The 144,179-nt window shown below is 38.2% G+C and overlaps 1 protein-coding gene and 2 pseudogenes across 7 annotated transcripts; 2 read left to right on the forward strand and 1 right to left on the reverse strand.

Moving 5' to 3' along the window:
• Positions 1–2,124: 2,124 nt before the first annotated feature.
• LOC128115678 (vomeronasal type-2 receptor 116-like) lies at positions 2,125–10,655 on the reverse strand (annotated as a pseudogene).
• Positions 10,656–37,030: 26,375 nt separating this feature from the next.
• Positions 37,031–37,290, forward strand: LOC128116079 (diphthamide biosynthesis protein 3-like; annotated as a pseudogene).
• Positions 37,291–52,197: 14,907 nt separating this feature from the next.
• LOC128115675 (vomeronasal type-2 receptor 116-like) lies at positions 52,198–117,251 on the forward strand. 7 transcript variants are annotated; one of them, XM_052746646.1, is made up of 7 exons: positions 52,198–52,403; positions 88,897–89,176; positions 89,556–90,362; positions 91,188–91,412; positions 92,191–92,314; positions 94,787–94,789; positions 116,347–117,251. In XM_052746646.1, exons 1-7 carry the CDS (start codon positions 52,198–52,200, stop codon positions 117,249–117,251), a joined length of 2,550 nt encoding a protein of 849 aa, XP_052602606.1. The 7 variants fall into 7 exon arrangements, with proteins under 7 accessions (XP_052602606.1, XP_052602605.1, XP_052602602.1 ...); XM_052746645.1 differs by lacking the exon at positions 94,787–94,789 and adding an exon at positions 100,905–100,907; XM_052746642.1 differs by lacking the exon at positions 94,787–94,789 and having other exon boundaries at positions 88,897–89,178; positions 89,537–90,362.
• Positions 117,252–144,179: the final 26,928 nt, after the last annotated feature.

Genomic DNA, 144,179 nt, shown 5'->3' on the forward strand with positions numbered 1-144,179 from the left:
TGGAGGGGTCATATTGTAGATATATCAAATCATGTTGGGCATCCAGTTTATTCCTCACATATGGACAAATTGAGTGTTTATGCTTTGGATTCTGTGTGCAAAAGAAGCTTTATCATGAGTGGCCAGGACTACACTTATCTGGGCATATAAGAATAAGTTTCCAGGGGCTGGAGAGATGGCTCAGAGGTTAAGAGCACTGGCTGTTCTTCCAGAGGTCCTGAGTTCAATTCCCAGCAACCACATGGTGGCTCACAACCATCTGAAATGAGATTTGGCGCCCTCTTCTGGCCTGCAAGCATGCATGTAGGCAGAACACTGTATACATAATAAATAAATAAATAAATCTTTAAAAAAAAAAAGAAATCTTAAAAAAAAAAAAGAATAAGTTTCCAGAATTATACTCATTCAGAAGGTAGGAATAATTGGTTCTCCCTTAGAGTCTAAGACATCATTAATCATAGGTACTTGCCTAGGTTTACAGTAACAAAAATAAATTCCCTTCTGTTGAGTGCCTTAAGGATGACTAAACAGGTGTTGGTTACCTCAAATATAACTTGCCACAATCATATCTTTGAAAATATGTTGCTATGATAGTCTTTATGGTGGTTCATAGGCTTTACTGCTGAGTAGGTATAAGAATTGCTTTTCTCTCTTGAAGTTTTTAGAACCTTCAAATACTCTGAAAGCTAGTCCTCAGGAGGCTTCCCAGTCAATTCTATATCAACACCTCCATGTCCGTATCTGAAGTCTGTGGTGTCTTCAGCAATAGGGCACATCTTCAATTTCTGGGAGGCAACAAGGTGAGTGTCAATAGCTTATACAGTGGATTCCCCTGACAAATGAATTATAGAAAGATTTCTTATGTCTGATATTGAGATCTTGTAAGATTGTCTGTGTATTTTGGGGAATTGTTATCAACCTCAAAGTACAATTCATTTAATATTTATATGATAATACATACCTAATTAGGTATATTATACATGTATTTCTAATTTTACTTTTTATTAAATCTTTTTTCCAAATAATATATTTTTTAAATCATATTTTCCCTTAAGTAAATGTTTTCCCAAATTTCCCTCCACAGAAATCTATAAATCCAATTTTGTATTTTTTCTTATGGAAATCATAACAAATAAACAAAAAGAACAAAATAAAGCAATGCCCAAAGAAAACAAAATAAAAGAAACCCCATGACCAAAACACATAAAAAGAAAAGCACATGAAATATGTCTTGTGTGGCCAATTACAACAAAAGGCATGACCATTCCCAGGAGTGTGGTTGGCATAGCCATTGAAACTCTGTTCTAGAAAACTTGTTTTCTGTTTTGAAACAGGCAAGAATTACAAAGTTTTTCTTGTTTAGGGACAGGATTTGAGTCTATGTCTACTTATTAGTACTGTGGTATTTTTTGGCTTGTGTCTCTGCAGATCTTATGTATATCTCTAAAGTCTTTGTGATTTCATATGATTGTCAGTCCTGTTGATTTCTAGATGACAATGCTTCCATGAAGACATCTACTACCCCTTAAAACTTTTCCAAATCTTTTCCCACATAGATCCCCGAGGCTTGTGTGGTGGGATTTCTCTATACTACCAGCTGCCGTGGCAATATTCCAGGGGATGACACTTACTTTCATCATCAAATATGGAAAAGTTGAACTGGTGCCCAAGTAGAAGGTATTCCCCTACTGACTAGCATGCAAGTTGCTAGAAAGTACTCTGCATGGTATCACAGGAAAAAATATGTGGGAATAAAGACTAACAGGGGTCCATTTATTAATGATTCCTCCCATTCAAAATATACATATAGTACCAAGCAATCAATCCATCTACAATACCTTCTCAGACCTAAGGTTCAGGGTATATTGAAGAAGGAAGGAAATATTTTGAGAGCCAGAAGATGAGGGAGATTCCTGTGAGAATATATCCACTAGGAATAGCAAAATGTATACAATAAGGTCTCACCCACATTAACACTAAAATGTAAGGTAAACAATGATGACATTATCAAACTTGATAAACTGGATAGGAAAATGATAAAATCTGGGAATGGAAGAGATAGTCATCTCAAGGAAACAGAACAGAGATATTTTAAGTATAATCTAAAATTTTTAAACTAAATGGTCAATAAATTACTTTATCCCTGATCTTTGGAAAAGAATTTGAATCTGGTCTCATCAAAATAACATAACATTTTGGGACAAAGATGCTCCCTAACAACCCAGCACTGGAGGCCAAGATGGAGAAGACCTCTACAGCCACCATGACTTTCCCCTTTGTGCTGTGGTAGACAGGGAGAAATGTGACCCAGACACTGTAGAACATCAGCATGCTGAAGGTCAGGAATTTAGCTTCATTGAATCTGTCAGGAAGATTCCTGGCCAAGAAAGCCACAGTAAAGCTCCCCAGAGCCAAAGAGCCTAAGTATCCCAACACAAAATGGAATGCAATAACTGATCCTTTGTTGCAAACAATGATGATCTGTCCATGTTCAGAGTGTGTATCTATGCCAATAAAGGGAGGAGACATGACCAGCCAGATTTCACAGAAAATTAGTTGGACCATGGTACAGATGGGAATGACAAATTTAGGTGCCTCTGATACCAAGATTGCTCTCATCCTTCCTCCTGGAGTAGTGAGCTTGAAGGCCAAGACAACAGTAATAGTCTTGGCTAAGACAGTAGACACAGCCACTGTGAAAAAGGCTCCAAATGTGGTCTGCTGAAGGATTCAGGTGACTATGTTGGGATGCTCAATGAACAGCAATGAGCAGAGGAAACAGAAAGTGATAGAAATCAGTAGGATGTAGTTGAGAATGCGATTATTGGCCTTCACAATGGGAGTGTCATTGTACTTCACAAAAGCACCAAGAACAAGAGCTGTGAGGGCAGAGAAGCACAGGGACATGCAGGCCAGAGTCATCCCCAATGGGTCTTCATAAGCTAGAAAGGAGACATGTCTTTGCAGGTGTGTGCTCTGTGTTGGAATACTGGTCCTCTGGACAGCACACACACTGCTCCATATCTGCAGAAGGAAATTAACAAGAAACCCTCATAAAATTTCATCATTATATTCTTAATCTTTTAGTATGTGTATTAATCAGAGGATACCTCAATAACCATTTTGGGGTTCAATAACAATTTTTTCCTTGTTGCTGTATGGAGCAGTACAATCAGGCTGCTGTGTAGAAATCTATCCTTGGTAATGAAAATCAACACCTTCATGATAAAGGGAGCTGAGAAACTTCTTATTCCTGTTTATCAACTTCCGTATTCATGGAAATTTTTAAAAATTAGAAAAATATTTGGTTTCTAGGGGTTTATAAATAATAATGGAAAACAGCTCAGAATAGCTAGTTTCTCAAATATTATATTTATTATCTATAGATCTATGTACTGTGAATGTGTGGTGGTTAAAGTGAGAGTGGTTCCTCTATGCTCATAGATTTGAGTGCTTGTCACTAGAGAATGGCCCTATTTGAAAAGATTAAAATATGTGTTCTTATTGCTGTAGATGTGACCTTGTTGAGAGAACTGTTTCACTATGGATGGGCTTTGGTTTTTCAGTATCTCAAGCCAACCCCAGAGTCTCTCTCTTCATGCCTCTGAGGATCTGGATGTAAAACACTCTTCTTCTTCTCCAGAAATGTATATGTCTCTGTTCTGTCATGTTCCCTGACATTATGACGACGGACTAAAACTGTAAGCAAGCTCCAATTAAACACTTCATTTAAGTATTGTCAGGGTTACGGTGTTTCTTCACTGTAATATAACACATACTAAAACAAAAATATTAGGGAGGAGTGGGATATTGCTGTGACAGGCCTGGTCATGCTTCTAGTTGCCAGAATGTGGACTTTGGATCTATGGAAAGCAGTTGAATGTTTTAAGTAAGGCTTAATGGGCCATACTATTGGGAGCATGGAAGGCAGACCTGGGGGATATCTAAACCTCTGAGTTGGAACCTCTGAAACTCAAGTAGTTTCATAGCGGTAAAAAACAGTAAAAGGCTCAGAAAATGTTCCTTTAATATTTTGACTAAGAATGTGGTTGATTTTTGCCCTGGTGAAAAAATATGCCTGAGGACAAATTGAAGAGTTTTGGATTAAGGACAATGAGGAAATTTTAAGAGAGCCTTGTTTTGACTTCCTTTTATGGTTATTAATTGTCACTCTTATTCAAATCTATAATGAAAAGGAGCTAGGTGAGCATGGAAAAGTACTAAACAAATGACTTGAGAAGAAAAGGAGCACTAGGAAGTGTAATGGAAGTAATTCCAGAGCTTAAAGAGATAAAAAGCTTAAAGAAAACTCTGATGCTAATTAAAACCTAGGGCCTATGCTGAGATGTTTTGCTCAGCCTTGGTGTAGGGAGGAGAGGACTGGACCTCCTGCCTCAACTGAATCTACCAGGCTAAGCTGAATCCCCAGGGGAGCCCTTGCCTTGTAGGAGGTGGGAATGGGGGAAGGCTTGGGGGTAAGGCTGGGGGGTGGAAGGAGGGAGGACAGGAGAATCCATGGCTGATATGTAACATTAAATTAATTATGAAATAAAAAAGAAACACAAACAAACAAAAACTTTGGACATTTAAAAGGTGCTGATGCTGTGATGGAGTATGAGGACTTTTGAAGTTGGACTAAATGCACTTTACATTATGATGTTTCTATAAGCCTAGGGGGACCAGAGACTATTATATTGTGGTTTGAGTGAGAATGATCCCCATAGTCTCATAGATTTTTTTCTTGGTCTCTAGGAAGAGACATGGTTGAAAAAGATTAAGTGATTTATTCTTGTTGGAGTACTTGTGGCATTTATGGAAGAAGTGTGTTATTGAGGGCTTTTGTTTCTCAAAAATACAAGCAGCCCCACTGTGTCTCTCTTCCTTCTCCCTGAGGATCTGGATTGACAACATTCAGCCACTTCTCCTGAACCACACCTGCCTGTGTGCCTCTGGGCTCATTGTAATTACAATAATGGACTAAACCTCTGATAGTGTAAGTGTGCCACAATTAAATGCTTTTCTCAAAAAAATTTTTCATGTTAATGGTGTCTCTTCATAGCAATAGAGCACTAAAACAGCATGTCCAGATCACAAAGGCAGCTGATAGAGTGCTATGTGCATTTTGCTTGTGCCCTTGGTCTGTATCTTCCTTCATACAGAGTCAATAACTGACAATTATCTCAGTTACATACTGTTTGCATAAAGCAATATTTCCACTAAAGAAGCTGTACTCTCCTGCACCAAAATGCCCTTCACTTTAAGTTCATAACATCAACAAATAATATAAATATTAAGAAAAAAGGACATTTACTTTTTCTACTATGTTTTATTCCTATGATGTCTGGTATATGGATATCTATAAATTCACATTTACTTTTGTTCTTGTCACTACTTACCTGTGCACTAAAAGAAAAAAGAAAATGCAAACTACACATGAATTTTGAGTAGGTCACAACATAAAAATGTAGACTTTTTTCAACATTGTATTTAAAATTCATACATACATATAATGTATTTGGACTTAATCCACCTTCCTAGTCCTTTTGCTATTGACTTGAGAATGGAGTCGACATGTAAATGTGTTTCAAGTGAGGCTAATGCTGGTACTGAAGGTAGAAATGAAGGGGATGTAATTAATTTTAAACTAAAATAGATTTAAATAAGTATATTCTTATGTTTATATGATATGCACAAATGTGTACACATGATTTTATGTGTGAGTGATTTTTGCATGTCAGTATGAGCACACATGCATCTCTGCCTGTATTTGCATTTCAGAAGACAATCATCAGGTGTTTTCTTCAGTTTCCTCTCTTTGGGGTAGTCTCTTTTTGTTCCCAACTAGGCATTTTAACCTAGATGATGTGCAAGATTATGTATATTCTGAATACTTTCCTTATCACTTGGTAGGATGTGATCACTGAAGAACACTCTCATATCTGAATTCTTGTCCTAATCATTTCACAATAATTGCTTTGTTTTAAAAGCTATTCCCCAAGATCTTAAATATATTTCATTAAACAACAAGAGTCTGAACCTCTCTCTGGTCCTTGTCAGTGATATCAGTAAAATCATTATATTAAAATTATATATTTTATGTTTTCAGTTTCCTTCTAGGAACTTTCTAGTTTTGAAAAGAGAAGATATTCAGTTTCATCAATTTCTTCTGCACACTAACACATACCTGTCTCATTGGAAACCTCATTCTCTGGGCACCAGGCACAATCAAAGCAGCAGTCTGATGTTTGTTCCTCATGAAATTTCCTGAATCAGAGAGTGCATGTCACAGTGCATGTAGAAGTTAGAATCTGAAATAAACAAAATAACAGACACAGGTTACAAATATTCTTCTATTATCATGCATTATATATCATATTCAGGTATCTGAGCATTTTCTATAAATCTACAGTGAAATTGAAGGCCATACAATATTTAGTACATTGAGTAACATTGTATGTATAAAGTTTGAATATAGAGATTAGAAATTGTTTCTTCCCTGATTGAAATGATCCAAAAGGCATGCTTAGGAGGCATGTGTTGCTCTTAAAGGGTTTAAAAATCAAAATTAAGGATTATAACTTGGGAGGGGGTAAACTGGAATAATGTAGAGTCATGGAATGAAGAAAACAAGGTATGTTGTAGGAGACTCTCACAGGCTTAAATTTTTAAGCTAAAATGAAAGTTTAGGATACAGAAAAAATGTTTCTGGAAACAATAACATGTTATTCTTGATTAAGCAATAAAGATATTCACACAGAATCACAAAATTTCATGATTTCTATCTATCTACAAAATTTTAATACTCTAAATATTTTATTTTTATTTTGTATATCTGTTTCTGTGGTGTGATGTGAATGGAATTAAAAACCTAGGTATCCATGGATTCCAAAGGATTGTATTCCCATGACCTGGACTTATAGGAAATTGTGAGCCATCAAAAACAGGTGATCAGTGGACTAAACTTGGGCCCTTCCCAAGAGCAGTGATTATTGTTAACCACCAAGCCATCACTCACAAATTTTTATAACACAGATGTACTGAAAAGAATGAAAATTATGATGTACACACCGGTGTTGCTTTCATGGTCTGCTCTAAGTCTTCAGAAATGTGTAGTTGTTGACTCTGTGGAAAATAGGAAGAATAACCTCCTATTTTTCACCTTTAATCCAAAGCCTTGTGGGAAATTCCAAATGTTGTAAATGGCATGCTCTGCACACAGTTTTTTTCTCAGATTTATGTCCACCAGCTCTCCAATAGGATTAGTAAATATCCTCTTCTTCAGCAAAGAAGTCATCTAAGTGAGATGCATCATTAAATGATTACATATGCTCCTCCAATAAGACAAAGTTACATGGTTAATTGTAGCTAGAGTTTTCCTGCCTGGCCCTCAGTCAGGACAAATCTCTCTCACCTGCCAGTCCCACAGCTGCTCAGACCCAACCAAGTAAACACAGAGACTTATATTGGTTACAAACTGTATGGCCATGGCAGGCTTCTTGCTAACTGTTCTTACAGCTTAAATTAATCCATTTCTATAAATCTATACCTTGACATGTGGCTTGTGGCTTACCGGCATCTTCACATGCTGTTTTTCATCGTGGCGGCTGGCAGTGTCTCTCTGACTCAGCCTTCCACTTCCCAGCTTTATTCTTCTCCTTGTTCTGCCTATACTTCCTGCCTAGCCAATGGCCAATCAGTGTTTTATTTATTGATCAATCAGAGCAACACATTTGACATACAGACCATCCCACAGCAGTTAATGACCTGTAATTTTCTATGACTTCCAGAAAAGACAATTATATTGAAGATATCCTGTCTAGATACCTCGTGGATAATTAAATTTTGTTATACTTCATATGCATTTTTAATGGTGGAAATAATCAGAGGAAATGTTATCAAGTAATTAATAACATAGTGAAAGAGATCTGTACATTTATTACTTGCATGAAAACTGCCAAAATGTCTGCTGGCAGTGGTCCAGAGGGTGCCTGAACCAGTCTATTCTGGTGACCAGCCTAGCAAATAATCTAGCTGTCATCATAGAGCCTTTGTCCAGTGACTGATGGAGGCAGATACAGAGATCCACGGCCAGGCACCAGGCTGAGTTCCGGGAATCCAATTGATGAGAGAGAGGAGAGATACTGCAGGCGAGGGACGACAATATCATGATGGGAGGATGTGCAGAGATGATGGACCACACTAATGGAAACCCATGAACTGTGGAACCCCCATGGGACTGGACTAGGCCCTTTGGATACAGAAGATGGTTGATTGGCTTGAACTGTTTGGGGAGTACCCAGGCAGGGGGATGAGGATCTGTCCCTGGTCTATGGGCAGGCTTCTGGGAATCCGGTGCCTGTGGTGTGACACCTTGCACAGCCTTGGTGCAGTGAGAAGGGGCTTGGACCTGCCTAGGCTCAGTGCGCTGGGCTCTGCTGACTCCCCATGCAAGACCTCGATTTGGGGGATGCGGGGATGTGGGGTGGCTTGGGAAGGAAGGCTGGGGGTGGGAGAAGGGAGGAGGGGGGTCTGTGGATAGCATGAGGAGTGAGTAGAAAATTTCTTAATAAAGAAAAATAAAATAAAAAAATAAAAAATTAAAAAATAAAGAAAACCGCCCAAATGGATGTTTTTGCATACCTATGTGTACGTCTATTTGTGAGTAGCAAAAATTATTTTTAAAAAGAGAAAAGTTGTAAAATTAACAAGTGAGAAGACTGGAAGTTTTTGATTGGAATAGAGGGAATACATATCATGTAAATGCAATATACATACATGAGATAAAAATAAAATTATTAACACCAAGAAGTCCTTATTATTTGTCTACATACTTAATTGATACCCATATAAATAATTATTTATGACATTTATCAACACATACTTTGTTTCCCTAGAAAGAAATTCTCTTCTAGTTGTCACTTGAGGTTTTTATTGTAAAATTTTTGGTTACTATTTCCATTATTGAATTCATTTTTTAAATGTTGAGGCACATTCTCTCAAAAATAAGTTTTTAATACAGAAAGTTGACATCTATTGAATGTTAATCTTGTGAAGTCTATTTACCAACATAAAAGATTCATATTAGTTGTTTTGAGGAATAGAAATCTTTGTATTGAGATAACAGTCCCTGACAAATAGATATGAACATTTGTGGGGGCATTTAAAAATATCATGACTTAAGTATGATGAAAAGTAAGATAGTTTACCTGTTGACAGTCAGAGTATTCCTTGGGATGTGGCTATATTCTGAGACTCTACTAGTTGATAAATGAGTTCATGGTAGGTGTGGGCAACAGGATACACAGAATTGTATAAATTGTAACCTTCTTCACTCAGGACCATGTCAAATTTGTGTTGTGCTAACCATTCCAATGTAGTGTTGAATGAGCAATGATTCATTGAACTAAAGTTGGTCTTAGAGACTGAACAGTTATGATTCCACTTTGTTCTCATCTGAGAAATGTCTACTGGATATTTGGAAGTGTTCATTGTTAGCATAAAATTCCTAAATTTGGAAACCTTACCATGGTGGTGTGCAAAAGTGACAGTCCCTTGGTAGGGGTCAAGGCTGAAATCTCTCTTAATTGTGGTGACATCCCATTGTGAGGTGGTGACCCAAATTCTGTGTACACCTAAATATCCCTATCTTCTGAAGCTGACTTCTAGGGTAGAGTCCATTTCACCATAAATAATAACAACCCTTGCTGATGATATCATTATTTGTTTGTCTTATATTCCAGCCCTTGCTGTGTATAATTGTATGCTATCTGGGATCACATTCATAAAAGCTAAGCAGACTCCATTTCTTTGCATCTCTTCTCTCAAGTCTGAGAGAAACTGAATTCCCCGGTCATCATCTGAGACAACCAGCCCTACCCAGGTCCATGTGAAATAAAGCATCAAAGAGACCATGGCCTTGGGCAAACATGTATCCTTATGTGCTATCTGATAGACATAGGGAAATAGGACATTATCACTCAGGATAGGATTAAATAGTCCAAAGAAAATCTGAAGGATGAAGAACAAAGAAAGCAATGAGGAAGTTCATTCATATGTATGTATTGTGTTAATCACCTTTCAGAACTCCTACAGAGGACAGTAAGTTTAACCTGTAAATGTTGTGTTTTAGTTCTATTGGATTCTAGATTATTTGTGACAAGTCTGAATGTTCAAGAAAAATTTTGCATTTCCCCCAAATTTATCTATTCTTGTAATACAAAGAAATGTTGGTTACATACCAATATGTGATTTCTTAATCCTTTAGAATATACAGATCAGCACACAAAAACTCATGCTGCCCATTCATTACCTGTAGGAACTTGGGTTTGGCGTAGATAAGCTGTTAACCCTACTTTTACCACTTAGTCTCACCTTTGACCATGTGATTAAGGTTGTCAGTTTTATAGATGTACTCCATAATGGTCCTGTAAATGATATATGGCATACAGATTTACTACACTCATAATTAGGAATTTTTGGGAAAATGAATTGTTGTGAATGTATTATATCAATTACTTTCAATGTAACAAAACACATGTCAATGGTGATGGAAAATATCAATGACATGTTGGGTAAAAGATAAGGGTTCCTATTGATCTCTTCAGTAGCAAAAATTAATATGAGAAAAATTCATATTTCCTTGTTGGTATTCTAAAAAAGACATATGAACATCATGGAGGATGTTACAAATATGAAATTTTCAAAGTCATCGAAGTAAAGCTTTTTCTATGCCCCACCTAAATGTCTATATTAATTCTATATTTTCTCATGTAAGGGCATGGAAAAGAGATCTTTGAAGATGAAAGCATTTTCAGAATTCATCTAAATAGGTCATTCTGATATAAGAGTTTTTCTCTTTGTGAAAATACATAAAGGGCTTTTGTGATCCCTGAATGCCATCCATAAACTAGAACACATTCCTAGACATTCAGTCTGCTATATGTTTGTTTTGGGATTGTCTTCTAGAGAAACATGAAAAAAACCATTACATGAACCATATATCTACAAGATGGCACTTTATCTTTTAACTTTTAAAGAATAATTAAAGAAGGATTAAAGTTTAACAGATTTTATTAATTAAACTTTTCATTCATGTAACAAAGTTTCTTGACCATATTGAGTATATCAGAAATCAATAGATCCTGGCCTTCAACCCTTTGTGGATGTCTCCTGCTCTTCCCTAGACCACACCATTACTAGGACCTAAAAGAGATCAAGTGAATACAAATAAGAAAGGAAGAAGTCAAACTATTGATACTTGCAGATGTTATTATACTATATATAAGTGACCCCAAAATTCTATCAGGGAACTGTTACAGCTGATAAATACCTTTAGTGACATACAAGACTACAAGATTAACTCAAAACAATCACAGGTCCTCTTATATATGAATAATTAATGAACTGAAAAAGCAATCAGGGAAACAACCCCCTTCACAATAGCCACAAAAATTAAAAAATATATTGGTATAACACTAACCAAGCAAATGAAAGTCTTGTATGGCAAAATCTTCAAGTATTTGAAGAAAGAAATTGAAGGAAATACCAGAAGATGGAAAGATCTCCCATGCTCAGTGATTGGTAGAATTAACATAGTAAAAATGTGAATCTTACCAAAAGCCATATAAAGATTAAATGTAGTCCCTAGAAAATTCCAACACAAGTCTTTACAGATCTTGAAAGAACATTACTCAACATAGCATGGTAATGCAGAAAAACAAACAAACAAACAAACAAACAAACAAAAAACAGGATAGAAAAACTATTCTGTACAATGAAATAACTCCATAGTCGATATCATCTGTGATTTTAAGCTCTACTACAAAGCTGTAATAATAAGAATTGGGAATGTAGGATACTGGTATAAAAACAGAGAGGTTAATCAATGGGATCAAGTTGAAGATCCAGACATTAATTCAAAAACTTATGTACACCTGATTTTTGACAAAGAATTCAAAATTATACAAAGGAAAATAGACAGCATCCTCAAAAAATGGTGCTGACATAACTGCATGTCAGCATGTAAAAGAGTTCAAATAGATCTATATCTATCATCCTGCACAAAACTCAAGTCCAAGTGGATCAAAGACCTCAACATAAAACCAGTTACACTATCTAATAGAAGAGAAAGTTGGAAAGTGTAGCTAGAGTTTTCCTGCCTAGCCAATGGCCAATCAGTGTTTTATTTATTGACTAATCAGCAACACATTTGCCATACAGAACATTCCACAGCACTTCCCCCTTTTTTTTCAAAAAGGAAGGTTTTAACCTTAACAAAGTAAAATTACATATAATTTGGGAATTTGGGCGTAGCTTCTCTTACTACTTCCTGCTGGAGGGGGGCGCTGTATCTTATGGGGACACAAAGAAAATTTAAGGATCATGGAGTAGTCCATGAGGCTGTATCATCTGAGCCAGTTGCCTTGAAAGGATTCTGGATGTTGGGTCATCTGGGCTATGGTGTCATCAGAGACCTTTCAGGTGGTCTTGGCTGGTTAAACCTGATGTATCTTAATCTGGAACAAATCCATGGCCTTTGGCTTTCTGTGGAAACAAAAGCAGAGACTCTTTTCCAAAGCAACATATCCTTATATCCAAATTTTGAAGTCAAGGTACCTTTAAAATATACATTTTGGCATAACTCAACAGCTTTTACAATCAAATGTTTTTCTGCAGTTAAAAATCCCAAAGACAACACAATCCAGATTCTCTGTGTAATATTCATCTTTATGTGGCTTATTTTTTATATTAATTTTACTGTCTCTTTAAAGACTTTATTTTTTAAAACTATGTATTTGTTTCTATAACTGTATATATCACCTTTTTTGTCTCTTTCAAGCCTACGTATATTTTACACACATTGTAAACTATTACATCTGAATCTGTCTTATTGTGAATCTATTGCTTTAAACTGCAGCAGCTGTGGCTGCTGGATCCGCCCACCTCAGCTTCCCAACATGGCGGTGGTTTACCGCCAGCTCTGGGAGCTATGGTGGGTCTATGCTTTTATCCAAGCAGCGTGTAGCCCAGAAACTTCTTTTTTTGTTTTATACTAGCAAAGGCTAAATCCACCATGCAGCTTAATGTGCTACTTGCAGAGGCCTCATTCCTGCCATACTGCAGGTCGAGCATGCACGCTAGGAACCCACCAGTAGCTCAAACCAGCAGCTGCCACTCATTTGAGAGAGACAATTAGAAAGCGGTTTTATCTCCATTTTAGAATCTTTTTTTTTCTGAGTTTTTAGGTGGAAACTCTTGCCACCATGTTGGATGCTATTTGTAGCTAGAGTTTTCCTGCCTAGCCAATGGCCAGCAGTGTTTTATTTATTGACTAATCAGCAACACATTTGCCATACAGAACATCCCACAGCAGGAAAGAGTATTGAGCACATTGACACAGGTGACAACTTCCTGAACGTAGTACCAATAGTGCAAGCTCTAAGATTGACAATTAATAAATGGTACCTCATGAAATTGAAAAGCTTCTTTAATTAGAAGATAACCATCAATAGGACCAAACAGAAGCCTACAAAATAGGAAAAGATCTTCAATAAACCCACATCAGACAAAATTAAAAAAAACCCCTGATTTCCAAATATATAAAGGGCTAGCTCATTTCCAATGTCTATAAAGTATTCAAAAAAAACTTGATGTCAACAAATAAAATTATCCAATTAAAAATGAAGTACATATCTAAACAGAGAATTCTCAAAAGAGAAATATCAAATGTTTGAGAAGCTCTTACAGAAATGTTCAATATCCTTAGATATCAGGATAATGGAAATCAAAACTTCTCTGAGATTCCGTTTTATACCTGTCAGAATGTATAAGATTGTCAGAATGTCAGTAACACAAGTGACAGTTCATCCTCATGAGGATGCAAAATAAGGGTAACACTCATCTATTGAGGATGGGAGTGAACACATATACAGCCACTATGGAAATCAATGTAGTTATTATTCATGAAGATGAGAATCATTCTACCTCAAGATCCAGCTATGTTACTCTTGGGCATATACCTAAAGCCTGTTTCATCCTAACAAAAGGACATTTTCTCAACCATATTCAATGTTGTTCTATTCTTATTTGCCAGAAAATTTAAATAACATACATGTCTCTCAATGAAAAAACTGATAAAGAAAATGTATGGTACATTTATACAATGAAGTATTACTCAGCAATTAAAAAAATGACATCATGAAATTTTTATGCAAATGGATTGAACTAGAAAAAAATTACCCTAAGCAAGATAGCATAGACCCAGAAAGATAAATATGTTCCATACTCATTTATATGCAGATATTATGTGCTAAATAAATGGTAACCCAGTTACAAACTGTAGACCCGGAGAGATTAGGTATGGAAGAAGACATGAGGGAGAACATGAGGATCACAATGGGAGGGAAAAATAGAATAAATATTATGGGTGGGCATGAGAGGATGAAAACAACGGTAGAAGCAGGCATCAAAGTACCAACCAAATGTTTTAACTATGGTACACCAGGCCATGTGAGAAGAAATTGCACACAAGGTGTTCCTAGAAGCAATCCTTCTTATAGAAATAACCCAAAGAGGAGACCTCAACCTTCTGGATTATGCAGAAGATGTGGCAAAGGCCAACACTGGACCAATGAATGCAGATCAACAAGAGATACATGCGGCAACCCTTTACCATTGGAAAAAACTTCAGGGGTCCTCTTACAGTTCCCCAAATTAAATGTGGTCCAGTCACTTCCAGTCATTGTGGAGGAAATTCCTTCCCAGCACAATAAAATAATCCAGTGCGTAATGTAAAGAACAATATTGCACTGGATGATAGGACAGCTTTAATAGATGGTCAAAAACTCCCAAAAACATGATAAAATGAATATTTTGGAAGACTTCTATAAATAAACAAACACTAAAGCTTATAGTATGAGTTAATAACATTATTCTAGAAGGCTTAGTGGACACAGGTATAGATCTGACTATAATTACACCCAAATCTGGCATCCAAATTGGCCTCTTCAAGAGGTAAATGTCCTATTTCTTGGGATCAGTACCTTATCTCAGGTAAAACAAAGAACAAGATGTGTTGAATGCAATGGGCCAGAAGTACAGAGAGGAAGCTATATGTGGCTAATGTAGCAGTGAACCTTTGGGGCCAAGATATTTGACAGCAATGGAATATCCAGATAAAAATTCCTCTAATATCAGAAGTGAAATATAGACCAATTTATGTTTCTGGGAATAATAATATGAGATACAATAAAAACAGCCTCTAACCATTCAGGCTGTACATAAACAGAGCACAACTGCCATTGAACTCTCAGAGGTACTAATGGCACTACCTTTAAAATGGCTAACTGTTAAACCTGTCTTGGTTGACAATTGCCTATGACACAAGAGAAACTACAAGTCTTAGAAAAGTTGGTTCAGGAGCAGTTAAATGCTCAACATATTAAAAAATCTACCAGTCCTTGAAATTCTTCTGTATTTGTTATTAAAAAGAAATCCATTCAATGTAGAAAGCTGATAGATCTGAGAGCCATAAATAAAGTAATTCAGTCAATGGCTCTCTACAGCCTGGAATAATTTGCCTTCCCTGTTACCTAAAAGATGACCTATTATAGTTATTGACTTAAAAGACTGTTTTTTCACTATACCTCTACAAGAAAAGCATAGGAAAAAAATCTGCCTTCATAGTACCTATTTATAGTAATTCTCAGCCTGTTAAGAGATATCAGTGGAAGATTCTCCCATAGAGAAGGTTAAATTGCCTCACCCCGTGTCAATATTTCATGCAAAAACCATTGGAAATAATTCATACACATTTTCCAAAATCTATAATTTACATATATATATATGGTATCTTATTAGCTGATACAGAGTCAGATAAGTTAGAAAGCATGCATTAGAAGTAAAGAAAGTTTTGCCTCAATGGGGATTACAAACTGTTCCCAAAAAGATACAAAAAGGAGATCTATTAATTACTTATGATATAAGATAGAGCTACAAAAAATTAGGCCCCAGCCACATGGTAGTGGTGCACGACTTTAATCCCAGCACTCAGGAGACAGACCCAGGTGTATCTCTGTGAGTTCAAGGCCAGCCTGGTCTACAGAGCAAGATCCAGGACAGACACCAAAACTATACAGAGAAACCCTGTCTTGGAAAAAATTAGACCCCAAATGGTACAATTCAGGAGAGATTGATTGCAGACTCTTAATGATTTTCAAAAATTGTTAGGAAGCATTTTAAGCATATATACTATCAATGGAATAGATAAAAATGGACTAGTAAATTTGGCCATTATCCTAAAAGGGGACAAGTAGTTAAATAGTCTAGCAGAATAACCAGCTGAAGCTTAGAAGGAATTGACTCTAGTAAAGAAGAAAATATGAGAGCCACATGTGGGACTTATAAATACAGAACTTAACTGCCTTCTGGTCATACTGCTCTCCAGATACTCCACTACAGAGACTTTGATGCAGAGGGAAGATATTATATTGGAATGTATATTTCTACCATGTAAACCAAGGAAGAAATTAAAGACATATGTTGAAAATATCTCTGATTTTATTCTAAAAGGAAAATTAAGACTGTCAGTTGACAGGAAAGGACCCAGCAGAAATTGTAGTACTAACTAGTGAGGAAATTCTTCTTTATGGAAATATAATGCAAAGTGCCTGCAGTAAATTTTTGGGAGAGATGAACAACTGTTATCCCAAAAGCAAGAGAATAGAATTCATAAAAATAACTGAATGGGTACTTCCTCATATTGTACATAAAAAAACCAATCTCTGGAATTCCCACATTCTATACTGATTCAAGGAAATCAGAAAAGGCAGAATATATATCAGGAGATTTAAGTAAAGTGATCCAAAGTCCTTAAAATTCTGTACAAAAGTCAGAATTCTATGTCATTCTTATGGTACATATGGACTTCACAGAACCTGTACATAGAGTTACTGACTCTCAATATGCAGACAGAGTTGTGTTACATATTGAAACTGCTGAATTTATTCCTGATAATACAGAATTAACTTCACTATTCACACAATTACAGGAAATCAGAAATAGAGAACATCCTATTTATAGAAAACATATTAGATCCTATACAGGTCTGCTAGGTCCTCTAGCACAAGGTAATGATGAGATTGACCAGGTATTAATAGGTAATGTGCTGGAAGCCTCAGAATTTCATAGAAACCACCATGTAAATAGCAAAGGCTTAAAAAGGGACTTTTCTGTCACTTGCAACAAGTCAAGGAAATAGTGAAAAAAATGTCCTACCGATTCCTTCTATAATAAAGCTCCATTACCTGTAGGAAGTAATCTTAAAGGTATACAAAGAAATGAAATTTGGCAGATGTATGTGTTTCATTTTGCAGAATTTGGAAGATTAAAATAGGTACACCATACTTTTGACAACTATTCAAGATTTCAATGGGCAACTCCTATGAGTTCTGAAAAGGCTAATTCGGTAGTTATACACCTATTAGAAGTTATAGCCATCATGTGAATACCTATAAAAATTAAGAGTGACAATGCTCCAGCATATGTCTCAAATAAAATGAAACTATATTTTTGCCTATTACAATATAAAGCATGTTATAGGTATACCACAAACCCCACAGGCCAGTCATAGAAAGATCTAATCAAACTTTAAAGGATATGCTAAATAAACAGAAAGAGGTAACAATGACACCTAGAAATAGATTACATAATGTTTTATTAACCTTGACTTTTCTCAATGTTAATGAGAAAGGGATAACAGCTGTGGAGAGACATTGGACAACAGAAAAAAACTCCTGAGCTGAAACAAGCTATTTACTTCAGACGTGTTGACCTCAGAATGAAAACAAGGATATATCCTACATTGGAAAAAGGGTTTTACTTTTGTTTCTGCAGAAGAAAGCTATGGATACAAAGAAAATTAATAAAAACTCAATATAAACAGGAGAAACCTCTTGATGAGGAGAAGTGATCCTTCATCCACTGATGGGACATTTCTACAAGTTGTAAGGAAAACTCAACCAACAGGGGCAGGGTTCTGTTTTTTGTCTTTAAAGGAAAATAGAAACACTCATCTTCAAAATAATCAAAGGTCTTGGATACCCAGATGTCTGCAGCATAAGGATGAACCTGTTGGTACCAATATACTCTAGAAAAGTTGTGGTCCCAATTCAATTATAAATCAAGCTAGGTTTGGAGTTAGAATGTGGCTCCATCTCTAAATCCAAGCATGTTTCTAAAAGAAACAAATTAGGAGATTCTGTTTCATATCAGAAGAGACAACTGTAGATGTAACTAATCGTCTTATTAAATAAGAAATACAGAGCCGATTCAGAGAAGAAAGCCAAGAGGTCAGAGCTAAGAGCCTCACCCTTCCTGCTTCAGCGATCCTCTTCAGCCAAGAGAGCTCTCTGAAAAAAAGGGGCTACTTCCTGTCTGTTTGTCTTTATATAGACTGTCTGTTCTGCCTTCTTATTGGTTGTAAACCCAAACACATGACTGCTTTGTCATTGCCTGTATGTACAGCCCTCCAAGTCCTCTATGGTATTGAGATTAAAGGCGTGTATCTCCAATGTTGGCTGTATCCTTGAACACACAGAGATCTACCTAGCTCTGTCTACCAAGTGCTGGGATTAAAGGCGTGCGCCACCACCGTCACACTCTTGCTATGGCTCTAATAGCTCTGACCCCAGCAACTTTATTTATTAACATACAATTAAAATCACATTTCAGTACAAATAAAATATCATATTTCCCCTTTTCTATTTCAATAAAAAGAAAAAAAGAAAAAGGTTATAACTAACAAAAGAAAAAGTATATACAAAAGTACAATAACTACATACAATATATACAAGTAATAAATGTCTAAACAATGTCTAGTCCATTTGTATTTGACAAATTCAGAGAAAATAATTCCATTATCTATCCTATTTTGGTAAGTCCAAAATGTATCTAATTCACTTTCTATCCTAATTAATCTTCAACTATAACTAACTAACCTTCAACTATAACTAACTAATCTTCAACTCCCTCAGAGACCCAAGAAGGAAATAATATTACCTAACAAAAATAAAAACAGGAAGTGCATGCAAACAACTTCCAAAAAATTTGTGAGTTGACAGAAACAGCCAGCTGCCTGGACAGTCACCTGAGGTTTCTCCGCAGTGCTGGGGCATCATCTTCAGCCTATAGGCTTAGCATATCTGACAGACTCATTTGTGAAGTAGGATGTATACAAGGTCAACAGTTCAACCTCACATTGGGTGAGAGCAGTCCATGTACCAGAAACACCTGAATTCCACTAGTGTCATGTCATGATTCAGGATTTTAAATTCTGGAAATTGTTGATGCTTTTTGAATTCAGCTGTCCATTCTTCTTGGTTGTGTATATATGGCTTCATCTCAGCATCCTGTTCTTCTCCACATCCCTCTATCAAATGCTAGTGTACTATTGAGAGGCTTGAGCTTAGTTACTCTTCAAGAATAACTGTTTCAGCTGCTGTTCCATAGCACATTAGAAGCCATCGGCCCACTGCCTGTTCAGCTGCCTTCAAAGAAAAGGGCACTGTACCTTTTCCGAATTGCAAAGACCACTTTAGGGATGGTGCCATATTGTCCTGGCCTCAGAAGATGCCTTTTGATAAAGCCATAACCACACTTGTTTTGGCAAGAATCAGTAGTCCTTTGTTTCATGTCCTGTCTGTCCATTTGGTCCTGTTGATTCGAGGATACTTTGTTGTCCAGTGGCTAACTTTTGCCACAATGAAAGTTAACTCCATATGCAGTTTCTTCAATGCCCATATTTTCTCTGAAGTAGAGTGGTACTGCCAGGAGCTGACATGTCTCAAAAAAGAAAAATTTTCTAAGTTATTATAACATTTTAAATGCCATACTCTGTAGATCTCTGAAGGGTTTGAAGATGACCTGTCTAAAATATATCTGCTCAATTTTTAAAGCATATCTAATATAACTACAAGTTCTATTATAATGTCTAGCTACTAACTTTCATTTCTTTATATCCTAATAGTTGGTAATAATAACATTCAAGGATCAGAAAATTGCATTGTTAAATGCATGGTATAAGTACAATTAGAAATATACATATAGCATTTTCTAACAATATCAATTTCAATATATATAATTTGTATACACTATAAAACAATTCAATCCAATGTAAAGTATTTAAAACTAGTAATTGTCTTTTTCTTCTTTTCTTTTCTTTATTTCTCTTTTTTTTAAACAAGAACCTTAAATCTAATCTCCTTTGCTTAGCCTTTTCCTAACCCTTGACAACAACTTGTAACCAACTCCCCCTTCACAATGAAAATTATCCCAGACCCAAAACCCATTAAAAAGACCAAAAAACCACCCGCCCCACACCACCTCCTTGAGAATGTGGGTGTCGTATTCTTAAAATTGCTTCCTGCTGGGTATGGGTGAAGTTATCTTTATCCTGAAAGAAAAATTTTAGGTTAACTGTCAAATTCTAGGAAAGGTAACTATATCCTTCATTATCCAGTCTGTGTATAATGCCAAAGTTCAGGGTTTATCTCAAGTCCTTATTCAAGTAGTCTTTGAGACTGGATCATCTCAGCTAGTCATCTCAAAATTGCTCTGAGCACCTTGTAGTTCAAAGCTGATCTGTAGATGATGTTTGTCAGCTTAGTGATATTATTATTGTCCACGTGGAATTGTTGTTGTTGTGGGGCCCCATCTTCTTTCTGGAGACTTCAGTTGATGTTAGGCCTGGCCAGTGATTTCCTGCAGAAAACTGATAAGAGACTCGAACACAAAGACATATATATGCAGCTAATTGAAGCCTTTTTGTTAGAATTAGTTAATACTCTATATGACCATTCATATCTTAACAAAGTTTAAAATGTATAAATATCTATATATCTATATATATTAATCTTGTAAATTTTGATATAAAATTTATACTTTAAGAAAGTTTAAAGAATCAGAATAGAATCAAAGAGTTGAGATTAGTAATAGAATAGTCCCTTAATTAATTTGGCTTTTCTCCTGTCCCATAGCAGAAGATGGCTCTTTTCTTCTGGCATGATACAGGGAGTTTGCCTTTTCCTTTTAACAACATGCTTGAGTTTAAAGAAGGAGATAGCCATTCTCCAACTCCAAAGTCAGCTTTAAATTTTAATTGAACTGGGGCTATTAGAAGGCCAATAGTGTTAAATTTCTTTAGAGAAGAGCAGAAACAAACATTTAGGAAGACTTATAAAAATTTTTTTTAGATGATATACCCATACGCCATTTCACTCTGTTTCCTGGGATAGATGATTTGTCCCATTTGTTCAGTTGTCTCATTTGTCCAGTGTTCTTCAGATTCCTTAACCTTCATTCTCCTAAAAGACAAAAACAAAAACCTTTCCCCAATACTAATTTTGGGGATGTTCCTTTTTGGCAAGTTATTATCTGATTAAATGAAAAGACATGTGTTACTGGTATAAGTTAGTTTAAATTGGATGTTCATGTTGGTTGATGAACTATCACCTCCTCTAATTAAGAGGTTTCTCTTGTTCAAATCGAACCTTTATCAATTTTTATGGTACCCACAGCTTATCTTCTCCTGTAGAAACAAAAGCAAAACCTCGTCCCCAACGTAATACATACCCTGGTTTCCATTCTGAGGTCAGCACATCCTTAAAGTATATAGGCTGATTTAATTCTGTAGTTTTTTTCTATTATCCAATGTCTCTCTGCAGCTGTTGGTCCTTTCTCATTGGCATTAAGAAAATTCAAAGTTAATAGAGCATTATGCAGTCTATTTCTGGGGGTTTTTGTTACTCCTTTTTGTTTATTTAGCATATCCTTTAGAGTTCTGTTTGATCTTTCTATAACTGCTTGACCTGTAGGATTATGTGGTATGCCTGTAATATGCTTTATATTGTAATAAGCAAAAAACTGTTTCATTTTAGCAGAGACATATGATGGAGCATTGTCAGTTTTGATTTGTGCATGTATACCCATGATGGCCATAACTTCTAACAAATGAGTGATTACAGAATCAGCTTTTTTGGAACTCAAAGCAGTTGCCCTTTGGAATCCTGAATAAGTATCGATGGTATGGTGTACATATTTTGATTTTCCAAATTCTGCAAAGTGAAGCATGTCCATCTGCCAGATTTCACTCCTTTGAGTACCGTTTGGGTTACATCCTGCTGGTAATGGTGTTTGATTGTAGAAGGAACAAGTAGGACATTTCTTTACTATTTCTTTGGCTTGTTGCCAGGTTATGGAAAAATCCTTTTTTAAACCTTTACTATTGACATGATGTTTTTTATGAAATTTTGAGGCCTCCAGAACATTTCCTATCAATAATTTATCAATCTCATCATTGCCTTGTGCTAGAGAGCCTGGCAGACCAGTATGGGATCAGATGTGAGTTATATATAAAGGATGACTCCTTTTCCTGATTCTATCTTGTAATTGAATAAATAGTGAAGTTAATTCTGAAGCATCAGGGATAAATTCTGCAGTCTCAATATGTAATACTACTCTTTCAGCATACTGAGAGTCAGTTACTATGTTGAGAGGTTCTGAAAAATCCATTAATACCAATAGAATAGCATACAATTCTGATTTTTGAACTGAATTATAAGGACTTAGAACCACTTTACTTAAATTTTCTGATTTGTAACCTGCCTTTCCATGTTTGTTGGCATCTGTATAAAATGTATGAACTCCAGATATGGGTTTTTCCCATACAATTCGAGGCAAGATCCAATCAGCTCTCTTTATAAGATCAATTGTATTGCTTTTGGGATATTTGCTGTTAATTTCTCCCAAAAAATTACTGCAAGTTCTTTGCCAAGGTTCACTTTCTTTCCATAATTTTCAATGTCCTCCTTAGTTAAAGGTATGACAATTTCTGCTGGGTCTATTCCAACAATTGACGAAGTCTCAATTTTCCTTTCTAAATCAAGTCAGAGATTTTTTCCACATAAGTTTTTAATTTTTTATTTGGTTTATTTGGTAAAAATATCCATAATATCTTCCCTCTGTATTAATATTCCTGTAGGATAATGCCTAAAAGGTAAAATAACCAAAATGCAATCCAGCTTTTGATCAATATGATCCATGTGACCTTCATGTACTTTCTTTTCTATGAAGGCCAATTCTTTCTCAGCTTCAGGTGATAATTCTCTTGGACTATTTAAGTCCTTGTCACCTTCTAAGGTTTTGAACAAATTATTCAGTTCATCATTTTTTACCCCAACAATAGTTCGTAGATGAGAAATGTCTCCAAATAATCTTTGAAAGTCATTAAGAGTCTGTAGTCGATCTCTCCTAATTTGCACCTTTTGGGGTCTAATTTTTGTAGCTCTATATTATATCCTAAATAATTAATGGAATCTCCTCTTTGTATCTTTTCAGGAGCAATTTGCAATCCCCAGCAAGGCGAAATTTTCTTTACTTCTTCAAACATTCTTTCTAAAGTATCTGCATTTGAGCCAGCTAGTAAAATATCATCCATATAACGATAAATTATAGATTTAGGAAATTTTTTACGGATCACTTCCAATGGCTGTTGTACAAAATTTTGGCACAGAGTTGGGCTATTCATCATTCCATGTGGGAAGACCCTCCATTGAAATCTTTTAACTGGTTGAGAATTATTATAAGTAGGCACTGTGAAAGCAAATCTTTCTCTGTCTTTTTCTTGTAAGGGTATTGAAAAGAAACAGTCTTTTAAATCAATAACTATGAGAGGCCATCCTTTTGGTAACAGAGTAGGCAAAGGAATTCCAGATTGTAGAGAGCCCATTGGCTGAATTACTTTGTTAATTGCTCTAAGGTCTGCTAACATTCTCCATTTACCAGATTTCTTTTTAATAACAAATACAGGAGAATTCCAAGGGTGTAGCTAAAGTTTTCCTGCCTGGCCCACTGTCAGGACAAGTCTCTCTCACCTGCCAGTCCCACAGCCGCTCAGACCCAACCAAGTAAACACAGAGACTTATATTGGTTACAAACTGTATGGCTGTGGCAGACTTCTTGCTAACTGTTCTTACAGCTTAAATTAATCCATTTCCATTAATCTATACCTTGCCCCATGGCTCGTGGCTTACCGGCATCTTCACATGCTGGCATGTGTCTCTCTGACTCAGCCTTCCACTTCCCAGCTTTATTCTCCTCCTTGTCCCACCTATACTTCCTGCCTAGCCAATGGCCAATCAGTGTTTTATTTATTGACTAATCAGCAACACATTTGCCATACAGAACATCCCACAGCACAAGGGCTGGTTGATTCTTCAATATGCTGAGCATTTAACTGTTCTTCTACCAGCTCTTCTAAAGCCTGTAGTTTCTCTGTTGTTAAAGGCCATTGCTGGACCCATACAGTTTTGTCTGTTAACCATTTTAAAGGAAAAGCTATTGGTGTCTTTGGAAGATCATCAGTTGTTGTGCCCTGTTCTTGTATAATATGGATGGCTGGTGACCACTCAGAATAATGCCTTCTAATATTTCTCTCAGAAACATGTGCTAGTTTATGATTTGTTTGTGAGATTGGAGGGATGTTCATCTGAGTATTCCATTGTTGCAACAAGTCTTGACCCCACAGGTTCATAGCTATGTTAGCCACATATGGTTTTAATTTTCCTCTCTCTCCTTCTGGACCTATACATTCGAGCCATCTTGCACTCTGTTTCACCTGAGATAACCTCCTAACAGTTGAACGTTTACCTCCTGAAGAGGCCAAGTTGGATGCCAAAATTCTGGTGCAATTAAGGTAACATCTGCACCTGTGTCTACCAGACCAGACAACAAAACACCATTTATTTTTATCGGTAATTTTGGTCTTTGTTCATTAATAGAAGTTTGCCAAAAATTTTTCTTTATGTTTTCTCCTGAATTTTCTATTCTTTCTGTTTCATCATACTGACCAGCATGATTTATTCCAATAGGCATTTGGTTATTTAATTGCTCCGAGTAGGGGCTTCCTCTATGACTGCAGGAAAGGTTTGAACTGGATTTGCTATTGGGGCCTGCATGAGGCTCCTCTGGGAGTTTCCCGAAGACTGAGGCAAAGGATTACCCTGTCTGTCCCTTGTTGATCTACATTCGTTGGTCCAGTGTTTTCCCTTACCACACCTTCTGCATACTCCAGAAGGAAGGGGCATTCTGTTGCCATTGTTCCTTGAAGAAACATTGTTTCTAGGAATGACCTGTTTTCAGTCCCTTTTCAAATGTCCTTGTTTTCCACATCCAAAACATCTAACATTCCTCAAACCTTTTGAAATTGCTTCTCCTACCCACCTATCATCATGCTCATGAGCTTCAACATTAACCATGTCTTTAATCCAATCTTCCAAAGGTGCAGATCTTGCCTTTAATGGCCTGATTATTCTTTTGCATTCTGTATTCGCATTCTCAAAGGTCAAAGATTCAATTATTATCTTACTAGGTTCTGAATCCGGGACCATTCTCTTTACTGCTGAAGCCAGTCTTTGTAAAAAATCTGTGAAAGATTCTTTTGGGCCTTGTATAACCTTTGTAAAAGACTCAGTTTTTTTTCCTGGTTCCTCAACTCTGTCCCATGCATTCAAGGCTGCCGTTCGACATAAAATTAGGGTTTGGACATCATATAAACATTGTGTTTGTGCTGAAGCATATTGACCTTCTCCAATAAGCTGATCCTGGCAGACATGTATTCTTTTATCCCTGCATTGTTTTTCTATGTTTTTAGCTTCATCCTTGAACCAAGTTAGCTACTGAAGTCTTTGGGTTCAAGAACAGCTTGTGCCAGCTCCCACCAGTCCTGTGGTACAATCCTATTATAAGTTGACCAAGAGTTTAACATTTGCTTTACATATGGGGAATGCATGTCATAAGATACTATTGCCTCCTTAAACCTTCATAAATCTAACATTTCAATTGGAGCCCAAATATTTTGTGTAGTCATTTGATTAGCCAACTGCTGTACGGTTACTGGACAAATTAAGGGTGACTGTGTGCAAACAGGCTTTCTTTCTGTAACCTTATGATCCAATCTTGAAGCAACTTCACTGTTAATTTCTTCTGTCTGAATTTTTACAGGTTTAACAAGTTTTTCTAAAGCTGTCATCCTGGCACTTAAATTGACTATCTTTTTAAATAGTAAAATGAGGATAAGCATAGTAATAAACTGCATAATCTTCTCATAGTAATAAACATTAATCTTCTCATATAGTTGTTCCATTGTCAGACTGCCTAAAATTGCAAACAAAGCCCAATTTTATTCCAATGTACACAGAAAACCCATTTTTTTAATGTTGAAAAAATTTCTCTTTTAAATAGTTTCCTTTAAAATATCTGATATGTTAAGTGACTTACCAAGTCCGCGTAGAACAGCACAAATCTGAGGGTATTTCAAAACAGCTACCTAGTGTCCAAGTTGTGAATCCAGAGAGAGAGAGAGAGAGAGAGAGAGAGAGAGAGAGAGAGAGAGAGAGAGCAAGTGTAGCCACAAGTTCTGCCTAAGAGCTTGAATCCAGCCACATGTTCCAACTTGAGCCTAGTCAAGCCTTGGCTCTACCTTCCTTAAGCTCCAACCACATGCATTGGCTTTACAGGCAGGGGCCCTGTTAGGCAAGGCAGGCCTGAGTTGTTTATAGCACCAGCTTTAAGCAAGTAGCTCAAGGTTAGTCCGGCCTGAGGCCAAGCCGACCTAGGCCCGGGCTAGCGAGCCGGCCACCCATGCAGGAAACCGTACCTGCCGCCAAGCCAAGTTAAGCGGTTTTTAATGGTTTCTTGTCACATTGGGTGCCAAATGTAGATGTAACCAACTGTCTTATTAAATAAGAAACACAGAGCCAATTCAGAGAAGAAAGCCAAGAGGTCAGAGCTAAGAGCCTCACCCTTCCTGCTTCAGTGATCCTCTTCAGCCAAGAGAGCTCTCTGAAAAAAAGGGGCTACTTCCTGTCTGTTTGTCTTTATATAGACTGTCTGTTCTGCCTTCTTATTGGTTGTAAACCCAAACACATGACTTCTTCATCACTGCCTGTTTTATGTATAGCCCTCCAAGTCCTCTATGGTATTGAGATTAAAGGCATGTGTTTCCAATGTTGGCTGTATCCTTTAAAACACAGAGATCTACCTAGCTCTGTCTACCAAGTGCTGGGATTAAAGGCGTGCGCCACCACCGTCACACTCTTGCTATGGCTCTAATAGCTCTGACCCCAGCAACTTTATTTATTAACATACAATTAAAATCACATTTCAGTACAAATAAAATACCACCATATTGACAACTGGTGTGGGACAGAAGAAAACCAATAATCTAGGGACCATTGTTGTAAAGATTCTATTTCTTTATGCTTATTCTTGATTTCTGGGAATCCTTCCTTGCATTTCACATCATCCTAAAATAAAAACTTTCAATTTTGTTATTAATAATGTTCAATTTTGCACAGTGAAAAATAAGTCTTTCCAATAGCAATCTGTGAAGTACCAGAAGGAAGATGGGGCCCCACAACAACAACTCTCTTCAGTCTATAATGATGTCACTGAACCAAAAAACACTGTCCAATGATCAGCTTTGGACTGCAAACTCTTCATAACAGTTCCAAGATGAGGTGGTCGATCATATTACACTTCTGGCTAGAACCTCAGATAACCTCACTCATTATTCTGAGCCTGGCTACAAACATTACAACTGATCCTATTCAAACTTTACTATTTGGCTTTCTTACAGGATCACACAGAGATATCTTTGTCCCCTAAACAGCAGGAAGCAATTTTAAGAAAACAATGCTCCCATCTCCAAAATTTTCATTTTCTCAGTGTTATAGGCTTGGAATAGGACACAATAAAATTTAAACTCAGGATACATTTTTGGAATAGAAAAAAAGGGGAATGGATAGATATGGTATATTAAGGTAGATTATTAAATATACTAGTAAACTAATTCAGCAAACTATCAGTCTTAGATAATTTGAATTTATATTAATTCTTGTATATTGATGCAAATGTAAACTATTTTTCTACTCCTTTTTAAGAAAATCTGTATATTGATACAAATTCAAAACTATAATTGTCATGTTGTACATATGTCACTACTCCTATTTCAAATATTTTGTATATTGTTACAAATGCAAAATTATATTTTCCATACTTTATGTATGTTCTAACTAGGTTTATGAAATTTTGTATATTGATACATATTAAGGATATTCTTATCACATTGTACTATATATTTCTACCTTTATTTAAGATACTTTGTGTATTGTCACAATTTTGAGGTCATTGTCCATTGTACATCTGTTTACTGATTGCTTACTCTGTTTATGTGAAGCCTTAATCTTTAGGTTATTTAGATAGGTATGATTTACAGAGTAGTAGTCACCCATGAGTATCATATCTATACTTATGTTAGTTAGGTTTTCCAGCTTTACAGAAACTTATGTCAGATTTATAGATAATCTTCAAACACTTCATAGACTGAAAGAATATAGCATTTAATTAAGAATTTTGTTGATAAGTGACTTGATTGCTCCTGACAGCACAGATCTACTCCCAAGGGAATGTGGGGTACTAAGACACTCCTTATGGAACTTTGTCTTCTTCTTGGCACAAAATGCCCTGCTAGGCAAAGACTGCCCTTGCCTCAACTGCTGAGAGTATGCACATTGTCCTTTTTGCGATGAGTATGACACAAGGAAAAGTGACCATTGAACTTTGCCAAGGCAAGTTAAGATGGTCTTCCAAAATTCCTGCCTCTGAAAATGAACTTTCAGATATCCTAGGACTGTAGCCAGAATGAAGCCCCAATGGTGCTTAGAATTTTTAGGCTGCCAGCTGTCTTATTCTAGTCTCACATTTTTTTTTTGAAATTGCATGTTTGCACTTCCTGTTTTCTCAGGTTCTATTATTTTCCTTCTCAGATCTTTGATGGGGTTGAAGATTATATAGTTACAGTTATAATTCTCTCATATCTTAGCTAAGAACATTTTAGATATTACAGTCTGGATCTTCACGATATGACAACTATTGAAGTAATCTCAGTAATTTGCCATTTACCTATAATCTGAACACTTAGAATGTGTTTCTTGTTTGATATTGTTCTTGTCAGTTGTAGTCCATTTTTGTTTATGATATTACCCTTTGTTTTTCCTGAACAATAGTTAATAATCATTCATTTGTGTATAGTTTGCATTAGGTTTAGAACCTTCTCATTTAGACAAAAAGGGGAAATGTAGTGGTACTTGCTCTGCCCATGACCTTGACCAACATTGTCCAAAGAAGCCAGTACTTCTTGCCATTGTACATGACCTATTAAATAGAGGATAAAAATAAAATAAATGAATAAAACAGAGAAGGGACCTCATAACTCCTCTCTCCTCTCCTTTTAAGAGGTCACATACAATGGCAAGAAGGACCACCTCCTTTGGGCCATATAGCCCAAGGTCATGGGTGCAGCAAATACCATTATAAACTGGAGGGGAACAGTAGGGGAGATTGGATTGAGGGAGAGAATGTGGACAGAGACATTTAGTGGAATTTAAGGTGTGACATGTAAATCTAGTGCAGTGGAAATTTCCTTAAATATTTGAAAAATGTCTGAATGAAGTATCCTAATCAAGAGGGAGATGGAGTTCCAACTGGCAACTCCAGTAACCAAATAATGCTTCCAGGACTAGAACTGGGTTACATAAAATTTTGTTGGTGGTCAAAGAGGTACCATGGAAAACCCAAACATCCCAGGCTATTGGCAAGACAGTGTTATGCTCCTGCAAATTAATAGCAAGGCCTCATTGGTAAAGATAACATCCACACAATGCACTGAATAGGCAGAGGTCAAGCTGCTGCCTCCATCGAACCTTCGAGAATACATTCTAGTATCTTTGGCATGGGAAGATACTCTGAAGTCTACCAAAGAGAAACTTAAACACCAACTCAGCCATACAACATTTGATCTGCAATCTGTTCTGTCTACAAAATATGCTAAGGCAAAATTAGCACAAAACTTGTGGGAGTAATTGAACAATGTCTCTTTTGTCTTAAGGGTCATTCCATGAGATGAAATACATATCAACCAAGCTTGGATTCCCAAGAGCAAGATAAAAGATTCATAAGAGATCTAGGATAAACCAAATACTACTCGTCTAAAAAACATCACAATAAAATGCCTCCGAATGATATTTTGCAATACTCATTGATCAGTGTATTATTCAATCATCATCAGAGAAGCTTCCTTCTACCATACATGGGAATACATAGAGCAACCCATAGTCAGACATTATGCAGAGAGAAGGAGTGTCACCTTGAAACACATAGCTCAAATTGGAAGTCTCTATCAATACCCTCCCCTCACAATTTTTGGAACCCAAGATACACTGCACTCTGAAAAACAGAACAAAGCTCATTTGAACTTAAAGGGACTGAAGCAGCAAGCACAGGGCTGACACAAGTCTGTTCCAGGTCCTCTGCATCTATATTAAAATGCTTTCAGTTTAGAATGTGCATGGGACTATTGAGTATGTGAATGATTGTGTCTCTGATCCTTGTGCCTTTCCTTGGGAGTTTCCTTATGTGTTGCTTTGGTTTGGGTTTTTGGTTTTCTTTTTTGTTTGTTTGTTTTATTTTGTTTTGTTTTGTCTTGTTCAACTTTGTTGTGGTGGTTTTAGTTTATCTTAATGTGTTTTACTTTGTTATGTTTTGTTGCCATCTCTTAGAATCCTGTTCTTTTCTAATGAGATGCAGAAAGGGAGTAGATTCAGATGGGACAGGATGTGTTAGGAACTTAGAGGAGTAATGAGAGGGGAACTGTGATCAGGATAATTTATAAGAGAAAAGAATCTATTTTTAATGAAAGAAGTAAAAGTAAAAAAATGCAAAACTTCATCGGTTAGGGAAGGAAGAAAAGTAGTAAGAGGAGCTGCTCATCAATTTTCAGGCCTTATGTGTTGGAGGACAGAGATATCTTCCCCCCAAACCCCCAGGTCTCTTGGGGGCACAAACCAATCAGAAACCTGCCCATCACCAAATCCAAAGGTTGATCACCATCATACCAAGCCCACTGTTTCTAGGCCCATAATAAATGAAAAGCAGAATCCCTGCATCATGCTTTGTGGCTGAGGTGGGCATGGTTCAACCAAGTGCTAGTAGTAACTCAGCCAGCAGCCCTCTAGGAATCAGGGGACTATAATAGTGAGTGAGTATTGGGTGGGGAAATGGAAGAAAGAGAGGGCAGTATGGTTTATGGGCTAGGGAGAGAGGATGATCTGAAAAGGTGAGGGTGGTGAAGAATAGGCTGCCATGAGTGGCCTGCTTGCCACCTGAGTCCTAGGTTTTGTCCAGGCCAGGGCTATTGACAAGGCACAAGAGTTATTCCAAGGCCCTGAAGCACTCAAGGGGCCTGAGTTGGTGTCTGTGGCTCCTGTCACCACTGTGGGCCCTGCAGAGTCCTGGGGTCTAGACCGCCACCTAGAGTTATAATGATGTCTGAAGGCCACATGGCTGCAGAGTCCATGCCATTTTTAGTGGCATACACTGCCATCTGGGACCATGGTGACAACCAGGCCTAGCTGATGCCAAGGACCATGTCTGGGTCCATGATCCAACCAAAGCTGGGAGCTATGTTGATGTCAAGTGGCCCATGATTCCACCAAGAGCCAGAAAGATGTCCAGGGTCTAGGCTGCAACCTGTGAGCATGGTGGTGTCCAAAAACTATGCTACCACTGGGGCCATGTGAAATTGAGTGGCCAGCACTGTGCCCTGGGGTGATTGTGTATTCTGTGCCAGGTTTGCTGCTTAGGGCCATAACTTGGTCTATGATTCTACAACATCCAGGGTTTATGTTGATGTCCACAGCTCCTTATACTATCAAAGGCTATGTCAATGCCATGGGTCTGAGCCACCACTTTGGGCAATGTTGGTGTCCATTGGGCATGCTACCACATGGTCCAGGCCAATTTAGCTGCTCTGTGCTGTCACCTGGGACCATGGTGATATCAGAGCCTTGGCTCCATCCTGAGACCATACCACAGACAGTGTCTGTATTGATAAACCCAGCTCATGTTGGCACCAGAGACCACATGGATGGGAGGACTCTGTGTAGCAACCTGTGGCCAGGTGTGTGTCCAAGGTCTATGCAGCTTCCACGTCCAAAGTGGCCTTTGCTGTCATGTGGGACCCACTGCGTCATCTGGGCCAAGGCTCCTGCTGCTGGACATGTCTTGACCCATGACCTTACAACAACCAGGATCTGAGTTGATGTCCAGAATTTGTTACCACTGAGGGCCATGCAAATGACCAGGGTCTGGTCAGCCACCTGAGGCAATCTCAGTGCCCAAGGACCATGCTGCTGCTAGGGCCATAGTGATTTGGGAAGCCTCTACTGCCACCTGGGGCCATAGAGATATTTGGGCCTAGGCTGCTGCCTAGGGGCATGCCTGGGTCCATGGACCTACAACAGCCAGGGCATGGGGAAAGGTCTATGTCTCCTGTTACCACCAAGGAACCTGCAGCTACAGAAGAACTGGCTAGCCACATGGGACCTTGTTGGTATCCAAGGGCTATGCCAATGCCAGGGCCATACTTATCTACATTTCCTGTACTGCCACTGGGGCCATGCTGTTATTCATACATGAGCTATTGCCAAGGGCCATATCTGCATCCATGGTCCTTCTGCAACTGAGGTCTGTGATGATTTCCGTGTCCAGTGTTAGCACAGTGGTTCATAGGAACCACATATATAGAAAGCCAAGGGCTGCACCAAGCCAGCCTCACCCCTCACTGGCCCTGGGATATCTTGCCCTGTCCCTCTCTGGATGCTGTTTCAGGAGAGCTGGTTCTACTCTTCAGTAGAGAGCTGGCTCCCACAACCAGGAAAGTTGGCTCCAATGCTCACCATGGCCATACTATTGACTGGGGCATCACACTAGAGCTGAACCTATTGTTAGAAACACAGTTTATCTGACTCTGAGGGTTTAAGAGTAGGATATCTGACCCCACCCCCACTTCTTTGCCATATGGTGGCATAGATGAGAGAAGAAAGCCATCCCCCACTCACCCATTGCCATCTGTGGCAGGTGAGAGAGCTGGCCACAGGTCATGATGGTGTGAGAACTAACCTTGTCCCTCACCAGCTGAAGCATACAGGGGAGAGGATCCTGCACCCCACCTGGACTGCATACTAGAGATTACCCTTTTTTCAGTGGCAAAGCTAAGCCAGGCCTCAGGACATGAGATCAGGAGAACTGACCCCACCCACCCCTCATATGCCCTTTACAGCAATCATATAAGAGGGCCCTGCAACTCACCTGGGCAAAGCAGTAGAGCTGCTCCTGATGGTATGAGTGCTGGCAAACCTTATCCGAGGAACCAAGAAAAAGGGAACTGGCCCTACTCCTTGCTGCATGCTGCATTGGATGACCTAGCTGGGCCACTGCTAGAGAGCTTACCCTGGTAGTGAAGACCAGGCAAAGCTGGTAGAATAACCAACCCAGCTATAACAGAATCCCAGAAACAGGCCTATGTGTTAGCCCACCCTAACATCCACTGCATCTATGAACTGTTGGAGTATGTGATAGTGATGAAGCTACACATCCAATATTTCAGTATCTCGACCACACAGAACACAAAATATCTGAGAGGAGCTCCAAAGATAGCCTATTTTCAATAGTTTTGCAGAAGCCAAAGTTGCTGAATCATAGCAACTAGCGAAAGTAAAGACCAATGAACTAAAAGGTAAGCTGTGCGACTCAACTGGTCACACTACAGATGCCACAATGAGATGCTGTTTATTATTGTTGTTGTTTATTTGGTTTGGTTTAAACTTCTTTTTCAGTGTGGAGAAGAGAGGTGATAGGGAGATAAGCAGGATGAGGATGCATGCTGTGAAATCCCAAAAGAATAAAAAAAGTTAAAGAAAAGGAAAAGAAAAGAAAGGAGGTATGACTAGAAAAATTCTAAAGAGCAAAACAAGATCCTGGCACCCAACTCTAGCAGAAGCCCCCTGATCCACAAAGGCTATACCAAGCAACCAGAACTCTAGGTAGGATGCATGCCCTAAGACTTCCCTCAAACTCTTGGTCCATATTCACCCTACTCCCAATCCCTCTACATCTCATGCTGTGTCCCAACCCCTAATGTGGGCAGATATTTATGTTCCCCAAGTGGCCACTCCGTCCATAAGAAGTCCATTTCACAACATGGATGGAGACCCTCTGCTCAGCCACAGCAGACACTGTCAAGAAAATCACAGAAGAATCACAAGAAAGGAAACACCCATCCAACAAAGAAAAATTCGGAAATCAGCATCTCAACCAATAATCATCTCAACTCCAGATACCTTGACACCAATTCGAGAAACACAATCAACAACAGCCAAGACAATTTGTAACCTCCAGAGCAGAGTTATTCTACTACAGCAATTCCTAATTATTCCAACACATCTAGAACACAAGATAAAGAATGTAAAATCAACTTTATGAAGATTATAGAGGTCCTTAAAGGGGAAGTCTACAAATCCCTTAAAAAAACCCAAGAGAAAACGGTGTTGAAGGAATGATTAAAATTGTTCAAGTACTAAAATTGGAAATAGAAGTATAACAGAAAATAGAAACTGATTGAACTCTAGAAATGGAAAATCTAGGTAAGCATCATGAACAGACTGCAGGAAATGGAAGGGAGAATATCAAGTTTTGAAAATATGCAATAGAAATAAGAAAGAGATACATCAATCAAAGAAAATGTTAAATCGAAAAAAATTCCTTACCCAAAACATCCAAGAAATCTGGGAAGGTATGAAAAGTCCAAACCTAAGAAAAAAAGAAAGAAAAGAATCCCAGCTTGATGGCCCAGAAAATAGATTCAACCAAATCATAAAATAAAATCCTTCTAACCTAAAGAATAACATGCCTATAAATATATAGGAGGCTTACAGAACACAGAATAGATTGGACCATAAAAGATAGGGTCCTCACCACATAATTATCAAACACAAAACATACAGGACAAAGAAATAATATTAAAAGCTGAAGGAGAAAAAGAGCAAATAAATAATAAAGGAAGAACTATCAGAATTACAACTGATTTCTCAATGGAGACTAAATGGCAGAATGTCCTATACACATTTCCTGTGGACACTGACTTTCCACAGACTACTAAACCCAGAGAAACTTTCAATCATCATAGATGAAGAAAAAAGTATACTCCATGATAAAGAAAATGAAATCAGTATTTATCTACCAACCCAGCCCTACAGAAGAAATCAAAAGGAAAACACCAGCCAAAGAAGGGTAACTAAACACACAAAAAGACAAGAAATAATCTACCACCAGCAAAACCTAAAGAAAGGAAGTACACACACACACACACACACACACACACACACACACACACACACACACACCTACACTTGCACGCACGCACACATTACTACCCAAAAAGAAAAAAATCATTAATGATGTTTGGTTAGTGATTTCTCTCAATATTAACAGATTCACCTCCCCAATAAAAATACACAGACTAACAGAATGGATGCAAGAACAGGATCCATCCTTCAGCTGCATACAGGAAACATACTTCAACATTAAAGACAGACATTACCTCAATGTAAAGGATTCGAAAAGATTTTCTAAGAAAATGGACCCAAGAAGCATCTTTGTTAACCCATCCTCCTTTCTAATAAAATAGACTTCAGAACAAAATTAATCAAAAATATGGGGAAGCACACTTCATTCTCATCAAAGGAAAAGCCAACCAAGGTGATAATTCATTTCTTAATATTTATGTCCCAAATGAAAAGGGATCCATTTTTGTAAAAGAATCGGTATTAAAGTTTAAATCACATATTAACCTTCATACATTGATAATGGGAGACTTCAATACTCCTCTGTCACCAATGGATACAGTCTTCCATAAAACACTATACAGAGAAACACTGGAACAAACGAACTTACCAGATATCTACAGAATATTTCACTCAAACTGAAAAAAGTATAGCATTCTCCTAGCACGTCACAGAACTTTATCCAAAATTGATCACATACTTGGACACAAAGCAAGTCTCAACAGATACAAGAAAATTGTATCAGTTATCCTGTTATCAGGCCATCATGGAATAAAACTATATTTCAACAACAACCAAAAGACTACAATTCATGAGGGAAATGCTCTATACTAAATGAATACTTGATCAAGACAGACCTAAAGAAAGAAATTAAAGACTTTCTGTAATTCATGAAAATGAATACACAATATACCAAAATATATGAGACACCATGAACGTGGTGCTATCACAAGAAGTATGGATGAAAATAGATATCATACTAGCTACTTAACAGCACACCTGAAAGCTCTAGAAAGAAAGAGGCAAGCACATTGAAGATAAGTAGACTGCAGGAAATAAACAGGGCTGATATCAATAAAATAGAAACAATGAGAACAATACAAAAAAGAAATAATGTGGTGATATATTGTGTATGCTAATAAACTTGCCTGAGGATTAGAGGACAGAGCCAGCCACTGGATTAGACCTAGAGATCAGGCAGTGGTGCCACACATCTTTAATTCCAGCACTTGAGATCTCATGCTTTTGCTTGGGAAGCACGCACACTTTTAATCCCAGGAAGTAATATGGCAGGGCAGAGAAAGGTGTACAAGGTGTGAGGAAACAGGAACTCACCCTCTTCAGGCTGAAGATTTTTATAGAGGTAAGAGCTAGTGACTGTCTGATCTGCTTCTCTGATCTTTCAGCTTTCACCCTGATATCTGGCTCTGTGTTTTTTATTAAAAGACCATTTAAGATTCGAACAAGAAAACAAGAGTTTGTTCTTTGAGAAAATCAGCAAGACAGAGAAAACCTTATCCAAATGAATTAAAAGACACAGACTGTCCAAATCAACAAAAAGAAAAGAATAGGTGACATAACAGCAGACAAAGCAGAATGATGGAGAATCATTAGGTCATACTTTAAGAACCTGTACTTCTTGCCCATGGGAAATAATTGTCTGTGCTCCCATGTGGGCCTGGAAGCCCATGCCTGTCCTGCATAGGCAGAGTTAGAAAAACTGATGCATTTTCAACATGGTGAACACAGTGATGTTTCATGACTAGATTGAGATCAAGGACTTTCGATACGATGAAGACTCGGAGAGAAATAATTCTACCCCTGCCCCTGTGGCGATAACTTCTTTATCACCAACCAAGATTTGGAGAATGGAGAAGATGTGGCAATGTGTCCTAGCTGCTCTCTCATTATAAAAGTGGTTTATGAAAAAGATTAATTTATGTGTGGAAAAACAGTCAAAGCACCTCCAACCAACAAAGAGTTAGTTAAACGCTGAAGAAGCCTCTGGGAACCCAAATCCTGAGCAGCAAAGAAAGAGCCCAGGTAGATGGATCAAGTGCTGAGTAAACAACCTCTTCACAGGACAGCAGTTTGTAGCTTGCTCTTCTGTGGGTGTGGATCTTCAGCTGCTGAATTCATCATAAAAAAATGAGCCTCTGACATGTCAGGCCTGGATTTCACACTCATATGGAATTGGAAGGATTCCTAATTGTCCATCTGAATTTAAAGGAAGAGCCTTAAAAAGTAGTGCTTTTTCTTTCTTTCTCTCAGTCGCACCATTTGAATATCTTAAAATTAATTCATCTTCTGAAAACAATATCATCCACTTCAATCTTGAAGCTCTTTATTTGATTTTTTAAATATTTATTATTTTATTTTTAATTATGTGTATGTGTGCATTTGTATGGGGGTATGTGCATATGAGTACAGTTGCCCAGGAAGACTAGAGGCACAGGATCTCCTGAAGCAGGAGTCACAGGCAGTTGTGATCCACCTGACATTGGTGCTGGGTTCCAAACTTGGGTCCTTTGAAAGTACTATGTGTTCCCAACCTTTCTTTGCATCTCTCCAGCCCAAGAAGGTCTTTATTTTAAAAAACTGCATTTTGGCCGGGCGGTGGTGGCGCACGCCTTTAATCCCAGCACTTGCAGGCAGATCTCTGTGAGTTCAAGGCCAGCCTGGGCTACAGAGTGAGTTACAGTGCAAATCTACACAGAGAAATCCTGTCTTGAAAAACCAGAAAAAAATTTCATTTTGACTCAGTTACTGAGATGATTCAGATGAGGCCTTTCTCTGCCATTTGCTTTGTTTGAACCTTAAGGAAATCTGTGCCTTTCCTGGTGCTGCACTCTGGCTCCTCTTCAACCAGTCACCCTGATCTTTCCATGATTGCATTGTTCATGTTCTCAGTCATTTCTGTTACCCCTCAGGCAAAGAGTTTAATCATGGTATTGGATTGTGAAGCCATGGTTTCTCTGTAGCTTCTAGTTAGTGACTAAGGAAGGAAAAGCTGGAGTGAAATGGTAAAAGAAACAGCACCTGATACTTTGTCTGTCCCTTAGGTTAGGACAGGATAAAACGAAACTCAGCCAATGAAAGTAAAACTGGCATCAGTGAGAGGTGTGAAGTCTTCCAACTTGGCAAATTAATGTACATGAATAATTTTGCAAGGTTGGAGCAATTATTTCTGTAACTGGGCCTTTATTTCATGAAATGACTGAAGGGAATGCATTTCAGACAGAGGTTAGGTTGAGTCTTCATATGGCAGGTCTTTGATCTGCTTGGATTTAAGTTTTGTGCATGGTGACAAATATGGATCTATTTGGGTTTTTCTGCATGTTGACATCCAGTTATGCCAGCACCATCTGTTGAAAATGCTTTCTTTTTTTCCATGGTACAGTTTTGGCTTCTTTGTCAAAAATTAGGTGTTCACAGGTATGCAGATTAATGTCAGGATCTTCAGTTTGGTTCCATTGGTCCACATGTCACTTTTTATTCCAGTACCAAGCTGTTTTTATTACTGTAGCTCTATAGTAGAGCTTGAAGTCAGGGATTGTGATGGCTCCAGAGGTTGTTGTATTGTACAGGATTCTTTTGGCTATCTTGGGTTTTTTGTTTTTTTTTTCATATGAAGTTGAGTATTGTTCTTTGCAGGTCTGTGAAGAATTGTGTTGGTATTTTGATGGGGATTGCATTGAATCTGTAGTTTGCTTTTGGTAAGATTGCCATTTTTACTATGTTAATCCTGCCTGTCCATGAGCATGGGAGATCTTTCCATTTTCTGACATCTTCTTTAATTTCTTTTTTCAGGGACTTAAAGTTCTTGTCATACAGGTCCTTCACTTGCTTAGGTAGACTTACCCCAAGGTATTTTATATCATTTATGGCTCTTGTAAAGGGTGATGTATCTCTGATTTCCTTCTCAGCCTGTTTGTCAATTGTATAGAGGAGGGCTACTGATTTTTTAGAGTTAATCTTGTATCCTGCTACATTACTGAAGGTGTTTATAAACTGTATGAGTTCTTGGTCAAATTTTTGGGGTCACTTATGTATACTATCATGTCATCTGCAAATAGTGAAAGCTTGACTTCTTCCTTTCCAATTTGTATCCCCATTATCTCCTCATGTTGTCTTATTGCTCTGGCTAGAATCAAGTACTATATTGAGTAAGTACAGTGAGAGCAGACACCCTTGTCTTGTTCCTGATTTTAGTGGAATCGCTTTGAGCTTCTCTCCATTTACTTTAGTGTTGGCTATTGGCCTCCTGTAAATTGCCTTTATTATGTTTAGGTATGTTGCGTGTATTCCTGATCTCTCCAAGACCTTTATCATGAAGGGGTGTTGGATTTGGTCAAATGCCTTTTCAGCATCTAGTGAGATAATCATGTGGTTTTTTTCTTTGAGTTTGTTTATATGGTACATTACATTGACAGACTTTCATATGTTGAACCTACCTTGCATCCCTGGGATGAAGCCTACTTGATCATGGTGGATAATTGTTTTGATGTGTTCTTCGAGTCTGTTTGCCAGTATTTTATTGAGTATTTTTGCCTCAATGTTCATGAGGGAGATTGGTCTGTAGTTGTCTTTCTTTGTTGCATCTTTGTTTGGCTTGGGAATCAGGGTAATTGTCGCCTCATACAAGGAGTTCCTTCTGTTTCTATTGTGTGGAACAATTTAAAGGGTATTGTTATTATCTCTTCGTTGCAGATCTGGTATAATTCTGCACTGAAACCATCTTGTGTTGGGCTTTTTCTGGTTGGGAGACTTTTAATGACTGATTCTAATTCCTTAGGGGTAATTGGACTATTTAAATAGTTTATCTGGTCTTGATTTAACTTAGGTATGTGGTACCTATCCAGAAAATTATCAATTTCTTTTAGATTTTCCAATTTTGTGGAGTACAGTTTTTGAAGTATGACCTGATGATTCTCTGGATTTCCTCAGTGTTAGTTGTTATGTCTCCCTTTTCATTTCTGATTTTTCTAATTTGGATGCTCTGTCTGTGCCTTTTGGTTAGTTTGGATAAGGGCTTGTCTATCTTGTTGATTTTCTCAAAGAACTAACTCTTTGTTTCATTAATTCTTTGTATTATTCTCTTTGTTTCTATTTTATTGATTTCAGCTCTCAATTTGATTATTTCCTGGCACCTCTTCTTCCTGGGTGAGTTTGCTTCTTCTTGTTCTAGAGCTTTCAGGTGTGCTGTTAAGTCACTAGTGTGAGATTTCTCCAGCTTCTTTATGTGGGCATCTAGTGCTATGAATTTCCCTCTTAGCACTGCTTTCATAGTGTCCCACAAGTTTGGGGATGTGCTATATTATTTTTTATTGATCTCTAGGAAGTCTTTAATTTCTTTCTTATTTCTTCCTTAACCCATTGGTGATTCAGTTGAGCATTATTCAGTTTATATGAGATTGTAGGTTTTCTGTAGTTTTTGTTGTTGTTGAAATCTAACTTTAAACCATGGTGGTCTGATAGAACACAGGAGGTTATTCCAATTGTTTTGTATCTGTTGAGATTTGCTTTGTGGCCAAGTATGTGGTTGATTTTAGAGAAGGTTCCATGGGGTGCTGAGAAGAAGGTATATTCTTTTTTGTTAGGATGGAATGTTCTGTAGATATCGATTAAGTCCATTTGAGTCATACCATCAGTTAAGTCCTTTATTTCTCTGTTAAGTTTCAATTTGGCAGATCTGTCCAGTAGTGAGAGTGGGGTCTTGAAGTCTATTAATGTGTAGGGTTTTATATGTGATTTAAGCTTTAGTAATATTTCTTTTACATATGTGCGTGCCCTTGTGTTTGGGCATAAATGTTCAGAATTGAAACTTCATCTTGGTTGATCTTTCCTGTGATTAGTATGTAATGCCCCTCTTGATCTCTTTTAATTGATTTTAGTTTGAAGTCTATTTTCCTGGATATTAGGATGGCTATACCAGCTTGCTTCTTAAGACCATTTGATTGGAAAGTCTTTTCCCAGCCTTTTATTCTTAGGTAGTGTCTATCTTTGAATTTGAAGTGTGTTTCTTGTATGCAGCAGAAAGATGGGTCCTGCTTTCTTATCCATTGTGTTAGCCTGTGTCTTTTTATAGGTGAATTAAGTCCATTGATATTAAGGGATATTAATGACCAGTGATTGTTAATTCCTGTTACCTTTTGGTGGTAGTGTGTGTGTCCTTCTCTTCTTTCGTGTGTGTGTGTCCTTCTCTTCTTTCTTCTTTACTGCCTTTGTTTTTGTAGGTGTATCTGACTTCCTTTGGTTGGAATTTTTCTTCTAGTGTTTTCTGTATGGCTGGGTTTGTGTATAAGTATTGTTTAAATCTGGTTTTGTCTTGGACTGTCTTGCTCACTCCATCTATGATGATTGAAAGTTTTTCTGGGTATATTAGTCTAGGCTGGCATCCATGGTCTATTAGCATCTGCATTACGTCTGTCCAGGTCCTTCTGGCTTTCAAATTCTCCATTGAGAAATCAGGTGTTATTTTGATGGGTTTGCCTTTATAAGTCACTTGGCATTTTTCCTTTGCTGCTCTTAATATTCTTTCTTTATTTTGTACATTCAGTTGTTTAATTATTATGTGAGAAGGAGATATTTTTGGGGGAGGGTCTAGTCTGTTTGGTGTTCTACAGGCATCTTGTATCTTCATAGGTATATCCTGCTTTAAGTTAGGAAAGTTTTCTTCTATGATCTTGTGGAATATATTTTCTGTGCCTTTGAGTTGGTATTCTCTTCGTACCTCTATCCCTATTATTCTTAGATTTGGCCTTTTCATGGTGTCCCAAATTTCTTGAACATTTTGTGTTATGACTTTTTTGGCTTTGGTATTTTCTTTAACTGATGAAACTATTTCCTCTATTGTATCCTCTACACCAGAGATCCTCTCTTCCATCTCTTGTATTCTGTTGGTTATGCTTGCATCTGTGTTTCCTGTTCATTTACTCAAATTTTCTATTTTTAGCTTTCTCTCTGTTTGTGTCTTCTTCGTTGTTTCTATTTCCCTTTTCAGGTCTTGAACTGTTTCCCTCACCTGTTTCATTGTTTTTTCATGTTTTTTTTAAAGGGATTTATTGTTTTCTTCCACTTTTTTATTTGTCTTTTTCTCTAGTTCTTTATAGATTTCTTCCCATGTTTTTTGTTTGATTTTTTTCTCATTTTCTTTATTGATTTTCTCCACTTTTTTTATCTTTTCCTCAATTTCATTTTTGATTTTTTTCTTGAAAGGCCTCTAGCATCTTCATGATGCTATTCTTTTTTTTTTTTTTTGGTTTTTCAAGACAGGGTTTCTCTGTGCAAATTTGGAGCCTCTCCTGGAACTCACTCTGTAGCCCAGGCTGGCCTCAAACTCACAGAGATCTGCCTGCCTCTGCCTCTAGTGTGTGTCACAACCGCCTGGCATGATGCTATTCTTAAGGTTGCTTTCTTCTGCTAATTCCACCTTGTGATGTTCAGGTCCTGCTGTTAGAGGAGGGCTAGGTTCTGGTAATGCTGTATTGCTCTTTATGTTGTTGTATATACTTCTGCCTTGATGTCTGCCCATCTCCTCCTCTAATAGGTATAAAAGGTGCCTTGTCTGAGTGAGTTGCTGTTGGTCTACTCTGTGTTAGTTGTATCTGTGTCTCAGGGGACCCTTCTGGGTCTAATCTTAGCTCTTAGTCTGATTGGAGCAGGCAGCTTCCGTGTCTCAGGGAGCTGCTCTTGGGTCAACCCAAGCTAGTTGATTCTGTGACTCACATATTTGTTATTGGTCTTGTCAGGGCTCTTGGTCCAGTTAGAGCTGACAGATTCTGTGTTTCAGGAAGCTTCTCTTGGTCCAATGAGAGGTGGTGGATTCTACTTCTCAGAAAGCCACTCTTGGTCTAATTAGAGCTGGCAGATTCCCTGTCTTTTGAGTTTACTGTTGGTCCAATGATGGCTCTTTGTCCAATGAGAGCTCTCTCCTTCTCTGGGCCAGATGGAAGCTGTCTGGGCTTGATGGGAGCTCTGTGTGCCAGATGAGAGCATCCTGGGCCAGATGGGAGCTCTCTGGGTCAGATGGGAGCTCTGTGGGCCAGATGGGGTGAGCAGGCAGGGTATGTAGATTGCAGGGTCTGCTGGGGGGTCTTGCAAAAGGGGAACCTTCCCATGGGAGTCCTGCCTGCTGGCCAGCAACTGGGATGGAGTTGGGTTGGTCTTCCCCGGGAACGGCTGAGGCCCAGGGATGGGACCTAGGGCCAGGCCTCCCTGGGTATGAACACAATCTCTCACCTCTGGTACAGATGGGAGCTCTGGGCCAGATTCACTTCGGAGATTATGAGGGACATGGTGACAATGAGTGCAATAAGCAGAACTATGCTCTGCAACAGCATGAGATTTTCATGGCACATAGTCCTTGGGGATCTGCCTCTCCAAGCTCACTTGGCATCATTTTCCTAGCTGCAAATATGTGGTATGAGTTCCAAGGTTGCTTGCTGTTCCTCTCACACGCTGCCAACAATAAGCATCTCACAGGGATGAGCCCCCTTCATGGTTTTCCAATAGAACAGAATAGTATTCTTGATACCATATATACACAAATGACAAAATCAGACTCACAGGTAAAAGTACTTAAAAATAATGACAGAAAAAAATGCTATAAACTTGAATGTGGAAAGGACATGAAATGGGCTTAAAGGATTGTATCTGAGAGGTGCTGTGAGGAAGAAGGTGAGGGGAAATATGATGTAATTCCATTTCAATGAACACATTTTTAAAATTAAAAAAAAAAACAAAAAAATGCAAATTCTGCAGTAAGTACCACAAATCAAACTGCAAGGGAGAATTTACAGATTAAAAAAATTAAAAAATTATCAACTACATTGAAGGAAATCAAAGATAAAAATCAATGAATTTTTTATTGTAGGTTGACTATGCAACTGTGTTGACATATTAACAAATCCAATACTGGTAATACAAACATATTTCCAAAAAATGTTTCACAGTTACTCCAAAGAAGAATTCTCTGACTAAAGTGCATCAGAGTTTAACATACTGCATTTGATTCTTAATTGTCTAATGCCTAAATCTGTTTGTCTTAGTATTTCTATGTGAGTTTTCTATGATTACTTTCCTCTTTACATTGACTTTTCTAAGATGAGCATTGATAAACTAATTTCCTTCACACAATTTGATATTTCATAGCTATACATCCACATGCATGTTGTCATGATTACAGGTTATAACTTTAAAAAAATTCTCACATTCTATTTTCAGGTATCCTTTCCATAATCAATACTGTGAAGATAAATAACTATAGATGAGTTTTTAATGTATGATTGTAGAGGTGGTTTATTTCAGGATCAATTTTCAGAGGAGTTTACACTTTTATCAGGTTTTGACAATGTCAATTCATTTCTAGAAGTTTCTGGAAGTGGACTTTATAAGGTACAATGAAGCACATATCTAACACAATGGTGAACATTTCAATGCTTTCTCTCTGATATCAATTTTCTGATGTATAGATGCTTGGGAAGAACTATTAATGAGGTCAGCCCATGCTATATGGTAGAACTTTCCTGAGAAGAGGCAACACACATATGCATCTATTCACTCAAAATGTAGATTGAAAACAGAACCAAGAATAGATATCACTGAAGTGCAGCTTATAAAATCAATAGACTCTCTTTGGGTTACCTTAAGGAGTATGGAAACAAGTTGGTTACAGGAGCAAATCAGACTGAAAAATAGATGTCAACATGAAATCCAAACCTGCATGGGATAGGGATTATGAACCCTAAACACCAATAATTCACTGCACACCTGTAGGTATATCTACAGGTTGTATGACATCCTTTCTAGGAGACTTAGTTCATCATGCTCCTCCAGAGCATGGCTGGTCTCCATTTCTTCAGCAGAATTTAGGATAGTGAATCCTGTCAAGCTTTTTTTGGACTTCCTGAAATGAATTAGAGGTCTTTATTTCCTGATTAATCAGCATCTATTCAGGATGGAATGTTTTAGAAGCCTGGAAATTGATATAATCAAGCACAGTCTGGAGGCTTCTTCATTTTTCATTCTCATGCAATTTTTGATTTTGAAAAATTATGTTTTAATGAAAATTGTCCAACATTTTCACATTTTCAGAATTTTTCCTCAGTATAAACTCTTCATACTTTGTAAGATTTGTACTTTATTTAAATTCTTTCATAAATATCTCATTTTCATAATGTTTCAATTATATGGCAGTGCAGATCTTTGTATGAATTATATGCCACATTATTCACTATGGAAGCTTTTCTCTCTAGGATGAAGTTTTCAAGTATTCTTAGAAATGAGAGGCAGATAGAGACTTTGGCACATTCACTACACTAAGTTTTATCTCCTTTATGTTATCTACAACTGATGTTGTCTACGACTTGGACCTTGTGTATAGGGTGTCTCACATTTACTACATTTGTAGGGGTTCTCTCTTGTATGAGTGATCTGATGTTTTCTAAGATTGTAATCCTCTTTAAAGGATTTCTCACAATCACTACATTTGAAAGGTCAGTTTTCTGTATGAATTCTCTCATGTTTTCTAAGAATGAAGACACGTGAAAATGATTTCTCACATTTGTAAGGTTTCTCTCCTCTATGAATTCCCTGGTGATATGTAAGACTTGATATATATGCAAAAGATTTCTCACATTCACTACATTTGTAAGGTTTCTCTCCTGTATGAATCTTCTGATGTACTCTAAGGCAAGAGGCACTTGTAAAGGATTTCTCACAATCACTACATTTCAATGGTTTCTTTCCTTTATGAATTCTCTGATGTACTTTGAGATTTGAGGAATATAGGATTTCTCACAATCAGTACATTTGAAAGGTTTCTCTCCCGAATGAATTCTCTGATGTACTCTAAGAAGATCAGCACATATAATGCATTTCTCACAATGATTACATTTGAAATGTGTCTATATTGTATGAATTCTCTGATGTGTCAAAAGTTGGTCTTGCTGGATAAAGCATTTTTCACATTCACTACATTTGAAGGTGTCTTTCTACTATGGGTTTTATAATGGTTTTTAACCACATATAACAGGTAAAACCACTTTCCACATTTGTTACATTTGTAGAATTTCTTTCCAGAATTAGATCTACAATGGTTACTGAGACTCTAGTATGACCTGAAGTATTTTCCAAATTCCCTGCATTGGTTTAGTTTCTCTACACTAGAGTTTTGTTTCAGTAGGAGTGTGTGTTTAGAGTCAAACAATTTATCACAGTCTGTAGTTTTGTGCAGCTCCCATTTAGTATGAAGTCTTTCAGTAGTGATGGAACACAAATTTAACTGTTTTCCACAGTCTCTATACTTGCAAGATTCTTCTCCAGTGTTCTCACTTTTAGAATTTTTTGAGTTTGTTGATTTAATAGAGGCATCCCCATGGTTACCACATCCATACTTGTTGCAGTTCTTTGTAAGATCACTTGTGTTATACGATGTACTTTGGGAGAATTTGTGGGCCATTTTGCCAATCTCATAAAATTTATGAGACTTCTCTTGGATATTCACATAATGGTAGATAATGAGCTTTGATCCTTAATTCAAGATGTTCATATATTTCCCCCATATACGATATTTCTCTGGAAAATGAGTACAAAAATGGCTTATAGGGATTGATGCATATTTACTGATTCAAAAACTGATGACTCTTTAAGTTTTATAAGACAAGCTACCCAGGTATTCTTAAAAACAGAGCTCTCAGCAGAGGCCATTTGTGTTTCACTATTATTACATCCATGCTCAAAACTCAATCTAATTGTCATCAAACACTGAGAACCAATAGTAACCTTATTTTTATATAAATTGCAAACCATGTAGAAGTTGGGACAAATAGATGATTGAGCAATAATGCACTATGAGAAATATGCTCTTTGTAAGATCAGATGTAGTTTTTAAAATTTTCTTTCTATTTATGTTTTTGAGAGGATCACACCATATAGACTTGATCATCTAAGAACACATATGTATCCCAGGCTTGCCAGGAACTCACCATATCCTCTTACCTCATTCTTACAAGTGTTAGGATTAAAAACATGCTGTCCTATGCTTTCAGGACTAAATAGACTACAACTTAAATATAAATAAATAAATGAAATGGAAAAAAAGCAGCAAAATGTTCATCAGAACCATTTTTCTCCATTTAAAAACCTCTAAATTTCTTAAAATGCAGAAATAAATAAAGTTTCGTCTGATATTAATATCAATAAATTCCAATCAATAAGTATGGTATAATGCTTTTCTTTGTTCTGAATATTCAATATTTTTTGAAATTTGCAGTTTTCATAAATACTTGGTAAGAAGTCTGCACATTTCACCCAAATATTGTATTGGTTGCTTTTTAAGTGTAATGGAAAAAACATGACAAAGTTATGTTTTTTAGCAGAATTCCCTCCATTTATGGTAGTCTCTAAAATTATTTAGAAAACAAATAAATACAATGGATAAGGTAGATATTCCTCAAGAAGAGAATTCCTAGCAATGAAAACTACATTGCTGTAACTCTTAAACATCACATTAATGCACAAGTTCCTCCAATAGGATAGCAGACATTCCCATTTCTCCTGGAAGAAGTCCACAGCTACATCCCGAAATGTCCACAGAACCTGTATTGGAAATTATTCATCTACCATGTGCTGCTGGAGAAAATGCTTTCCTAGTAAAAGGAAATAGAGAAATTTTTGTGATATAAACAATGCATGCCCATTAATCCAAGATAAATATTTTCTGGAAATGGTAAAAAAAAAATGGTTCAGCAGATAAGAGCATTGGTTGCTCTTCTAGAGGACACCCATGCACATTCCAGCACCCACATGACATCATGCAACTGGTTCTACTTCCAGTTCTCTGGGATATTTGATGGTTTGAATGAAAATGATCCCCAAAGGTAATGGCACCATTAGGTGGTGTGATGTTGTTGGAGTAGTTGTGGCTTTTAGGAGGGACTGTGTTACTGTTGGGGTGGCTTTGAGGTCTCCTATGCTCAGGCTATGCTCAGTGTGGTAGACAGTTCACTTCCTGTGGCCTGCAGATCAAGATGTAGTGAAACACATCTTCTTTTCCAACACCATGTCTACCTGAATTCCACCATCTTTCTTGCCATGATGATAATGGAATAAAACTTTGACATTGTAAACTAATTTTAATTAAGTGCTTTCCTTTATAAAATTGTTGCAGTCATGGTGTGTTTTCACAGCATTTGAAAACCTAATTAAGATAACAGTTGTTACCTCGAACTGCAGTATTGCTATGATAGGCCTGACCATGTTTTGATATAGAGAAACTTGGACTTTGTTTTTCTGTGTTACAAAAACAGTGAAATGCTTTCAGCATTGCTGAATGGGCCATAAAAGTAGGAGCACTGGAAGATGGTCATGTTGAGGATGATTAGAAATGTGGGAGCCTGGCTCAAGAGGTTTCAGGGCAAAGATGTTTACTATGTTGCCTAGCAATCATTCTTGTGTTAATTTGTTGAAGAATGTGGCTGCATTTTTCCATTGTCCATAAAGTCTGCCTGTGAAGAATTTGAGTTAATTTTATTGTCTAAAGAAATCTCAAAACAGACTACTATAAGCTTGGTATTTTGGGTTAAATAGTATTAATGGTAATGAAGTTTTATAATGAAAAGAAGCAAGTTGAGGAAGGAGAAATACAAAATGTATACTTTAGAGAGAAAAGGAGCACCAGGAAATGGAATGGAATAAATTGCTGTATTCAAGGAGACACACACTAAGAAATGGAATAAAGTGTATGATGACCTCAAGACAATATCTTACCAAGCTGTTTCCAACTTGTGAAAAGGAATTAAAAGTTTAAAACCAGATGTGGTAGTACATGTCTTTAATCCTAGTACTCTGGAGACAGAGGCAAGTGGATCTCTATGTTTGAGGCCAGCCTGATCTACAGATAGAGTTCCAGGACAGTCAAGCTGAGACAAGGAAACAATGGAAAACACAGTAAGCTAGTGAAGGTGTAATTGAACAAGGGGGGGGCATGTTATAACCCTAGGAAACAGCAGAAGATGGAAGTTTTGGCCACCTGGTTATGGTTTTAGAGTCATGGATAGAAGAAAAGGGTTATGCAATTTCCTCCACAATTAAGGAAAGCAGCTGAGGTCAGCAATGCATCAGCAGTGTCCCTGCATACAGACCTAAGAGACCACTGTGTGAAGCTGTGAAAGTGAAGCCTGCACTGCCTTCAAAACCCCAAAATGTTGGAACTGCCAGAACCATAGAATACCTGCCAAAGAGAGAGAGAGGAACCTGGCCCATAGAGTGAAGTGTGTTGCAGTCAACCAAACTGAAAAGAGTTGGAGATCTGAGGAGCTTTGACATCAGACATGAAGATGCAGAGTCAGAGACGGTCGGGGCCCATTGGATTAGGTTCCAGGCCCTCTGGAGGCTATCTTGTATTTTCTATTTGTTTATTTCCACACTCTAAATCATTCTATCTAATATTTCCTGCTGTTCTTACTCAAGAAAACTCTGGATAACTGTGGGGCTGGTGCGTAGCTGCCCTGCATATCTGTTAAATGGAAACATTTTAGATATAAGGATTAAAATAGCTTTTTTACTATCTAACAAAAGCGAAGAGCTTTTCAACATTTCCTCAGAAAAGATAGGGAAGCACATTATTAACTGTTTTTGTGTTCATGTGACAATAGGCAATTTAAAGGAGTCATACTGGGTTGAGATTTAAAATTCAAATGGAAATAGGACATTATGGTGGGGAATGATGTTGGTCACATGGTATCTAGTCAGGAAACAGAAAAATGCTCATGTTCAGTCAACATTCTTCTACTTATGCTGTTAGGACCCAAGTGTATTGAGAGCCATAACTATCCAAGACTTTCCCAGAGGCCCTGAAGAGAAGACTAAGGGAACATCAATTCTGTGTCTTTGTTCAGGAACAGACTTTCCAAGCCAGTCTGGGGATGGTGCCAGTACTTCCAAGGTGTCAAGGGTGTATTTTCTGGAGAGCCAAGATGTCTCACTGTACAGGAATATGATTGTCAGTCCCAAGGCCACTATTACTTTGTCTGCAATTGTCATGAGACATCCTTTGTTCCCCTTGTCCAACATTGTTTAGTTAGCTCCTATTGGCATAGTTCCATTGTATGATAATTTCTTCTAAGTTTGTCCCATTTGAAGACAGCATATGAGATGCTGTACTTCATAATAATCTTGCTTAGCAGACAAAATAGAACATTCAGGACCTCCTGAGAAAGCACATTCTATTCTCTTTATCTGTGATCCTCTGAACCAGTCTTCCCAGGATGCTGTCACTGAAGAATGACTTTGTGGTCCAGGAATGGTGCCAGCCCCATATTAGGATGTGTCATTTTTACTGGTCAGATTCTTGATTGCTATGTTTTCATTCCTCCCTTCAAGAACTAGAATATCAGTTCTGCACACTTGCCACTCATTCACAACATGGCTTGAATAATTCAGCATCAATACAGAAAACAAATTAAGTACAAGTTAAATCCCTGTGCTCCAAAACAATATGTGACTTTATTTATCATTCTTTGGAAAAAAATTCAAATTGGATTTCTGACCTGCAGATTGGAAATAACTTGACTATATTATATGAATCCCATTATGATGCACACATGCAGGAAAAAGCATCCTGGATGGCTGTCCAAGGTTCAGAAGGGTGTTTCAGAGATGTTGCATGGGATGCTGCAGTAGGAAAGTCTCTGCATAGCCAGTACACCATGGAGAGACAGCCTCTAGATGGGGGAAAAGTCTGTTCCCCATTCATTTCACCTGGAATGAACATCTATAATACATGAAGAAAGAAAAATCTTGAACATCCAAATGTTCAATCCACCAAAGTCTGCAAAGGTTTTGAGCAAAAGATATTAAAAATTACGAACACATTATTCAAATGGTTTATGAAAAAAGGTCAAAATTATACTGACAGAGAAAGCACAAGTTAAATCTACATGAGATTCCATCCCAATCCATTGAAGACAGCAAACATTTAGAAAATAAATTCCACAAAGTTGGTTAGAATGAAAGGGGAAAGAATCCCCTCTTTTGTAGTAGTAATGAAATGTATCTACTGTGGCCACTATGGAAGTTAGTATAAGGTTTGATCAAAAATTACGATCAAACTACGTGATCCCTCTATACCTCAGGGAGATCATGCTTTAGAACTTTGTTTGACTGTGAAAGTATGCAATTGGTATTGGTATTGGACTGACTGAGTGGGTATTGATTCACAATAATTCATACAATAATTCATAAACTTTCTGGTATTGGCATGCTGACAGTTTCTCCAGACGGCAGGAAATAGAGGTAGTTTCATGAGATTCTGCACATGTGACTAGCCTTCATTAGTGTATGAACAACACAGAAAGTGCTGTGTTCCTGGCTGAATGCTCTTTGTGATACTGCCCTTCCTTATCATGGACAACAGAGGACATATTGTCCCATGATTCAACTCAAGCTCTGAATGACATAGGCCCTTTATGACCCTCTCACCTCTCACTCTTATGGAAATTCTGATGAAATACACTGAAAGATGGCCAATGGTGTTCATGCACATGAGTGTTAAAACCGGATGGAGCCCAAGCTGCTCAGCAGGTGATTGTCCCTGTGGCATTTACATCATGGACATGAATGAAATCATGGCACCTGGGGCTGCAGAATATGATCCTCACAACATGTTTTTCTTCCAGTGATGATGAAAATTTTGCAGACCTCAGATGCAGATCCTTAGGCTAGAATTTTCCAAATGTATTCAGGAAGAATGGCACAGATGGGCAAAAGGGAACTGGGATGTATACATATGGTGCCCAGTCAGCAACAGCAATAAAACAGGCACATAGACTTAAATGCATATGTGATGTTTGTTGCATGAGAAACAAGTTTCACCTCTGCTCAATCTTAGATCCTGGAAGACATGAAGAAGATTTGTGCTTTCACTATTTCCTTCTTGCTCCTGAAGTTTTCTCTCATCTTGCACAGTTTGACAGAAAGCAGCTGCTTTTGGAGAATAAAGCACAATGAAGAGGTTGATGGAGATTTGCGGACTGACTGTGGTTTTTTTCTTTTCATGACTCCAGAACCTGTAGAGGAAGATTTTTATAATACTATAATTGATTTTAGGTAAGCCATTAGCTTCTTCATTTCCTGCATAAATGTCCTGAGTTAGAAGTTGATGCCTGTATAGAAAAACTCAAGGGGATTCTATTCTGTATTTCCCTCTGTAATATTTGAACTAGAGAAAATTTTCTCCTTTATTGATCATTATTTTGGTATTTTCTAATGCATTTTATTGTACTATGGTTTTCTTATATTAGATTCCAATTCACTAATATGGGAGGTAGGAAAGGCAGGTTTCTTTTTCTTGTCTCCTCATGGATCTCCTTATGTTGAAAGTTGTCATTACACAGGGTCTCATGATCTGACATGAAAACACAAATGCACAACACTGGCATGAGTTTGGAGTGAAGAGGCTGTGTTACAATGTCTCTTCAATAGTGTGCCAAGGATTCCTACATCAACAAGTATAACTAAAGCCTTCATAAAGAAGTTACTTAATTTTGGTCTCTAACTAGAGCGCACATTTTCATACATAGAAATAGAGGTGTGTGACTAGTATATATAATAACATGTCAAATATTATATACATATTTGTGAGTATACACACACACACACACACACACACACACACACACACACATATATATATATATTGCTTTAAAAATAATTTCTGTACCAATCCCTAATGTCATTCTTGAGCTAAAAATGAGTATGAAAAAAATAAATCTGTGAGCATTAGATTCTATATCAACACAGTTTTATTTTGCTTCACATGTGCCCAATCACAGATTTGGGGCATGATTCATATCAGATAGGTGATCAATATCCCTTTTAATTAATGAGTAAATACAATATTAAGAGAATTATAGAAGAACTAATATATTCTTATTGGAAAAGGAGATGCAGTGTATCTACAAAAATCTCAGATCCTGAGTGTCAGATGTTAACACTGGTGCCTGCAGAGCAGAGAGAGCATGCACACACTATTGAAATTCCTCAATTTTGCTGCAATATAATGTGTCTGGACCTTTTTTTGTCCATGTATTGAGGTTCCCTGTGCTTTCATTAAGCTGACACTCATCCCACATTCACTTTCGTTTACATCTAAATGTATTACAACTGTTGCCCCAGTGTACTGTGGACACTTTGATTCTGATTGTTGCTTCACAGTATTGTTTTTCAGTTTCAGGTCAGTAGAGTTTGCATTTCTGTTGGTTCATCTTTGAAATTCTACCTCATAATGGAAATTCTCATTGATGACACTTAAAAAAGTTATCAACATGGACTATGCTTTATTGAAAAATGTATTTAAGCAAATATATGTGCACATAATATAGCACTTAGAGGCTTTCATGCAATTATTTACATATAAATTGTGTATAACGATAAACATAATTAACATCTCTACCATTTGAAACAAAACATTTGATGAACACTCAATTGTCATATGTACATATTGAATTCTGTGTAACCTTCAAGACATATATACATTGTTTATTGGTCAAGGCAGATGGCTGACATTTCCATGTTTGTCACTACTTCCTATTTATTTTGGGGGAAAGGAAAGGCTTACTACAGCTTCCATTTCCACATCACTGTCTATCATTGGAAGGCAGTCAGGGCTGGGACAGATGTGGAGGCCATGAAGGGTCCGTGCTTTCTTTATCTCATGAATTGCTCAGCCTGCTTTCTTATACCAATCATGGGCCACCTGCAAAGAGGTGGCACTGCCCATGGTGAGTTGACCCCTCCAACATCAACCATAAATCAAAAAAAATATCTTACAGACTTGCCTACAGGCCTCTTCCATGGAGAGATTTTCTTATTTACATTCTTTGTTCCTTGTATCACATTAACACAAAAACTAGCTGGCATAACCATATTTCCCAGAATGGCTGTAGTTTCCTGAGCCTAAGCAACCCTGCTTCAGCCTTCTCAAGAAGCTGCAACTGCAAACATGTACTCCTAGCCCAGCATCCTCTTGTTATTTTTATGTTCTATTTTACCAGTTTTCAACTACCTAAAACCCTAAAGATACTATAAATATTTATTGTTTGAAAATGTTTCAGACTTCTTTACATGAACAGTTTCAAGTTGAATTTGTTTGATCATACCTACAGTGACTATTCAGAGGGATAGAAGTTTTTTTTATCAGTTTAATGGCCAAATTTAATGAAAATTAAATTTCCAGTGTCTTATGTATAAGTTAGATATAAAGTTTTCTGAGAGTACCTCATTTTTTTGCCCTCAAACAAAATCTATGTTTAGAAAAACCACAATAAGCACTATCCTCTCCATTAGCCTAATTCAACATAGTCTCACTCAAAGACACTAAAGAAATTACATGGTGGATAATTTCAATAGAGTTGGGGGATAAAAAGACAAAACAGACTGGCACCTACTTTGCCCACAGATATATTATTATGGGCCATATAACATGTTGGTAAGTGACTGACAACATATATAATAATCTGTCCAGTATAGCCTGCATATGCAGTATGAAAGACAATGTAGGTTTCTGTAAGTATATTGTACTTGTACAATGATGGAATTGGCTAATAACGCATTTATCAGAAACTATTCTCATCAAGAAGCACTTGAGAGTTTACTAGAAAGAGAATTTCTAATCAGAAAGGGTAGTGAATTCCTTCTGCAAAGATTATAGTGCTTCTGTGGTTATTGTAAATTAGGAAATACCTAAAAAATCATGAAGAACCCGAGGAGTCCCATCATCCAGAAATTGGCATTAATACCATTTTAGTAGAGTTTTCCCCTATTTTTGTTTTGTTTTATTTTAGTTTGTTATTTTGTTTGTCTTTCACAGAACTTTTTGCAACCTTTTGCTTATTAGTCTTTTTTATTCTTCTTTCATAATCTACATCCCAATAGTAGCCTTCCCTCTCTCCAGTTCTCCCAGTTCCTACCCTAGTTTTCCTCTCTGCCCCCTTCCCCCATCTACTCCTCCTTTGTTTGCCTTCAGAAAACAGTAGGCCTTCCAGGGATATCAAATGAACATGCCATAACAAGATGCAATGAGACTAGGAACAAACATTCATAACAAGGAGGACAAGGAAACCTGGTAAGCAGAAAAGGGTCCCAAGAGCAGGCAATAGAGTCAGACACATCCCCACTTCCACTGCTAAAAGTCCCAATAAAACTACAAGCTAAAAACTCTTAACATATATGCATAGGACCTAGTGCAGACCCATGCAGGCTCTGTGATTGTGACTTCAATCTATGTGATTCCCTATGAGGACTGCTTAGTTGATTCTATGGGTTGTATTCTCATTGTGTCCTTGACCACTCTGGGTCATATATCCTTCCTTCCCCTCTTTTGCAGAGTTCCGTAACTCTGCCTAATGTTCAGGTATAGGTATCTGTGTCTTGTCCTCTAAGCTGTAGTAGGAAGCCTTTCTGATGATGATTGGACTAGGCACTTTTCTATGGGTATAGCAGAATAGCATTAAGAATCATTTCATTGACTTATTTTTTCTTTCCTTCCTTCCTTCCTTCCTTCCTTCTCCTTCCTTTCCCTTTCTTCCTTTTTTCATTCATTTCTCTCTCTCTCTCTCTCTCTCTCTCTCTCTCTCTCTCTCTCTCTCTCTCTCTCTCTTTCACTTTCTGTCAATTATTTTTTATTTTACCCTAGGTTTCTGAGCCATCCAACTTGTCATTTCTGGTCATCCAGATGGTGTCTATCATGGATTCTCTTTCATGGCTTGGGTTTCACAATAGACTAATCATTAGTTGGTCATCTTTGAAGATCTGAGTTGCCACTGCAACAATGCATCTTGCAGGTAGCACAGGTGTATGTTGAAGGTTTTGTGGTTGGAGCCTAGCCTAGTTACAGAAGATGGCTTGTTAAGACTCCATATCCTCCATTAATAGGAGTACTTGTTGGTGTTACTCTCATAGGTTCCAGGAAGTTTCCATTGCAGTAGGTTTCCTCATGATCTCCTAAATGCCCCCTATTCCAGCTGTCTCTCCACATTCTCTCTTTCTCTATTCCTCCCTACCCATGTGGTCAGTCCTGTTCATATCTCCACCCTCTACCAGTCCACTTGTAAAATCTATTCTATTACCACTCATAGGGAGATCCATATGATCCCCTAGATCCTTTCTTATTTAGCCTCTATGGGTCTTGGGATTGTAGTGTGATTATCCTTTACTTAGCAGCTAATATGCACTTACAAATAAGAACACGCTATGTTTGTATTTATAGGTCTGGATTGTCTCACTCTGTATGATATTTGTCTAGTTCCATCCATTAGCCTGCAAATTTCATGATGCCATTTTTTCCCTAACAACTCAGTAAGAATTCATTTTGTAAATATACCACACTTTCTCTATCCATTCTTTTGGTGATGGTCATATATATTGTTTCCAGTTTATGGGTGCTATGAAAAATGCCACTATGAACATAATTGAGAAAGTGTCCTTGTGTAGGATGGTGGCATGAACTGAGTCTATGCCCAAGAGTGACTGAATCTTGAAGTAGATTGATTCTCAATTTTCTTAGAAACATCTATATTGATTTCTAAATTAGCCACACAAGGTTTTCACTTTTTTATCAGCAATGGAGCAATGCTCCCCTTGCTCTACATCCTCTCCAGCATGAGTTCTTATTTGTGTTATTGATCTTACATTCAGACAGGTGTAATATGGAATCTCAAAATAGTTTTGATTTTTATTTTCATGGTGGTTAAGAACGTTGAACATTTCTTTTCCATGTTTCTCAGCCTTTTGAGATTCATCTGATGAAAATTCTCTCTTTATATCTGTACCCCATTTTTAATTGAATTATTTGGTTTGTTGGTGTCTAGTTACTTGAATTCTTTATATATTTTGGATATTAGCCCATAATACAAGGTGGAGTTGTTGAAAATCTTTTCCATTCTTTAGGTTTCTGTTGTATCTAATTTATGGTGTGCTCTGTCCTTTGTCTTACAGAAGTTTTTCAGTTTTATGAGGTACAATTTATTAATTTTTGTACTTAGTTCCTGTGCTATGAGTGTTCTGTTTAGGAAACTGTCTCTTCTTTCAATACATTCAAGGCTATTCTCTATTTTTTTTCATTCAGTGTGTATGATTTTATGATGAGGCTTTGATCCACCTGAACTTTAGTTTTTTTGCAGGGTTATAAATACAGGTCTATTTGCATTCTTCTACATGCAGACATTCAGTTAGACCAGCACCATTTGTTGAAGATGCTTTCTTTTTTCCATTGTGTATTTCTGTATTCTTTATCAATATCTAGGTGTCTATTGGTAAGTAGATTTATAACTGAGACCTGAATTTGATTCTTTTTTTTTCTTTTTTTTTTTATTAATTTATTTTGCAATACAATTCAGTTCTATATATCAGTCACGGATTCCCTTGTTCTCCCCCCTCCCGTCCCCCTCACCTTCCCCCCAACCCCCCCCCCCCATTCCCATCTCCTCCAGGGCAAAGCCTTCCCCACAGACTGAGGTCAACCTGGTAGACTCAGTCCAGGTAGGTCTAGTCCCCTCCTCCCAGGCCGAGCCAAACAATCCTGCATAGGCCCCAGGTTTCAAACAGCCAACTCATGCAATGAGCACAAGATCTGGTCCCACTGCCTGGATGCCTCCCAAACAGATCAAGCCAATCAACTGTCTCATCCATTCAGAGGGCCTGATCCAGTGGGGACCCCTCAGCCATTGGTTCATAGTTCATGTGTTTCCATTCATTTGGCTATTTGTCCCTGTGCTTTATCCAACCTTGGTCTCAACAATTCTCACTCATATAAACCCTCCTCATTCTTGCTAATTGGACTCCCAGAGCTCCACCCGGGGCCTAGTCATGGATCTCTGCATCCAGATCCCTCAGTAGTTGGATGAGGTTTCTAGCATGACAATTAGGGTGTTTGGTCATCCCATCACCAGAGTAGGTCAGTTCGGGCTGTCTCTCGACCACTGCCAGCAGTCTGTTGTGTGGGTATCTTTGTGGATTTCTGTGGGCCTCTCTAGCACTTTGCTTCTTCCTATTCTCATGTGGTCTTTATTTACCATGGTCTCCTATTCCTTGTTCTCCCTCTCTGTTGTTGATCCAGCTGGGATCTCCCGCTCCCCCAAGCTCTCTTTCCCTCAACCCTCGCCTTTCATTACCCCCACTCATGTCCAGGCTGTTCATGTAGATCTCATTCCATTTCTCTGTCATTGGGTGATCCCTGTGTCTTTCTTGGGGTCCTGTTTTCCAGGTAGCCTCCCTGGTGATGTGAGTAGCAGACAAGTCATCCTTGTTTCATGTCTAGTATCCTGCTATGAGTGAGTACATACCATGTTTGTCTTTCTGAGTCTGGGTTACCTCACTCAGGATGATTTTTTCTAGATCCATCCATTTGTCTGCAAACCTCATGATGCCATTGTTTTTCTCTGCTGAGTAGTATCCCATTGTGTATATGTACCACATTTTGTTTATCCATTCTTCAGTTGAAGGGCATCTAGGTTGTTTCCATGTTCTGGCTATTACAAACAATGCTGATATGAACATAACTGAACAAGTGCTCTTATGGTGTGGTTGAGCATTTCTTGGGTATATGCCCAAGAGTGGTATAGCTGGATCTTGGGGGAGATTGATTCCCAATTTTCTAAGAAAGCGCCATATTGATTTCCAAAGTGGTTGTACAAGCTTTCATTCCCACCAGCAGTGGAGGAGAGTTCCCCTAGCTCCACATCCTCTCCAGCATAAGGTGTCTTCAGTGTTTTTGATCTTAGCCATTCTGACAGGCGTAAGGTGGTATCTCAGAGTTGTTTTGATTTGCATTTCCCTGATGATTAGGGATGTTGAGCAGTTCCTTAAATGTCTTTCGGCCATTTGAGTTTCCTCTGTTGAGAATTCTCTGTTTAGTTCTATAGCCCATTTCTTAATTGGACTGTTGGGCATTTTGATGTCTAATTTCTTGAATTCCTTATATATTCTGGATATCAGTCCTCAGTCAGATGTGGGGTTGGTGAAGATCTTTTCCCATTCTGTAGGCTGTCGCTTTGCCTTGTTGACCGTATCCTTTGCTCTACAAAAGCTTCTCAGTTTCAAGAGGTCCCATTGATTGATTGTTTGTCTCAGAGTCTGTGCTACTGGTGTTCTATTTAGGAAGTAGTCTCCTATGCCAATGCGTTCAAGACTACTTCCTACTTTCTCTTCTAGCAGGTTCAGAGTAGCTGGATTTATGTTGAGGTCCTTGATCCACTTGGACTTAAGTTTTGTGCACGGTGATAGATATGGATCTATTTGCAGCCTTCTACATGTTGATATCCAGTTTTGCCAGCACCATTTGTTGAAGATGCTTTCTTTTTTCCATTGTGCACTTTTGGCTTCTTTGTCAAAAATTATATGTTCATAGGAGTGCGGATTGATGTCAGGGTCTTCAATTCGATTCCATTGGTCCACATGTCGGTTTTTATGCCAGTACCAAGCTGTTTTTATTACTGTAGCTCTATAGTAGAGCTTGAAGTCAGGGATCGTGATGCCTCCAGAAGTTGTGTTATTGTACAGGATTCCTTTGGCTATCCTGGGTTTTTTGTTTTTCCATATGAAGTTGAGTATTATTTTTTCCAGGTCTGTGAAGAATTGTGTTGGTATTTTGATGGGGATTGCATTGAATCTGTAGATTGCTTTTGGTAAGATTGCCATTTTTACTATGTTAGTCCTGCCTATCCATGAGCATGGGAGATCTTTCCATTTTCTGACATCTTCTTCAATTTCTTTTTTCAGGGACTTAAAGTTCTTGTCATATAGGTCCTTCACTTGCTTGGTTAGTGTTACCCCAAGGTATTTTATGTCATTTGTGGCTATAGTAAAGGGTGATGTATCTCTGATTTCCTTCTCCGCTTCTTTGTCCATTGTATATAGGAGGGCTACTGATTTTTTTGAGTTGATCTTGTATCCTGCTATGTTGCTGAAGGTGTTTATAAGCTGTATCAGTTCCTTGGTGGAATCTTTGGGGTCGCTCAAGTATACTATCATGTCATCTGCAAATAGGGAAAGCTTGACTTCTTCCTTTCCAATTTGTATCCCCTTAATCTCCTTATGTTGTCTTATTGCTCTGGCTAGAACTTCAAGTACTATATTGAATAAGTATGGGGAGAGTGGACAGCCTTGCCTCGTTCCTGATTTTAGTGGAATTGCTTTGAGTTTCTCTCCATTTAATTTGATGTTGGCTGTTGGCTTGCTGTAAATTGCCTTTATTATGTTTAGGTATGTTCCCTGTATTCCTGATCGCTCCAATACCTTTATCATGAAGGGGTGCTGGATTTTGTCAAATGCCTTTTCTGCATCCAGTGAGATGATCATATGGTTTTTTTCTTTGAGTTTGTTTATATGGTGTATTACATTGACGGACTTTCGTATGTTGAACCACCCTTGCATCCCTGGAATGAATCCTACTTGATCATGGTGGATAATTGTTTTGATGTGTTCTTGGAGTCTGTTTGCCAGTATTTTATTGAGTATTTTTGCATCAATGTTCATGAGGGAGATTGGTCTGTAGTTCTCTTTCTTTGTTGTATCCTTGTTTGGTTTAGGAATTAGGGTAATTGTAGCCTCGTAGAAGGAGTTTGGTAATGTTCCTTCTGTTTCTATTGTGTGGAACAATTTAGAGAGTATTGGTATTAACTCTTCTTTGAAGATTTGGTAGAATTCTGCGCTGAAACCATCTGGTCCTGGGCTTTTTTTGGTTGGGAGACTTTTAATGACTGTTTCTATTTCATTAGGGGTTATTGGACTATTTAAATAGTTTATCTGATCTTGATTTAACTTAGGTATGTGGTACCTATCCAGAAAGTTATCCATTTCTTTTAGGTTTTCCAGTTTTGTTGAATAGAGGTTTTTGAAGTATGACCTGATGATTCTCTGGATTTCCTCAATGTCTGTTGTTATGTCCCCCTTTTCATTTCTGATTTTGTTGATTTGGATGCTCTCTCTCTGTCTTTTGGTTAGTTTGGATAAGGGCTTGTCTATCTTGTTGATTTTCTCAAAGAACCAACTCTTTGTTTCATTAATTTTTTGTATTGTTCTCTTTGTTTCTATTTTATTGATTTCAGCTCTCACTTTGATAATTTCCTGGCGTCTATTTTTCCTGGGAGACTGTGCTTCTTCTTGTTCTAGAGCTTTCAGGTATGCTGTTAAGTCTCTAGTGTGAGATTTCTCCAACTTATTTATGTGGGCATTTAGTGCTATGAATTTCCCTCTTAGTACTGCTTTCATAGTGTCCCATAAATTTGGATATGTGGTGTCTTCATTTTCATTGATCTCTAGGAAGTCTCTAATTTCTTTCTTTATTTCTTCCTTAACCCATTGGTGATTCAGTTGGGTATTATTCAGTTTCCATGAGATTGCAGGTTTTCTGTAGTTTTTGTTGTTGTTGAAATCCAACTTTAGACCATGGTGGTCTGATAGAACACAGGAGGTTATTCCAATTGTTTTGTATCTGTTTAGATTTGTTTTGTGGCCAAGTATGTGGTCAATTTTAGAGAAGGTTCCATGGGGTGCTGAGAAGAAGGTATATTCTTTTTTGTTAGGATGGAATGTTCTGTAGATATCGATTAAGTCCATTTGAGTCATGACATCAGTTAAGTCCTTTATTTCTCTGTTAAGTTTCAATTTGGGAGATCTGTCCAGTGGTGAAAGTGGGGTGTTGAGGTCTCCCACTATTAATGTGTGGGGTTTTATATGTGATTTAAGCTTTAGTAATGTTTCTTTTACATATGTGGGTGCCCTTGTGTTTGGGGCATAAATATTCAGAATTGAGACTTCATCTTGGTGGATCTTTCCTGTGATGAGTATGTAATGCCCTTCTTGATCTCTTTTGATTGATTTTAGTTTGAAGTCTATTTTGCTGGATATCAGGATGGCTACACCCGCTTGTTTCTTAAGACCGTTTGATTGGAAAGTCTTTTCCCAGCCTTTTATTTTTAGGTAGTGTCTATCTTTGAATTTGAGATGTGTTTCTTGTATGCAGCAGAAAGATGGGTCCTGCTTTCGTATCCATTCTGTAAGCCTATGTCTTTTTATAGGTGAATTAAGTCCATTGATATTGAGGGAAATTAATGACCAGTGATTGTTCATTCCTGTTATTTTTTGGTGGTGATGTGTGGGTACTTCTATACGTTGGGGTTTACTGCTGTGGCTTTATCTGTTGCCTGTGTTTTCGAGTGTGTATCTGACTTCCTTAGGTTGGAATTTTCCTTCTAGTGCTTTCTGTAGGGCTGGGTTTGTGGATAAGTATTGTTTAAATCTGGCTTTGTCATGGAATGTCTTGTTCACTCCATCTATGGTGATTGAAAGTTTTGCTGGGTATATTAGTCTAGGTTGACATCCATGGTCTCTTAGTGTCTGCATTACATCTGTCCAGGTTCTTCTGGCTTTCAAAGTCTCCATTGAGAAATCGGGTGTTATTCTGATGGGTTTGCCTTTATAAGTCACTTGGCCTTTTTCCTTTGCTCCTCTTAATATTCTTTCTTTATTCTGTACGTTTAGTTGTTTAACTATTATGTGGCGAGGGGACTTTTTTTGGGGGTCTAGTCTGTTTGGTGTTCTATAAGCTTCTTGTATCTTCATAGGCATTTCCTTCTTTAAGTTGGGAAAGTTTTCTTCTATGATCTTGTTGAATATATTTTCTGTGCCCTTGAGTTGGTATTCTTCTCCTTCTTCGACCCCTATTATTCTTAGGTTTGGTCTTTTCATGGTGTCCCAAATTTCTTGGACATTTTGGTTCATGACTTTGTTGGCTTTAGTGTTTTCTTTGACTGATGAATGTATTTCTTCTACTGTATCTTCAACGCTAGAGATCCTCTCTTCCATCTCTTGCATTCTGTTGATTATACTTGCATCTGAAGTTCCCAATCGTTTTCTCAGATTTTCTATTTCCAGCATTCCCTCTGTTTGTGTCTTCTTCATTTTTTCTATTTCCCTTTTCAGGTCTTGGACTGTTTCCTTCATTTGTTTCATTGATTTTTCTTGATTTTCTCTCAGTATTTTATTGTTTTCTTCCAGGACTTTATTGATTTCTTCTAATTTGTTTGCCCTTTCCTCTAGTTGTTTACAGCGTTCTTCACATTTTTTTGTCTTTTCCTCTACACAAGCCTCTAGCTTCTTCATGATGTCATTCATAAGGCTGTTTTCTTCTGCTTCTTCCAATTTCTGATGTTCAGGTCTAGGTGTTGGAGGAGGGCTAGGGCCTGGTGATGCTGTATTGCTATTCATTTTGTTGTATATGTTTCTGCCTTGACGTCTGCCCATCTCCATGTGGTTCGTTCTTGGCCTTATCCGCACACTTGGTTCAGACAGACCAGTGTTCCAAAAGGGAAGTCCGGAGCAAGATGGGAGCTGGGGGCCGGCCTCTAAGTCTCAGGAAGAGGCTTGGGGCTCAGGCGGATGGGCGTGGGGGCAGGGTCTGCCAGGGGTCTTGGAGAAGGGGATCCTTCCCGGTGGGGCTAGCAGGGAACCTGCCCGGTGGCCAGAACCTGGGGCCGAGTTGGGCAGGTCTTCCCTGGAGTGGCTGGTGCCCAGGGATGGGGTCTGGGGCAAGGAAGGGTACTCACCAGTATTCCAAAAGGGAAGTCCGGAGCAAGATGGGAGCTGGGGGCCGGCCTCTGAGTCTCAGGAAGAGGCTTGGGGCTCAGGCGGATGGGCGTGGGGGCAGGGCGTGGAGACTGCAGGGTCTGCCAGGGGTCTTGGAGAAGGGGATCCTTCCCGGTGGGGCTAGCAGGGAACCTGCCCGGTGGCCAGAACCTGGGGCCGAGTTGGGCAGGTCTTCCCTGGAGTGACTGGTGCCCAGGGATGGGGTCTGGGGCAAGGAAGGGTACTCACCAGTATTCCAAAAGGGAAGTCCGGAGCAAGATGGGAGCTGGGGGCCGGCCTCTAAGTCTCAGGAAGAGGCTTGGGGCTCAGGCGGATGGGCGTGGGGGCAGGGCGTGGAGACTGCAGGGTCTGCCAGGGGTCTTGGAGAAGGGGATCCTTCCCGGTGGGGCTAGCAGGGAACCTGCCCGGTGGCCAGAACCTGGGGCCGAGTTGGGCAGGTCTTCCCTGGAGTGGCTGGTGCCCAGGGATGGGGTCTGGGGCAAGGAAGGGTACTCACGAGTGTTCCAAAAGGGACGTCCGGAGCAAGATCCTGAATTTGATTCTATTGATGACCATGTTTGTTTTTGTTTGTTTTTTTGTTTGTTTTTTTTTGTTTGTTTGTTTTTCGAGACAGGGTTTCTCTGTGTAGCTTTGCGCCGTTCCTGGATCTCGCTCTGTAGACCAGGCTGGCCTCGAACTCACAAAGATCCGCCTGCCTCTGCCTCCCGAGTGCTGGGATTAAAGGCGTGCGCCACCACCGCCCGGCCCATGTTTTTAATGCCAACTTCAAGGGGTTTTTCTTATTATAGTACTATTGTAGAGCTGGAAGTCAGGGAGTTCTTTTATTGTTCAGGATAGTTTTAGCTATCCTGGGTATTTTGCTTTTCCATATGAAATTGAACATTGTCATTTCAAGATCTTTAAAGAATTATGTTTGAATTTTAATGGAGTTGCATTGATTCCAGTAGATTGATTTTGATCCTTTCATCTTCTGATACCTTCTTTAATTTCTTTCCTCAATGACTTAAAGTTTTTGTCAAACAGGCATTTCACTTGCTTGGTTAGGGTTATATCAATGTACTTTATATTATTTTTGGCTATTTTGAAGAGTGTTATTTTCTCTGATTACTTCCTCTATTCATCTGTGATTTGTATACAGCAGTGTTACAGATTTTTTTAAAGTTAATCATATATCCATCCACTTTCCTGAGGTTGTCTTTCAGCATTAAGGGTTCCATGGTAATTTTTTTGAAACAGATTTTCTCTGTGTAGCTTTGGTGCCTGTCCTGGGTCTCTCTGTGTAGACCAGGTTGACCTCAAACTCCCAGAGATTCATCAGGCTTTGCCTCCTGCATGCTGGGATTAAAGGCATGCACCACTGCTGCCCAGCTCATGGTAATTTTTAATTTTGATTTGCTTATAATATTGTGTCAATTGAGAGTAGCAATACTTGATTTCTTCCTTTCTGAATTACATTCCTTGATCTACTTCAGATGTCTTATTTCTCTAGCTAAAATTTCAAGTCCTATTTTGAATATATATGGAGACAGTGAGTTGAAGCCCTGCTTTATTCCTGATTTTAGAAGAACTGCTTAAAGTTTCTCTCCATTTAATTTGACATTGGCTATAGCTTACTGAAAATTACATTCATTATGCTTAGGTCTGTCCCTGTATCCCTGATCTCTTCAAGAATTATCAAGAAAGATTTTTGGATTTTATCAAAGGATTTTTCAGTATCTAATGTGATAATCATGTGGATTTTTTTTCTCATCCATTTTTTTTTATCTTGCAATACGATTCAGTTCTACATATCAGCCACAGATTCCCTCGTTCTTCCCCCTCTGGACCACCCACCCTCCCACCAGCCCACCACCCATTCCCACCTCCTCCAGGGCAAAGCCTCCCCCACAGACTGAGATCAACCTGGTAGACTCAGTCCAGGTAGGTCCAGTCCCCTCCTCCCAGGCCAAGCCAAGTGATCCTGCATAGGCCCCAGGTTTCAAACAGTCAACTCATGCAATGAGCACAGGACCCGGTTCATGTGGGGTTTTTTATAGTTTGTTCATTTTTAAAAATTTTTTATTTTGTATTACATTTGACAGATTTTTTTTATGTTGAACCATTCCTAAATCTCTGGGATGAAGCCTACTTGATCATGGTGGATGATCTTTTTGATGTGTTTTTCTTTTTATTTCATTATTTTTATTAGGAGATTTTTTATTCATTTTACATATCAACCACAGATTCCCCTGTCCTCCCTCCTCCCACCCCCCAGTTTTCCCTCAACCCATCCCCCATTCCCAAATCCTCCAAGGCAAGGTCTCCCATGGGGAGTCAGCAGAGCCTGGTACATTCAGTTGAGGCAGGTCCAAGCCCCTCCTGTATGCACCAAGGATGTACAAAGTGTCTCACCACAGGCACTAGGTTCCAAAAAGCTGGCTCATGCACTAGGGACAGGTCCCAGTCCTACTGCCTGGGGGTCCCCTAAACAGTTCAAGCTAAACAACTGTCTCACTTATCCAGAGGGCCTAGTCCAGTTCCATGGGTGTTCCTCAACTATTGGATCACAGTTCATGTGTTTCCACTAGTTTGGGTAGTTGTCTCTGTACTTTTTCCAATCATGGTCTTGATATCTCTTTTTCATATGATCCCTCCTCTCTCTCATCAATTGGACTCCTGGAGCTCTGCCTGGGACCCTCCTGTGGATCTCTGCATCTGCTTCCATCAGTCACTGGATGAGGGTTCTATGATGTCAGTTAGGGTATTCAGCCATCTGATCACCAGAGCAGTTCAGCTCAGGCACCTTCTCGACTATTACCAGTAGTCTATGGTGGAGTCATCTTTGTGGATTCCTGGGGACCACCATAGCACTCTGCTTCTCCCTATTTCCATAGTGCCTTCATTTATCGTGGTATCTCTTTCCTTGTTCTCCCACTCTGTTCCTGATCCAGCTCGAACCTCCGGCTCCCCTAAGTTCTCATTCCCCCTCACTTGCCCTTCATTAACTCCTCTCACTCCCAGTTTACTCATGTAGATCTCATCTGTTTCTCCATTGCTGGGTGATCCCTGTGTCTTTCCTAGGGTCCTCCTTACTAGCTGGTCTCCCTGGAGCTGTGGGTTGCAGTGTGGTTATCCTTTGTTTTACATCTAGTATCCACTTATGAGTGAGTACATACCATGTTTGTCTTTCTGAGTCTGTGTTACTTCATTCAAGATGATATTTTCTAGTTCCATCCACTTGCCTGCAAGCCTCATGATGTCATTGTTTTTCTCTGCTGAGTAGTACACCATTGTGTAAAGTACCACATTTTCTTAATCCATTATTCAGTTGAGGGGCATCTAGGTTGTTTCCAGGTTCTGCCAATTACAAATATCTGTTGAGATTTGCTTTGTTACTGAGTATGTGGTCGATTTTTGAGAAGGTTCCATGGGGCGCTGGGAAGAAGGTATATTCTTTTTTGTCAGGGTGGAATGTTCTGCAGATATTGATTAAGTCCCTTTGAGTCATCACATCAGTTAAACCCTTTATTTGTCTGTTAAGTTTCGATTTGGCAGATCTGTCCAGTGGTGAGAGTGGGGTGTTGAAGTCTCCCACTATTAATGTGTGGGGTTTGATGTGTGATTTAAGCTTTATTAATGTTTCTTTTACATATGTGCATGCCCTTGTATTTGGGGCATAAATGTTCAGTACTGAAACTTCATCTTGGTACCTCTTTCCTGTGATGATGATGTAATGTCCTTCTCAATCTCTTTTGATTGATTTTAGTTTGAAGTCTATTTAGGATAGCTACACCAGCTTGCTTCTTAATACCATTTGATTGGAAAAACTTTTCCCAGCCTTTTACTCCGAGGTAGAGTCTATGAAGTTGAGATATGTTTCTTGTATGCAGCAGAAAAATGGGTCCTGCTTTCTTATCCATTCTGTTAGCCTATGTCTTTTTATAGGTGAATTAAGTCCATTGATATTAAGGGATATTAATGACCAGTGATTGTTCATTCCTGTTTTCTTTTGGTGGTAATGTGTCTGTGTTTCTCTTCTTTGGGATTTACTTTTGTGGGGTTATCTATTGCCTGTGTTTTCTTGGGTGTCTCTGACTTCCTTAGTTTGGAATTTTCCTACTAGTGCTTTCTGTAGGGCTGGGTTTGTGGATAGGTATTGTTTAAATCTGGTTTTGTGATGGAATGTCTTGTTCACTCTGCCAGTGGTGATTGAAAGATTTGCTGGATATATTAGTCTAGGCTGGCATGCATGGTCTCTTAGCATCTGCATTACATCTGCCAGGTCCTTCTGGCTTTCAAAGTCTCCATTAAGAAGTTGGGTGTTATTCTGATGGGTCACTTGGCCTTTTTCCTTTGCTGCTCTTAATATTCTTTCTTTGTTCTGTATGTTTAGTTGTTTAATTATTATGTGACAAGGGGACTCTTTTGGGGGGTCTAGTCTGTTTGGTTTTCTATAGGCTTATTGTATCTTCATAGGTATTTTCTTCTTTAAGTTTGTAAAGTTTTCTTCTATGATTTTGCTGAATATATTTTCTGTGCCTTTGAGTTGGTATTCTTTTCCTTCTTCTATCCCTATTATTTTTAGGTTTGGTTTTCCCATGGTGTCCCAAATTTCCTGGACATTTTGTGTTATAACTTTTTTGGCTTTGGTATTTTCTTTGACTGATGAAACTATTTCCTCTATTGTATCCTCTACACCAGAGATTTTCTCTTCCATGTCTTGAATTCTGCTGGTTATGCTTGCATCTGTGCTTCCTGTTTGTTTACACAGATTTTCTATTTCTCGCATTCCCTCTGTTTGTGTCTTCTTCGTTGTTTCTATTTCCCTTTTTGGGTCTTGAATTGTTTCCTTCACCTGTTTAATTGCCTTTTCATGGTTTATTTTTTGATTTCCTCCAATTTTTTGTTTGTCTTTTCCTCAATTTCTAAGGGAATTTTTCACTTTTTCTTGAAAGGCCTCTAGCATCTTCATGAAGCTATTTTTAAGGTTGCTTTCTTCTACTTCTTCTACATTGTGATGTTCAGGTCTTGTTGGAGGAGCACTAGGTTCTGGTGATTCCATATTGCTGTTTATGTTGTTATGGGCCTTGGCATCTGCCCATTTCCTCCTCTAATAGATATAAAAGGTGCCTGTGTCTGAGTTGCTATTGGTCTACTCTGTGCTTGTTGTGTCTGTGTCTTTGGGGGCCCCCTCTCTGTGCAGTCTTAGCTCTTGGTCTAATTGGAGCTGGCAGATTCTGTATCTCAAGGAGCTGCTATTGGCCTAATCCAAACTAGTTGATTCTGTGACTCACAGAGCCGCTCTTAGTCTTATCAGGGCTCTTGGTCCAGTCAGAGCTGACAGATTCTGTATCTTGGGAAGCCTCTCTTGGTCCAATGAGAGCTTGCAGATTCTATGTCTCAGAAAGCCACTCTTGGTCCAATGAGGGCTAGTAGATTTCCTGTCTCAGAAAGTTACTCATGGTCCAATGAAAGCTCTAGTTCTGATGAGAGCTGGCAGTTTGGTTTGCATGCCTTAGGAAGCTACTCTTGGTTAAATGAGAGCTCTTGGTTCAATGAAAGATGGTGGTTTGGTTTCCGTGCCTCAGGAAGTTACTGGGGTCACAGGCAGATGGGTATTGGGGCAGAGCATGTTACTTGTAGATTGCAGGGCCCGATGAGTTGTTTTGATGTGTGTGTGTGGGGGCTTTCCACAGGAGCTTTCCCTGCTGGCCAGCAACTGGGGCAGTGTTGGGCCGGGGGGAGGGGGGGGTCCCGGGATCTGACTGTCCCAGGGTCTGGGTCCTAGGGCTTGATGTGTTGTTATATTTGGTTTGTGAGGACTTTATTGAGTATTTTCACACCTATGTTCATGAGGGAAAATGGTCTGTAGCTCTCTCTTTGTGGAATCCTTGTGTGTTTTGGATATCAGAGTAACTGTGACATCATAAAATGAGTTTAGCAATGTTTCTTCTATTTCTAGTTTGTGAAAATATCTGGTAAATCAATTTTATCTTTGAAAGTCTGATAGAAATTTGCTCTAAAACAGGCTGATCCTGAGCTCTTTTTTGGTTGGGAAACTTTCCATGCTTGCTTCTATTTCCTTAGGGGTTATAGGTCTATTAATGTCCTTTATCTGATCTTAATTTAACTTTGGTAAGTATTATCTATCAAAGTGGGATAAAAGGTGTGAGTAACCACTGCCTGGTTTATCTGATGACATTCTTAGCATTTGGATTGGTGGATTCCAGTGTTCTCCTAAGTCAATTGTAAAAGGTTTTTTATCTATTGTCACAAGATGTTAGTTGGTGGGCAAGGAATGGCTGTTTCAGAGAGAACTAGCTCAAGCTGAGGTTATTATCCTTATTGGATAGGCCTGTTGCAAACTCTCCACAGTACTGAAGTCTTAATCAGCCAGTCAGTCTCTGACAATCAGACAGATGCAGCTTTTTTGAGGAGTTTTTGTTCACACGGCAAGCATTTGACCAACTGAGCTGCATCTCATTTCCTTGGGTGAATCTTTTGGGATTCATCTCTCAATTTATATGGAATCATTGTTTTACATTAAAATAAAACACTGTATTTTATCTGGACTATTTAACAGTGTTTCTCAAAGTGGGGTCCAGGGATCTCAGAAATTATTTACAAATTATTGTTTAAAATACTTACTCCAGCAGGATGGTGATGGCGCATGCCTTTAATCCCAGTACTCGGGAGGCAGAGGTAGGTGGATCTCTGTGAGTTTGAGTTCCAGCCTGGTCTACAGAGTGAGTCCCAGGACATCCAGGGATACCCACAGAGAAACCCTGTCTCTCTAAAAACAAAAACTAAAAGAAAAAGAACGAAAAGAGAAAGACCCCCCCCCCCCAAAAAAAAGAAAGAAAGCTAGATGTGGTAGTTCATATCAGTAATCTCATTGTGTGCGAGGCTGGGGAAGAAGGATTGCTTTGACTGTGATGCCAGCCTGAGCTATGGTGAGTTCCAGGCCAGAAAATACACAGAAGGGTGAATACAACTGTCTTCAAAGAACTTCCCCAAATGTATTTGGGAAATTAAATGTTTTCAAGTTGTAGATATGGGCTTCTAATGTCATCATGGATGAAGGAGAAAGGAAAGTCACAGTCAAATTTATGTTCACACAGTGTCCATCTGTGTGCATGCAGTCTCTCTCTCTCTCTCTCTCTCTCTCTCTCTCTCTCTCTCTCTCTCTCTCTCTCTCTCTCTCCCTTCCTCCCCCTCTGTTCCTCCCTCCATCCCTCTCTCCCTCCCTCCTTCCCTTCCTCCCTCCCTCCCTACTTTCTCCCTCCCTCCTTCCCTCCCTCCCTCCCTCCCTCCCTCCCTCCCTCCCTCCCTCCCTCCTTTCTTTCCTTTTCTGTTTTTGTTTGTTTTGAGACAGGGTTTCTCTGTGTAGCCCTGGCTGCCCTAGAACTTGCTCTGTGGACCAGGCTGGCCTCGAACTCACAGAGATCTGCCTGCCTCTGCTGCCCCAGTGCTGGGATCAAAGGCATGAACCACCACTGCCAGGCTTAGTGCAGGTTTCTTAGCCCTCTATCTAGTCAGAGGCAGAACTGCTCCAGTGGAAGGCCTAAGAGGAGGATTTAGTCATTGAATTCCAACACATTTATTTTAGATAGAAAGGGAAGAAACAGTTTTTATGATTAGCTTTAGGTTTCTGTTAGAATGGACTTAACACCCTCTGTGAGTAGATTCAATTGAATTGTGCTTTTGGTTTTTTGATTAAAAATCTTATACATGTGTGTTATCAGGGCTTCTGTGTGTAGTATTCAGTTTGCTGCTTCAGAGGCACTGTGAAATAACAAGTTTAATGGATCAAATGACCAGGGTAATTTTTCTAACTAGGTACAAATATTTTATCACCAGTTTTTATTTAAAAACCAGGCAACCAATTAATAAAATGTTATTATGGTATTTTATGGCAGAAATGGACTATAAAACTCTGGAAAACAAGCAATTCTCTGTGACTCATCTGATTGTTGGCTTATATAAAACCTCTGAAATGGGGTAACCAGGTTGGTTATCATTTAAATTCAGTGTTGTGTCTTACAAAATAAGCTTATGTAATATATGTCAATATGTATGAATCTTAAATTCTCATGAAATACTCTTAGAGATTCATTGTATGTTTGAGTGGTTTCCTTCCATGACTGAAGGGAGGGGCTGAAGAGTGATATGGATGGAGGTTTCCAGAATATGAAGAATACTGGAATTCTTAGGCACTCTCCTGTAATACAATGGCTTATCAGCTACTTGATTATGAGCATGCATCAAAAATAGATTAAGTCCCATTAGCAAAGAAAATACAGTTTATTTGTTGTTGTCTGTCCAATGCCCAACTAGGTGAGAGTGAGTCCTCAGTGATTATTAGATGATTGAACAAATTGATGGACGCATGATTCACACTATTGAAACCAAAGATTGGCCAGATGAACTCAATGATGTGAATATCATATGACAGAACTAAGTACAAAATTGAGTAGAATTTTTATCACACAGACCTTTTCAGGAATGCAAAATGCTCATGTCACAGATTTCAGCTACATTTTCCTAAGCCAGTTTATGTTTTAATGTTTTTCTCTAGCTCAACTATTCATTTCATATCCTTTAATTTCTATCCATTTTACATTGCTATTTGTCTATGTATTTTCAAGTGTATGTTATAATTTTGGTTTACAAACAAAGGACTTGAATTTATCTTAAAAATATCTATCAAAGAAATTATTCATTTCTTTTTTATTTTCCAATTTTGAGAAGTACAGGTTCTTAAAGAATGACCTGATGATTCTTTGTGTTTCTACTTTTTCCCCTATGCTTTTATAATTTTGCTTATTTGGACATTCTTTTTGTCTTTTAGTTCATTTGGATATGGTTTTCACTGTCCTGTTGATTTTCTCAAAGAATCAACTCTTTATTTCATTGATTTTTTTCTGTTGTTATCCCTGTATCTATTTTATTGATCAAGCCTTCTGATTCCTTCCTTCAGTCTACTTCTCTTGGGTGTGCTTGCCTCTATTTTTCTAGAGTTTTCAGGTGTGCTGTTACATAGCTAGCATGATATCTCTCTAATTTTTTGATAACACTTTCATAGTGTCTCATAAGTTTTGGTATGTTGTGTATTCATTTTCATTGAATTACAGAAAGCCTTTAATTTTTTTCTTTATTTCTGTCTTGATCAAGTAGTCATTCAGTAGAGAGGACTTTCCTCATGAATTGTAGTTTTTCAGTTGTTGTTGCAATATAGATTTATTCCATGGTAGTATGAGAACAGAGTGCTATTTTAATTTTCTTGTATCTGTGGAGACTTGCTTTGTGTCCAAGTATGTGACCAATTTTGGAGAAAATTCTGTGACATGCTAAGAAGATGGCATATTCTTTTGTGTTTGGGTGAAATGTTCTGTAGACATCTATTAGGTCCATTTGTTTTATAACTTCTGGTAACTCCAGTTTTTATCTGTTTAGTCTTTGTCTGGAAGACCTATCTCTTGGTGAGAGAGGGATATTGAAGTCTCCCACTATCAATATGTGAGGGTTGATATGTGATTTAAATTTTAGTCATGATTCTCTTACAAACATGGGTCCCCTTTTATTTGGAGCATAGATATTAAGAAAAGAAACATCATCTTGGTTGATTTTTCCTTTGATGAGGATGTAGTGTGTTTCCCCATCTCTTTTGATTAATTTTGGTCTAAAGCCTATTTTGTTAGAAAGTAAGATGGATACAAAGTCATGCTTCTTGGGTTCATTTGCTTGGAAATTTTTTTCTGGCCCTTTACTCTGAGGTAATGTCTGTCTTTGATTTTAAGATGTGTTTCTTTTATACAGCTGTAGGATGTATCCTGCTTTTGAATCCAGTCTGTTAGTCTGTGTATATTTATTGGGGAAGTGAGTCTGTTGATATTGACAGAAATCACTGATCAAACACTGTTAATGCTTGTTATTTTGTTATTGTTGCTGGCAGTGTGTGTGTGTGTGTGTGTGTGTGTGTGTGTGTGTGTGTGTGTGTGTGTTTGTGTGTGAGTGCATGTGTACTTCCCCTTATTTTGGTTTTTCTGGTGTGCCACTATTTCCTGTGCTTCCTTAGGATTAATTAACCACCTTTGATTGATGTTTTCCTTTCAGTACCATTTGTACAGCTGAATTTGTAGATAGATATTGATTAAATTTTTCATTATCACGGACTATCTTTATTTCTTCATCTATGGTTATTGAAAGTTTTCCTAGGTATAGTAGTCTGTGCCACATTCTGTGGTCTGTTAATGTATGTAGGACATGTGTCTAGGCTCTTCTGACTTATAGTCTCCACCAATAAATCAGGTGTAATTCTGATGGTTCTGCCTTTATTATTTATTTGCTCTTTTTCTTTTGTGGCTTTTAATATGATTTCTTTGTTCTGTGTGTTTAGTGTTTGATATTTATGTTGTGAGGGCACTTGTTTTTCCTTTCCAGTCTGTTTGGTTTTCTGTAAGCTTCCTATGCCTTTATAGTCATGTCCTTCTTTAGGTTATAATGATTTTCTTCTATGATATTGTTGAATATATTTTCTGGGCCATTGAGTGGGGATTCTTCTCCTTTGATTTCTATTATTCTTAGGGTTGAGCTTTTCAGGGTATCCCGGATTTCCTTGATGTTTTTTGTCAGGAATTTTTTAGATTTAACATCTTCTTTGATTGATGGATCTATCTTATTACTCTCTTTTCCATTTTCAGGAAATTTTAATGATTTCCTTCAACTCTTTTTCTTTTTCTTTGCTTTCTTTAATGGATTTATACACTTCCCATTTAAGGACCTCTATCATCTTCATAAACTTGATTTTAAGGTCTTTTTCTTGTGCTTCAGATGGGTTGGAATATTAAGGATTTGCTGTAGTAATATAGCTTAGCTCTGGAGGTGGCAAATTGACTTGGCTGTTGTTGTGTTCTTACATTGGTATTGAGCCATCTGTGTTTGAGATGATTATTGGTCTACATGTTGACTTCTGCATCTTACTTTGTTGGATGGGTGATTCCTTTCTTGTGTTTCTTCTGTGATCTTCCAGACTATGTGGACTGTCTCTGAGCAGAGGGTGTCCACTCATATTATGAGATAGACTTCTGATGGATGGGGTAGCCACTTGGGAAGCAGAGGGTTCTCTGCCCACATTAGGTATAAGGACACTGCACTCAGCTGTGGAGGGATTGGGGCTAGGGTGGGTGCAGACTAAGAGTATGAAGGGAGTCCCATGGTATGAATCCTCCTTGGAGTTTTGATGGTTTGGTGTGGCCTGTGCTTTTTCAGGGGGCTTCTAGTTGACTTGGGTGCCAGGATTTTTTTCCTTTTTCTTTTTTTTACTTTATAATTTAATTTAATTTTACATATCAGCCATGGGTTCTCCTGTCCTCCCCTCTCCCACCCCCACGCACTCCCCCCAGCTCACCCCCCATTCCCATCTCCCCCAGGGCAAGGACTCCCCTGGGGATTCAGCTCAGCCTGGTAGATTCAGTTAAGGCAGGTCCAGTCCCCTTCCCCCTTCACCCAGGCTGAGCAAAATGTCCCTGCATAGGCCCCAGGCTCCAAACAGCCAGCTCAGGTACTAAGGGCAGGTCCCAGTCCCACTGCCTGGGGGCCTCCCAAACAGTTCAAACTAATCAACTGTCTCACTTATCCAGAGGGCCTGATCCAGTTGGGGGCTCCTCAGCTATTGGTTTATAGCTCATGTGTTTCCACTAGTTTGGCTATTTGTCCCTGTGCTTTTTCTAATCATGGTCTCAACAATCCCTCCTCTTTCTTGCCAATGGGAGACCCCAACTGGATCAAGAACAGAGGGAGAACAAAGAAAAAGAGACCATGATAAATGAAGACCCCATGGGAATAGGAAGAAGCAAAGTGCTAGAGAGGTCCCCAGAAATCCACAAAGATACCTCTACAATAGACTGCTGGCAATGGTGGAGAGAAAGCCTGAACTGACCTACTCTGGTGATCAAAGGATTTTGTTTTTTACTTTAGAATTTTTCTAGCCATACATTTTTATTATTAAATTTCTTTTTCTCTCTATTTAACATTTATTGATACTTTTGAGACTTCACATTGTGCATCCTGATCCCATTTATCTCCCCATTCCCTCTTATCTGCTGCTGGCCATGAAACCTCTCCACTAAAAGAAATCAAAGTTTAAATCAAACCCAAGAAGATGAAGGAGAAGAAGAAGGAGGAGGAGAAGGAGGAGGAAGAGCAAGGAGAAGAAGAAGTAGAAGAAGGAGAAGAAGTTCTTCTTGTAGAAGCTGTAGTGTAGCCTCTTCAGTCACACAGTTTACCCTTTAATTTATTGATTTTTACTTGTAAGTGTTTGTTGCAATGAATCGTTGCTCTGCTTCAAGGCCATTTACTTCTGCTATAGTATCCATAATAAGCTCTCTCTGGAGTTCCTCTCAGATATTCTGTTGTTGTTCTGTGTGGTGGAGATTCTGCAATATTGGATATGTAGGTTCCTCACTGCATGCACTCCAATAGTTTATAGATGCAGTGAAAGTTGGGGTGGGCTAAGACGTAGGTCTTATTCTGGAACTGGGTTGTAGCTGAGCTGGTCATTCAACCAGCTTTCCCTGGTCTTCACAACATGGGTGAGCTCTCCAACACTGGCTTGGCTAGGTCACACAGTGCAGCATATATCAAAGAGTAGGGCCAATTCTCCTGTTCTTGGTTCCTCAGACCTGGCTCACCAGCACTCACTCCACCAGGGTCAACTCTACTGTTTTGCCAAGGTAAGGCACAGCGCCCTCTCTTCTGATTGCTATAGAGGGCATATGAGTGATGGGGGTGGTGTCAGATCTCCAGCTTTCATGTCCAGAAGTCTGGCACAACTGTGCCCATGACAACAGGATCATGTCTAATGTGCTATCAAGTAGGGATGCAGGACCCTCTCTCCTGTGTACTGAAGCTGGTATGGAGCAGGCATAGGTCTCACAGTCTCACAAACATTGGGCCATGTCTCTCACCTGCCACAGATGGGAAAGGGTGAGTAGGGGATGACATCTTTCATCTATGCTACCACATAGCAGACAAGGGGGTTGGGGTCAACTATCCTACTCTTACACCCTGTGGGTCAGCCCACCTGAATTCCTGACAATAGGTTCTGTGGGGAGCCATCCCACCCCCACTTTTTACCAGGGGACTCTTGAGCAGGAGTAGCATATATATATATATATATATATATATATATATATATATATATATATATATATATATATATATATATTTGAGAGAGAGAGAGAGAGAGAGAGAGAGAGAGAGAGAGAGAGAGAGAGAGAAGTACCTCAGGAGGGCCTGGATCCCTATCCACCAGGCCAGAACTTTATTCAAAAGGGCTTTTTATAACAATTACAAGGGGAGGGGCAAAAGACCTCCCTCTTGCTAGATACAGTCAAGTGTAGATCTTTCCAAACAACTGGTACTCAGGCCCATGGCCCAATCATCCTCTTATTTCGTTCTGCTAGGTAAAGCTACTAGGAAACCTCAGTGGGCTCCAATAGGTTTCTCCTCTTAATATTTTATAACAGCTCCCCATTAAGAGCTCACAGCAATCTCCATAGCTGTCACTCCTCCCAGTGGAGAAGTAGAGGATGATAAAGATGGAATATCCTTTTTGGAATTGGTCTAAGATGAATACAGCAGACTTAGCTGCACCAAGCCCTTCTTCAAAATAATATAATAATAGTAATAATAAAACTCTTGATGTAATCACATTAAACTTAAAGACTCCCTTAGGTTCATTATTAATGTTATCAGGTTAAGAAAATTCTAACTTAAATATTGCTATACATAATTACAATTCTCTGAAACTTACATCCAAATGTAAACTCTTAATAGAACCATTTGAATTTCTTGCTAACAAAAATAGGATAAACTTCTGATGTATTCACATCAAGCTTAAATATCTCTTAACTGCACCAAACTATGGTGAGTCAATATCAATAGGTTAACGTAATAACTCAAAAATGTTACTATACACAATTATAAATCCTACAAACCTACATTCAAGACCAATTTCTTAATAGAACTATACAAAACATAACATTAACCCACTCAAGTTACCAGAAAATATTTTTTAAATTAAATAAACTGAGGAATATTAACTCTCCCATTTCTTTATAATTTTTTAAACTAAATCTTGAGCCTAGGTAGAAAAAACCCAAACTTCTCTATTTAAACACTTCCATTTTTAACATAATACCAGTTCATGAATCAACACAGTTGATACAGTCTATATGCATAAGTAAATTCAAAATTGACTAATGTATAATGCAATCACTCCTGTTCAAACCATTTCTTAAGTCTGAAAAGTTAAAAGAAATTAAATTCTGCTACTAGTCTTTCAAATATGAAGAAACATTTCTCACAACCAAAAACTTGTTGCAGTTAACAATATTAGTTCAAACAAGCATCTCTACAACTTTTGTTCTCGGTCTCAGAGGCATTTTAATTTACAACAGCATATTATGGCACTCTTTCCTGAGGAACTTTGCCTCAGGGCAGAAATCTATTAGCTCCACAAGAGCTGGTTAGCATAAAGTCCTCTCATAAGAGACTTTCTTACAACCAGCAAACAGAAACTGTGTGGCTTTAGCTGTTAGCTCTGTTCAGTCTTTTGCAGCTTTTACAGTCCCATTCTGTCTGTGTTTCCTGTGACTGGGTGTTCCCAGGACCCATGTGCCCTGAGGCTAGTGCGTTCTCAATTGCCTCATGCCATATGGGCTTAAGTTTCCTCCAGCTTCTACAAGCTGAGCAGTGGCTTTACTACAGTAACCCTGGCTCTTGGAAGAAACACAGCTGCTATGATATGTGGCTTCCTTGGGTCCTATTACCTGCTTCATGGGAGGCCCTGTGCTCAATACCATGGGTCCTGGAAACCTCCATGGCCACATGTAGCCCTAGGGCATTTCCATGATTCCAGTTACATCCGGATGCTGGCAGCTCAGGCTGCTTCTGTCTCAGCAGTTCCCACAGAGACCCAGTCTGGCTCTTCAGCTGGGGCACATCTCTCACCATCATAGCTACCTGGCTCCAGTGCATCTCAGCTGCTTGTCTTATACTGACACTGCTTCTCTGCCCCTGGCAGTAGTGTGATCTCAGCAGTCACCACTGCCCACCACTTGCTCACTGTTCACCTTTCTTGAGGTGAGGAAAGCCACTCTGTTCTCCAAGATGCTGCCTGCTGTTCACCTTTCTCATGTCTTAGCATCTCTACTCTGCTCCTCACTGTGGCTTCCTCTTGGCAGAAAGCTTGCAGAACCTAAGATGCTCTCACTGTCTCAGGCATCTGCCATCTGTGCTGCATTGATGTCCCAAGGGTCAAAACTACCAATGCTTGTCCACTTCCCTTTGTACTACCTCCAACATTTGCCATTGTTGGTGGCTTCTGGAGCTTCTGAAGCTGCTCAGACTGCCAGGTTTTCAGTCTGCTATGGACACTGCTTTCTGTGTACCAGGTTCTGCTTGTACTCAGAGGGAAAAAACTTACTGTACTCTAAATTTCTATCATACCCAAGTCTTACTTAAGCCTACACAATATCCTTATGCCTAAAGTTTATTCTACCCTAATATATTTGAACCTACATTTATCAAACTAAGCTTATTGACTTACTTTACTATATATATTTACACTTCTTATTTAAACTTACATTCTATAGGACTACTTTATAAACCTTAACATCTAGAAGAGATCTCTGAACTATTATCACCTCACACATCTCTTAGAAAAGATTTCTTAGAAGCACTATTTACCAAACTTATATTTAAGAGAAAACTATAGAACTATTAGAAAGACCCTCTTAATGGAACTAACTTAAACTGGAAAGAATCTCTTAGCAGAGCTTAGTAAACATCTATAAGAGATTTCTTAACACCTAAAACAAGTTCTTAACTACACTATTAACAAGACCTGAAGTACACAAATCATTTCCAAGGTTCAGATTTTTTTTTTATTAAAGTTCAGAGTTTATAGTGAGCTTTGATATCATTATGGAAGTTCTGACAGTTGGAAACAAGAGCCTAATTTGTCAATGGATCTCCCTCAACCCTCGAATTTAGTGAGTGCTGTTGACATGGAGTTGTAACACTTGTAGCTAGGGGTCTGAAACACTCTCGGGACAATGCCACTTACACAAAGTCACCTTTCCTTCTGAGTTCTCTCAGATGTTCAGGAACCAACAGAGATGCACTCAGTGGTAATACTTTCTAACTGGAGGCTGTCCCTTTACCCAAGTTCATAAGAGCTCCCCTGAGTGCTTTAATTCAGACAAACACTGTTGGTTTCACTCAGTTGACACAGAAGCCTTGCCTTAGGGTGAGGATGAAATTACCATATTGAACTGCCAGAAAGTACTTACCAAAAACTTCTTGTACAGCTCTTAGACACTGTGTTAAAGGAGCTTGCATTGATTTGCCACTAGTGCAAAGTGATGTGGCTCTGAGCTCCATTTCTGTTCAGCTTTTTATTGGAGCTGATATTCCTCTGTTCCATACTCATCACCAAACTCTCAGACAATTTTCCTCTTTCTTAATTTTTAAAGGTGTATTCACCGTGAGTTCTTTTAATAATGTTGAGGTTTCTGATAGATTTTTATTAGCCCAATATTTCTGGCAAGGTTGTTTGTTCACCAAAACTTTTAATATTCAAAGGAGTCAAGAGCATAGATACTGTTTCATGAAGTACATCCTTCATTAGCTTACTCTGAGGAAGAACATTTTTATGACTTAGTATATTAGCTTCTGAATCCTTGATGCCAATTCTCCTAGTAGCTGTGATATACTCTATCCATGCATTATTTAACTCAGACTGTAGTTGTAGCTTTTCAACTTTTAGTAAGACAGCTATGTTTTCCGGAGTTTAATCTCCATCTACAATGCAATTTTCCAGTGTATGGACTTTTCTTTGTTTTATTAAGGTTTTCAAAGTGACTTCTTGACAAACGGTACTAGCACTTTAATTATCTCTTTAGATGGAAGTTGTTCACATGTTCTTAGTTCTCATGAGGTAAAATTAAGCTTTCCAGCATTGATTTGAAAAGAAATTTCATTCTGAGCTGAAAAAAAAATGAGTTTTTAGACACTATTGCCATTTTGTGCTGAAAAAAGTACATTTTCCATGGTGCCTTTCTCTGTATCACCAAGCCATTACTACATTTTCCAAGCTACTTTTTCAAACTACATTTCCCATATTGGCTTTAAAGTATGCTACTTCCCCTTTCTGTTTACAGGATCTGTGTGGTTTGTGTTCACACTGAAATCAAGCTTCTGCTTTTTTTTATCAGAAGTTTTTGTTTTCCCTAAGCTCATATTAGGACAGGTGTACTTCCCTAATCAGGCCTTTCATCTGATCCTGTTCCCCAGTGGGTAGCATCTGTCTGTCCATTCACACTCAGATGGAGCTTATTGCCAGAGGCTAAGACCCTTCAGGGCTTCACTCCCTCTCCTCACTAGGTGAGTAAGGGAAAGTGAAGGCACTTAAACAGAGCTTTTTCAGAAAGGTCCTTTCTCTGACAGAAAAGAGAGCTTTTCCCCTGGGTAGTTCTTTGTCTTGTCCCCACTTGTCTCCTCCCCAGGCACACAGTCTCTGATTCCCCAGCAACCAAAGCTGCAGCTCAGCTTTACTTCTTCCTCTGCCTGCAATTTCCTGAGTGTTCCAGCTGCAGGGGGATTTCTGGCTGCTTTTTTTATATTAGCTTGTAGGGAAAGACCTTAGCAGAGAGGATTTGTCTAGTACCAAGAGATCTTTTTGTTTTTTCTTAGAGTGAACCATAGGTTACTTCCTGCATTCTTCCAGGTGAATCTAAATTTGCCCATTTAGAAAGAGAATTGGAGAAAGAAAGTTCTTAAAGGCTTTTAGTTTTTTAGAGAGGGATTGCTAAGTTTTTCCAAGAAAGCTTTCAGTTTTTGAGAGAGAAAGACTCTACAGTTTTCCTAAGAGTTCTGTTCTCTAAACTTTGGCTTCATAGCCAATAGGAAACTAATCCTGATGGTATGGTGTTTCTACACAGTGGCAGCATCTGCAGAGTGAAAAAATTTATTTCACTTTCCTTTGCCTGAGGGAAAATTATTTCCTCAGCTGCTTGGACTTAGCATTTTTGCTGTCCCCAGGCCAAAAGCTTCCACTGGAAGCTTTTTTCTGCATGGTTTTTCTTTTCCTCCAGTTTTTCCAAGCTTGTGTGCCTAGCCTCATAGTTGAAAAATTAAGGACATAGTTCCTACATCTTGTTGCTTATCTTTATCCTAAAATTTCTTCCTAATATTCCTACTCTATCTTACTTTTTTTCTTACCCTATATTCCTATATCCTACTTTCCTAATTGTTATAGATAGAAGTAGAGAGAAAGAGAGAGAGAGAGAGAGAGAGAGAGAGAGAGAGAGAGAGAGAGAGAGAGACCTCGAAAGAGAGAAATCTACTCTGCAGCCTCTTGGGACATACTTTTAGTCCTTTTGTTTCTTTTTCTACTGAGGACAAAACTCCTTGCCTCACTTTTCTTTATTCACTAAAAAACCATACAGGCCCAACTGCTTTCTGTCAGGGCCAAAATCCTACTTTTGTTGTCTTTGTCTTTGTCCCTGTTCAATGGTGCCATCTATGGTGGGCCACCCCACCCCCACTTTTCCCCAGGGTACTTGAGTAGGAGCAGCAGGAAATATTAAATAGAAATATCTTGAGAGAGAGAGAAACACAGAATAGCCTAGGGAGGGACTGGATCTTTATCCACCTGGTCAGCACTTTATTCAAAAGGGCTTTTTATAACAATGCCAAGTTGAGGGGCAAAAGACCTCCCTCTTGCGAGATACAGACAAGTGTAGACCCTTCCATACACCTGATACTCAGGCCTGTGGTTCATTCATCCTCTAATGCAGTCCTGCTGGGTAAAGCCACTAGAAAACCTTAGTGGGCTCCAGGGGTCATGTCTATTGTGCTGGCCAGGTGAATAGCATGCCCATTGCTGAACATTGGGTCATAGTTCACAAGTGTGGGTCCAACTCTCCTCTGAGGAGTAGGGCCAGCTCTCCCACTGCAGTATCTTCATAGGAGCAGGGCCAGATATCCCAGGTCCAGTGAAGTGTGCATATAGCTCTCTATAGCCTTTGGATTTCCACACATGTGGTTCCTATTACCCCCTGTGCTAACACTGGCCATGGACATCATCACAAACGCCAGTAGCAGAAGGACCATGGATGTAGATATTGTCCTTGGCATCATATCAGGACCAAATAACAGCATAGTTCCAGTAGCAACACTAACCACACAGGTAAGTATGGGTCTGCAATTGGCATGGCCTTTAGACACCAGCCAAGTCCCAGATTGCTGACCAGATACAGTGTATCTGCAGGCTCTTTGATGAAAACAAGACCCATAGACCTTACCCCAGGCCCTGGCTGCTGCAGAGCCATGGTGTTAGACATATTCCTAGGCAGCAGCCTAGGCCTAGATGTCTCCAAGTCCCCATGTGGCAGCATAAGCTTTCCAAATCACTACAGGCCTAGCAGAAGCATGGGATGGGGATACTGAGATTATCTCAGGTGACTGACTAGAACCTCATCATCTGCATGGCCCTCAATTTTAAGAGGAAACCTGGACATTAATTCAGACCTTGTTTCCTGTTGGGTCACTGATGCAGACATATCCATCAGCATCAGCCTTTGACCAAATGACATAATAGCCCCACATGAGAGCATAGGCCTCTCTGATCAGAATGTTCCTGGAAGTTGCATGGCCTTTGGACACACAACTGGCCACAGGTTGGCACACAGACTCCTGGTATCATATATGTTCTCTGGTGGCAACATGGGCTAAGTGGTAGCTCAGACCCATAGCAGTGGCATGGCCTTTGATAATATAAGGAGCTATTGATATCAACACAGACCCTGGATGCTTCAGGACCATGACATGGCCCTAGGCAGCAACCCTGACACAGATAAAACAATGGCCCCAGGTCACAGTGCTGGTCACTCAACTGTGCATGGCCTCAGTGAAAGCACAGTCCTTGGACACCAACATGGTCACAGCTTGCAGCCTAGACCCTGGGCACATTTCTGGCCTTTGGTAACAACATGGGCCACTGGTCATCAACACAGATCTCAGCTTTGATAGGACCATGGATCCAGACATGGTCCTCAGCAGCAGCCCAGGTCTGATTGTCACTGTGATCCCAGGTAGCAGTGTATGCCACTCAGGGTGGCAAAGTCCCTGCAGCAGTGTGGCTCTTAGAACTCATCATGGCTCCAGATGGTGGCAGGACCCCAGAGCTCTGCAGGGGCCTCACTGGTGACAAGAGCTAAAGACATCAACCCAGGCCACTTAGATGCTTCTGGACCTTGGGCCAAGACTTGCACCTTGGCAATAGCCCTGGCCTGGACATCATCTTGGACTTGGGTGGCAAGCAGACATTTCATGTCAGCCTGCTCCTCACCACAATCACTCCTTCAGATCTTCCTCTTTCCCTAGCCCATGAACCATTCTGCCTCTCTATTTCTTCCTTTTCCCCACTCTGTATTCACTTACTATAATAGTCTGTTCATTCCTGGAGGGCTGCTGGTTGAGTCACACATAGTGCATGTTTGAACCCTACCTACCTCAGCCACAAGGCATGATGCATAGATTCTGCTTTTCATCTCTTATATGCCTGGGCATAGAATTCATGAGCTTGGTACGATGGTGATCAACCTTTGGCCTTTGGTGCTAAGCAGGCTACTGGTAGTTGTGATCTACTAGACCTGGGAGTCTGGGGGGAAGTTAACACTATCCTCTACCACCTGAGTCCTGCAAATTGCTGAGAAACTCCTCTTATTTTCTTCCTTCCCTAACTGATCAAGGTTTTGTTATAATCTTTTTTTACTTTTACCCATTTTATTAAAAATAGATTATTTTCTCCCATAAAATATCCTTATTACAATTCCCCTCACATTATTCCTGCAAGTTCCTAACATATCTAGTCCCATCTGAATCTACTACCTTTCTCTATTTCATTATAAAAGAACTGGATTCTAAGAGATGACAACCAAACATAACAAAGTAAAATATATTAAGATTAAAAAAAAACCCAACCACCACAAAAAGTTGAACAAGATAAAACATAACAAAAAGCAAACAAAAAACAAAATAACACATAAGGAAAAGGGCTCCAAGAAAAGGCACAACAATTAGAGACTCACTCATTCACACACTTAGTAGTCCCATCCCCAAAGTAAATTGAAATCAATTTAATATATATGCAGAGTACTGGTGCAAACTTGTATGAGCCCAAGTGCTTGCTTCTTCAGTCTCTTTAAGTTCATGTGAGCTTTGTTCAATTGATTTAGAGGGCTTTGTTGACCTTGTGTGCTCCATCCTCTTTGGCTCTGGCACTCTTTCCACATTCACTTCCAGGCAAGTTCTAAAACTCTGAAGGGAGGTGTTTGGTAGAGACATCCAATTTGAGCTACAGGTTCTAAGGTGTCTTACTATATCTGCATAATGTCTGGCTGTGGGTCTCTGTATTTATTGTCATGTATGGTAGAAGGAAGCTTCTCTGATAATGTTTGAATAAGGAATAAGGAGTATATGAGAATATCATGAGGAGGCATTTTATTGTTACTTGTTTTTAGACTAGTAGTCTTTGGTTTACCCCAGGTCTCTTGTGAATCTCTTCTCTGGTTCTTTCTAATCACAGTTGGGTTGATATGGGTTCCTTCTGGTAGAATGGCCCCTAAGACAAAACAGAGATTGGTTGCTTACTCTCACAAGTTTTGTGCCAACATTGCCCTAGCATATTTTGCAGGCAGAAGAGATTGTAGATCAAATGTTATGTGGCTGAGTTGATCCTTAAGTTTCTTTTTGGTAGCCTTCAGAGTGCTTTTCCATGCCAAAGGCACTATAATGTAGGTGTAAAGGTTCTATGGAGGCAGCAACTTGACCTCTACATATTCAATGCATTGTGTAGGTGTTGTCTTCAGCAATGAAGCTTTGCTGTACAGTTTGCAGGAGCATACTATTGTCTTGCCAACAGTATGGGCTGTTGAGAATTTCTATGGAACCTCTCTGACCACCAACAAAATTGGATGAAACCCAGTTCTGGTACTAGAAGCATTATTTGGTGACTAGAGTTGCCAGTGGGGAATCTATCCCCTTCATGGTTAAGAGACTTCATTACCACCACTTTCACATATTTTAGGAAATTCACACTGCAATTGATTTCCTTGTCAATCTTTAAATGCCCCCAAATGCTAGATGTCTCTCCTCACATTTCCTTCCCCATCCCAATTTCTCTTACTTTCCCCCCACATTATCCCCCAGTTGTCATCAACCATGTCCAGTCCTCCCATAATATTTATTCTATTTCCACCTCCCAATGAGATCCACATGTTCCCCCTTGGTCCTTCTATTCCTAATCTCTCTGGATCTACAGATTGTAGCTGGATTATCATTTATTTAGCAGATAATATCCACATATAAATGAGCAAAGACCATATTTATCTTTCTGGGTTTATCTTTTCTTACTTAGGGTAATTTTTTTTTTAGTTTAATCCACTTGCCTAAAAATTTCATGATGTCATTTTTTAACAGCTGAGTAATATCTCATTGTATAAATGTACTACACATTTTCTTTATCCATTTTTTTCACTCAGGGACATGTAGGTTGTTTACACTTTCTGGCAGATAAGAATAGAGCAGGAATGAATATGGTTGAGCAAGTGTCATGGTGGTAGGATGAAACATCCTTTAGGTATGTCTAAAAGTGGAATAGCTGGATATTCAGGTACAATGATTCCCTTCTTAATGAAGAACAACTACACTGATTTCTATAGTGGCTGTACAAGTGTGCACTCCTATCAGCAATAGATGAGTACTAACCTTATAATCTATCCTCACCAGGGTGAACTGTCACTTGTGTTATTGGTCTTAGGCATTATGACAGATACAAAATTGAATCACAGTGAAGTTTTGATTTGCATTTTCCTGATGGCTAAGGATGTTGAACATTTCTTTCAGAACTGATCAGCTGTTCGTGACTATTCTTTTGAGAATTTGCTGTTTAGATCTGTATTCCACTTTTTAATTGGCTTATTTGGTTTGTTGCTGTCTAATTTTTCCAGTTCCTTATATATTTTGGAAATCAGACATTTATATATTTGGAAATCAGTTCTTTATATGTTTTGTCCGATGTGGAGTTGTTAAAGACCTTTTCCTATTTTGTAGGCTGCCACTGTGTCCTATTGATGGTGTCCTTTGTCTTACAGAAGCTTTTCAGTTTCATAAGGTCTTATTTATTAATTGTCAGTCTTAGAGCTTGTGCTATTGGTATTCTCTTCAGAAAGTAGTCAGCTGTGTCAATGTGGTCAGGGCTCTTTCCAGTTTTCTCTTCTGTCAGGTTCATTGTAACTGGTTTTATATTGAAGGCTTTGATCTACTTGGACTTGAGTTTGTGCAGAGTTATAGATATGGATTTATTTGCATTCTTCTACATGTGGGCATTCAGTTTTGCTAGCACCATTTGTTGAAGACTCTTTTTTTCTTAGTATAAATTTAATTTCTTTGTCAAAAATAAGGTGTCTGTAAGTTTTTGGATTTATCACTAGATCTTCAATTTGATCCCATTTATTATCCTCTCTGTTTTTATACCAATGCCCTGGATCCCCTGTGGTTTTTATTACTATAGCTATGTAGTAGAGCTTGACATCAGAGATGATAGTACCTCTGGAAGTTATTCTTTTGTTTTTTGATTTCTTGCTTTTCCATATGAAGTTGAGTATTGTTTATTCAAGATCTGTAAAGAATTGTGTTGACTGCCAGGTGGTGGCGGTGCACGCCTTTAATCCCAGCACTCGGGAGGCAGAGCCAGTCAGATGTCTGTGAGTTCAAGGCCAGCCTGGTCTACAAAGCAAGTTCCAGGAAAGGCACAAAGCTACACAGAGAAACCCTGTCTCGAAAACCAAAAAAAAAAAAAAAAAAAAAAAAAAAAAAAAAAAAAAAAAGAATTGTGTTGGAGTTTGATGGGGATTGCAATTAATTTATATATGGCTTTTGGTAAGATTGCCATTTTTACTATATTAATTCTACTGATCCATGAAGATGGGAGATCTTTCCATATTCTGATATCTTTATCAATTTCTTTCTTCAAAGACTTGAAAATATTGTCCTATATGAGTTTCACTTGCATGGTTAGAGTTACACCAAGGTATTTCTAATTATTTTTGGCTATTGTGAAGGGTTTTTTCTCCTGATTACATTCTCAGTCCATTAATCATTCATATATAAGAGGGATAGTGTTTTTTTTTTAGTTAATTTTGTAGCCAGCCAATTCACTAAAGGTATTTATCTGTTTTAGGAGTTCCCTGATAGAATTTTGAGTGTCACTTATGTATACTATAATAACAACTACAAATATCAGTAGTTTGACTTCTTCCTTATATATTTATATTTCCTTGCTCTCCTTAAGTTCCTAGTACTGGTGTGGCCAAAACAGAGCAGGAGTCTTCCATGGGGATTTGTGGGCCAGCATCTATTGTATGATTTCTGATGTACTCAATATGGTCAAGATGCTTTTTATATATGATTGAAAATTTTCATTAATAAAATCTGTTAAACTTCAATCCTTCTGTAATTATCATTTAACAATTAAAGGATAAAGTACCATTCTGCAGATACATGGATCAAATAATATTTTTTTCAAGTTCCTCTAGACTGACAGTCCCCCAAATTTTATAGCAGAGTGAAAGTCTTTGGCTATGTTCTAGTTCATGAATGGTATTCTGGGATCACACAAGCTCTTTACAGGTTTTCACAAAGAAAAAAATTCTTGTATCAGAATGATTTACTTGGATGAATTCTGAAAGTGGTTTAAACTTTAAAGATCTCTTTTCTCTGTCTTTATAAGAGGAGATATAGAATTAATACAGAAATATAGAGAGGGCAGAGAAAAAGGTTTGAGTCAATTGGTTTGAAAATTTCATATATATAATATCCTCCTTGACGCTCATCTGTCCTTTTTTAGAATACCAAAAGGAAAATATGAGTTTTTTCTGGTATTGTTTTTTGCTACTGATGAGATCAACAGGAACCCTTACCTTTTACCCAACATGTCTTTGAATTTTTCGTTTGTTGTTGGCTTCTGTTTTGGTACATTGGAAATAATGGACAAACTAAATTTATTACAAAACAACACATCAAGAATTCTTAATTATGACTGTGGAATATCTGTATGTGATGTAGAACTTACAGGGCCATCATGGACTACATCTTTGAAACTGATGACCTATGACAGGTATCCAAAGGTAAGGCTGTGTGGTAAAATGAGAGGTAACAGCTTGTCTATACTAATCCCAAGTCCTTATAGAGAATGAATCGGAAACATGGGTTTGTGTGTGCTGCTCTACATATTCTAAAGGCTTAAGGAATCACATATTGGCATGTCACCAACATTTCTTTGTATTACAAAAATAAAAGAATTGGAGAAACATGCAAAATTTTGTTAAACATTCAGATTTGTCAGAAATATTCTAGAATACAAAAGGACTAATACACAACATTTATATGGCAATCTTACTGTCCTTTGTAGGAGTTCTGGAAGGTGAGTAACACAACTCATATATAACAATGAATGTCCTGCCAATAATATTCCTCAAATTGCTTCCTCCGTTCTTCATCCTTCAGATTTTCTTTGGACCATATCATCCTATCCTGAGTGACAATATACAGTTTCCCTATGTCTGCCAGATAGCACAAAAAGATACATGTTTGCCCAAGGCCATGGTCTCTTTGATGCTTTATTTTACATGGACTTGGGTAGGGCTGGTTGTCTCAGATGATGACCAGGGAATTCAGTTTCTCTCAGACTTGAGAGAAGAGATGCAAAGAAAAGGAGTCTGTTTAGCTTTTGTGAATGTGGTCCCAGAAAACATGCAGTTATACATGACAAGGGCTGGAATATATGAAAAACAAATAATGACATCATCAGCAAAGGTTGTTATCATTTATGGTGAGATGAACTCTACCCTTGAAGTCAGTTTTAGACGATGGGAATATTTAGGTGTATACAGAATTTGGGTCACCACCTCAAGATGGGATGTCACCACAAGTAAGAGAAATTTCAGCCTTGACCCTTTCTATGGGACTGTCACTTTTGCACATCACCATGGTAAGGTTTCTAAATTTTTGAACTTTATGCAAACAATGAACACTTCCAAATATCCAGTAGACATTTCTCAGATGAGAACAAAGTGGAATTATTTTAATTGTTCAATCTGTAAGACAAACTACAGCTCAATGAATCATTGCTCATTCAACACTACATTGGAATGGTTATCACAACACAGATTTGACATGGTCCTGAGTGAAGAAGGCTACAATTTATACAATGCTGTGTATGCTGTTGCCCACACCTACCATGAAATCATTTCTCAACAAGTAGACTCTCAGCATATAGCCAAAACACAAGGAATATTCTATGACTGTCATCAGGTAAATTATCTTTCCATCATGCTTAAGTCATGATATTTTTAAATGATTGTTTTCTCAATACAAAGATTTCTATTACTCAGAAGTTCCTAATTTTAATCTTTCATATGGATGAATAGACTTCATGTGATTAACATTCAATGGATGACAATATTTTATATGAAGACAAATTATTTTTGTGAGAATGTGTACTAATATTTTCAAAAATGATTTTAATATTAGAAATAGTAATGGAAAATTTTATCACAAAAATTTCAGTGACAACTAGAAGAGAATTTCTATCTCAATAAACAAAATATGTGTTGATCAATGTCAAATAATTGTTAATATGGAGTTTCAGTTAAGTATGTTAACAAGGAGTGATGACTGCATGTTATTAATTTTATTTTATATCATATATGTATACTGTATTTACATGACATGTACTATACCACTCTCCCTTTCAACAACTTCCAGGCATCTCACTCCTTAATTTAATGACTTCTCTCTTTTTAAAAATAATTTTTGCTATGAACACACACACAGACATATACTCACATATGTAAAAACATCCATTTTGACAGTTTTCATATAAATAATAAATGTTCTGATCTCTTTCATTATTTTACTCATTATTTGGTAAGCATGTCTTCTGACCTTTTTCACCATGATAAATCGATACGATGAATAACAAATAATAGTTACCCATGAGATATTTTGTATTTCAGTAGATAGGATATCTTCAACACAGTTGTCTTTTCTAGAAGACATTGAAAATTTGTGTTCATTCACAATATCATTTTGCCTTACTGGGTGGGTATATGTATTCTAATGATTCATCTCACTTAGATGGCTTCTTTGCTGAGGAATAGAGTATTTATTAACCCTGTCGGGGAGCTGGTGAATATGAATCTGAGAGAAAAACTGTGTGCAGAGTATGACATTTACAACATTTGGAATTCCCCACATGGCTTTGGATTAAAGGTGAAGATAGGAAGTTATTCTTCCTATTTCCCACAAAGCCAACAACTACACATTTCTGAAGACATAGAGTCATCCATTGGAGAAACACCGGTGTGTACACCATAATTTTCATTCTTTTAAGTACATCTGTGTTATAAAAATTTGTACCATGGGAGTGATGGGTTGGATGTTAAAAACAATCACTGCTCTTGGGAAGGGCCAAAGCTCAGTTCACTGAGCACCTGTTTTTGATGGCTCACAACTTCCTTTAAGTCCAGGTGTTGGGGATACAATCCTTTTGGCTTCCATGGATACCTAGGGTTATATTCCAATTAACCTTATACCAAAGAAACATATATACAAAATAAAAATATTAAATTATTAAAATTTTCAACCGGGTACAAACCATGAAATTTTGTGGTTCTATGTAAACATCTTTATAGCCTAATGAAGGATATCATGTTATTGTTTCCAAAACATTTTTATTTATCCTAAACTTTTATTTTAACTTAAAAAAATTTAAGTCAATGAAAGTCTCCTACAACATGCTTCATTTTCTTCATTCCATTACTCTTCATTGTTCCACCCTGCTTTCCCTCCCACCAAAGTCAGTATGCTTGATTTTAAGTTTTAAACTTATCAAGAGCAATGCATGCCTCCTAAGTATTCCTATTAGATCATTTCAATTTAGGAAGAAACAGTTTCTCATCTCTACAACAAGTACTTCATACATAGAATATTACACCATGTACTAAATATTGTATGGCCTTCAATTTCATTGCAGATTCATAGAAAATGCTCAAATACCTGAATTTGATAAATAATGCATGATAATAGAAGAATATTTGTAACCTGTGTCTGTTACCAACTAAAATTTCATTTCCCTAAGGTTCCCACTTCTACATGCAGTGTGAAATGCACTCCTGGATTCAGGAAATTTCATCAGGAACAAACAGCAGACTGCTGCTTTGATTGTGCCTGGTGCCCAGAGAATGAGATTTCCAATGAGACAGGTATGTGCTAGTATGCAGAAGAAGGTGCTGAAACTGAATATATTCTATTTTTAAAACTAGAAAGTGCCTATAAGGAAACTGAAGACATAAAATATGTAATTTGATTTGATGATTTTATAGATATCAAGCATATTATGAACCCTGGAATGAACATACTTTGTCTTCCTTATACCACATATCTTTCTTAAACTTTGATGGTTACAAATTTTTAAATTTTCCAAAGAATGTTTGATGAGAAACAAAAACATTTTGTAATTAATTCTGTAAGAAAAATTTTATTGCTATCCATATGCCTAATCTTTCTTAACTCATTGTACAAACTGAATTTATAACAAGATCAGTCAGTCCACAATTTTGGCCACCAGGTACATAGATTGTCCTAGGCAAAGACCTCAGACTCTTTTTGTTTAAAGAAATATTTTTAAGATCTTGAGGAATAGCTTACAGAATAAAGTACTTATTGTGAAATGATTTGGTCAATAGTGCAGAACACAAGAATACACCCAAACTTTTGTTAGTGTTCTTCAGCAATCACATCCTACCAAGATATAAGGGATGGATTCAGAATATGCGTAATTTTGCATGTCATCTATGTTGAAATGTGTAGTTGGGAACAAAAGTCTACTACAAGAGAGGTAAGTGAAGAAAAACACCAATGATTGTCTTCTAAATTACAAATACATGTAGAGATGCATGTGTGCTTACACTGACATGCAAAAATCACTCACATATAAAATCATGGACACACATTTAGGCATACCATATACACATAAGAACATTTTTAATTTAAATATATTTTAGTTGAAAATTAATTACATCCCCCTCATTTCTTCCTGCAGCACCAGCATTAGCCTCACTTGAAACACTTTGACATGCCGCATCCATTCTCAAGTCAATAGGAAAGGACTAGGAAGGTAGAATAAATCCAAATAGACTATATGAATGTATGAATTTTAAATACAGTGTTAAAAAATCTGTATTTTTATGTTGTGACATATTCAAAATTGATGTGTATTGTAGTTTTTCATTTTGCTTCTAATACACAGGTTAAGTAGTGACAAGAACAAATCTAAATGTGAATTGACAGAAGTCCATAAACAGGTATTATAGGAATGAAAGTTTGTGAAAAAAGTAAATGTCCTTTTTTTTCTAAGTCTTTATGTTAATTGTTGATGTGATGTACTGAAACTGAATGGCATTTTAGTGCATGAGAAGAACAGCTTTTTTAGTGGAAATATTGCTTTATGTAAACAGTATGCACCTGAGTGAATTGTACTTCCTTGATTCTATATGCAGATACAGACTAAGGGCACAAGCAAAATGTACATAGTATTGTATCAGCTGGCTTTGCAATCTAGACATGCTGTCTTAGTCAGTGTTCTATTGCTATGAAGAGACACCACAAACATGACAATTCTTTTTGAAGAAAGCATTTAATTGGGGCTCATTTATACTATCAGAGGTACTATTGTAATAATAATGAGCCCAGTAGCACACAGGCAGGTATGTTTCTGGAAAAGTGGCTGAGTGTTCTCTATCCAGATCCTTAGGTAGAAGGAAGAGAGAAGCTGTGGTGCTGCTTATGCTTTTGAGAACTTAAACCACATCACCAATGACACACTTCTTTCAACAAGTCCACATGTACTCCAACAAACCATCCCTCTCCCTAGAAAACAAGCATGTCAGCCTATGGGGATCATTCTCACTGAAACCACCACATACTAGTCCCTGACTCCATAGGCTTGCAAGTACATTATAATGTAAAATGCATTTAGCCCAACTTCAAAAGGCCTCATACTCTATCACAGCCTCAGAACTGTTTAAATATCCAAAGATTGAAGTGTTTTCTGAGACTCCTGGCAGTCTCTTACCTTTAAGTTATTGTAAAAATTAAAATTAAAAAGCAGATCAAATATTTCCAGCATACATAGAATATATGCTGCCATTTCAAAAGAGAGGGGAAAAAGCAAAATGAAGAAATATGGACCCAAAGAAAGACCAAAATTCAACAGGGCAAACTTCAAAATCTGCATTTCTATATCTGATGTTTTAAGCACTCTTCAGATCTCCAACTCCTTTCTGTTTTGTTGCCTGCTTTGGGCTAGTTCAACATTTTGTCTGCAGGTATCCCATGATTCTGGTATCTCCAACATCTTGGGATCTCCAATGAAATCTGGGTTTTACCTTCACAGCTTCACTCGATGATATCTTTTGGCCTTCATGCAGGGACCCATCAGACAAATATCTGTCCTAGTGGCTTTACATAGCCATAAAGGAATATTCTACAACCCTTTTCTTCTATACTTTACTCCAAGCCAGAACCATGCAGCCAAATCTTCCAAGGTTTTCTGCTTACTAGGGTTGGAACTGGGCCCTCTTATTCAAATACATTTTTACTAGTTTTGTCTTTTTGATTATTTCTTTCACTGAAATATTATGCACTTCATTTCTCAAGTTGGAATCTTAGCTCAGTGGGTTCTTGCCCTGAGTTTGCCACTCCTTTTTTTCCATTTAGCATCAGGCTTTTCTTTAAACCTTTTTATCTCTTTAAGCTCTGGAATTAGCTCCTTTGCACTTTCTGGTGCTCCTTTTCTTCTTAAACCATTTGTTTTGTATTTTTCCATGCTCACCTTACTGCTTATACCTTACTTCATTATAGATTGGTATAAGAGCGACCACTAATAAACATATAAATATGTCAACACTAGGCTATCTTAAAATTTCCTCAATTCCCTTAATTTTAGCATCTTAAATTTAGCATCAGGCATATATTTTGGACCAGGGCAAAAATCAAACATAATCTTAGTCAAAATATTGAAATAATAGTCTTTAAGCTTTTTACTAAATTTCTTCCCTTCTGAAACTGCTTGAGCTGTGTCCAAGAGTTCAAATATCCCTTAGGACTATCTTATATGCTCCAGCTAGTTTGGTCCATTAAGCCTCACTTAAAACATTCAGTTGCTTTCCTATTCCACAGTTACGAAGTCCACATTCTGGCATCTAGGTCTGTCACATAAGATATCCTGTGTCACATGGCCAAGTCTATCACAGAGATACCCCACTCCCTAGTATGTTTTACTGTATGTTGTATTGATGTGAAGACACACCATAACCATGCCAATACTTATAAAGTAAAGCATTTAGTTGGGGCTTGTATACAGTTTCAGAAGTTTAGTCCATCACCAAAATGTCAGGGAACATGGTAGCACAGACACAGGCATGTTTCTTGAGAAGTAGCTGAATGTTATACATCCGGATACTCAGGAACATGAAGATAGAGACACTGATGTTGACTTGATCTTTTGAAAAACCAAAGCCCATTCTCAATGGCCACCAGGGCCACACCTACTCCTATGGTGATACTTTATTTATGCTCTAATAAGTAAAGCTTGCACAGAGATCAGTGGAAAAAGCCAGCCACTGTATTAAACATAGAGGTTAGGCAGTGGTAACACATGTCTTTAATCCTACCATTCAGGAGGCTGAGATTCTTCTGGATCGCTGTGAGTTCAAGGCCACACTGAGAACAGAGCCAGGCATGGTGGCACACACCTTTAATCCCAGTGCTGGTAAACTATAGAGGTCTGGAGGTCTATATAGACAGACAGGAAGTGATAGAGCTGGGAAGAAAGAGGAAGTGATGCAGCTGAGTGGAGAGAGGAAGTAAGATGGCAAAACACAGAAAAGTTTATAGGTGTGAGTATACAGGTAGTAGCTCTCTCTGACAGCTGAATTGGTAAGGTTAGGTTGGCTGTGTCTTGGCCTATTCCTTTGATCTTTCACCACAACATCTGGCTCTGGGATATTTATTAATAAGACCATTAAAGGTACATCTTACATCTGGTGCCCTAATGTTTATAACCCAAATTCACAGAAAAGCTGCTTGCCTGTGGCCTTACAGGCCCTGGCTCAAGCTTGAGCTACATGTGGCTGGAGTGACCACCCCACATGGGCCAGGGTCTCTTTGGCTTCTTCTCTCCTGGTGGGCTGTAGGCTCTCTTTGGATTTCCATCTCAAATTGCTACAACACTAAGTAACTGCCTTGAAACTCCCTCAGACTTCTAGTCTATGTAGTCAGCAGACATGTAGAGTAAATCAAGATATCTTAAAGGGAGAAATTAATTTAAAAAGATTTTTTCCCACATAAAAAAATGGGATACATTTTTACAATGGAGGGAATTTGGTCTCTGTTTAATAGCACGTTTGGAAGTCTGAAAATGGAACAATTAAATGAGAGGATAATTATTGTTGATGGGATGTGCATAATGTCAATTTTGAATATTATTTGTTTGGACATTTTTATTTTATCATTAAAAGGTTGGTTAATTTGAGTTCCAAGACAAAAGTTTTAGAAAAAAACTCATTAAAACAAATCATAGGGAAATTCAGATCCATACAGAAGAATTTAAAGGTGAACCTATCTCAGCATTGAATTATACAGTTACAGAGAAACAGCCAATATTAATCTATCTGGTAACCTTACAGGAACTGCCAAATGTTCAAGGCTATGTAGGAGCTAATTAGACTCTGTAGATATAATTCTAAATGGTCTTATTAAATAAGAAGCACAGAGCCAAATAAAGAGTTAAAAGCCCAGAGATCAGAGCAGCAGTCAAGCACTAAGACCACCTTATCTTTCCACTCACTGCTGTCCTTCCCCTGAGAGAGAGACCTTCTCCATGTGTCCTGTATTCTTATTGTCTTTCTGTTCTGCCTTCTCATTGGTTCTAAACCCAACCACATGACATCCTCATCACTGTCTGTCTATACAGACCTCCAGGTCTCTGTGGTTCATACTGAGACTAAAGGCTCGGGTCACCACTTGGCTGTGTCCTTGAATACACAGAGACTCTGCCTGCCTTGTGATAGAATTAAGGGTGTGTGGCACCACTGTGATAGAATTAAGGGTGTGTGGCACCACTGCCAGACTTCTGCTAAATGGCTTGCTCTTAACTCTGATCCCCAGGCAACTTTATTAATTAACATACAAATAAAATCACATTTCAGCACAAATAAAATATCACCATATTTCCCCCTTCTAGTCTAATAAAAAGAAAAAGGAAAAAAGTTATAACTAATATAAGAAAAACTATATACAATAAGTACAATAACTATATACAATATATAAAGGAAAAAATACTCAAACAATGTCTAGTTCATTTGCATTTGACAAACTCAGAGAAAATATTCCATTATCTATCCTATTTTGATAGTCCAAAAGGTACCTGATTCACTTTCTCTCCTAACTTATATTACTAACAGAGAACTATCTTATAATGTTTTTCAAATTTATACACTTACACCTCTTTAGTGAGTTTCTTTTCTGAAATTCTTAACAAGGAAAACTATAACTATAACTATCTAATCTTTAACTAAAACTATAACTATCTAATCTTCAACTCTCTCGGAGACCCAAGAAGGAAATAATATTACCGAATAAAACAGGAAGTGCAAACAAGTGACTTCCAAAAAAACGTGAGTTGACAGAAACAGCCAGCTGCCTGGACAGTCACCCAAGGTTTCTCTGCAACGTTGTGGTATCTTCTTCAGCCCATAGACTTAGCATATCCAACAGACTCATTTGTGAAGTAGGATGTACACAAGGCCTACAGTTCGATCTCACATTTGGTGAGAGTAGTCCATGTACCAGAAACACTTGAATTCCACTAGTGTCCTATCATGATTCAGGATTTTAAATTCTGGAAATTGTTGATTTTTTTAAATTCAGCTGTCCATTCTTCTTGGCTTCTGTGTGGCTTCATCTTGGCATCCCATTCTTCTCTGCATCCCATTGTTCTCTGCATCCCATTCTTCTTGGCTTGTGGGTATATCCATCTCTTTCATTAAATGCCAGTCTATCATTGACAGGTTAGACTCTGTCAGCTTAGTTATTCTTTCAAGAATAATTGTTTCAGCTGCTGTTCCACTGCACATCAGAAGCCATCGGGTCCACTGCCAGTTCACCTGCTTTTGAAGAAAGAGGCACTGTACCTTTTCTGGATTGCAAAGGCCACTTCAGGCATGGTGCCATATTGTCCTGGCCTCAGAAGATGCCTGAAGTTAAAGCTATAACCACACTTGTCTTGGCAAGAATTGGTAGTCCTTTGTTTTATGTCCTGTCTGTCCATTTTGTCCTGTTTGTCAACAGTCGATTAGAGGATACTTTGTTGTACAGTGGCTAACTTTTGCCACAATGAAAGTTAACTGCACATTCAGTTTCTTCAATGCTCATATTTTCTCTGAAGTAGATGGGTATTGCCAGGAGTTGACGTATTTCATAGTCATAAAAAAAAGAAAAAATTCTAAGTTATTAAAATATTTTAAATGCCATATTCTGTAGATGTCTGAAGGGTTTGAAGATGATCTGTCTATCTAAAATATATCTGCTTGAACTTGAAAACATACCTAATATGTAATGTCTACTGTAATGTCTAACTACTAACTTTCATTTCTTTATATCCTAACAGTTGGTAAAAATAACATTCAAGGATTAGCAAATTGCATTACATTGTTAAATGAATTGTATAAGTACAATATCTTGAACAAGATTAGAAATATAAGTATAGCATTTTCCAACAATATCAATCTCAATATATATAATTTGTATATACTATACAAAAATCCAATCCAATGTGAAATATTTAAAACTAGTAATTGTCTTTTAAAAGTAGATTCAATAATTTATCTTTTTATCTATACTGTATCTATATCTTCTCTTTATTTTTCTGAGTAGATTCAATAATCTACCCTCTATTCTATCATTTCTATATATCTTTTTTTTTTAAAAATAGGAACCTTAAATTTAATCTCCTTTGCTTAGCCCTTTTCCTAGCCCTTAACAACAACTTGTAACCAACCCTCCTAAACAATGAAAATTATCCCAGACCCAAAACCCATTAAAAGACTAAAAACCACCCGCCACACACAACCTCTTTGGGAATGTAGGCATCATGTTCTTAAAATTGCTTCAATAATCTACCCTCTATTATATCATTTCTATGTAATACTCCTGTGGAAATGTTAGATTTAAGGACATTTAAGGAAGCTATGCATTTTCCATTTATAAAGCAGATGTGAAACTCATGGTCAACTTGTAATAGAATTATCCCTCGGAACAGGAAAGATTTGGTTACAGCTGCCTAGAGGCTGGTCCACAGTTACAATGGAGAAACTAGTAGAAAGAGAAGGCTAAGATTATAGAACTATGTAGGGATAGAAGTATGGAGATTTACCAAGATTGACTTTTTGGAGAGGCGATTATGCTGATATACAAAGAGAATATTTATATAATGCCCACACTCTAATTTTATGTAGAATGTTAGCCCTGGATGCTTGGGATAGAACTGAAGAAGTAGGAAAGAAAATTGAGTCATTTATAAAAGTTATACAGGCCCAAAAGAAACCTTCACAAATTTCTTACAAAAACTGTCTTCAGCAGTAAATAGAATGATACAAAATTCAGAAGCTAGACAGATAATTGAATCTCTGGTTTTTGAGAATGTGAACACAGCATGCAAAAGGGTAATTAGGTCATTTAAAAACAAGATCAGCACCCTTGGAGGAATGTATCTGAGATATTGAATTTCATGACTATAATGATACTTGAATAGGAGAGGTTATTTCCAGAGATTTGAAAAAAAATAATAATGTCAGATGTTTTTACTGCAGTAAAAAAGTTCACTTAAAAAGGGACTATAAACAGGGCAGTACTAGAAACAATGTTTCTTCAAGGAACAATGGCAACAGAATGCCTCTCTCTTTTGGATTATACAGAAGGTGTGGTAAAGGCACACATTGCACTAATGAATGTAGATCAACAAGGGACAGACAAGGTAATCCTTTGCCTTTGCCAATGGGAAACCCCCTGAGGGGCATCTTGCAGGCCCCCATAGCAATTTTAGTTAATTTATTTCCTGTCATTGTAGAAGAAAACCTTCTCAGAGCAATTAAATAACCAAATGCATATTTTAAAAATCATATTGTATGGGGTGATAGAACAGTTATAGTAGAGAGAACAAAAATTCAGGAGAAATAAAGTGAATTTTTTGGCAAACTTCTATAAATGAACAAAGACAAAAATTGCAAATATGAATAATTATGTTCTTATTGAAGGTCTTGTAGACACAGGTGCAGACATAACAATAATGGCACCATAATCTTGGCACCAAAATTGGACTTTCTAGGAGATAAATGCTCAGCTGTTAGATGCTGGAACATTATCTCAAGAGTAACAGTGTGCAAGATCTGTTGAATGTATAGGGCCAGAAGGACAGAGAGGAAAATAAAGGTGTATGTGGTGAATATAGCTATGAATTTAAGGGACCATGATTTATTACAACAATCAAATACCCAGATTAACATTCCTCTAACCACAGAAACAAATCATAAACTAACATATATTTCTGAGTAAAACATTAGAAGGTATTACAAAGAACAGTCACCAACCATCTAGATTGTACAAGAACAGGGCACAACAGCTGCTGATATTTCAAGAACACCAACAGCTGTACCTTCAAAATGGTTAATATACAAGCCTGTATGGGTTCAGCAATGGCCTTTAACAACAGAGAAACTGCGGGCACTGGAAGAGCTGGTACAAGAGCAGTTAAATGCTCAGCATATTGAAGAATCAACCATCCCATGGAATTCTCCCATATTTGTTATTAAAAATAAATCTCATAAGTGAAGAATGGTAACAAATTTAAGAACAATTAACAATGTAATTCAGCCAATGAGCTCTCTAAAACCTGGAATCCCTTTGGCTACTCTGTTATCTAATGGATGGTCTCTTATAGTTAACAATTTAAAAGGGTTTCTTTGCCAGGTGGGGAGGCAAATGTCTTTAATCCCAGTCCTCATGAGGCAGAGCCAGGTAGATCTCTGTGAGTTCAAGGCCAGCCTGATCTACACAGAGAGATCCATGACAGGCACCAAAATGCACAGAGAAACCCTATCTCAACCCCCCCAAATTAAAAATAAATAAATAAATAATTGAATAATTAATTAATTAAATAAATGGGTTTCTTCTCAATACCCTTACAAAAAGAAGATGGAAAAAGATTTGTTTTCATGGTACCTACTTACAATAATTCTCAGCTGGTTAAGAGATATCAATAGATAGTTGTAGCTACAGTTTTCCTGCCTGACCCACAGTCAGGACAAATCTCTCTCACCTGCCAGTCCCACAGCCACTCAAACCCGACCAAGTAAACACAGAGACTTATGTTGGTTACAAACTGTATGGCCATGGCAGGCTTCTTGCTAATTGTTCTTACAGCTTAAGTTAATCCATTTCCATTAATCTATACCTTGCCACATGGCTAGTGGCTTACCGGCATCTTCACATGCTGTTTCTCATCGTGGCGGCTGGCAGTATCTCTCTGACTCAGCCTTCCACTTCCCAGTTTTATTCTCCTCCTTGTCCCACCTACACTTCCTGCCTAGCCAATGGCCAATCAGTGTTTTATTTATTGACCAATCAGAGCAACACATTTGTCATACAGAACATCCCACAGCAGATAGTGCCACAGGGAATATTAAATAGCCCAACCCTGTGCCAATATTTTGTATGACAGTCATTGGAAGTAATTCATGAACAGTTTTCTAAATCTATAATTCATCATTACATGCATGATATTTTACTAGCTGATTCAAATGCAGATATTTTTTTTTGAGGTGGTAAAGTTTTATTGCCCATTTCCAAACAAGAACAATAAGGAGGGATGTTGTGAGCTTTCCTCATTACCAGCAATTCAGAAGGGCTGCTGTTGTAGAGACTGTGGGAGGGATTTGAAAATGCTATGGCTGACTGGATACACTTTGCACAATGATGGATGAGAAAGTTGGGGAAAAGAAAAACCTTTCACTTGCAATAATGTCCATAGAACAACTGGTACAGAAGGTGCCTCCTCAGTGGCCAGGTATCATCTTATGTTTGTCATTCAATACCAGGAAGGTCTGTCTTATCTAATGAAGTGGCAAAACATTTAAACCCAGTAATCTTTGACTGACTCAGAAACTGGGAGGTTAAAGAGTTGTCTCACAAAAACATATAACCTGAAGGTTGTAATTTCTCATCCTTTTGCTTTATAGAGGAGGAAGGTCACTCCATACCTGTTCTGAGGCTGACACGTAGTTCTTGGATCTGATATGATTGAGGTATAAGAACCTGGAAATCCTACTTCATTTATTTATTTTAACTGTCCATGGAAGTCATTTCCTTGTTGTTTTTTGTTTGTTTGTTTGTTTTTTAATTAATTTATTTTGCAATACAATTCAGTTCTACATATCAGTCACGGATTCCCTTATTCTCCCCACTCCCGTCCCCCTCACCTTCCCCCCAACCCCCCCCATTCCCATCTCCTCCAGGCAAATGCAGATATTTTAAAAATAATTGTTGAAGAAGTAAAGAAAATTTTGCCTTTTTGAGGATTACAAATTGCTCCGGAAAAGATACAAAGATGAGATTCTATTAATAATTTAGGATATAAAATAGGTCTATAAAAATTAATTCCCAAAAGGTGCAAATTAGGCAAGATTGATTACGGACTCTTGATGACTTTCAAAAATTATTTAGAGATATTTCTTATCTATGGACTGCTGTTGGGGAAAAATAATGAAATGAGTATTTTGTGCAAATCTTTAGAGGGTGACAAGGACTTATAAGTCCAAGAGAATTATCAGCTGAAGGTGAGAGAGAATTGGCTTTGGTGGAAAAGAAAATGCAGGATGCACATGTGGATTGTGTGGATCCAAAGCTTGGTTGCATTTTGGTTATCATACCCTCTAAACATTCTCTTAGAGGATTTTTAATGCAGAGGGAAGATATCATATTGGAATGGATATTTCTACCAAATAAACAGAGTAAAAAAAATAATGATTATGTGGAAATGATCTCTGATTTGATTTTAAAAGGAAAATTGAGATGTCATGAATTAGCAGAGTAGATCCAGCAGAAATTGTAATACTTTTAACTAATGATGACATTGACAAATTATGGGTAAAAAGTAAACCTTGGCAAAGAATCTGCAGTAAGTTTTTGGGAGAGATTAACAACAAATATCCCAATAGTGATAGCAAAAAACATAAAGATTGCTTGCTGGATGCTATCTACCCTTGTATGGGAAACACCAATATCTGGAATCCCTACATTTTATTCAGATGCAAACAAACAAGGAAAGGCAGGTTATAAATCAGAAAATTTAAGTTAAGTGGCTCAAAGTCCTTATAATTCAGTTCAAAAATCAGAATTATATGCTATTCTGATGGTATTAATGGATTTTTCATAACCTGTCAACATATTTACTGACTCTCAGTATGCTGAAAGACTGGTCTTACATATTGCAACAGCAGAATTTATCCCTGATGAGTCAGAATTAACTTTGTTATTTATTCAGTTACAAGATATAATCAGGAGTAGAAATTATCCCTTATATATAACAAACATGTGATCCCATACAGGTCTGCCAGGCCCTCTAGCACAAGGGAATAAAGAGACTTATAAACTCTTGATAGGAAATGTACTGGAGGCCTCAGAATTTCAAAAAAAATATATCAGTCAATAGTAAGGTTTAAAAAAGGATTTTCCATAACCTGAAAACAAGCCAAGGAAATTATAAAGAAATATACTATTTGTTCATCTTATAATCAAACTCTACTATCAGCAGGATGTAACCAAAGGGCATTCAGAGGAGTAAAATCTGGCAGATGGGTGTGTTTCATTTTGTAGAATTTGAAAATTGAAATATATACACCACAACATTGATACCTATTTAGGATTTCAATGAGAAACTGCTCTGAGTTCCAAAAAGGCTGATTCTGTAATCACATATTTGCTAGAAGTTATGGCCATCATGGGTATATCTGCACAAATTAAAACTGACAGTGCTCCAGCATTTATCTCTGGTAAAATGAAACAGTTTTCTGCTTATTTCAATATAAAGCATATTACATGTGCACCACACAATCCTGCAGGTCAAGCAATCATAGAAAGATCAAATTGAACTCTGAAGGATATGCTAAATAAACAGAAAGGGGTAACAACTCCTAGAAATAGATTACATAATACTCTTTTCACCTTTAATTTACTCAATGCTAATGAGAAAGGAACAATAGTTGTGGAAAGGCATTGGATAATAGCAAGAGCTACAAAATTGAATCAGCCTGAATATGTTAAAGATGTGCTGACCTCAGAATTGAAACCAGGATATGTATTATGTTGGGGATGAGGTTTTGCTTTTGTTTCTACAGGAAAATAAAATCTATGGATACCATCAAAATTGATAAAAGTTTGATTTGAATAAAAGAGACTCTAAATTAGAAGAGATCAACCATCATTACCATTCAATGTAAACTATCTTATACCACTAACAAAGTTTTTCATTTAATCAGATATAACTTGCCAAAAGGAAACCTCCCCAAAGTTAGTTTTGAGGAAGGGTCTTTGCCTTTGTCTTTCAGCAGAATAAATGCTAAGGAATCTGAAGAACACTGAACTAATGAGACATCTGAAGAAAAAGGACAAATCATCCAGAAGAACTGTCCCAAGAAAAGAGTAAATTGGCCTATTGGTATATCACACATAAAATTTCATAAATTTTTCTAAACATTAGTTTCTGCTTTTTTCTATAGACACTTAACATAAATGGTCTTTATGTAGTCCCAGTTCAATTAAAATTAAAGCTGGCTTTGGAGTTGGAGCATGGCTCTCTCCTTCTCTAAACCCAAGCATGCTGTGGGATAATGCTTTTGTACACTGGTTTAATAAAATGCTGATTGGCCAGTAGCCAGGCAGGAAGTATAGGCAAGATAAGCAAAGAAAGAGAATTCTAGGAAGAGGAAGGCTGAGTGAGGAGATGCCAGCCCACTGTCCAGGGAGCAGCATGTAATGGCACACAGGTAAAGTCACGGTGCAAAATGTGGTGATTTATAGATTAACAGGAAAGGGCTGAGTTTAAGTGTAGGAGCTAGACAGTGGTAGGCCTGAGCTAATAGCCGAGCAGTTTTAATTAATATAAGCTCTGCATATTTACTTGGGTCTGAGTGGTTACAGGACCAGGCAGGACACAGGAATTTTATAAGTGGCTGTGGCACCTTGGTGAGTGTGAGCACAGGCAAACCTCAGCTACAAATGGTAGCCATTGGGTTGGCTCAAGTTTCCACCTGAAACCTGAGAATACTTAATAATGGATTCTAAATGGAGCCAAAAATAGGTTCCTGCTTCAGTCTTATGTGGACTGCAAGACACTGCAGAATTCAGGCTTGAGCATAGACATGGTAGATTCCCACCAAGATACACAGAGGTTTCTGCAAACCACATAACATGGTGCATGGTAAATATAGGTTTTGGTAATTAAAAAAAGAAGAGGTTCTTGGGCTACAGACTGCTGGATGGAGGCATGGACCTACTGCTTCCCAGAGTCAGTGGTAAGCATGGCTCCCACAAAGGTGACAGTAAACTTACCACCATGTTGGCATGCTTAGGTGGGAGGAGCCAGCAGCCAAGGTTCTAGCCATGCAATTTAGCAGTTTAAAAATCTCTTCTGGTCAGCTGGGTGGTGGTAGTGCATGTCTTTAATCCTAGCACTTGGGAGCAGAGCCAGGTGTATCTCTGAGTTTGAGGCCAGTCTGAGCTACTGAGTGAGTTCCAATTAAGGCACAAAGCTTCACAGAGAAACCCTGTCTCAAAAAACAAAAAAGAAAACAAAGCAAAAAAACCTTTTCTGGTCATAGAAAGATTGTAAACTCATAATATGACAGATTTTGATTAAATAAAACTTTAATCAGTTTACAATGTGTGTAAAAATGTATGTAGGCTTGAAAGAAAGAGGAAGGAAGATAGACAGTTAAATAAAGGAATAGATAGTTTTAAAAATTAAAGTCTTTAAATAGACAGTAAAAGTAATATAAAAAAATAAGCTACATCAGATAGAGCTTGCCAGCACCAGATTGGACTAAGAAGTGGGTCTCCATCCTCATACCCAAATATCCCAGCCCTAGGCTTTGGGCCCAGGGGCACAACCCTGTGCCCCTACATCACAACCCATTGCAGTCTGAGTTTCAGGCCAGTCTGCAGGCAGACCTCCTGCAAACAGGTCAGACAACCACCATCCCCCATCAGACCCTGTGACCCACAAGCCCCACCTCCCCCAAATCCCATCCACCCTCCAAGATTGCAAGTGTTCCCTGAGACAGAGCCTGCCAGTACCATATTGGACTAAGAAGTGAATCTTTGTCTAGGTGGGGCCCAGGGGCACAGCCCTGCGCCACCACACCACCACCAATTGCAGTCCCAGTCTCAAGCAAATAGTCAGGCCTCCTGCAGACAGGTCGGACTACTATCATCCCCCACCAGACCTTGTAACCCATAAACCCCACCTCCCCCAAATCCCACTCACCCTCCAAGACTACAACTGTTCCCTGAGACAGAGCCTGCAAGCACCCAATTGGACTAAGATGTGAGTCTCTATCCCCATACTTGAACACCCCAGCCTCTAGGCTTTGGGCCCAGGGACACAACCCTGCACCCCTACACCACCACAGATTGCAGTCCCAGTTCCAGGGCCAGTCAGCAGGCAGACCTACTGCAGAGAGGTCAGACTACCACCATGCCTCACAAGCCCCACCCCTCCCAACCCATCCACACCAAGAATGCAGCTACACCCTGAGACAGAGCCCAAAAGTGCCAATTGGACTAAGAGCTGCTCCCTGAGACAAAGAGTCCATCAGCACCAATTAGATCAAGAGCTCCCACTGGACCAAGAATATCGATCAGACCAAGAGAGGCTCCCTCAGACACAGACACCAGTTGAACCAAGTGGACAAAGAGATGAGTAGATGCCAGTGTAAAAATACAGTAAACAACAACAACAACAAAAAACCCAATATGGCTCCATCAGAACCTACATTGGCAAGACCTGAACACCCCAACACAGAAGACACAGAAGAAATCAAACTTAAAAATGACCTTAAGAAGATGATAGAGATCTTAAACGAGGAAATGAAAAATTCCCTTAAAGACTTTGAGGAAAAGTCAAACAAAAAATGTGAAGAAATCAGTAAATCCCTTAAAGAAAGCCAAGAGAAAGCAATTAAACAAGTGAGGGAAATAGTTCAAGATTTGAAAATTGAAACCAACACAATAAAGAAGACACAAACTGAGGTAATGCTGGAAGTGGAAAATCTGAGTAAATGAACAGGAACTACAAATGCAAGCATAACCAACAGAATGCAAGAGAAGGAAGAGCAGATCTCTGGCATTGAAGATACAGTAGAGGAAATAAATTCATCAGTCAAAGAACACAAAATGTCAGGAAATTTGCGACATCATGAAAAGACCAAACCTAAGAATAGTAGGGATAGAAGAAGGAGAAGAATATCAACTCAAAGGCACAGAAAATATATTCAACAAAATCATAGAAGAAAACTTTCCCAAGCTAAAGAAGGAAATGGCTATAAAGATATAAGAAGGTTACAGAGCACCAAATAGAGTGGATTAAAAAAAGACTCCCCTCACGATATAATAATCAAACCACTAAACATACAGAATAAAGAATAAATATTAAGAGCTACAATTGAAAAAGGTCAAGTAACATATAAAGACAAACCCATAAGAATAACACCAGACTTCTCAATGGAGACTCTAAAAGCCAGAAGGTCCTGGACAGATGTTATACAGACACTAAGAGACCATAGATGCCAACCCAGACTATTATACTCAGCAAAATTTTCAGTCAACATAGACGGAGTAAACAAAATATTCCCAGATAAAACCAGATTTAAACAGTATCTTTCCATGAATCCAGCCCTACAGAAAGCACTAGAAGGAAAAATCCAACCTAAGGAAGTTAGATACATCCATGAAAACACAGGCAATAGACAGTTCCACACCAACAAATACCAAAGAAGGGCAACATACAACATGACGACTAAAAAATAACAGGAATTAGCAATCACTGGTCATTAATATCCATTTTTATCAATGGTCTCAATTCACCTATAAAAAGACACAGGCTAACAGAATGGATACGAAAACTAGATCCATATTTCTGCTCCATACAAGAAACACGTCTCAACTTCAAAACAGACACTATCTCAGAATAAAAGGCTGGGAAAAAACTTTCCAATCAAATGAACTTAAGAAGCAAGCTGGTGTAGCTTTCCTAATATCTAATAAAATAGACTTCAAACTAAAATCAATTGGAAGAGATCGGGAAGGACATTACATATTTATCACAGGGAAAATCTGACAAGATGAAGTCTCAATTCTGAATATTCAAATTCAATTCAAATACAAGAGTACAAATATTTGTAAAAGAAACATTAATAAAGCTTAAATCACCTATCAAACACTGTATTCTAGTAGTGGGAGACTTCAACAACCCACTCTTACCAATGACACCAAATGAACAGGTCTTCCAGACAGAAATTTAACAGAGAAATAAGGGAACTAATAGACGTTATCACTCAAATGGACTTAATAGATATCTACAGAACATTTCACCTTAACACAAAAGAATGCACCTTCTTCTCAACACCCCATGGAACCTTCTCCAAAATTGACCACATGCTTGGTCACAAAGCAAATCTCAGCAGATACAAAAAAATTGAAATAACCTCCTCTATCTTATTGGACCACCATGGCTTAAAGTTAGATTTCAACAACAACAAAAATTACAGAAAGCCTACAATCTCATGGAAACTGAATAATTCCCAATTGAATCTCTAATGGGTCAAGGAAGAAATAAAGAAAGAAATTAAAGATTTTCTAGAATTCAATGAAAATGAATGCACAACACACCAAATCTTATGGGACACTATGAAAGCAGTGCTAAGAGAAAAACTCATATCACTAAATGCCCACATAAAGAAGTTGTAGAAATCTCACACTAGTGACTTAACAGCACACTGGAAGTCTTGAGAACAAGAAGAAGCAAAGTCACCCAGGAGGAAGAGATGCCAGGAAATAATCAAATTGAGAGCTGAAATCAATAAAATAGAAATAAAGAGAACAATACAAAGAATCAATGAACAAAAAGTTGATTCTTCGAGAAAATCAACAAGATAGACAAGCCCTTATCGAAATTAACCAAAAACCTGAGAGAGGGCATCCAAATTAAAACAAATCAGAAAAGAAAAGGGAGACGTATCAACAGACAATGAGGAAACCCATACTTCAAAAACCTGTACTCCACAAAATTGGAAAATCTGAAAGAAATGGGTGATCTTCTGGATAGGTACCACATACCAAAGTTAAATCAAGACCAAATAAACTATTTAAATAGACCAATAACCCCTAAGGATATCAAAATGGTCATTAAAAGTTTCCCAACCAAAAAAAGCCAAGGACCAGATGGTTTCAGTGCAGAATTCTACCAGATTTTCAAAGAAGAGCTAATACCAATACACTTCAAATTGTTCCACACAATAGAAACAGAAGGAACATTATCAAATTCTTTTTATGAGGCTACAGTTACCTTGATACCCAAACCATGCAAAGATGCAACAAAGAAAGAGAATTACAGATCAATCTCCCTCATGAACATTGATGTAAAAATACTCAATAAAATACTGGCTAACCGAATCCAGGAACACATCAAAAAATTATCCACCATGACCAAGTAGGCTTCATCCTAGGGATGCAAGGATGGCTCAACATATGAAAATCTGTCAATGTAATACACCATATAAAGAAACTGAAAGAAAAAAACCACATGATCATCTCATTAGATGCTGAAAAAGCCTTTGACAAAATCCAACACTCCTTCATGATAAAGGTTCTACAGAGATCAGGAATACAAGGAATATACCTAAACATAATAAAGGCAATTTACAGCAATCCGACAGCCAACATCAAATTAAATGGAGAGAAACTCAAAGTGATTTCACTAAAATCAGGAACAAGACAAGGCTGTCTACTTTCCCCATTGTTATTCAACATAGTACTTGAAGTTCTAGCTAGAGCAATAAGACAACTAAAGGAGATCAAGGTTATTCAAATTGGAAAGGAAGAAATCAAACTTTCACTATTTGCAGATGAGATGATAGTATACATAAGTGACCCCAAAAATTCTACCAGGGAACTCCTACAGCTGATAAACTCTTTCAGTAAGGTGGCTGGATACAAGATTAACTCAAAAAAATTAGTAGTCCTCCTATGTACAAATAATAAATTGGCTGAGAAAAAAATCAGAGAAACATCACCTGTTACAATAGCCACAAATAGTATAAAATACCTTGGGGTAACCCTAACTAAGCAATTGAAAGACTTGTATGATAAGAACTTTAAGTCTCTGAAGAAGGAAATGGAACAAGATATCAGAGAATGGAAAGATCTCCCATGTTAATGGATAGGTAGAATTAACATAGTAAAAACGGCAACCTTACCAAAAGCAATCCACACATTCAATGCAATCCCAATCAAAATCCCAACACAATTCTTCACAGACTTGGATAGAACAATACTTAACTTTACATGAAAAAAACCAAAAAACCTAGGATAACTAAAAGAATCCTGTATAATAAAGCAACCTCTGGAGGCATCGGGATCCCTGACCTCAAGCTCTACTATAGAGCTATAGTAAGAAAAACAGCTTGGCTGGGTGGTGGTGGCGCACGCCTTTAATCCCAGCACTCGGGAGGCAGAGCCAGGTGGATCTCTGTGAGTTCAAGGCCAGCCTGGTCTACTGAGCGAGATCCAGGAAAGGCGCAAAGCTACGCAGAGAAACCCTGTCTCGGAAAAACTAAAAAAAAAAAAGAAAAAGAAAAAAAAAGAAAAACAGCTTGGTACTGGAATAAAAACTGACATGTGGACCAATGGAACCGAACTGAAGACCCTGACATTACATTTTATATATATTTTAAACTTGTATCACAATATGAATGATCATATAGAGTACTAACTAATCATAGAAAAAAGGCTTCATCTGTCTGCCTGTACATGTTCTCATGTTTGAGTTTCTATCAACTTTCTGCAGGGAACCATGTGTTTCTGAGCAGGATCCCCTGCTCAGGATCCCCTAAAGATGCCTTTACCTCCAGACATCAGGAAGTAATTTTAAGAACACAACAACCATATTCCCAAGAGGTGGGGTGGGTGGTTTTTGGTGTTTCAATGGGTTTTGGATAATTATCATTATTTAGGATGATTGGTTACAAATTGTTATTGTTAATGATCAGGAAACACATGGTTTTACATCTTGGACTTAAATAGTCCAAGAGAATTATCACCTGAAGCTGAGAAAGAATTGGCCTTGGTAGAAAAGAAAGTACATGAAGGGCACGTAGATCGTATTGATCCAAAGCTGGATTGCATTTTGGTTATTTTACCTTCTAGGCATTCCCCAACAACCATGACTATGCCTAACAGTGACTTTGAAATCTCCACAAAGATTATGAGGCCCCACAACAACGATACCAGCCGAATGATGACAATACCGCTAAGTTCTCAAACACCACCCAAAGATAGGATTTGGACTAAAAACTGCTCAGGACAGTTTTGAGAGTAGTAGCTAAGATGATCCAGCCTCACAGGGTACTTGAGAAAAGACTTGAGACAAGCCCTGCATTTTTGCATTATGCAGAGAGAGGTAAAAAAATGATACAGCTGCCTCTCACAGGACTTGACCATTAACCCAAAATTTTTCTTTTCAGGATCCCCTAAAGATGCCTTTACCTCCAGACATCAGGAAGTAATTTTAAGAACACAACAACCATATTCCCAAGAGGTGGGGTGGGTGGTTTTTTGGTGTTTCAATGGGTTTTGGATAATTATCATTATTTAGGATGATTGGTTACAAATCGTTATTGTTAATGATCAGGAAAAAGGCTAAACAATGGAGATTAGATTTAAGGTTCTTGTTTGAAAGAAAAGAAAAAGAAAATAAGGATTTGGATAAAAAGTAGATTATTGAATCTACTTTCAGAAGGCAACTACTAGTTTTAAATATTTTACATTGGATTTGATTTTTTGTATATTGTACAGAAATTTTGTATATTGATATGAATTTGCAATTGATTTTTTTAGAAAATACTGTACATATCTTTCTAATCTTGTTCAAGGTATTGTACCTACACAGTTCATGTAACAATGTAATGCAATTGGCTAATCCTTGAAAATAATTACCAACTATTTAGGATAATTAAAAAATGCAGGTTAGTCATTACAATGAAACATGTAGTCATATTATGTGTTTTCAAGGTCAAACAGAGATATATTTTAGATAGACAGATCATCAAATACTTCAAAGATCTACAGAATATGGCATTTAATATTTTTTTAATTTTTTATTTATTTAATTTTTAAAATAAATTCTTATTTTATAATTAACTTGATTTCACATATCAGCCATGTATTACCCCATCTTCCCTCCTCCCACCCCACAGCCCTCCCTCCCAATCCACCCCTCATTCCCATCTCCCCCAAGGCAAGATCTCCCCTGGGGAGTCAGCCCAGCCTGGTAGATTCAGCCTAGGCAGGTCCAGTCCCCTCCTGCCTATACCAAGGCTGAGCAAAGTGTTCCAGCATAGGCACCAGGCTCCAAAAAGCCAGCCCATGCACCAAGGACAGATCCCAGCTCCACTGCCTGGGGACCTCCCAAACAGTTCTAGCTCATCAGCTGTCTCACTTAACCAGAGGGCCTGGTCCAGTTTCATGGGGGCTCCTCAGCCATTGGTTCACAGTTCATGCATTTCTACTAGCTTGGCTATTTGTCCCTGTGCTTTTTCCAATCATGGTCTCAATATCTCTCGCTCATACAATCCCTCCTCACTCTCATCGATTGGACTCCTGGAGCTCCACCTGGGGCTTGGCCCTGGATGTCTACATCTGCTTCCATCAGACACTGGATGAGAGTTCTATCACGACAGCCAGGGTGTTCGGGCATCCAATCTCCAGAGGAGGTCAGCTCAGGCACTCGCTTGACCATTGCCAGTAGTCCACCATGGAGGTATCTTTGTGGATTTCTGGGGACTTTTCTAGCATTCTGCGTCTTCCTATTCCCCTGGTGTCTTCAGTCATCATGGTATCTCCCTCCCCATTCTCCCACTGTGCTCCTGATCCAGCTGGTACCTCCAACTTCCCTAAGCTCTCTTTCCCCTGACCCTTGCCCTTCATTACTCCCCCACCCCCAGTTTGCTCATGTAGATTTCATCCATTTCTCTGTTGTTGGACAATCCCTGTGTCTTCTCAGGGCCCTCTTTACTAGGTAGCCTCCCTGGAGCTGTGAGTTGCAGTCTGGTTATCCTTTGCTTTACATCTAGTATCCACTTATTGGTGAGGACATACCTACCATGTTTGTCTTTCTGAGTCTGGGTTACTTTACTCAGGATGATTTTTTTCTAGCTCCATCCATTTGGCTGCAAACCTCATGATGTCATTGTTTTTCTCTGCTGAGTAGTACTCCATTGTGTATATGTACCACATTCTCTTTATCCATTCTTCAGTTGAAGGGCATCTAGGTTGTTTCCAGATTCTGGCTATTACAAATAATGCTGCTATGAACATAGTTGAGCATGTGTTCTTGTGGTATGTTTGAGGATTCCTTGGATATATGCCCAAGAGTAGAATAGCTGGGTCTTGAGGGAGGTTGATTCCCAGTTTTCTAAGAAAATTCGATATTGATTTCCAAAGTGGCTGTACAAGCTTGCATTCCCATCAACAGTGTAGGAGTGTTCCCCTTCCTCCACATGCTCTCCAACGTAAGCTCTCTTTAGTGTTTTTGATCTTAGCCATTCTAAGGGGTGTAAGATGGTATCTCAGAGTAGTTTTGATTTGCATTTCCCTGATGATTAAGGATGTTGAGCATTCCTTAAATGTGTTTCAGCCATTTGAGATTCTTCTGTTGAGAATTCTCTGTTTAGCTCTATATCCCATGTTTTAATTGGACTGTTAGGTATTTTGATGTCTAATTTCTTGAGTTCTTTATATATTCTGGAAATCGGCCCTCTGTCAGATGTGGGGTTGATGAAGATCTTTTCCTATTCTGTAGGCTGTCATTTTGTCTTATTGACCATGTCCTTTGCCCTACAAAAGCTTCTAAGTTTCAAGAGGTCCCATTTATTAAATCCTCAGTGTCTGTGTTACAGCATTTAAGATGTTTTAATAACAGATATTTTTCTTTCTTTCTTTTTTTTTTTTTTACAATGAGACATGTCTACTACTGGCAGCAACAATCTACTTCAGAGAAGATGATGTGTATTGAAGAAACTCCACATAGAGTTTACTTTCATTGTGGCAAAAGTTAGCTACTGGGCAATAACATTCCCTTGTCTAGACTGCTGACATTGTGCTGTCAAAAATGGACAAACAGGACACAAAATAAAGGACTGCCAATCCTTGACAAACAAGATAGAAAAGCTCTTCAGAAAATCCTGCATTGAAAAATAGGTCTGCCTGGCAGTAGTGGCACACACCTTTAATCCCAGCACTCGAGAGGCAGAGCCAGGTGGATCTTTCTGAGTTTGAGGCCAGCCTAGTCTACAGAGCAAGATCCAGAACAGGAACCAAAAAACCCAGATGAAACTCTGTCTTGACAAACCCCCCCCACCCGCCAAAAAAAGAAAAATGAGTCTGTCAGATATGTTCAGCCTGTAAGGCAAAGATGATGCCCCAAAGTTGCAGAGAAACTTAGGGTGACTGTCCAGGCAGCCAGCAGTTTCTGTCATTTCTCAAATTTTTTGGAAGTCCCTATTTGCACTTACTCAGTTAATATTATTTACTTTTCAAGCCATTGAGGGAGTTGAAGATTTGATAGTTACAGTTTTCCTTGTTAACAATTTCAGAAAAGAAATGCACTAAAGAGGTGTAAAGTGTATAAGTTTGAAAGACATCAAAAAATAGTTTTTGGTTGGTAATTAGGATAGAAGGTAAATTAAGTACAATGCTTTGGATTCACGAAGATAGGATAGATAATGGGTTATTTTCTATGAATCTTTCAAATGCAAATTGACTAGACATTATTGATGTATTTATTATCTGTATATAATGTATATAGTTATTGTTCTTATGTATAGTTTTTATATTACTTATATTTTTCATTTTAGACAAAAAAGATAAAATGTGGTGACATTTCATTTGTTCTCTAGTAAATAAAGCTTGTATGGAGATCAGAGGAAAAAGCCAGCCACAATATTAAACATAGAGTTTAGGCAGTAGTAGCACAACCTTTAACCCTAGCATTTGGGAGGCAGAGATTCATCTGGATCTCTGTGAGTTCAAGGCCACACTGGGAACAGAGCCAGGCATGGTGGCACATGCCTTCAATCCTAGTGCTAGTTAACCATAGAGGACTAGAGGTCTGTATAGACAGATAAGAAGTGATAGACCTGGGCAGAAAGAGGAAGTGATGTAGCTGGGTGGAAAGAGAAGTAAGATGACAGAACACAGAAGGCTTTATAGGCATGAGTATACTGGTAGTATCTCTCTCTGGAGGCTGAGTAGTTGCTAAGGTGAGGAGGACTGTGTCTTGTCATATTCCTCTGATATTTCAGTTTTCATCATAATATCTGAATCCAGGTTTTTTATTAAAAAGATCACTTAGCAATTTATCTTACATACTATCATAAGAACAAATATTTTAATCTTTTCAAATAGTGCCACTCCCTATTTACAAAGCATTCAAATGTATGAGCATAGGAGGGCCACTCTCACTGTAACTCCCACACATTCACAGTCCTCAGATAGGAAGATAATAAATATAATATTTGAGAAATCTACTAATTTGAGCTGTTTTCTATTGCTAATCATATGCTCCAAGAAAGTAAGTGTTTTTTATTTTTAATAACTTTCATGAATATAGAAATATTAACAGGAATAGAAACTTCTCAGCTCCCTTCATCATGTAGATGGTGTGCTCCATTATCATGGCATGTTGCTATACAGCAGCCTGTCTTAACTGCTACCTATAGCAACAAGGAAGAAAGCTGTCACTGAACACCAAAATGATTATTAGGATATCCTTTGATTAATACAGACACTAAAAGATTAAGTATATAATAATGCAGTTTTATGAGGCTTTGTTGTTAATGTCCTGCAGATATGGAGCAATGTGTGAGCTGTCCAGATGACCATTACTCCAATGCAGAGCACACACACTGTCTGCAAAGACATGTTTCCTTTCTAGCATATGAAGACCCATTGGGGATGACACTGGCCTGCATGTCCCTGTGTTTCTCTGCCTTTACAGCTCTTGTTCTTGGTGCTTTTGTGAAGTACAATGACACTCCCATTGTGAAGGCCAATAACCGAATTCTCAGCTACATCCTATTGATATCCATCACCTTCTGTTTTCTCTGCTCATTGCTCTTCATTGGGCATCCCAACATAGTCTCCTGCATCCTGCAGCAGACCACATTTGGAGTCTTTTTCACAGTGGCTGTGTCTACTGTCTTGGCCAAGACAATTACTGTTGTCCTTGCCTTCAAGCTCACTACTCCAGGAAGAAGGATCAGAGGAATGTTGGTATCAGGGGCACCTAATTTTATTATTCCCATCTGCACCATGGTCCAAATTGTTCTCTGTGGAATATGGCTGGTCACATCCCCTCCCTTTATTGACACAGATACACACTCTGAACATGGACAGATCATCATTGTGTGCAACAAAGGATCAGTCATTGCATTCCATTTTGTGTTGGGATATTTGGGCTCCTTGGCTCTGGGGAGCTTCACCGTGGCTTTCTTGGCCAGGAATCTTCCTGACAGATTCAATGAAGCCAAATTCCTGACTTTCAGCATGCTGGTGTTCTGCAGTGTCTGGGTCACCTTCCTCCCTGTCTACCACAGCACCAAGGGGAAGGTTATGGTGACTGTGGAGGTCTTCTCCATTTTGGCCTCCAGTGCAGGTCTGTTAGGGTGCATCTTTGGTCCAAAATGTTATGTTATTTTGATGAGACCAAATTCAAATTCTCTTCAAAATTACAGGGGTAAATCACTTTATTGAACCATTCATATTTTTAAAATTTTAGATTATATTCAAAATATGTTTTCCCTTTGGAAGTGGGAAATGGACGGTCTCTTCCATTCCCAGCTTTAATCATTTCCCCATGCAGTTTATCAAGTTTGATAATGTCATCTTTGTTTACCTTACAGTTTGGTTGTCATGTGGGTAAGACTATGATATAACTTTTACTCTTCCTAGTAGACATATTCTCACAGGAACCTCCCTCATCTTCAGGCTCTTGAGATCTTTCCTTCCTTCTTCAATTTTCCATGAGTCTAGGTGTGGGAAGGTTTCATAGATGGATCAATTGCTTGGTTCTAAATGTACATGTTGAATGGGAGAAACATTAATAAATGGAGCCCTGTTAGTCTTTTTCCCACCTATTTTTTTTCTCTGGTATCATGTAGACTACTTTCTAGCACCTTGTATGCTAGTCAGTAGGGTAAAGGTTTCTAGGTGGGTAAAAATTCAACTTTTCTATATTTGCTCAAATAAATAAGTGTTGTCCCCTAAGCAGGAGGTAGTATAGAGCAATTCTACATCTCAAGCCTCAAGGATCTATGTGGAATAAGAGGTGGAAAAGTTTTAAGAGGCAGATGTCTGCATGGAAGCAATGTCATCTAGAAAAAAAGACTGACAATCATATGAAATCACCAAGACTTTGGAAGGATGCATAAGACCTGCAGAGATACAAGCCATAAAATATCCCAGTACTAACAAGTGGACATAGACTCAAATCCCATTCCTAAACAAGAAATATTTTGCAATTCTTGCCTGTTGAAAAAGGGAAAATCAGTTTTCTAGTATGGAGTTTTAATGGTTATTTCAACCACATTCTGGGGAATGGTCATGCCTTGTGTTGTAGTTGGCCAACACAAGACATAATTCATTTGTTTTTCTTTCTTTTTTTGTGTTTGGAAAGGGGCTTATTTTTATTTTGTGTTATTTTCAATACTTTTTTGTTTTATTATTTTTAGTTTAAATTTATTATTTCCATTTATACTTTGTTTCAGACAGGTAAGAAAAAACATGAAATTGGATTTTTAAACAGGTGAGGAGTATTTGGGAGACATTACAGAGGGGGAAATTATGATCAAAATATATTATTTGGGAAAAGATTAAATAAAAAGGAAAATTAGAAATACGTGTGTAACATATATAATTGGTGTGTATATTTACATACAAATATTAAATGAATTGTACTTCTTGGGTTGATAACAATTCCCCAAGATACACAGACAATCTTACAAGAACATCAATATCAGGCATGAGAAAGATTTCTACAATGAATTTGGTATGGGAATCCAAAAGCCTTTCACAAAATATATGAGCTATGGATACTCACCTTGTTGCCACCCAGAAATGAAAAATGTGCCCTATTTCTTAGGACAACACACATTTCAGATACAGACATGGAAGTGTTAAGATGAAATTGACTTGTGAGTCTCCTCCCTGAAGACTAGCTTTCAAAGTATTTGAAGGTGCTGAAACCTGCCAAGAGAGAAAAAGCAAGTCTAAGTTCTACTTATCAGTAAAGCCTGTTAACAATCATAAAGACTATTATGGCAATATATATTCAAAGGTGTGATTATGGCAAGTATATATTTGGGGTAACCAACACCTATTTAATTGTCCTTAAGGCAGTCAACATATGTTTGTTACTATAAAACTAGCCAAGTGCCTATTATTATTGATGTCTTGGAGTCTAAGGGAGAGCCAATTATTCCTATTTCCTGAATCAGTATGATTCTGGAAACTTATTCTTATATTCCCAGATAATCATAGTCCTGGCCACTCATGATAAAACTTCTTCTTCAGTACAATGGAACTAAAACAGAAACATCCAACTTGTAGATATGTGAGGAACAAATGGGATGCCAAACTTGATTTGACACATATACAACATGACTCCTCAACCCAGGGCACAAGGAACATCTTGGAAAGGGCCTGAAAGACAGTAAGACCAGTAAGACCTGGAAGAATAGAGTGCCTGCTGAGAGACAGTTTCTTCTCTATAACATTGAAGCTGAACTTATGATTTTTTACATATTTGTCACCTAAATATGGCCTAAATAGTGACCAGTAGACCTGCCAAAGAGATGGAGAAAATCTCACATGTCCCCACCCTAGATTGAGAATTACAGATAACCAATAGGTGTTTCGAGAAGCAGAATCCATCTCTGGTGCATGAGCAGGCTTTGTGGACCCCACTACCTATGATGGGACACCTTGTGCAGCCTCGAGGCAGGGGGAAGGCTTGGACCTGCCCCTACTGAATGTGCCTCACCATAGAAGGCTTTGCCTTCTTGTGGGAGGGAGTTGGGGGGTGGGTTGGTAGGGGAAGGCTGAGGGGGTGGGAGGAGGGAAGAGAGGGATCTTTGGTGTGTAAAATGAATGAAAAATTTTCTTAATAATAGAAAAGGAAAAAAACTGAAAATAGTAGTAATATCCCAGAATTGTTAAAATGTTTGCAATAAAATGTCCAGAATTGTTAAAAAGTAAAAAAAAAAAAGATGAAGTCTCAATTCTGAACACTTATGCCCCACATACAAGGGCATCCACATTTGCAAAGGAAACATTTGTAAAGCTTAAATTGTGCATCAAACCCCAAACATTAATAGTTGGAGACTCCAACACCCCATTCCCACCAATGGACAGGTTTTCCAGACAGAAACTTAACAGAGAAATAAGGGAAATAACAGATGTTATAACTCAAATGGACTTAATGGACATCTACAGAACACTCCACTCAAACAAAAAGAATATACCTTTTTCTCAGCACCTCATAGAACTTTCTCTAACAATGACTACATACTAGTAACAAAGCAAACCTCAACAGATACAAAAAAATGGAATCATCTCCTGTGTCTTATCGAGATCACCATGGCTTAAAGCTAGAATACAACTACAACATAAATTGCAAAAAGCCTACAAACTCATGGAAATTGAACAATGCTCAACTGAATCACCTCTAGGTCAATGAAGAAATAAGAAATAAATTAAAGACTTCCTTGAATAAAAGTAAAATGAATATTCCACTGTTTTATATGTGAGGAGAATTTAATTATATTTAATTAAATGACATGTATGTTAAATAAATGCCATGTTTGATGAACAATAGCATTTGACTATATTAAGCATATGCTAAAAAATCATAGAAATATCATTAATGATAACTTCTCTCTTTGCATGAAAGCATTTTCATAATGTTTAACTTGAAAGAGTTTTCTTATTATGATAAGTAAATCATTTTTCTCATTGATTAAACATATTCTCTCATAGAGGAATTAATCATAATCCCTTTTCAAGTACATTGATTCTTAGACAATTTCATACTGATATATAATGTACTTTAAATACTTATAGTGTCAGAAGGAAACATATTGAGTATTCAGAATTCATACTTTGTCTTCAAAACATATTCCTGGGTGATTTACTCTTTAATATTTTATACTGTTTTATAATGCTTAGTTTTCAAAGAGTAGTTTATAAGTTTAAAAACATAATTTGGTATTCAAGCATTAGAAATGTGGCCCTGAGTTATACATATTATTAGATATGTTTAATGTGATACTTTTAGGAAGGTGAAGAGTAAAAAATAAAATTACAATAAAATGTCATAATGCATCAGTCAATTCATAACATAGTAAATAGAATCAAAATACTTTTTATATATGAATGTAATCTTTAATTAACAAAAATTATTAAAGGGGAAAGTGCCATGATTATATATATGGTTTAAGTCATGGGATTTTTTTTATTGTTTCTCTTGAATGAGAATTCCAAGACAAAAACAGTGTTGAGTGAATGTATAGGACTGTAGTTTAGTTAATGGGTGGCATTCAGAGATAAAACATGATTTTTATGAATTTCCACAATAATAAAATGCCTCATATCAGAGTGACCTATTTTTACAAATAGCACTTACATGGAAATTTTGCATGTAAATATTACAAAGTTCACTGCAATTGATGGACTTTTTAATGTTTAGAATATCTCCCATAATGCTCATGAACCTTTCTCAGAATAGTAATATGAAAGTATAATTTTTTTGGAAATTTTTTTTGCTACTGAAGAGATCATCAGGAACCCTTATATTTTACCCAACATGACTTTGACATTTTCCTTCCCTTTTGGCCAATGTGATGATACATTGGGAGTTCTGGATAACCTAACTTCACTATAAAACAGTAGTTTGAGATATGTTAATTGTTTAATTATGTCTGTGGAGTATCTTTATGTTATGTAGAACTTGTAGCCTCATCATGTACAACATATTTAAAACTGGTAATCTATACCAGGTATCCAAAGGTGAGGCTGTGTAGTAGAAGTATAGCACAGCCATTTCCTAGGGGAATGGTGACAGTCATGAAGCCAGCATAGCTGCTTGATAAAAGTCCACCAAAACTGAGCTACATGATGCAATCTTTGATGTGATGCATATAACTTTTGAGTATTATATTCTCTAGACCATTTTCCTGGTAACAGGCTTGAATATGTTTTCCTAATCTATCCCAAATTTCTAAATCTAAAGTTTCCTGATTTGGGAATCATGAACTATATTGCTTTACAAATTGTAAGAAAACAATTTAAATTTTAGCTTAAACTGTAGTATTAACTTTAATTACCTTTTTTTTTCTTTAATGTACATTGTATTATTTCTATAAAGAGTCTTCTTTCTTTAGACTCCTATGGCCCATGACTTTTCCATTTTTTTTCAGTTTTTTCCTTTTACCTTTCTCTTGCCTGGTCTATCTCTTACCCAGGTGGCTCCATAAACCCTTAATTGAAGTCCTGTCCTTACCAACAAATGGGGCTTAATTCTGCAGTGTCCCTGTTTGTGCATCAGTTGCTGAGGCCTAGTCCCAGCAGTAAGCAGGTTTCAGAGAGGATGTAAGGATCAGTCGAGGGGTGAATTGAGTCAGACACCCAGATGGGAAGACATTGAAAATCTGACAGTCTAGTAATCAGAATACTTCTTTATTTATAAAAATTTCAGAGGCATTCATAATTATATCAAGAGATACAACTCATATCATTTTGTCCCAAGCATTCTTTGCTCCCTTGTGTGGAGTTAAAGGTTAAGTACAGATAGAATGTATTTTGTTATCCATCCTATGTCCCTGAGGTTATGGTCAAGGCCATGACTCTCCTGGAAGTAAAGCCAAAGACAAGGTGTGGATCCCCCTCACCAAGCTGGGTAGCCTGGTTAAGGACATGAAGATCAAGTCCCTGGAAGAGATCTACCTGCTGTACCTGCCCATTAAGGAATCTGAGATTGTTGATTTTTTCCCTGGGTGCCTCCACAAAAAAAAATGAGTTTCTGAAGATCACGACAGAGCAGAAATTGCCATGTGTTAGCCAGTGGAGCAGGTTCAAGGGTTTTGTCCCTACATGGGACTACAATGGTCATGTCAGTCTTCCATTCATGGGTCCATCATCTTGGCCAATCTTTCCATTCTCCCCATGAAGAGAGGCTACAGGGGGAACAATATTGGCAAGACCCACACTGTTCTGTGCAAAATGACAGGCTATTGTGACTCTGTGTTGGTACATCTCATCTTTGAACCCAGAGTCGCTGGCGTAGTCTCTGCTACTGTGCCCAAGAAGCTACTAATGATGTCCAATATTCTTGACTACTATACATCAGTCAATAACTGTACTGACACCCTGGGTAACTTAGTCAAGGACCCCTGTGATGCATTATTAAGACCTACAGTTACCTGGTCCCTGACCTCTGGAAAGGGATTGTATTCACCAAGTCTCCCCATAAGAAATTCAACGAACACTTTGTAAAAACCCACACCAGAGACTTGTTCAGAGGACCAGACAATGGTTATGGCCACCACATAAGGCTTTTTATACAAGAAAAATAAGTAAAGTGAATTAAGTCTGTTTAAAAAAATGACAAATCATAATACCTTCTTGTTCTTCTTACATTCTTCTATGTTATTCTTACCCCACCTACAGATGCTGTTATGTTATCCTCATCATTCTAGCTCTTATTGCTGAATTCTTTAGAGGTTTAATATATATTTATTCCTCTATCTTTTGGGTTATGTTTCTAAGAAATTCAAAGTATAGTGTAAAAGGAATTTGGTGCTCTGAACTGCTGCCAATTCTCCTATCCTGCTGAATGTTTGTCAACTTCTTTCAAATTTATATAGTTCTGTTTTGTTCTTGTGTTTGCTCTGGGGCAGATAACAATCTCCAAAGCATAGAGAAGATTCCCAAGTAGGGCCAACTAAAGTTACTTCCCTGAAAACAGGGTCTAGTATGTTCAGGATTTCTTCATGGGCGTTTAGAAACAATTTCCTCAGGAAAGATATGGGTAAATCATTGTGCTAATAACCCACAAGAGAGAAGCATGCAAAGGTTTAAATGGAAAGTAATCAGCATCAGGTCAACAATCCTATCATGTGGCTCAGCTTTGCTCAAATCTGGTCAAGCATTTATGCTTGTTTGATGACTTTCACCATTCTCTAGGGAGATGGCATCTTCCCCTTTTGTATTTATTAATTTTGAGATTTATATATCTAGTTGTGTGGCACATATTGTACTTGTTAATCTTTATGATTGGTAGAACAAGAATTAGAATTATGATAATTCCTAAAATTATGCCCAGATTGATAATTAAACATAAGAAATTTTGTCCTGAAACAAAGAATGCCATGGACTGTAAGAATTTATTTATATCTTTTGAGACTGAAGAAGAGTCTGATTGGGTGAAGCTTACAGCTGTAATTTGTTGATATAAAAGTTGAGTATCTGTAGACAAGTTGCAATTATTCCATATGCCATTGACACCGGTTTTAATCTGTTCCCAAATCACTTTGATGAATTATATTGATGTGGGGTAACACTTACCCTCTTAAACTGAGAATGGCAAGAAATAGTTACTCTAATTTAATATTTTGAATCTTATTATCTATATATAGAACTGCTTCTTTTAATGCATTTATTCTGTCCTCTAAATTTTTATCAGTCTTTTCTTGTATAAATAATGCTAAAGAGACATTTTTATGAAAATTGTTTAATGTGCTCTGCAGTTCGTATTTATTGAATCAAAGCAATAACAGAGACGATCATAGATTGCATTATTCCAATTAATACAGTAATTCCAAGTATAAGATGACCTACAAATATCTTAGGTCCAGTAAGAATGTTAGTGACTGTTTTTAATACTTGTATACATGGATCATCAAACTAAGGCTGGCTCATATTTACAGGTAGTAAAACATCAGAGCTGATTTATTACAACAAAAATTCTTTTATCATATGGGGAACTAATACAATTAAAACAGTACAAAATGAACATTTTACAGTGTAAGCAGATTTAGATTCAGAGACCATAAAATCATCTTTCATATTTTCTATTAGTATAGCAAAGTGAGCAAAAACACAGACCTGTATTGCTAATATTTCTGGATCTTTAATATTGGGCCTCTTTAATTCTACAAAATTTGAAGCAGCCTGTATGTGAAATAGTCCTTTATGAGGTTTATTTGTATAAAGATTCCAAAATATAGGTGATGGCTATCCAAGACTATACCATTTATTAATAAAAACTGGCTTAGGGATAGAAGAATCATCCCATGAATAAGGCATATTATTCTCAAGGTGTTATCTATAATCAATATAAGACTGTATATAGACCAACAACAAATTTGTAAAAGTGTGGGAGGAATTGAAATAAAATCTCTTTCTTTAGAACAAAACAGGCATGGCAATAAGGATATTTCATTGTTCTACTAATATGTTTCCAAATTACATCCATTGTCTTATGATTTTTTTACAAGGAGGAATGTCAGGAGGTGGTAACTCATAAGTTTGCATAGGTGTTTCAAAGGTTAACTGATGGACTTAAACTTAAGAATGCATATGTCTTGTATTCCAGCTAGATTAGGAGAATTAGCAAGCAAATATCTGGGCATCCAGTATACACATCCTGGAGGCACATTTCTTGTTTTGGTAGTAAAATATGTAGGAAATCTAGTGTAACCAAAATAGGAAGCATTCAGACTAGTCTTATGTAGAATGAAAGAATTTCCTTCTTCTCCCATGAGATTAGTATTATTAGTTATAAATTTTATGTTAGGGATATCCCATGAAATTTCATGAAAAAGTGGGGGGTCTGAAACATGTGTTCAATAGGTACTACCATTTTTAGCAAGAACATGAGGAATAAAAAATACTGAGCAGTAATAAGAATCATTGTAGCAACAAACAGCTTTACAGGAGAAAGTGGAAGGCCTTGTTGCATAATTATTATTTGCCTCTGTTATGAGATTTTATTGACTTGACTTTAGGTTGGAATTGAGATATTAGCAGTAGATCTTGCATGTCAGATTCTTGGCAATCTTTCTTTTAAATGGAGCTGCTGAAGTGGGGGCATGAGCTTTGTGACAATAGCCTTTGGCTCTTTACAGTCAGTCATGGCTTCTTCATGTTGTTGGAGTGGAGTCAGGCTCATTTGTTGTGGATACTGAAGAGGAAGGCCAGCCATAAGGTCAAATCAAGTAGTCAGGGACCCAAATTGGAGAATCAGCATTATGTGGAAAAACACTCACATATCCTCATCCTACTCTTAGGAGCATATCAGGGACTTTCCATTGACCTGTCAAAGTTCTTTTCATTTTACTAAAGCCTTTGCAACTTTTTTTTAATCCTGTTGCTAATATCGAAGCATAGATGTAAGACTTTATTCATTGCTATTTAAATGGTTAATTACAAAAAGATCATGTTGAAGAATATAATGTGAAGATATATATTTAAATTTTTCTGTTTGTAATTTAATAATTTGCCATTTTTAATGTTTGATGAGCTCTTTCCACAATAGCTTGTCCTGTGGATTATATGAAATATCTGTGGAATGACTTATCCCCATTTGAATACAAAACTTAAAAAAAATTTTATTCTTTTTACATACCAACCACAGATGCCCCTCTCATCCATCCACCCACTCCCACTTTCCCCCACCCATCACCTCCTCCTCCAACAGAATAAGTTCTCCCATGGGGGAACAGTTAAACCTGGTACATTCAGTTGAGGCAGGACCAAGCCCCTCTCTGTGTTATCAGGGGTAGGCAAGGTGTCTGACCATTGGTAATGGCATCCAGAAACCTGGCAAATGTGCCAGGGATAGATTCTGATCACACTGCCAGGGGCCCCTCAAACAGACCCAGCTACACAACTGTCTCCTGTATGCAGAGGGTCTAGTCTGGTCCCACGCAGGTTGCACAGCTGTCAGTCTAATGTTTGTGAGTTATTTTGAGCTTGGTTCAGTTGTCTCTGTAGATTTCCCATTCATGATCTTGACTGCCCTAGCTCAAGTAATCCCTCTTCCTTTTCTTCCATTGGACTCTCAGAGTTCAGCCTTGTGTATGGTTCTGGATCTCTGCCTCTGCTACCATCAGTTACAGGATGAAGGCTCTATGATGACAGCTAAGATATTTACCAATCTGATTACCAGTGTAGGCCAGTTCAGTCACCCTCACCACTGTTGCTAGTGGTCTAATCTGGAGTTGTCCTTGTGGATTCCTAGGAATTTCCCTAGCTCCAAGTTTCTCCATTACCCCATAATGTCTCCCTCTATCAAGAATTCTTGTTCATTGCTCTCCCACTGAGACCCTCCCCCAGCCCCACCTTCCCATTCCCTATGTTCTCATCCTGCATCTCCTACCTTCTGTTGCCCCTCCCTCATCTCCAGTTTACTCATTGTGATCTCCTCTGTTTCCCCTTCCCAAGGAGATTCATACATCCCTTTTAGTGACCTCCTTGTTTCCTAGATTCTCTGGAGCTGTCGGTTGTAGTCTGCTTATCCTTTGCTTTACATCTAGTATCCACTTATAAGTGAGTACATACCATATTTGTCTTTCTGAGTCTGGGTTACCTCACTCAGGATATTTTCTAGTTCCATCCATTTGGCTGCAAATTTCATGATGACATTTTTTTTTTTTTACAGCTGAGTAATACTCCATTGTGTATATACATCACATTTTCTTTATCCATTTTTCAGTTGAGGGTCATCTAGGTTGCTTCCAGGTTCTGGCTATTCTGAATAATGCTGCTATGAAAGTGTCCTTGTGGTATGCTTGAATATCTCTTGGGTATAAGCCCAAGAGTAGTGTCACTGGGTATTGAGGTACATTCATTCTCAATTTTTAGAGAAACTGCCATACTGACTTCCAAAGGGGCTGTAAAAGTTTGCACATCCTTCAGTGGAGGAGTGTTCCCCTTATTCCACACCCATTCCAACATAAGCTGTCATCAGTATTTTTGATCATAGCAATTCTGACAGGACTAAGATGGTATCTCAGAGTTGTTTTGATTTGCATTTCCCTGATAACTAAGGATGTTAAGCAATTCCTTAAATGTTTTGGCCATTTGGGATTCTTCTGTTGAGAATTTTCTGTTTAGCTCTTTTACCTATTTTTTTAATTGGATTGTTTGGTATTGTTTTTTGAGTTCTTTATATATTTTGAGATCAGTCCACTGTCATATGAGAGGTTAGTAAATATTTTTTCCATTCTGTAGGCTGTTGTTTTGTCTTATTTATTGTGTCCTTGCCTTACAGAAGCTTCTCATTTCCAGGAGGTTTCATTTATTAATTGTTGCTCTCAGTTATCTGTGCTACTGTTGTTATATTTAAGAAGCGGTTTCCTGTTCCAATGCTTTCTAGGCTACTTTCTACTTCCTCCTGTATCAGGTTCAGTATGGCTGGATTTATGTTGAGGTCTTTGATCCCCTTGGATTTGAGTTTTGTGCATGGTGAGAGATATGGATCATTTTGTGATCTTCTACATGTTGACATCCAGTTATGCCAGCAACCAGTTTCTATAGGGATGGTTGTCAATGCTTTGCTCCTGAAATACCACCCCTAGAAGGCAGCAGGTAAATGTTAGGTACCTGCCCCCCCCCCCCCCGCCAGGGCATGGCCAAGGGGGGACCCCTTGAGATCTGGAATGCATATATGCTTGCTCTCCTGGCTACCTCATGGTCTTAGATGCTGGATGCTGGTACTGTGGACCCAGGCAGAGTTCTCCAGAAAACCATGTTGGACCATGCCTCACTCCTCCTTGACCCTGTGACCAACTCCTTTTGCTTGTTGTAAGTTAACCCAGAATAAACCCCTTTGATTATCAGATAAACTCCACGGAATTGCCTCATTCTCTGGTGCTCAAGTGGGGCCAACTTCAAATATCCAGGGTCTCCACCCTCACCCTCTATTTCTAAGCTATGGTGGCACACTTGTCACACTTCCCACCCTTCCCTGTCTCTTTAAAATTCCTGTCCCTCCTGGGGACCCAGAGCTTACTGTTGGGCCCACAATCATGTAGGTACAACTGCTCCCTCCTTCCCTTTTCCCCAGCTCATGGGCACATGCCACCCCTCACCCCCACCTAGGTGCTACTCCCACCCCCTTCACAGGTGCCAGGGAGCACCTCCACAGTGAGTCTGGTTCCATTTGCAGTCTAAGGGAGTGGCTGAGTCAGGTCCATTGGCAGGCTTACCAGCGCTTTCTGCCCATGTGACTGAGCCACTGAATTTGACCCTTACCCACCACTCACAATTTTCCCAGCTTCACCACTGGTGCTTGCCTGGGCTGCCCCATGGTCTTTCTGCCAGCTGTGGCTGTCAGTGCTGTGGAACGTTACAGTCCACGCAGCACATGTCTCAGGCTTGCTGTGTCACATGCCCATGCCCAAGCATGACTGACTGCCCCCATTTCCAACTTACAGGGTATCATTGGGATACCTAAAAATGGATTTTAAAAGTTGGCTAATACCCTAAAAGGGGAAAAGGACTTAAAATAGTACAAGAGAATTATCAGCTGAACCTGAAAAGAAATTTGGTTTCCCTCCTTCTTTAAACCCAAGCATATTACTAAAAGAAAAATTAGGAGATTCTGTCTCATATCAGAAGAGCCAACTGATGTGAGACAGAAAAAATAAATAAATTAGGGACCATTGTTACCCAGACTCTATTTCTTTCTATGCTTTTCCTTGCCTTTGAAGAATTCATTCTCTATCCAGTATAAACCCAAAACTTTCAATCTTGATATTGAAAATGTTCAAGTTTTTCCACAGTAAAAAGTAAGTCTTTTCCAATAGCAATCTCTGAAGTCTCCAGAAGGAAGATGGGGCTCCACAACAATGATTTTACCCAGTCCAGAATGATGCCATGGTATTCATAAACATTACTGAATGATCAAACTTGGACTGAAAATTCTCCAGATAGTTCTATAATAAGATGGTCGATCATAGTAGTCAGAATATCAGACAACCTTACCCAATGCTCTGAGACTAGCTCCAGAATCGACAGTTAGTGCAACTGAGACCTAACTATCTGAGCTTTCTTACAGGACCCCACAGAGGTACTGTCACCCCTAAACACTAGGAAGCAATTCTAATAAAATGACTCCATTTCTCCTAAAGATTTCATGTTTCTCAGCATTATGGATAATGGTTATAGAGTTGTGGAATGAAAGAAAATATTGGACTTGGTATTCTCCTTAAGAAAAGAAAAGGGAGAATAAATAGTTATAGGCTATTAAGGAAGTTTATTGCGTATACTAGTAAACTAATTTAGTACAATATCAGCCTTAGATAAATTGCACTGTTATGGATTCTTGTATATTGATACAAATGTAAACATTTTTATATTCCTATTTAGGATAATTTGTATATTAATACAAATGCAGAACTATATTTGTTGTAATGTACATATATTTCTACTCTTATTTGAAGTGTTTTTATATTGATACAAATGTAAAATTATATTTGACATACTGTGTGCATGTTCTACCTCTGATTAGGATATTTTGTATATTGATACATATTTTAGGATTATTGTCATATTGCATATTGCACTATACATTCTGACCTCTGCTTAAGCTATTTTGTGTATTGTCACAATTTTGAGGTCATTGTCCTTTTACTGTACATTTGCTTACAGACTGTTTACCCTGTTTACGTAAAGCCTTAGTCCTTAGGTTATCTAGATAGATAAGACTTACAGATTTATAGTCACTTATACTTGCCATCTGTATAGTTATGTTAGGTTGTCCAGATTTACAGAAACATATATCAGATGGATAGGTAATCTTCAAACACTGCATAGTCCTAGAGAATATGGCATTTAAATAACTTATAATTCTGTTGACATGAGACATGATTGCTCCTGGCAGCACCAATTTGATCCTGAGAGAATGTTGGGTTTCTAAGTCATTTCTGTTTGGAAGTTTGTCTTCTTTGCACAAAATGGCCTGCTGGACAAAGAACTGCCCTTACCTCAACTGGTGACAGGACAAATGCTATCCTTTCTGGATGAGTGGGACACAAAGAAAAGTGACTACTGAACTCTTCTGAGATAGGGTAAGATGGTCTTTCAAATTTCCTGCTTTTGATAATGGTCTGTCAGATACTCTAGGCCTGTAGCCAATTTGATTGTACCAACAGTGCTAAGAAACTTTGGGTGACTGTCCAGGTTGCCAGCTATCTCTGTCTACTCTCACAAGACTCCCAAAAGTTGCTTGCATTTATCTCCCATTTTCTCAGGTATTATTATATTCCTTCTCAGGTCTTTGATGGGAATGAAGACTAACAGTTACAGTTAAAATCTTCTTGTATCTTAGCTAGAATATATTAAATATTAGATTCAGTTTCTCCAGGATCATTTGGAATGATCTCTGTAATATGCCATTTACCTATACTCTAGACTTCTCTGGATTTTAGTATGTGTCTTTTGTTTGATGTTGTTCCTGTTAGTTGTGGTTCCATTTGTTTATGTCATTGCCCTTTATTTCTCCTTAATAATTATTTCAATTGAATATAGTTTTGTTAGGTTAAAACTTTCTTCCTTAGACAAAAGGGGGAGATGTAGGGGTGATTGTCTGTTCTTTACCCTGAAGCACTGCCCCTAGTGAGGCAGCAGGCAACTGCTAGGTACCTGTCCCCCCTGGGTCATGGCCCAGATGGGGACTCTTTAAGACCTGGGAGGAGTATGTGCTCACTCTCTCTTTGCTACCTCATGGTCTTGGATCAAGGCAGAGCTCTCCTGAGAACCATGTTGGACCATGCCTCAGCCGAACTGGATTCTGCAATCAGCTCAATTATTCTTGTTGTGAGTTAAACCCTGAATCAACTTCTTTGACCTTCAAATAGACTCTGTGGAAATTCTCCATTAAAACAGACTACTCAACAGAGGAATATTAAGTGGCTGAGAATCACTTAAAGCAATGTTCAACATCCTTAGCCATCAAGGAAATGCAAATCAAAACCACACCAACCGCTCATGCTGTGGAGCGGAACACTCCTGCATTGTTGATGTGAGTGAAAATTTGTACAGCCAATTTGGAAATCAATATGGCACTGTCTCAGATGATTGGAAATCAATCTACCTTAAGACCCAGATATACTCCTGAGCATATACCTAAAGGATGCTCTACCATCATACCACAAGGACACTTGCTCAACTATGTTCACAGCAGCTTTGTTCATATGAGCCAGAAACTAGAAACAACCTAGATGTCCCTCAACTGAAGACTAGATAAAGAAAATGTGGTACATTTACACAATGGAGTCTTACTCAGCTGTTAAAAACAATGACATCATGAAATTTGTTGGCAAATGAATGGAACTAGAAAAGATCATTCCGAGTGAGGTAACCCAGACCCAGAAAGACAAACATGGTATGTATTCACTTATAGGTGAATACTAGCCATAAAGCAAAGGATAACCATGCTACAATCCATAGACACAGAGCTAAGTAACAAGGAGGGCTCAAGGGGGGAACACATGGATCTTACTGCAAAGGGGAAATAGAATAGACCAGTGGATAGGGGAGGTGACTAGATGGGGGTGAGGTAGGAATGGGAACAGGAGGGATCAGGTTGGGGGAGGATGGAGGGAGAGAGTAGTGAGAGAGACAACTGGAATCTTGGGCCATCTCTGGGATGAGCTAGAAACCTAATGCAGTGGAAACTCCCAGGAATCTATGAGGGTAACCCTAGCTAAGACTTCTTGCAGTGGGGGATATGGAGCCTGAACTGGCTATCTCTTGTAACCTGGAAAGACTTCCAGCAGAGAGTCTGGGACAACAACCCAGCCCCAAAACCTTTGATCTGCAATTTGTCATGCCTACAAGATGTGCTGGGGTAAAGATGGCACAGAAATTATGGGAGTAACCAACTGATGGCTGGCCCAGTTGAAGATCCATACCATGAGAGGCAGGTCACCCCTGAGGGTCAGGACCCAGAGAGGGGTACCTCAGAGACCTAGAATAGAGACAAACATGAATGGTATGAAAGTCTATGAAATGATTCCTACTGATATTCTGCTATATTCATAGATTGATGCCTAGTCTGACTGTCATTAGAGAGGCTTCTCTAAGCAACCGATGGAAACAGATGCAGAGACCCACAGCCAAACATTAGGCAGAGTTCAGGAAATCCTTAAAAGAAGGGATGACTGATTATGGGAGCCACAGGGGCCAAGGACACCGCATGAAAACCCATAGAACCAACTAGCCTGGGCTTATAGGGGCTCAGAGACTAAACAGACAATCAGGGCATTCATGGGTCAGACCTAGGCCCTATGCATATATGTTACAAATGAGTAACTTGGTCTTATTGTGGAAAGCCTAACAGTGGGAGCAGGGGCTGTCTTTGACTCTGCTACCTGCTTTTGGGACCCATTCCTCCTCCCAGATTGCCTCATCTGGCCTTAATGGAGGAGGAGCTCTCTAGTCTCACTGCAACTTTATATACCATGTTTGAATGTTACCAATGGGAGGGCCACTGATTTCTGAAGAGTAATAAAAGATGAGTGGATGGGGGCAGGTAAAGGAGAGGTGTGCAGGAGGGACTAGAATGAGAGGAGGGAGGAGAAACTTTGGCTGGGATGCAAAAACAACATAAATAAACAATTAAAAGGACTAGAATGTCAGTTCTGGATACTTGTCACTTATTCACCATATGACTTGAATAAATAAGCATCAAGCCAGAAAACATATAAAGTACAAGTTAAATTCCTGTGCTCCAAAACAATATGGGACTTTATCTGTCATTCTCTGGAAAAAAATTCAAATTGGATTTCTGACCTGCAGGTTTGAAATAACTTGAATATATTATATGAATCCCATTCTGATGCACACATGTAGGCATTAGCGTCCCGGATGGTTGTCCACGTCTCAGAAGGGTGTTTCAGAGCTGCTGCATGGGATGCTGCAGTCAGAAAGTCTGCACAGCCAGGATACAGTGGAGAGACAGCCTCTAGATGGGGGAAATGTCTGCTCCCATTCATTTAATTGGGATTAACATTCAGAGTACTTGAAGACAGAAAAATCTTAAACACCTAAGTGTTCAATCCACCCAAGTCTGCAAAAGTATTGAGCAGAAGATATAAAAAAAAAATAAAAATGTAATTCAGTTTATGAAAAAAGTTTAAAATTATTCTGACAGATGAAGCACAAGATAAATCTACGTGAGATTTCATCCCAAGTCATTGAGGACAGCAAACATCCAGAAAATAAGTTCAAAAAAGTAGGTAGGATATAGGGGAAAAGAATCCTCTTTATTTCTAGTGGGAATGGAATCTATCTACTCTGGCCACTATGAAAATTGGTATAAGGTTCAATAAAAAAAAAATCACAATTCAAACTCAGTGATCCCACCATACCACTCCTGGGGTAACAAGAGCTATTGGGGTCCAGCCCCAGATAACTCTTTCCCAGGGTCCGTGGAAGAATCTAACAACCAGATGAGGATCTAATCTGAGGTATATCAAGAGGATCTACCCATGCTGATCTTTCAGTCCATTCACTTCATTGTCCTGTTTGTTCTAAATCTACAGCTTCTTTTCTCTCATACATTCTCTGCTGTTCTCCCTTTGCTCTATCTTAGTTCTATCTCATGTCTCTGAAGTTTCCAGTTTTTATACACATACAATCAGCAATTCTCTGCCCAAAGCAAGGTCATAAAGCTTGAGTTCTTTCAGGGTCATAAAAGCAAATAAGAGTTTAGTCCAGGCAGTGACTGTCAGGCTTTCTTTATGACTCAAAAAGGGGGTGACTTGTAAAAGGTTCAGTGAACTCTTAAAGGGAAAGGGTCACATGAGAGGGAGAGAGAACTTAAATCAATTAGGGAAATCTAAGAAGGAAAAAAGGGGAATCCGTGTGTAATACTGCATTCCTAAGTGTGGTTAGATAATAAGCTGATTAGTAAACCAAGGTGAAAGTAAAAGGAGTTGAGAATTTGTTAGTTCAAATTTAGCTTGGGGCAGCACTTTCCTATCTGCAGGTGGGGTGAGCCCAGGGCACACTTGTTCCCTATGTGTCTAAAGTCTGTGAATCAACAGATTCAGGCATGAGATAATTTTGCTTGAACACAACACTGACTAAATTCCTGCCAATGAAGATAATTTCAAGAAGGCAGACCTTTAAGTTTACATTGGAGAGAGGAACAAAGACCTGGTTGTGGAAAACAGGTTTTGAAATGTGTGACACAGCTTGGGGATATTATCCAAATACTCAAAATGTGCAGGGGAAATTATGCCCAATAAATGATCAATCACACTGGTAGAAGTTCTAGGGAAAAGAATCAGATGGGAAGGCTACAATAGCACACAAGAAATTCACTACAGGATACAGCTAATGCATTCAAAAACCAATATCACCAGAACTCCTTAAGTTTTGGCTCTGCTGCGTTAGCCTTGTCAGTGCCAGCTGAGTTCCTATTCATATTTCTGTGGCTCGCAACACTGGGAATGTAACCAACATGTGTAACTTAACATCCTACAGACACATCCATATTAATTGCCATATAACCCAGGAGAGTCAAGATATGGAAAACACACAAATAGCACAATCAGAGGAATGAAAAATATGTGATATATATTCTTCCATAAGTAACAGTGGAGGTCACTCATTTAATGTCCTGTGTGAATATGTTTTCTCTTTTATCCATAATGATACATGAAAGAAACTAATCCATACTCATTCACAGACTCTGTATTAGGCAATGTGTATTTTTGCATTCTAACTAAACAAAGGTCCTTTTTCTAGACAAAGTCTTAGAAGAAGAGACTGCATCTGGAAATTGGATATGATACTCAGCAATAGGGGCAAGTCTGGAGGAAACTGCAGTGCTGGATGAAGAAATGTTTCATTACAAGACACTAAACATGGGAACAGAATAGCAGACAAATGTTTTAGAACTGGGTTTGGCTGAATGTCTGCCATTTGTGTGGATACTGGACTGGATGGGTGTTGAGTTACTATAATTCATAAATTTCCTGGTATTGGCATAATGAGAGACTCCCCAGAGAGTAGAAAACAGAGGTGGTTTCATGAGATTCTGTGACTGGAATACATCAGCAAATGAACAATACAAAGAGTGCTCTGCTCCTAGCTAGATGCTGTATGTGAGGCTGCCCTTCCATATTATGGAGAATGGAGAACATATTGTTCCATAATTAAGCAATAGCTTTGACTAGCATGGGCCCTTTATGACCTCCTCACCTCTCATTTCCGTGGAGGTTCTGATGAAACCCACTGAAATGATCAGTAATGGTGTTCATGCACATGGCTGTTGACACAGGGTAGGGCCCTAGCTGTTCAGGAGGAGATTGTCTCTAGAGATTTGAATGGAATCATGGAACCTGAGGCTGGAGACCATGATACTCACAACATGTTTTCTGACCTGTGTTGATGAAAAGGTTGCAGACTTCAGATGCAGATCCTGAGGCCAGAATTTTCCAAATGTATCCAGAGAACATGGCACAAAATGGGCAAAAGGGAACTGGGGTGTATATATGTGCTCCCCTTTCAGCAACAGTAATAAAAAGGCACAGTTATAGATGTGTGTGTGTGTGTGTGTGTGTGTGTGTGTGTGTGTGTGTGTGTGTGTGTGTGTGTGTGTGTGTGTGTGTGATGTTTGTCTGCATGAAAAACGGATTTCACCTCTGCTCAGTCTCAGATCCTGGCAGAAATGAGGAAGCTGTGTGATTTCATTACATCCTTCTTGCTCCTGAAGTTTTCTCTCATTTTGTGTAGTTTGACAGAAACCAGCTGCTTTTGGAGGAAAAAGCACAATGAAGAGGATGATAGGGCTTTGTGGACTGGTTATGGTTGTGTTCTTCTTGTGACTCCAGAACCCATAGAGGAAAATTTTTATAATACTCCAATTGATTTTAGGTAAGTCATTAGCTTCTTCATTCCTTGCATAAATGTCATGAATTAGAAGTCTGTGGCTGTGTAGAGAAACTCTGTTGGGTTTTGTCCTCTGCTTCCCTTTGTTATGTTAGGAACTACAGAAAAATTGATCCTTTATTAATCATTATTTTAATATTTTCTAAAGCATTTCACTGTTGTGTGGTTTACTTATATTAGATTCCAATTCACTAATCGGGAAGGTGAGAGAAGTTTATCTTTCTTGTTTCCTGATGGATCTCCTTATGTTGAAAGTTGTCATTGCACAGGGTTTCATGACCTGACATGAAAACACAAATGCACACTGCTGGCATGAGTTCAGTGTGAAGAGGCTGCATTACAGTGTCTCTTCAAATGTGGGCCAAGGATTTCTACATCAGCATGTATTCCTAAAGCCTTGATAAATAGGTTACTTAATTTTGGTTCTAACCACAGGGCACATTTTAAACATAGAAAAAAAAAAAGGCCGGGCAGTGGTGGCAAAGGTCTTTAATCCCAGCACTTGGGAGGCAGAGGCAGGAGGATCTCAATGAGTTCAAGGCCAGCCTGGTCTACAGAGCGAGATCCAGGAAAGGCACAAAGCTACACAGAGAAACCCTGTCTTGAAAAACCAAAAAATGAAAAAGAAAAAAAAGTGTGCGACTAGTATCCATGATTATATGTCAAATATTACATACATAGTTGTGAATATCCATATACATTGCTTTAAAAATAGCCTCTATACCAGCACCTACCATTGCTCTGGAGCTGACAATGAGTATGGAAAAATAAAACTGTCAGCTGTGAATTCTGTGTCAACACAGTTTTATTTTACTTCACTTGTACATATACGCCCAATCACAGATTTGGGTCATGATTAACATCAGACAGGTGATGAACATGCATTTTTAAATTTTTTTAAAATTTTATTTAATTAATCTTTTTTCATTAATTTTACATACTACCCACAGTCTCCCCTTTGTCCTCTCTTCCCGTTCCCTCCACCAACTTCCATTTACCCCCTCCCCATCAACTCCTACTCCATCTCCATTAAGAAAGGGGCAGGCCTCCCATGGGCTTGAACAAAGTCTGGCACATCAAGTTGAGGTAGAACTGAGCTCCTCCTTCTGCATCAAGGCTGGGTGAGCTAATCCAACATGAGGAACAGGGTTGCAAAAGCCAGATAACCACCAGGGACAGGTCATGATCTCACTGCTTTACAAACTTACCAAGCTACACAACTGTCACACACAAGTAGAGGGCCTAGGTCAGTCCCATGCAAGCTCCATAGCTGTTGGTCCAAAGTCCATGAGCTCCTATATGCTCAGGTCAGCTGTCTCAGTTGGTTCCCCCATCATAACCTTGACACCCTGTCTTGTACAATTCTTCCTCCCTCTCTGCAGGAGGACTCCCTGAGATTGGTCCAGTGCTTGGTTGTGGATCTCTGCATCTGCTTCCATCATTTACTGAATAAAGACTCTCTGATGACAATTAGAGTAGTCACTAATCTGATTAGAGTAGATGGCCAGTTCAGGTACCCTCTCCACTATTGCTAGGAGTCTTAGCTGAGGTCATCCTTGTGCTTCCCTATCACCAGGTTTCTTCCTAACCCTGAAAGGGTCCCCCTATCAAACCATCTCTTTCAACCCACCATCTGCACCCAGCCTGCCCAACCTGCTTTCTCAAGCTCCCATCCCCTCTACCCCTGCACCCTGTTTACCCAGGAGATCCCTTCTATTTCCCATTCCCAGGGAAATCCATGCATCCCTCTTTGGAACTTCTTTGATATCTAGCCTCTCTGTAGCTGTGGATTGTAGATTGGTTATCCTGTACATTACTCCTAATATCCACTCATGAATGAGCATATATCATGTTCTACTTTCTGGGTCTAGGTTACTTCACTTAGAATGATTTTTTTCTAGTTCCATCCATTTGCCTGCAAGTTTCCTGATGTCATTATTTTTTTACAGCTACAATACTCCATTGTGAAAATGTACCACATTATCTTTATCCATTCTTCAGTTGAGGGGTATCTAGTTTGTTTCCAGGTTCTGGCTATTATAAATAATGCTGCTATGAATATAGTTGAGCAACTGTCCTTGTGGTATGATTGAGCATCTTTTGGGTATATGTACAAGATTAGTATATCTGGGTCTTGAGATAGATTGATTCCCAATTTTCTGAGAAGCTACCATATTGATTTCCAAAGTGACTGTACAAGTTTGCACTCCCATCAGCAGTGGAGGAGTGTTCACCTTGATCTACATGCTCTCCAACATAAACTGTCTTCAGTGTTTTTATCTTAGCTATTCTGACAGATGTAAGATGGCATCTCAGTGTAGTTGGAGTTTTCTCTCCAGGTCCCGCCAAGCCCAGGCAGTCTGACAGCCCACTTATAAAATAAACACACAGACGCTTATATTATTTAAACTGCTTGGCCATTAACTCAGGCCTATCATTGTCTAGCTCTTATTCTTATGTTCAGTCCATTTCTATTAATCTATACTTTGCCACGTGGCTTGTGGCTTACTGGTACCTTACATCTTCCTTGTCCTGGAGGCAGCTGCAGTCTCCTCCCTCAGCCTTCCACTTCCCAGAATTCTCCTCTCTCCTTGTTCCACCTATACTTCCTGTCTGGCTACTGGCCAATCAGTGTTTTATTTATACTGAGCAATATCCACAGCATCTCAGAGTCCTTTTGATTTAAATTTCCCTGATGGCTAAGCATGTTGGACAATTCTTTAAGTTTATTTTGACCATTTGAGATTCTTCTGTTTAGGGCTGGAGAGATGGCTCAGTGGTTAAGAGATTCTTCTGTTTAGATCAGTACCCAATTTTAAAATTGGATTATTTGTTATTTTGATGACTAGTTTCTTGAGTTCTTTATATATTTTGGAGAGCAGTCCTCTGTCAGATGTGGGGTTGGTAAAAGTCTTTTCCCATTCTCTAGGCTTTCATTTTGTCTTGTTGACAGTATTGTTTGTCTTACAGAAGCTTTTCAGTTTCAGAAGGTTCCATTCATTAATTGTGGATCTCAGTGTCTGTGCTACTGGTGTTACATTCAGAAAGCAGTCTCCTGTGCCAATGTGTTCAAGGCTAGTTCCCACTTCTCTTCTACCAGGTGCAGTGTAACTGTATTTATGTTGAGGTCTCTGATTCACTTGGACTTGAGTTTTGTGCAGTGCAATAGATATGGATCTATTTGCCTTCTTCTATATGCCAGCATCATTATGCCAGCACCTTTTGTTGAAGATGCTTTCTTTTTTCTATGGTACAGTTTTGGCTTCTTTGTCAAAAATCAAGTGTTCATAGGTGTGTGGACTTATGTCAGGATCTTCAGTGTCTGTTTTTATGCTACTACCAAGCTGTTTTTTTTTTATTACTATAGCTCTGCAGTACAGCTTGAAGTCAGGGATGGTTCCTTTATTGTACAGGATTATTTTAGCTATCCTGGGTTTTTTACTTTTCCATATGAAGTTGAGTATTGTTATTTCAGCATCTGTGAAGAATTGTGTTGGGATTTTGATACAGATTGCATTGAATCTATAGATTGCTTTTGGTAAGATTGCCATTTTTAGCTATGTTAATCATATCTATTTATGAACATTTCTTCAGAATGTTAATGTTCTTGTCATGCAAGTCTTTCCCCTGTTTGGTTAGAGTTGCCCCAAGATATTTTATATTATTTGTGGCTATTGTAAAGGGTGATGTTTCTCTGATTTCTATCTCAGCCCATTTATCATTTGCATATAGAGGGCTACTGATTGTTTTCAAATAAATCTTATATCTGCCACATTACTGAAGGTGTTTGTCAGGTGTAGGAGTTTCAAGGTAGAATTTTTGGGGTCATTTATTTATACTATCATATCATCTGCAAAAAGTGAAGGTTTGACTTCTTCCTTTCCAATTTGTATATCCTCTATTTCCTTTTGTTTTCTTTTTGCTCTAGCTAGAACTTCAATAGTCCATTGAATAGATATGGAGAGAATGGCCAGCCTTGTCTTGTTCTTGATTTTAATGGAATCACTTTGTGTTTCTCTTCATTTAGTTTGATGTTGACTGTTGGCTTGCTGTATATTGCCTTTATATCTCTAGGTATATTTCTTATATTCCTGATCTCTCTAGGACCTTTATCATGAATGGGGTGTTGGATTTTGTCAAAGGCTTTTTCAGTATCTAATGAGATGATCATGCGTTTTTCTTCCTTCAGTTTGTTTATATGGTGGATTACGTTGACAGAATTTCCTATGTTGAACCATTCCTTCAACTCTGGGACAAAGCCTACTTGATCATGGTGGATCATTTTTTTTATGTGTTCTTGGATTTGGTTTGCCAGTACTTTATTGATCATTTTTGTGTCAATATTCATGAGGGAGATTGGTCTGTAATTCTCTTTCTAGTTGTGTCTTTTGTCATTTGGGTATCAAGGTAACTGTAGCCTCATAAAAAGAGTTTGGCAATGTTTCTTCTGTGTCTATTGTGTGGAACAATTTGAGAAGTATTGGTATTAACTCTTCTTTGAAATTCTCACAGAATTCTGCACTGAAACTATCTGGCCCTGGACTTTTTTGGGTTGGGATATTTTGATTTCTGCTTCTATTTCCTTTGGGGTTATAGATCTATTTAAATTGTTTGTCTCAACTTGATTTAATTTTGGTATGTGGTACCTATCTAGAAAATTGTCCATCTTTTATATTTTCCAATTTTGTGGAGGACAGGCTTTTGAAGTATGACCTGATGAGTCTGTGAATTTCCTCAGTGTCTATTGCTATGTCCCCCTTTTTATTTCTGATTTTGTTAATTTGAATATTCTCTCTTTGCCATTTGGTTAGTTTGGATAATGGTTTGGCTATCTTGTTGATTTTCTCAAAGAACCAACCCTTTATTTCATTGATTCTTTGTATTGTTTTCATTGTTTAAATTTTATTGATTTCAGCCCCGAGTTTGATTGTTTCCTGCCACCTACTCCTCCTGGGTGACTTTGCTTCTGTTTGTTCTAGAGCTTTCAGGTGTGCTGTTAAGTCATTAGTGTGAGATTTCTCCAACTTCTTTATGTAGGAATTTAGTGCTATGAATTTTCCTCTTAGCACTGCTTTCATAGAGTCCCATAAGTTTAGGTGTATTGTACATTTATTTTCATTGAATTCTATGAAGTCTTTAATTTCTTTCTTTATTTCTTCCTTGACCCATTGGTGATTCAGTTGAGTATTTTTCAGTTTCCATGAGTTAGTAGGCTTTCTGTAATTTGTGCTATTGTTGAATTCTAACTTTAAGACATGGTAATCTGATAGAATGTAGGGGATTATTCCAATTTTTTCTGTATCTGTTCAGATTTGCTTTGTGACTGAATATATGATTAATTTTAGAGATGGTTTCATAGGGTGCTGAGAAGAAGATATATTCTTTTGTGTTAGGGTGGAATCTTCTGTAGATGTGTGTTATGTCCATTTGGTTTATAACATTTGATAGCTCTAGTATTTCTCTGTTTAGCATTTGTCTGGAAGTCATGTCCATTGATGAGAATGGCATATTGAAGTTTCCCACTATCAGTATGTGAGGGTTGATGTGTGATTTAAGCTTTAGTAAAGATTCTTTTCTAAACATGGTCCCTTTGCATTTGGGGCTTAGATGTTAAGAATTGAAATGTTGATTTTTTTCCTTTGATGAGGATGAAGTTTGCTTCCCCATCTTGATTAATTTTGGTTTGAAATCTATTTTGTTAGAAAGTAGGATGGCTACACCAGCTTGCTTTGTGAGTCCATTTGCTTGGAAAATCTCTTTTTCAACCCTCTACTCCGAGGTAATATCTGTCTTTGATGTTGAGATAAGTTTCTTATAGGCAGCTGAAGGATGGATCCTGTTTTTGCATTCAATTTGTTAGTCTGTGTCTTTTTATTGGACAATTGAGTCCTTTGATATTGAGAGAAATCACTGACCAAACAGTTATCGCTTGTTATTTTGTTGGTGGTGGTGTTGGTGGTTGTGTGTGTACTTCCCCCCCCTTTTTTTTAATGTGAGATTATTTCCTGTATTTTCATGGGTTTACCCTCCTTTGGTGGGTGATTTCCTTCTAGTATATTCTGTAGGACAGGATTTGTAAATAGATGTTGTTCGAATTTGACTTTATCATGGAATAACTTTTTTACTCCAACTATAGTGATTGGAAGTTTTGCTGGGTATAGTAGTCTGGGCTGGCATCTGTGGTCTGTTAGTGTCTGCAGGACTTTTTCCAGGCCTTTATTGATTTTAATCTACATTGAAAAGTCAGGTGTAATTCTGATAGTTCTGCCTTTACAATTTACTTGAACTTTTTCTTTTTCAGCTTTTAATATGATTCCTTTGTTCTGAATATCTAGTGCTTGATAATCAAGTGTTGAGGGCACTTTCTTTTCTGGTCCCATCCATTTGGTGTTTTGTAAGCTTCTTGTACTTTTATATGCACATCATCTTACTTTAGAGTAGAATGATTTTCTTCTATGACTTTGCTGAATGTATTTTCTGGGCCATTGAGATGGGATTCTTCTCCTTCACTTATTTCTGTTATTCTTAGGTTTGGTCTGTTCATAGTGTCCCAAATTTCGTGGATATTTTCTGTCAGGAATATTTTAGATTTAATATTTTCTTTGACTGATATATCTGTTTCTGCTGTTTTATCTTCAACAGCTGAGATTCTCTCTTCTATCTCTTGTAGTCTGTTGGTGATGCTTACCTAAATTTTCCATTTCCAGCATTCATCATGTTTGTATTTTCTTTATTGCTTCTATTTCTGTTTTCAGGTCTTGGACAGTTTTAGTCATTTCCTTCAATTCTTCATTTTTTCTTGGCTTTCTTTAAGATATTTTTATACACTCCCTCTTTAAGGACCTCGGTCATCTTCATAAAGCCAATTTTAAGGTCTCTATTTTTTTTGTAATTCAGGTATGTTGAAATATTTGGGGCTGGCTATACTAGGATAGCTCAGTTCTGTGGTGACAAATTGACTTGATTGTTGATTGTGTTCTTACATTGGTGTCTATGCATCTGGGTTTTGAATGATTATTGGTATAGATGCTGATTTCTGCATCTTTCTTTGTTGAATGGGTTTTCCTTCCTTGTTTGTGTTTCCTATGTGATCTCCTGTCATGTGTGGTCTGTGGTTGAGTAGAGGGTTTCTATGTGCATTGTTTGATGGACTTCTGATGGGCAGGGTGCCCATTAGTCAAGCAGAGATGTTTCTGCCCACATTAGGGCTTCAGACACAGCACTGAGGTATGGTAGGACTAGGGGTAGGGTGGGTAAGAGTGAGAGAATGAGGGGGTTCCCAGAGCATGCATCCTACCTGGAGTTCTGGTCACTCAACATGCCTGTGCTCAATCAGTGGGCTTCTGTTGAACTTGTGTGCCAGGATCTTCTTTTTAACTTCAGAATTTTTCTAGCCACACATCTTTCTCATTAATATTCTTTCATTTTCTTTTTTCTTTAATGTTTATTGAATCTTTTTGGATTTCACATCATGCATCCTGATTCCACTTATCTCACCCTTCCTTTGTATCTGTCCTCTGTCCATGCAACCTCCCGCCCAAAGTAAACAAAATTTAAAAGAAAAACCAAGAACCAAACCCACCAACAAGTCAATCAATCAATCAATCAATCAATCAATCAAACAAACAAACAAACAACAAAAACAAAAGAATCTCCTCATGGAAGCTGTAGTATGGACCATTGAGTCACACAGTTTACCCTTTAGTCCATTTATCTTTA

Source organism: Peromyscus californicus, unplaced genomic scaffold (assembly GCF_007827085.1).
Source record: "Peromyscus californicus insignis strain IS unplaced genomic scaffold, ASM782708v3 Scaffold_1__1_contigs__length_55948999, whole genome shotgun sequence".
NCBI classification, from domain to species: domain Eukaryota; kingdom Metazoa; phylum Chordata; class Mammalia; order Rodentia; family Cricetidae; genus Peromyscus; species Peromyscus californicus.

What these genes read in the sequence shown, in the direction of transcription:
- LOC128115675 (XM_052746642.1), top strand. Translation starts at nt 52,198, where the DNA reads ATGAAGAAGATTTGTGCTTTCACTATTTCCTTCTTGCTCCTGAAGTTT. An exon ending in TATGACAGGTATCCAAAGGT is followed by an intron (nt 89,179 to 89,536) that starts AAGGCTGTGTGG and finishes CAAATTGCTTCC; the next exon opens with TCCGTTCTTCATCCTTCAGA. An exon ending in CATCCATTGGAGAAACACCG is followed by an intron (nt 91,413 to 92,190) that starts GTGTGTACACCA and finishes CATTTCCCTAAG; the next exon opens with GTTCCCACTTCTACATGCAG.